The sequence below is a fragment of the Cupressus sempervirens genome, chromosome 9, assembly GCF_028749045.1.
Source record: "Cupressus sempervirens isolate cs-2001-9-10 chromosome 9, ASM2874904v1, whole genome shotgun sequence".
Classification (NCBI taxonomy): domain Eukaryota; kingdom Viridiplantae; phylum Streptophyta; class Pinopsida; order Cupressales; family Cupressaceae; genus Cupressus; species Cupressus sempervirens.
The window spans coordinates 486,241,983-486,386,161 of record NC_143126.1 but is presented as its reverse complement, the minus strand read 5'-3'; the positions used below and the strand labels follow the sequence as shown (position 1 = coordinate 486,386,161).

The following is a 144,179-nucleotide window of genomic DNA, read 5'->3' as shown; positions in this document are numbered from 1 at the left end:
TATATATATATATATATATATATATATATCATTCTCCCATGCATGAAGGTGTTAATATCACTCATAAATAGACATCAATATTCTCTCTTCGATTCATAAAGAATAGTTTTCATGTATTACTCTCTCCCATTGACATCAATAATAAATGTGTCATTATGTCAATTCAATCATCTCTTATCCAATTTGTAAAAAGGATCAAAAAAATGTTGAAAGACACTATTAAATACCAATACCAAGAGTTCTCAATGACTCAACTCAAACACGAATACTCCCTCATAGGAGAAGCATCAAGAATCCAATCTAGACAAAAGAATAGTTTTATGTTACATACTAAACTAATGCAATCTCTGCATCAACTAATTTGAATAAGGTTGGAGAATAACCCCAAGCATACATCTCAAGTACTCAAATGTATCCTTAGCCAAAGGTTTAGTAAATATGTTTGCTAACTATTCATTTTAGTAACATATCCTAATTTGATCTCTTTCTGTGGTACTTTTTCTTTCAAAAGTGATACTTAATTAAAATGTGCTTTGTCCTTGAATGTAAAACTAGATTATTTGACATGCTAATTGTACTTTTCTTATCATAATGTATGATAATAGACTCAATAAACTCAATTATAATACCCTTCAAAATTTTATTCATCCAAATTATTTGACTACAATTTTTTGTTGTTGCTACATATCTTGCCTTTGTTCTACTCTGTGAAATGTAATTAGTTTCTTGCTTATCCAAGAAACCAATCTTCCTCCCAAGAAGAATGCTCCACCACTGGTGCTCTTTCTATCATCTACACTTTCAACCCAATCAACATCTTTGTATGCACACAATGTGAAATTATGTAAACTTTCATACCATAACTCATAATCTAGAGTTCCTTTCAAGTATCTAAAAATTCCTTTTACTGTTGCAATATGTGTCTCTTTAGGATATGGTTGAAATCTCATCAAAATTCCAATTGCATTAGTTTTATCAGGTCCAGTATGTGTCAAATACTATAAACCACCAATCATAGGTCTGCACTTTTTTTATTTTACACTAGGGGATTCATATTTTCTTGATAAATTACATACTATCACCATATGTGTTCCAACAAGTTTACAATTTTCCAAACCAAATATCTTTGACAAATCCCAAGATACTTAGCTTGTGATATGAAAATGTCATCTTTAATCTAAAAACAAATTAATCCCAAGAAGTATTTCATTTCACCAATCATACTCATCTCAAATTTGTTCTTTATTTCTTCTAAAAATATCTTGCTATCTTTATTATTGCCTCCAAAAATAATGTCATCCACAAATACTACAATAATTAACAAACCATCTTCATTCTTTCTCAAGTACAAATCTCTATCAACTTTACCTTTTACAGATTCTTGTCCAATATTGCATACTAAGCTCTAAATTCTTGTTTCAGTTCATATAATGCTTTCTTCAATCTACAAACCATATCCTTTCCTTTTTCTCAAAATAAAACTATCAAGTTGTTCAATGTATAACTCCTCTTGAAGTTCTTCATTTAGAAAAGTTGACTTAATATCCATTTGATAAAATTTGAAGTTCTTGTTAGTTTCATATGCCAAAAAAAATTCTAACCACATTTAATCTAGCAACGGGTGCAAAAATTTCTTCAAAATGAATTGCTTCTTGTTGTGAATATCCTTTATAAAATACTCTAACTTTTTTTCTCAAAACTTCACCTTGTGCATTCATCTTATTTTTAAATATTCACTTTGTTCCAATAACATTCTTATCTTTAGGTCTAGAAACCAATTCCCAAATTATTTTCTTTTCAATCTTCTCCGATTCTTCATTCATTTCTTTTACCAAAAAGTCATCTTTACAAGCTTCATCAAAATTCTTAGGTTTAACTTGAGATATCAAAGACAACTCCTTACTAACGTTGTTTCTAGGCATAACTCATTTCTTCACACTCCCAATGATTTGTCCCATTAGATGATTCTTTGTAATATTTATGTTAGGTGTTACTTTTTTAACTCTGATTTCTTCTCTTTGTCCTGATCTATGTTTAGTTCTTTGTTCTTCTCTTTGTAATTTCATCTCCAAATTAGTGTCAGTTTCATAAAACAATTCCTTCTCAACATTCTAATTGTTAGTCCTTTGATTAGTCACTTCATTATAATAAGAATCAAGTATCCTTTCTTGAATTATAAACTTTTCATCAACTCTCACATTATTACTTTCAACAACAATCTTCAATCTCTATTTAAAACATCTAGATGCTTTACTCTTTAATGAATATCTAGGAAACATTCTTTCATCACTTCTAGAATCAAACTTCCCAATTTTGTCATCTCTTTTAACATATTACTTACTTCAAAATATTATAAATTATTTCACAGTAGGTGTATGTCCAACCAAAATTCATAAGGTTTCATACTAGTGCCTTGTCTAATTTGAATTTTTTTCATAGTGTATACTGCAATTTTTACTGCTTCTCTCCAAAAGATATGTCATACATTATTCTCAAACATTATTTCTCTAGCTTCTTTAGTTACTAATTTGTTCCTTCTTTTTGCTATCCCATTCTATTGTAGAGTCTTAGGAGATGAAAGTTTTATCTTTATGCCATTATCCTTTAAAAAATTGTTAAATTCATTTGAAATAAATTCTCCACCTCTATTTGATCCCAAGCATTTAATCTACAAACTAGCTCATTCTCCACTCTACTCTTGAATATCTTGAATTTCCCAAAAGTGATATATTTCTCTCTAAGAAATGCTACCTATGTCAGTTTAATAAAATCATCAACAAGAAGCATAAATTACCTTTCATCATTAAAAGTTGTTATCTATGTAGGGCCACCCAAGTCTATATTCAGAATCTTCAACTTTGTTGAACTAGTAAAAATTTCGCATGGAAATGAACTTTTCTTTTTCTTTGTCAATGTTTGAAATCTAATAGGGAAAGTAACATTATATATCAACATAAAATCAAATGAATAGAACCAATCAGAAGTGTGATGGTGAGTATAGGAAAGGGAGGGAAGAACAATTTTCAAAATTCAAACTCTGAACAAGGTGGGATTTCTCTAGAATGTTGGAATTGCGCCCCAGGCTTGGGGCACAAGTCATAGAAGGAAGACGGTTAGGGAACTTCAAGCACAGGAGACTAGATGGAGAAAGGTGAGTGGGATCTAGATGTTTCACCCAAGGTGTTGTACAAGATTCCATCAGTTCCCAAGGTGGGTCTACCAAGCTCTGTTAAATGGTCACTTTTTGGGGTCAAGCCTATAGGTAAGTCCTCTTTCCCACCTATTAAGATTCTCCAGTAGAGGAAGGATCCTATGCCATTGCTATTCTGGATGAGCTTGTGGATCATAGCATTGTGTCAATGGCTTCAACTTTGGTTGGTAAATTCTTAGGGCCAAAGCCAAATATAGATATTGTGAGATCTTTCATTAAGAAGAAATGGGCCCTCAAAGGTCATGTCTCTATCACAGCAATGGCTAAGGGCTTTTTGTCTTTTAATTTTTCTTATATGGAAGACCTCTCAAAGATTATGTGTGAGGGGTCACGGTCTATAGGTCATTCCACTTTGGTTCTTCAGAAGTGGTCTTCTAAGTCGAATATGAACAACTCTTTCTTTGTGCAAGCCCTTATCTAGGTAAGGCTTCTTTAGCTCCCCTAAGAATTATGGAATGAAAATGTTTTTTTGGGGGTAGCCAACTCCTTCAAGGAGCTCCTCTCAATAGATCCATTTATAGCCTTGAAAAGATGTCTTACCTATGTTCATATCTACATAGGGGTAAGGGAAGTCATAGACATGCCAGAAATAGTGACGTTCCACTCAAAAATGGGAGTGCATGTGCAAAAATTGATTTATGAGTCTGTACCATTTGCATGTTTCCTCTATTTAAAATTTGGGCACAAGGCAAACCAATGTCCCAAAGCTAAGGTAGAAAGGAAAAAGAGTAAGCCTACAAGTACTTCAGTAAAGGGTAAGAAAATGGTCTAGAAATAGAAAATGACCAATACTTCAGAGAACCGGGATGGGACTGAGGAAAAGAATAATGTCCTTGAATAGGAAGGAGATCAAAGAAATGAAGGAGGAAAAGGATTAAAGGTGTCAAAAAATAAGGATCACAAGGTTGAGCCCGAGCTATAGAAGTGGCAAGTAAGAATTCCTTGAATGAGAAAGAGCAGGAGATCAGTATACTGGAGAACCCTTGGATGAAGAACAAGTTGGTAAAAGAATCTTTGGCCCCAACCAAAGAACTAGGTGGACTCCCAAAGGACTCTAATCACAAACTAAGTGAAGGAAACAAAGGAGAAGAGGTAAGCCATGTAAGGCAGGAGATGGAAGGTGAGGTTCAAAATCAAAGTTCCTTGGTACTTCCTTTGGCTCCTCTGGCAAATTTGCTAGCGTCCAATGCCTTAAGGATGAAGTTTTTAGATCTAATCAACAACTATTCCCCAGAACAAATCTCAAAATTAGAGGAATAGAAAAATAGTTGCTCTCAAAAAAATAAAGGTAAGGGGAGTATGGTTAAAAAGAAGAAAAATCCAAATCAAGATCATCTCCCATTGTCTCCAGTGATGACCAGAAGTAGGATCAAAGCAAATGTTGGGTTAAAATCTAAGTCTCTAGGTAGAAAAAGTCTGAGTTGGGAATTGCAAGAGGAAGCCAAAAATAACTTGGTAGATGGGAACCAAAGAATAATCAAGGAATGTTCTGTTAAAAAGAAATGAAGATCATATCTTGGAACATAAGGGGCCTAAATGGTGCCCACAAATAGGAGATAGTCCAGAATATGATTAGAGACCAAACACCTAATTTTTTACTTATTCAAGAAATAAAGATGAGAAAAGAAATGGTAGGCAAGTTATCCTTCAGTTGTAATATGAGTAGTGAAGCCACAGATTCAAAGGAAGCTACAGGGTGGTTTTGATGCTCTTCAATTAAAAGGCTTTCCAGATCTCCACTATTCTTAATGAAGGTAATGTTCTCCTTTGTAAGGTCTCCCATGTACATAGTGGTGACTCTTGGTTTATTTTAAATGTGTATGCTCCTAATACTAAAAGGGAGAAAAGGGTTTTTTGGGCCAAGATTCTTGATGCTATTTACAATAGTAATATAAATAAAGGTGTTGTTAGGGGGGATTTCAACACCCCTCTTTTAGATGAAGAAAAATCAAGGGGGTTGGCCCTGGATCAAGAAAGTAAATTAGGACTCTCTAATTTTATTAACAATCTGGCCTTTATGGATGTTGATCTTTTAGGGGGACAATTCACTTGGTCAAATAGGAGAACTAGTGAGGATTGCATCCAAGTTCGTCTGGACAGAGCCCTCATTTCCCCAAACTGGATGCAAACCCACATATGTCAACTTTCTCTTCTTCCCAAAGTTGGGTCAAACTACTTGCCCATCTCGCTTTCATTCAGTCCTCTAATGGTCAAATGAATTTCCCTTTCCATTTTGAGAAGATGTGGATTTCCCACCTAGATTTGGAAGCTAAGATTTCCTCTTGGTGGAATATAGAGGTGAAAGGTACAGTAATATTTAGGATAGCTCAAAAATTGAAAAGTGTAAAAAGAAACATTAAAGTTTGGAATAAGACAAATTTTGGGCATATCTTCTAGGAGAAGGATGAGAAGACAGACCAACTTCAAAAAGTCCAAGAAAGGATACAGTAGGAAGGATACAATGATCAGATTAGGATCGAAGAAAGGTCTATCCTATTTGATCTCCACAATATCATTATTAGGGAAGAGCACTTTTGGAAGCAAAGATCTAGAGTCAATTAGCTCAAAGAGGGGGATCAAAATACTAGGTTCTTCCATCTCTCCACCTTAAAACATTGTGCACATAATAGGATTTTGATTATAAAGAGGGGGCAGGCCTCTTTCACTAAAAGATCAAGAGGATATTTTGACTTCAATCCCCCATCTACTACAAGAACATCATAATTCAATGCTAAAGGCTATTCCCTATTTGTATGAAATTAATCAAGCTCTGCTTTCTCTCCCTGCTGACAAAGCTCTAGGGCTGGATGGCTTCCCGACATTCTTTTTCCAAAAATATTGGGAGGTGGTCAAAGGGGATGTGGTGAAGGTAGTGCAAGAATTTTTTGGGGCCAGGAACCTTCAAAAGGAACTTAATGCTACATTTTTTATGTTAATCCCAAAAACCCGAGGTGCTGATTCGATGGATAGATTCAGACCCATAAGCCTATGCAATTCTTTCTATAAAATAATTTTAAAAATTTTGACCACTAGGATTCTTAGTGTTCTCCATTTGATTATTTCTCCATAGCAAACTGGCTTTGTCCCAAGGAAACAGATCCTAGACTCAATAATGGTGGTTCATGAGGTGATTCACTATTTGGAAGCTAGGAAGAGGGAAGGATTCCTGCTCAAGTTGGACCTATCTAAAGCCTATGATAGGTTGGACTCATATTTCTTGAAGGCTATTCTCTAGGTTTTTGGATTTTATGTCTAGGTTTGTAAACTAATTCTTCAGCTTGTCTCCACCCCCTCTCTGGCCATTTTAATCAATGGAGCTCCCTCGAATTTCTTTTTCCTCTAGAGAGGGCTTAGAAAAGGTGATCCCTTATCCCCTATTCTATTCATTATTATGGCTAAGTGCATTGGGAGGTTAATCCTAAGGAAAAGATAGGATGGGAGCCTGCATGGTATTAAGCCATCATCCGGACAGATTACATTCACCCATCAGCAATTTTTGGATGACATAATTCTACACAGGAAAGCCACAATTCAAGAGGCTGAGGTGTTAAAATGTTTGTTGGATACCTGCACGAGGGGTTAAGGATAGGCTATAAACTTGGAAAAAAGCTCAATTTTTTTTGTAAACACCCCAATTAAATGACAAAGAAAGATAATTCACATCTTAGGATGTGGTTTGGGGTCTCTTCTAGCTAGTTATCTTGGAATGTCACTAGGGTCAAAACCACTGGATTCTTTCTTGGAATGGCATTATTAATAGATTCAACAAGAAGCTAGCAAGATGGAAAGGAGATACCCTCAGTCAAGTAGGTAAATGTACCTTGGTGAAATCAGCTCTTCAAAACCTCCCAAGTTATGCCCTCGGCCTTTTCAAGATCCTAATTAAACATGCTGATAGAATGGGGAAAATCTAGAGGGACTTCTTGTGGATAGGGGTTGAAGAAAACAAGATATATCATTTAGTGGCATGGGACAATTTTTACCCCCCTAAAAGCTATGGTGGTCTAAGCATTAGAAAAATTAGACACCTCAACAATGCTCTGTTAGCAAAGCAAATATGGTGCATTTTTCAAAGTTTTGGAGAATGGTGGGATATCATGGTGGAAAAGTATTTGAGAAGGAAATCTCTCAATTTCATATTTAGTGAAGCTAATCTTCCAGATGGATCCTTTATCTGGAATGGGATCCTTATGGAAAAATCTTTGGCTAAATCAAAGGCAAAGTGGAAAGTAGGCAATGGGGAAAGTATCTTATTCTAGCAAGATAATTGGCTAAGCTAGGGGCCCCTCATAGATCACCCTAACAATGAGAGATGGGTTGATTTATGTATAAGAAGATTTGACCTGAAAGTTAGTAACTACAAAGTTGATCAAGGACGGAAAGACCTATCCCTAGTTTCCCAAGATCTTAAACCACTAATGACTATCCTAAATGCCATGATCCTTAATAATAAGAGGGATGAAATTATATGCGGAGACAATTCCAATGGGTTATATTTAGTTGCTTCAGGCTATTTCTCGCTATGGAATAGGATGGAGAAACCTATCTAGGAAAAGAATTGGATGACTGGCCTCACTTCAAAAATTAACATATTCTTTTGGCTGCTTCTTCAAGAAAAAATTCATACTTTGGATAACCTAATTAAGAGGGGTCAGATTATCCCAAATAGGTGCAACCTTTGCAAACATGATTTGTAGACAACTAACCACCTTTTTATTCATTTTCCCTACTCCATAGAGGTATGGGATCTCATGACCAGGGTTTGTGGAGTCAGTTGGTGTAAATCGGCCAACATCTAGGATTTCTTCAGACAATGGACTAGTATGTATAAAGGAATGAAGACACAGATGATATATTCCTAGTCTCTTCCACATTTCTACTAGGGAATATGGAAAGAGAGGAATAATCATATTTTTAGAGGTAGAGAAGCCCTTGCTTTTGTTATTATAGATAAAATTGTTAACACTATGAAGGAGAACTTCACCATTAGAAAGGCAAGAGACATTGAAGAAGGAGGAAATAGCATAGAAAAGAAAAAGGACAATGAGAGGAAAATACAAGAAGCTAAGTGGCTTTTTCCCCCAGAAGAATGGCATAAAGCCAATTTCAATAGGGCAGCCAAAGGGAATCCTAGCCCTACCGGCTATGGAGGAATTATTAGAAATGGTCATGGAATGGGAGTTGCATCTTTTTCTTATCCCTTAGGGACTTAGATGAATCACTTTGTGGAGGCCAGTGCTGCATGTCATATTGTTAAACTAGCTCTAGCTACTAGAATTGAGAACCTTTCGTTGGAGGGAGACGCTTTAAATATAATAAATTTTTTAAAAGCTTTCTCTAAGCCCTCTTGGACCATTGCAAATGTGGTGGAGGATATTCAATCAGACTTGGGCAAATTCAAAAGGTTCCACGTTAGCCATGTGTACAAAGAGGCCAACTCAGCCACTGACTAGTTTGCGAACAAGGTGATAGCCAAAAATAAGGCGATGACATGGCACAATGATGACTTCCTTTTGGACACTAGAATGTATCCAGGGAAGTACAAAGGCAATCTAACATTAATTATGGAAAGATATTTAAGAGTGCAAGTAAGACAAGATGTTAATGAAAATGATGGGAACATAATTACTCTCCATCATTTCGTGTACTTGTGGCATGTTTTATGGGTCACTTTGCCTATCCCCATTAAAATTTCCAAAGGTAAAAAAGATTTAGGTATATGAAAATTGCAAGAAGTTGAAGTCTATAAAAATTGGTGTAGGATTTTCAAACAAGATATCAAGATGGTTGGGGAGAGGAGTAGGAAGGAGCTAACTAGGGAGGCAAAAAAATGGAGGAAAAGAATGAAGGTTTGGAACAAAGTGGAGAAGGGCAGAATAGCAAGGTACATTGAGAAACTTTATGGTTTTGATAAGGAGATCACCAAGCTCATGGTGAATACCTAGAAGGATGGGTGTGTAAAAATTGATGGGGTTTCTCACCAGGTCAATGAGGAAATGATAGCTCAAGTCACGGAGATACCCATGGAGGGGATAATTTTTTATAGGGATAAGAAAATGTTAGCTAGTGTAGTTAAATATTTTGTGAAGAATGAGGAAGAAAGAAAGTAGTTAGTGAAGGCTGAGACATACTACATAATGGAGTCGATAAAAAAGTTGTGGAGGTATCTTTTAAGGGTGGTTATTAAATTTATATCTCTAGACACTAGATTTGACAGGGTTAGAACACACCACTTTATTCTATTAAACCATTTTAGACATGGCATAAAAATTTCCTTTCCTTTTTATCTATTTACTTTGATGAGTAATGGCATTGAGGGTTTTAAGAAGAAACCCAGTGCAAACCCAGCCATTCATGAGGGTTTGCTCCTATTGGTCTATGAATATCTCAAGACTCAAATGAGAGACAAATATTTAGGCCACTCTGGGGATGCTTCAAAGGCTACTAGGAGCTCAAACTATTTCGATTCTAAGGAAGTTCAAAGTTTAAGCTCAAAAGATGAGGATAACACCTCCTTGAAAGGCATGAAGCCTAAGGGAGGGGAGAAAATTTCTCCTTTAGCTAGCATTGTTCCTAGCAAAAAGAGCCCTTAGGGCTTAACCCCAAAACATGTGAAATAGGAGGAAGAGGAGTATAACAAAGGAGAAGAGGAAATAGAATTGAAGGAAGAGAAGAAGGGGGAGGATAGTGAGAAGAAGGGGGAGGACATTACTATTTTGCTAGGGAACCCCACGAAGAGAAAGGTTGAGGAGAAGTTGTTGCTGAAAGAGAGAAAAGATCATACCCCTAAGGCTTTGGGCCCCTTTCCTTCTATCTCTCCATCGTGGGGGATTAAGGAAACTATGGTGGAAGACTATGGGGAGTTAATTATGAAAGATAGAAGGAGGTCATGGAGAAACTTCAACACAAAAATGGCAAAGATGGGGATTGTTAGGGAGATAATGAACTCACAAATCATGGAAGACATAGAAGGAAAAGCCCATTTTGATGAATTCATAGACCCAACTCTAGTTGTAATTTTAGATAATGCAAGAGAAATAGGGCTCAATCTGCTCAATAATGCCAAAAACAACATGATAGATAACTTTTGTTCTATCAAGTGGTTGTTCCATGATATTGAAGTGCTCAAGGAGAAAAGGAGCCAGGAGGAAGGCCATAGGATGAGCAGCAACTAGGGTCATCTTGCTAACCAGGAGGATTGCCTCTTAAAGGTCGAGAAAAGGGTGCAAAGGATGGATATATTGAACCAAAACTTGGCACATTAGGTGATTTCTACTCTAAACACTCTAAATGGGAACATTAATAGTCTGGGAAATTCACTAAAAAATGTAGGAATCAATGGCGAAAAGGAAGAAAAGGCCAACATGGACCTCAGGCAGATTGAGGGAGAAAAAAAAGATACCAAGGGCCAAGTGGAATGATCTAATGACCTAAACTAGGAATGTGTGGGCATGGAGATCCAGAGTGCCAATGAGGAAGCAAAAAATTTGTAGGATCTAGATAGTGAGAAATAATTGCTAGTGGTCTTATTTTTTGCTTCGTCCTTTTTTAAGTTTAGAGTATCTGGCTTTTATTTCCTAGTCGTTGGCCTATCTTTTGTTATAGCTTTTTATAGGTAGATGTATAGGGTCTAGACTTTTTTTTAAATTACTATTTTAGATATTATGTAAAATATCAGATCTAACATCTAATAACATGAGTAAAACATCTAAGCAACAAATCAACACATGAAACAAAGATTTGGTAACACAAAAACACTCTAAGGTGAAGGTAAAACTATGGTAGGGATGACACCCACAAAATATTTGCTACTACAGCAATAAAGTGTGCCTATTAGGGCTACAAAGTTTGATCACGTATGAGGATCTACCTTGTAAGAGGTCTTCCTTGTTAAGAGATTGCAAGACTTATTCAATCTATTTTGATCAAAGGATTTTAAATACACAATTAAGTGAGAAATATGTTAGGAGACTTATATAGCTTGTTAGGAGCACTATGTTAAGAGATTTACCCTAAAACACCTATTAAAAATATATTTGTACCTTAAACCTTTGGTATGCACTTGAATGATGATGAAAGATCACCTCTATAAAATTTGATATCAACTCTATATGGTAGATATACTTTATCTCCTCTCTACACTACTCAGTCACCTTACTACTCCTTAACACTTAACTCCATTGAATTTACCTTTAGCTTTGCATTCAAAACTTCTAACTCACAACCAAAAAAATTAGGTCTAAAACCCTCCTTAACTAACTATATGATTAAGCTTCTATATCTCAATCAATGATCCAAATTCATCCTTTTTCCACTTAGTTCTAATTTTTTGATTGGTTGATCTCATTATGTAGGTATTGGTGATCCTCAATTACATGCATAATTGACTCCTTTATTACCTCTTGAATCTTAATAACATTCCTCTAGCTCGACAAAAATGGTTTACATCACTATTTTCTCCATTCCAAACATTTATACAAAATTGTGTTACTTGGCACATATATCTTTTTGATGCTCAACATATATTGGTTCTTCACATTGTCCCTCAACTCATGTTATTCTTGTCTTCTACTATTTTTCTTGGCCTTTGTATCACTCAACTCATGTGTTTCCTCCTATAAGACTTAGAAATCATTGAGATACTGAGAATCACTTGATCTTCTTGGCAATAACTACTACTTGGCAGTATCTATTGCTTGGCAATAACTATTGCTTGGAAATAACTATTGCTTGGAAGTAACTATTACTTGGTAATAACTACTACTTGGTAATAACTAAATGTTTATACTTATCCTTTACATAGCTCAGTCTGTATAGAATGGCTTGGTCATAGTGATGACTGACCAACTCTACCTTGTAATTTACTAAGAGTTTTGCACTAATTGACAATACTAGATTGCCTTTAAAGGCAACAATCTCCCCCTTTAACGTTAGTGGCAAAAATACTTTGTCATAATCAAAGCTTTACATTCCAAAACTTCCAAAATATGTACTCCCCCTTAGAATGTAATTCATACCTATAGTTCAGTCTATACATATATATTTTTGTACTCACATTTTCAAAATCTTTTTCAAAAAATTTTGATTTCACACATCTAAGCATCAGACTAAGTGACTCCTTATTACTCCAAAATATACATGTAATAAATTTTAAAAATTTAATAACATATATACATGATCATATAATTCCCTTTGGTTATACACATAAACTTACTTGATCATGCATCATTATCATTCCCCCTTTCTTTTGTCACTTATGACTCTAATGGATTTTCAATTGGGGTTCTAGGAGGATCCAAAATTATTCTTAAATGGATGGTACAATCTAATAATGATTTCTATTGTATTTTCATAATTGGCCTTCAAAGTGTAAAGTACTTACTTTTCTATTTCTATCTTTGCCACCAGATTCTTCATGTTGTCTACAATGGATAAGTGTTGGTACTTCACAAGATCATTAGAATTTTGTATGTGCATTTGTATTACTCCCATATGAGATAGAAATATTTATTGAATTGAATTCACCTCAATTATTATATGGTATGTTGGAGTTCTTTCTGGTGAGGAACATATTAGGTGGGTTTAAACCTAATACCAAGAAGCATAAGACAAGGACAAGCCTAAGGATGAGCTAAATCCTATATTCAGCAGGGCTAAATCTTAGTTCTGGGCCAGCATTAAAAGAGTCATCAGAACTCACTTCACCTTAGTCTCTATAGGGCCAAGGTAGTCAAACCTTAGGGATTGATCTTATTAACTTGATACGCTTCTTTGTAAGACTATCCCCTATAGCATAAATGGTCAATAACCTTCTATAATTTGTTGATAAACTTCCTCATTACAGTACCTAACTATAACCAGAGGGAAAGTATATGCAAATAAGTAACAACCAACACTTTTAGTTCTTCAATACATAAAAAGGTAAATTGATATTTGATTAAAGATTTAGATCTTAGCATAACACAAGTATGCAACAGCAGAGAACACGCAACCTCTAAGCTAACTAGTCTCTTATCCATTGGGCATCAACTAAACCTTAACGCGCACATGGACACCTAAAGTATACTCATATATTAAGATATCTGATCTACCTATTTAACTTGCAAATTGCCATCTATCTTCATAAAAACTCTCATACTTATTGTAAAATCCTCCTGATGAAACCTGCAACCCTGTCAAGGTAAATAAGCATTTACTTGGCTCTTTGTTCCAAAAGAAAACCTATCCAAACATACAATCTTAAGGGATTACAATTGAGTTTAAGCTCTTTGTTCTTAAACACAAAAAATTGCAGATAACAGGGGAAGGAGATGAGAATTAGAATGAAACTAAGAAAAATGAAGCTCTTGTATTAATCTCATTAAAACCAATACATCATCTGTATGTCAAAACTTAGAAAATAACTCCAAGGAATTATTGTGTAGTATAAAATGCTTCAAAAGAAATACATAATAGAGGAATACTAAGAAGAAAATGGTATCACAACTCTAGAACTAGAGCCAACCCTGTGGTCTCACTAGTCATAAAAATTGGAACCTCTACAAAGAGCAGAGAAGAAGAATATATAGAAAAGAAGAGGTTCAGATCAAAAATCTGATTCTGACATGTGTCATACTAAAATTATCTTCATCTTGATGTTGTTGAAACTGATCTTATTCATCTTCCTACAATTAAAACCATAAATGTTGTTATAGGAATATCTTATATATCCCCCTTTAAAGTAATCAACAAAATATATTTTGAAGAAATATTAGATACTCATCATAGAATATACTGGAGCTTCAAATCTAATCTTGGTTTTTCATACTTTGCTTTTGTTATGAAATTCAACTATACTGTCAACAAACACTTCACTACTTCCAACTACCTCTAAAACATTCAATTTTACCTTTACAACTACTCAGGGCACTTGATCACATCAAAACCTATTTTAATCCTGCTATCACTTCATCTAAAAAACATCAAATTTGCCTTTGCACTAAGAAGCTCCTAGAATCACAAATCTGACTGTATGTATTTCTAGTGAATACCTGTGCAAAAACCAACTACAGGAATGGAAAATTCATCTCTTTTTTATTTCAACGGTATATTATAGTGCATATTTTGGATGAAAATCATGCCTCTATGGTCCATTTGAAATTCTAGCCTTGGGCTATAAATAGTCATAAAATGAAAAATTTAAATATTACATAGTATAAACCATATAATATCATAAATCTTTCAACATTAAAAATTTGAGCATTGAAAACCTTTGAACTTTTAATTTCTATTCATTTTCCTTATTTCCCCAATCCACCTACGCCATGTGTCAGATTCTTGTTCGTCATCATCCTCCAAGTGGGCCTCGCATCATCCTATGCATAATTAAAAATTGAAATCTTCCCCTTGTAAGATCTTACAATATTACGATCCTATCATAACATCATATATTAAAATTTCCTTCCCCTAACCTCACAGCAACTCAATTTTGTAGCATCTTATCCTAGAATTCTACTGTTTACAATCCTTTGACAAACTAGGCATTGTCGTAACATCGCAAGCCATAAATTTCTCACTGGGCATAGTATCTTGCACCTTCTTTTTGGTCCTCTTGATCACACGATGGATCATAGCATCATAGGCCTTCATCATGAGCTTTCCAATCACATGACACACACACTCAAAAACTTCATAATATTGCAACACTCAATCTTGCATCTCCAATCTCATGATGATAGTGGATCTCGTAGCATCATAGATCATTTATTTTCTCCTTTGATCCTTTGACGGTCATATCATTGTAGCCCATATTTGCTCCTCCCAATCCTACAACATGGTCATAACATTGCAGCTCCATATTTTCTTTACGATTTAAGATGTCTTTTTCTTCGTAATATCGTAATGTAATAACCCATTTTTTGGTCATTCATTTTTTTCTTTTATTGTATCCTTTTTGTTGTATGTACTTTTCCTAATCATGCAAATAAATACTTGCACCATTAATTGCCTTGTCTCTTAGGATGGCTTTTCGTTAATGGTTCAGATTTCATATTGCCTTGATGTGAATTATAGTAACTCATTGACATGTGCTTCCTATTCTTTCAATTTGATTATATTTTATTTTTTTGTTGCTACCTCTGCATTATTGAATCAATCACCAAGTGTTTTCATTCGGGTTCAATACAACTCAGGCCTCTTGTCCTTTGTTTATGGGCATAGCTATGGTCTACTATGTATTCCTAAGTTTGATGTCTTTGATCCTTCGTATTGTCTTCCAACGTCGCTCGATCATTAGATGCTCCTTAACAATTTTGTGTTCTCCAATGATTGCTTCCCTGGTCCTTTCTTCTGATCTGATGATTTTTTGTTAAAATATGGGATTAACCAGTTATATCTTGAGGTGAAGATGAATAGACAAGTTGGAAGAGACACACCCGTATTCATGGATTAGAGATGTAAGCAATTGATTAGATATGCATCCTAACATAAATAGTTCTATATTGGTTATCCATTAATTGCAATTATCGATAAGTTCACATCAATTTCTATTATTGCACATATTGATCTCTTAGTGATGGTCAGTAAGAAGCAAATTCATTGATTCACTTATGTCCAGGTCATTAGATGTGTATTATAACTCCCTAGATATAATTGTTATCTCCTTTATTAAAATGATTTTGGTCCTATTCAAATTGGTTTATATTCATATCATAGGTTGAATTATAATCTTATTGTTATTATTATTATAAGAATAATTATTATTATTGTTATGATAATGTTTCACTTTGTATAATAGATCAATGACAAATTATTTTGGATATGTATTTATAATATTCATTAGAAAATTATTATTTATTTCATAGGATATTATTATTTTATTTTTATATTGGTTATTAAATTATATTATAGAAATGGGAACATTACAGTCATTAGATTGTAATCACATATAATATTTGAATTTATTTATAGTATACTACAAATTAATTATAATGATTATAATTATTATATTTTGATACTTAATATAATTATATTTAATATTTAGGTTATATTTTCAATCACACTTAATAAAAAATAAATGGTAACATTATATTTGCTTATATTATGCTAATTAATATTTATATCTTTCAAAATATAATAATTTGGGTAATAATATTCTTTAAGATAATATTATTAGTTATTTTAACATCATCAATATAATTATAATTTTATTTATTTATAATAATATCAATAAACATTTATATTATAATATATATATATATATATTAATTTAATAATATATCAACTATATTATTAGATTATAATACTTATTAATATAGTGTGTTGATATATTAAATTAGATTATTATTATTATTATAACACGATATGATATTATTATATAATTAGAATGTAATATCACTTTATAAAAATATTATTATTTTACTATCATTATTAATACTACTTTATATAAAACATTTATTTATTATTTAAAGTATATACTAATATGGGGACATCACATGTAACACCTCCTTTCATTGTTCCTAATGCCACGATGACCTCCTTTGTTGTAATATTAGAGATCCCCGAAAAGCATGCCAATCAAATTGTGATATGATCATACAACACAAAGGAAATTGTATGATTGAAAAGAAAAACTTTATCATCAACAATACCATGATAAAGGTTTATCTTAAGATTGGGACATTGAAAACTCCTCCTTATGATACTCTACTATCCTTTAATCATAACATCATAGAAGATGATGTAAAACACAAAATGAAATCCTGCTCAATTATAAAACATAGGGTAGGGACCTAAGCTCAAAATTTATGAATATTTTTTAATGTGGGATAAATTTAAAACCCTAGGGCACTAAACTTTACACTTGGGACAACAATGAAAAATAATTGGATCAGGGTAAAACATGATAGGGTTTCCTCTGCAAATGAAAATAAAATATATAACCCTAACAATTACAACATCAATTCAGTATTTTCACCATAAATTTTGAAAATTAAGCTTAGTGAAAATAGGATTTATTAGTGACTTTGTCTAGGATGATGGATATTCTATATCCATGCAAAGATTTAGAATCTCTGGGTTAAGCAGACCACACAAATGACAAGTAACAATTTGAGGATATATTGTGAGGCCTCAACCTGACGCATCATAGCATAGACATTTTATTACATTTTGATATTTAAGACCTTGATATTTTGGACAGCTATTCGAGACTTGGATGGAAAATGGATTGTTTTATCTATTAATTTTGATACTTCAGTAGTGTTTTACATTTATGATATGCACTAAGAACCTGATATGGTGCATGAAATGATCAAACACATATGGATGTAGTTTTATGACATAATAGTATTAGATTACAATGTGATGCAAAATGTTAAGTTGAAAATGAGGATTTATGATATGTAATAAATGTTAAGTTGAATATGATGATTTACGATATGCAGATAAATGCTACGTTGAATATGATGATTTATGATATGCAAGTTTATTATGATGGTTTATGATATGCAGATTTGAGATTCTAACACCTTGAATGATTTAATTGAAATGATTAGAAAAGAGAATTTAAATTGAATTATGTCAATACAAATTTTGTAAAAGTCAAATTATGCATTTATGATATACATTTTATATGACCTTGGACTACTAATGCTTGAGTTTAATGTGTAGGAAGTGGAACCATGGAATTTCTTGGGGAAACAAATTCCAAACCTATGTGAACATATTTTAACCAAGGCAAATCTTTGGAAGATTCAAAAGCCTCATTTTGAAAGTTTTTTTTTTTGTAATGTAAGTTTGCGTGTATGAGGAAATGTTTAATCATAACTTAGATGCATTAAGGACATGTCATGGTGAAGTGTAATGTATTCTAATGTGTCACTTGACACTTGTAATTTTCTATGTGTTGATGACATGTCAACTAGAGTGTTGGTCACAAGGTCACTTAATCTTAGTCTTTTCTTTTTCTTCCAATTAATTTTTAAGTACACCCACTTGGGAGAGAGTGTTAGGATGGGTCACCATCATGTTGATTTTCAAATTCAAGCTTGTCAGGGATTTTAGGGGGCCTAAATGGGATCCTAAAGTGTCATTTTATTGAAAATAAGCCACCCAAATGGTAGTGTAAAATTTTAGGTGCTTAAATTCAACCATTTTAGTGATTAGCTAACTTAGGGGACCCCTTAAACAGTGCCCATTTGAACCAATTCAAAATTTTGAGTTCCCCATGAGTGTACCCTCACCACCCCACTTGGTCAACTTTCTTATTTTGAAGGGGCAATAATGTAAGAAAGAGGAGGCTTGATATTCCTACTAAAAAAAGGTTAGTAGAGAGTCTTTTTAGAGGAGTGGTGACAAATTAGTGGGTCATTCACCCACTCTCTAAGTTTAGAGACAATTTGGTTTTGGAGGGAGATTAAGGGAGCTCTACTACAACTATCATTGCCTTTAGCTTGGACCAAGGTTGTTGTTTCAAACCATGTTTCTTTTTCTTCTTGAGTATTGTAAATAAATCGGGGCGGGGGCCCTAGCTCGGTTGGCTAAATCTTCCCTATTGCAGGGGGTTGGTCACGGGTTCTAGTCTCTCTCGTCCCCGTGGTACCGGTGGGTGTGTCGTGCCAGCACTACCGATCACGTTAAAAAGTTTACCCTGCGCACTACAGTTTATAGGGGGGGTCATGCTGCACCCAATTCCTACAGTCTAATAATTTTTTTTTTTTTTTTTTGTAAGTATTGTAAATAAATCTACAAGTATGGAGTATTTGTCAATGGAGTATGCATGCTAATTGTGAGTCTTTGCATTGTGATCGTGGTATTGTATTGTGGCAATGTGAATGTGTATTGTGATATTGAAGATTTCTTGGTTTTTCCTTCTTGATTTTCTTGTTTGGATTTGAATGTTGAATGTGATCATGGGTGTGAAGGCTATACTCACCCTTGGGAGGGAAGAGAAGCCTTGGGTGAAATGCTTAGTTGGGCTCAACATTGCAGTTGAGAAGATTTACCTCATGATGAGGAGTTATTTTCTTTCATGGAGTATGGGATCCATTGAAGCCATACACTTCTGTTGTTTTGGGAGATACAAGGGATTTGTGTGTATGAAGGAGGACATTTTATGATGGCCTTGAGATGCTTATGAAATTGCAATATGATGTTTTATGTTGGTTATGGAATCTCCTCTTTGAAGAACCCACCTTCACCCAATGTGAAATGATTCCAATGGTGAATCAATGTGCAAGCCATGGGAGGGATTTGTTTTGTGTTATGTGTTGTTTTTCATGCAATGGAAAGTGATGTATGTGTGTAACATGTTTGGATCTTGTTTCCCCTTCTCGGTGGGTGGCTTCATACAAGCCTAGGATGGGAGGTGAGCCTCCATGGTTCCTAGTTTGTGTGAATGTGTAGGTTTTGTGAAGATGGATTCCTTGAAGGTATTAAGATTTCACCCTTGAGAGAGTTGAAAAAAGAATCAAGTGTGTCAAGAGAGACAAATGTGTCAAGTTATCTCAAATGTATTGTGATATCAAGTTCTCATTGTGATTCCATTATAGTGTAAAGAGGAATTGTTATCATTGTATATTGTTTGAAAATTGTGAGAGGAAAGATTGAGAAATGGTATATAGTTTTCTTGTGAGAAAACATTCATTTTGAGATTTGATGTATTATGATGAAATTATGTAATAAGATCCTCTTTCTTATGTTATTTGTAAATTGTTTGGTAGAAATATTCCATAGTGGATGTGTGAAAGATACTATTTGATTCGAAACATATACGGTTGATTGCAAAATTTATTGATGGAAGAAAACTGTCAAATTTTGATAGTTCATTTTATGTGTTACTGAATTTATAATTATTGTTGCATGTAGGTTTGTAGAATATGTCTCATATAGTTTAACAACTCAATAAGTAAATAGATATCCATAGAACCCACAATAAGATACATTAATGAGAATGTTGAGATTAATGTTGTATTTAATGCCTAAAAATATTTCATGTCATAAAACATTTTGGCAAGGGGAATGAATGGGTTAAAAAAATATATAGTATAACAACTTCACAAAGTGAATAAGCCTGTAGGTGCATATATTACTCTTTGGATTTTGTATGGGAGAGACAAATAAGTTTCCTCTCTATTACAGTCCAATATTTTAATCCAAAGAATATTCCTTGGATTCTCCCCAAAAAGAAATGTAAAGCTTAAACAAATCTACCACAGACCCTTATAAAACATGTGACCCTTAAGTCATCACTTCGAAAACAACACTATATATATAATTTAGGATTATTTTGAATCCATGAATCATGATGGGACTAGACATCTCTTATTAACACTAGGTAGTACATGTGAGAAAACCCCTACAAATATTGAAAGATCATTTCAAATAAAAGTTAAAACAAAACTAAACTGACATTCCCCATACACATGGTCTTATCAAAATACAAAAAAAATAATAGAAAAGACTTGGGAGACGACCCAAGGCCGACCACCTTGGGAGCCTCCCCATCCTTCCTCCCTCATTATCAGCAATATCTTGCTTCATCCCAGACCAAAAGAATAGATGTCTCAGTGCTAAGTAAGGTGTACGATGGGCTTCTGCTAGTATCAAGGTACGAAGCTCATCCAAAAATGGCACATAAATCCTCCCCAAATGTCTCAAAAGACCATCTGACTCTCAAACGTATTCTGCAAACTTACCTTCCAAAGATCTTCCTGAATCAATCTCTCTACATACTTCCTGATACCAGGAATCTGTAGGAAGTGCCTGAAGAATCTGACTCCTCAAATCCACACTAAGAGTCATCGATGATAACACATGTCTCCTGCAACTCAAAGCATCTGCCACCACATTCTCCTTACCCTGAATGTACTTAACCTCAAAATCATACTCGCATAGAAACTCCATCCATCGCCTCTAGTGAGCATTCAAATTAGACTGAGTAAAAATGTACTGAAGACTACGATGATCGCTATGTAGCTCAAATCTGTGCCCCAACAACAAATGTCTCCACCTTGTCAAAGCATGAACTACTGCTGCTAACTCAAGATCATGTGTAGGATAATTTAACTCATCATCCTTGAGCTTGCATGATTCATATGCAATCACCCATCCATTCTGCATCAATACTGCCCCAATCCCTTCAAGAGAAGCATCTGTACATACCATGAAATCACCTTCTGGATCAGGTACAGCTAGAATCAGTGCACTGGTCAAAAGCTCCTTGAGATTCTGGAAAGCTTCCTCACATTTCTCTGTCCATACGAACTTCTTTCCTTTCCTTTGAAGAGAAGTGATAGGATGTACTATCCTAGAGGAGTTCTGGACAAATCTACGATAATAACCAGCTAAACCCATGATACTACGAATCTCTGACACATTTGTTGGTGTCGGCCAATCTATTATCGCTTGAATCTTTGCAGGATCCACTAAAATACCATCACCTAAAATAACATGCCCTAAATACTGAATCTCCAATTTGAAGAATTCACACTTAGCTGCATTGGCATAAAGTTGATTGTCCCTTAAACACTGCAATACCAACCACAAGTGTTCCTCATGCTCCTCCTGAGTCTAAGAATATATCAATATGCCATCAAGAAACACGAATACAAACCTATCCAGATAAGATCAGAACACACCATTCATCAAACTCATGAAAATCGATGGAGCATTAGTCAATGCAAAAAGTACCACTGTGAACTCATAATGCCCATAACGAGTTCGAAAAGCAGTCTTGTGAATATCTGCTTCCTTAATGCGAAGCTGGTGGTATCCTGACTTAAGGTCAATCTTGGAGAATACTGTAGCTCCCTTGATCTGATCGAATAAGTCATCAATCCTAGGTAAAGGATACCTATTCTTAATAGTCACCTTATTCAACTGTCTATAGCCAATACAAAGGCGCAAAGAATCGTCTTTCTTCTTCACAAAGAGCATTGGAGCTCCCCATGGTGATACACTAGGTCGAATGCTCCCTTTGGCCAGAAGTTCCTCTAGCTGAAGATGTAGCTCACTCAATTCTTGAGTAGTCATGCGATAAGGAGCTTTAGAGATAGGCTCTGCTCCAGGAATCAAATCAATACTAAAGTCAATGTCCCTCTTCGGAGGCATGCCTAGAATCTCACTTGGAAAAACATTTGTGTATTCCTGCAAAATCGAGTGATCTAAAGTCTCCCTCATCGGATCTTCTCCATCAAGATCATTTACCATAACAGCAAATATCTGACATCCCTTACGGAAACTTTGCTTCAATTGCATAGAAGAAATCATCCGCAGAGATATAGGCCTCAGTATCCCAACTATCTGCACATCATTCCCTTGGTCATCATGGCACATAATAATCTTCTTCCTGCAATCTATACTGGCTCTATGAGATCCAAGCCAGTCCATGCCTAAAACCACATCATAGGAACCAAGGGGTATGACTCGAAGATCCACTACCTTGGAGATTGGGTTGTTAAAAAAAAGTCAATGACATCTTTTCCCCCATAATTAGCTTGATACTCATGCCCACGTTTATTTGACAAGGCAAGTGCTTGGTTGGTGGGCATATACATTTTTTAATTTGGAAGCACTTTGTTATTTAGAGGGGGCATTTAAAGTGCTTGCTAGGTTTATTTATTTTTTGTTTGTTTGACATAGACTAGTATGTTTTTCTATATGTTGTTTTTTTATAAACACACACACACACACACACACACACACACACACACACACACATGTATATATATATGTATGTATATATGTATATATATATATACACATGTATATATATATATACATGTGTATATATATATATACATGTATATATATATATATACATGTGTATATATATATATAGACATGTGTATATATATATATAGACATGTATATATATATATATGTATATATATATATATATATATATATATATATATATATATATGTATGTATGTATGTATGTATGTATATGTGTGTATATATATGTGTGTATATATACATATATATATACATACATATATATGTATGTATGTATATATGTACACACATATATGTATGTATATATATGTATATGTATATATATATATACATACATATATATATACATACATATACATATACATATATACATATATATACATATACATATACATATACATATATATACATATACATATACATATATACATATATACATATTTATTTATTTCTATCTTATAATGTTCAAGTTATTATTATATTATTCAGGGCCTATTATTTTATTGGTCTATAATGGCAAGAGGCATTATTTGGTTTTCCCCATACATTTTCTAGAAACTAAATATTCATCTACACACACTTTGCTTCTAGGTTGAGTTCATTGCTTTATTTGCTACACAATTTCTCTATGGTTACTTATAATTGAATTTTCATAGTTTGAACATTACATTATGAATTCAATGCTCATTCCATATAATGAAATCTATGATTGAAATATTAAGAATGCCTTAATACTATCAAATTAAATTGCAAGATGCTTTTGCATGGGACATAATACAACCTTTTACTTGTAACTTCATGAACTTCCATTATTGCAATTTTATTGTGAAGTACTCATCATATCTACGAATTCATTATAATTTAGCAACAAATTCTACACTTGGTATGATTTGAGATTAAACACAAATGCATCTAGATTATACATATGTGACATGAGGAAATAATAATAGCAAAATGATAATCTCCTATTCATTCTTCTAATGCCATTCCATGACACTTAATTCTAAGCTCCTTATCCTCTTCCTCGAAACCCTAGTTGTCTTTAAAGATAGAGAGTGGGCAAGTGGGTTTCTAGATGGCATACGATGCTATCTCCATTGTGGCATAACAAACATATATATATACATGTGTGTGTGTGTGTGTGTGTGTGTTTATAAAAAAACAACATATAGAAAAACATACTAGTCTATGTCAAACAAACAAAAAATAAATAAACCTAGCAAGCACTTTAAATGCCCCCTCTAAATAACAAAGTGCTTCCAAATTAAAAAATGTATATGCCCACCAACCAAGCACTTGCCTTGTCAAATAAACGTGGGCATGAGTATCAAGCTAATTATGGGGGAAAAGATGTCATTGACTTTTTTTTAACAACCCAATCTCCAAGGAAGGAAAGCTAAAAAAAAATAGCTTTTAGAAAAAGGACAAGAGCCCTTCCTTGCCGACCACACTTGGGTTCAAAGACAATGTCCCGTTCCTCACACGTGGGGAATATGACTGTACTTCAGCCATAATTTGACTAGGCTTTGGAAGGAGGTAGTTTTGAAAAAAGGTGAAAAGAATAATGATAGTAATAAAATGAAAAGCCTTTTTTTACTTATGACATGACACAAACCCACTTCATAGGTCCCTTGGAGAATATGCCTAAGGGGGACAAGCTTATGAAAGTGAACTTCTGGTTGGTCACGTGAGCATTGGGATAAGTAGATCTTAGGTGGGAAAAGATAGGAGTTGTGGGGAAGGTAAGGTTTCATATTGTCTAATTATTCTGTTTTAAACTTTGGTGTTTATGGAACATTAAGTTTATATTATTTTATTGCTTGTTATTTCATATTATATATAGGAAACTAGGAATGGGTTTTTAATTGTTTTTATTTAGATATTTCATGTTATGGGTGTGAGTTTAGTTAAATGGTTTCTTTTATGTGTAGGGGTAAGATCATGTGTGTGGAAGACTTAGGAATTTATAGGTGTTGTTATCTGATATTTAAATTATACATAATTAGTAATTAAAATAATGTTAAAATAATGATAATGATAAATAATTAAAATGAAACAAGTATAGAGTGGCAAGTATAATAATTTTAAAATAATAATAAAAATGATAGGAAAATTAAAATTAAATAAATAAAGGGATATGTATGACAACTACACTTGAGATGAGTGTCCTAGTAAATAATTGACATAATATTAAGACTTTGTACACGAAGCAAAAATATGAAAGGATGTAAAACATATATGACCCATTATGGCCTCCAAAGAAAGATTATGAATGTATCATAATGGAACACTAACAAAGACGATAAACATGAAAATAGTTAACCTTCACATCTAAGACTAGGTTGGAGTATCAACGTACCTAGAAGTCGCTAGGCATTACCTCTTACACATGATTGCATTAGTGATACCCTAGTGTACTTAAGAAACATGAATTGTAGATTTCTATCCCTATTTAGTTTGATAAAGTATATCTACTGCACATAGATACATATGTATTATCCATTGTTGTACCCTTCAAGAAAAAAATTGGGTTGTGTTTTGCCTCATGAATTTAGGGCATGACATAGACAAAAAAAATATACATATATACAAAGGTTATGCACATATGCACAGGTAATTACAAAAATGTACACACATAAAACCTAACTACTATTAATGGAAGATAAATACCTTCAGCAGAAGTATCTCTTCAAGAATTGTCCATGAACTGGCAATTCTAGAAAGTTTCTTGATAATTCCTTAATGAAACATGAATCCTCATCCCAAGCTGATTCAACCAAATTAGGACAAAGCCAAATGGGATAAAATTTCCCGTGTTTACTTTTATATTCTAAACTTGCATTCCACATTAAGACAAGATCATTAGATTGAAATTTTTTAATCACTGCCTTTTTGTCATATAAATGTTTTGTCTCTAATAGTAATTTCATATTCCTTATAGAGGACTCTTTCCTTGTTTCATATAATCCAACTAATCCATCTATCCTTTCATGCATATCATCATCATACATCTGAATATAGTTATACAAACCCATCAAATTGTTTAGAGGCATTCTAGCCTGAATTCCATATACAAGGTCAAAAGGTGATACACCTGTTACCTTTTTTACTGTTACTCTGTCAGCCCAAATAGCTAACTACAACTCTAATCCCAAGCCCTTTTATTGTCATCCAAGGTCCTCTTTATGACCTTTAACAAACTCTTATTTGTAGATATTTCTTGTCCATTCCCTTGTAGATGATAAGGTGATGAAACAGATCTAGTGATGCCATATTTATCACATAAATTGATAAATTCCTTAGATCTAAAGCACAAAGCACTATCAGTCACTATTCTTTCAAGAAATCCAAACTTGTAATGATATTATTCAATAGGGAGTTGTTTACCACTTTACTAATAGAATTCCTAGTAGGGATTGCCTCTACCCACTTTGTAAAATAATCAGTTGCAACTACTATCCAAGAAACACCACTACTAGAACTAGGTGAAATTTCACCTATAAAATCCATTCCCCATTGCTACCTGGACCTCAATTGACTTCAAAGGTGTATTCCTAGACAATTTCAATTTTCCTACAAATCTCTGACAAGAGTCACATTTCCTAACTAGGATTTGGGTATCTTTAAACAAGCTAAGCCACCAAAAACCTACTCTCATGACCTTATGGGTAGTAGTTTTTTCCATATAATGCCCACCACATATTCCTAAGTGCATATCATTCAATATTTTCTCTATTGATCAATGCACTTTAGCAATACTCCTTCAAAATCTCTCCACCATAAATCTCTATTTACAATAATATATTTGATTGCATGCAATTTTACAGTTCGCTTTTCATTTTTTGTTAGATGGGATGGAGATTGCATATGTTGCAAATAATATATCACATCTTTGTACCAATCACACTGATCCATATCACATGTACCAAAGCTGAGATTTTGATCTTTAACATTAATTTTATTAGCATCTAAATTGGTTTGTATTATGAGCTTAGCTAATCCCTAACCTTTTACCAACTTGGTAACTAGATGTCTATATTAAATTCTTGGATTTTGTTGATCCATCTACAGCTCTTACCAGATACTTCCTATTGGGAGAAAATGTCCTTTACTGCTACATTAGGCACAAAAGCAATAACAATAGCACCTACTAGGTAACACCTAAAGGCCTTAACAACTTTGACTAGAGCATATGCATGCTTCTCATTTATTTCATACTTGAGTTCTGTAGGTTGTAAGGATTTACTAAAGAATTCTATAAGTTGTTCATATCCATATTCATTTTTCTGAAGTAAAACTACTGCAACAGTATGAAAAGATACAAAAGAGAAAACATGCATAGGCTTTTCATGATTAGGGGTTATAAGGACTAGAGCATTCTTAATAGCATTTTTAATTTCTTGGACTGCAACATTAGGCTCACCTTTCGAACTGATTGTAGCTCCATTTTTGGTCAATTTTGAAATTAGCCTACTAACTTCAACAAAGTTATTCACAAATCTCCTCAAGAAATTAACCTACCCAAAGAAAGATTGCATACCTTTTACACTTTTTGGCTTTAGCACTTTATCAATTGTTGCCCCCCTTTTAGGGTCAATCTTTACCCCATCCTTTGAAACTATATGTCCTACAAGCTTCCCTTATGTGACTCCAAAAGTAAATTTTCTAGGGTTTAAAGATACACCATATTCCAAAGCCTTAATGAAAATATTTTCAAGATGCTTGCATTGGTCTTCAGCTTTCTTGGAGTAAGCAATCAAGTCATCTTGATATACCACCTTGAATTTGTCAATATATTCTTTGAAAGCTACATCCATGACCCTCTAAAAAGTTGCTCCTACATTTATGAGACCAAAAGGCATTCTCAAATACACATAAGTTCCCCAAGGAGTAGTAAAGATTGTCTTGAACTATTCTTTTTCATCAACAAGGACCTGGTTATATCCTTAAAAACCATCCGTCATAGACATTGAGTTTGAACCAGTCACCTATTGTAGCATAGCCTCCATATTAGGCAATCCATAATTATCTTTTAAGGATGCAACATTTAAATTCCTAAAGTCAACACAAAGTCTAATGTCACCATTTTTTTTCTAATAGGTACTAAGTTAGATACCCATGAAGAATTCCTAATTGGCTTAATTATCCCTCCATCTCTAAGCTTCAATAATTCTTCCTACATCTAGGGAGCTAGAGTGGGAGTCACTTGTATTTGCTTCTATTTGAAAGGTTTTAGATTCTCTTTCAGAGGTATTACATGCTGAAACAAATCTTGTCTATAAGATTTATGGTCATCATAAGACCATGCAAAAACATGTCTGAATTTTCTTAACAAACCTATCAAGGATTTCCTAATCTCAGCGGATAAGGTCTTACCAGTGTATACTTTCTTTTGGGAATCAGTTGTGCCCAGATTAATTTCTTCTAATTCCTATGGTTTTTTATCTTTTGCATCTGAATACACTCGGTCCTAATTATCAAAATCACTCTCCAATACAACCAATCCCTTGGGTACCTTTTTGGTTTTTAGCTATAAGATTTCTTGTCCAAAAATCTTCTCTTTTCCATCTACTATCTCTACGCAAACACTACAATCCAGTTCCTATCCATGATATTTATCATCATTAAGGAGGAAATTTAAGATATCCTTGTCGTCCTCAAAAAATTGCCAACTATGTACATTATTTGGGATTGAAGGCCTATTATGTACTTCCATAGTAGATATACCAGCAAATGATATGTCATCAGGCTTTATGGCCACATTTGCCAATAAACCAGCCATTTAATTATTACTTCTATCTTTCCACATTATTCCAAAAGCATTAAATGACTCAATCATATCCCAGATAGCATTCCTATATTGTTTCAATCTTTTAGTTTTTGAAACATACACTCCTCTAACCTGGGAAATAATCAACTTAGAATCACCTATGACATGTATTTTCTTGATTCCAGGGCTTTCTACAACCTTTAATCCTAACAATAAGGCCTCATATTCTGCAACATTATTGGTACATGCAAAATTAAGAGAAAAGGAATACCTAAATGTATTTTTGTTTGGGGAGACAAAAACTATTCTTGCTCCTAATCCTTCCTTTGAGCTTGCTCCATCAAAATACATGCTCCATAATTTTGGTGAATCCATACAACATGTGACCTCTTTTCAAATTAGTGCAAGCAATTTTTCAACTTCCTGGATGATCAAATCAGCTCTAAATGCATTCACTTCTATATCTAAGAAACAAGTTGTATCTTTGTGAATATTTTCCTCAAAAATGTAAGTTACTCTTGGCTCTCTATTGACCTTGATATCTTTTTCCCCTACTTGGAAAGTAGCATATGAAAAATCACATTGCAAACTATCCACCATTGTACCACTCCACTTCCTAGAGAATAGCATCCCATAGTGAGGGGGAATATCTACTACGAGGTCTAACATAGTTAGTTCTTCATCTAGGTATGCAACAAGTTTGAAAGGTAAAGCATTAATAGTACTTATGGCAGGTAATTCCCTGGCATCCATTTCCCTACATCTACCTTTCTTGGTGTCCACTCCTAAACCAAGGACCTCCATAACCTTAAAACGCATTATATTTTTTGAGGCACCAGAGTTAATCATATAGTTCTTTAAAGTTCTACCTTTTATGATCTGGCTAAGGAAAAAATGGTCAATGTCCTACAAATATGCAACTAATGAATTATCTAAATACATTTGGGGTATTTGAGACATGACTTCCTTATCCTCCTTTTCTTTTACTAAGGTTGGGAGTTATTGTATAACTATTGGTTCTTGTGTAACAAAATTATTATTTCCTATTCCCCCTAACCAAGAAAGAGCCTTATTTTTATGTTGTTTTATCTTAAACATTTCTAACAAAGGAACCTTGAGGTAATTTGTGATAGCATAGAAATCATATCAATTGGATCATAATTGGTAGGTTTGATATTAATACCTTTGGGTACAAAAGTTTGAACAACAAATGACTCCCTCTACTTGATAGTCTTAGATTTTGATCACTTCTCTTATGCATTTGGCTTGGTAGTTTCAATTTCCTGAAAGTGTACCCTCTTTTTTGGTTCCCACTTCTTATTCTTATTTTCCTTGATCTTAGAAGTCTCAATAATATCCTTCTTATTCTCATTAGTACCCTTTGTAGTAGTGTCCTTGATAGAAATACCTGTTGGCTTCAATGAGGCACCATTTATAGTCATATTCCTTAAATCATAAGTACATTGGACTTGTGCAACCATCTCTAAAGTAATTTTATCAATTTCCTCCTTGGAAAGTTTTCTTAAATCTATGTGATCCATTGCAGTCAATGTGTTACATATAACATTCTGGTCCTTATCTTCATTATCAAAAAATACTTGTTGATGATACATTTGATACAAATCTCTTTGGTCTATAATATCATGTTCAGATTCCTTAATATTAGATTCTCCATCACTGTCACAAAGGTGGATCATATTGCATGTCACATCTTCTTGATTTTCTTCTTATGCTTCCTCATCATTTTGTACTTGCTAATTTGTAGCAAAATATTGAGCTACAACACAAAAATTAGGAGAATGGGGAGATTGGCAAGTAATACACTAAGGCACATCTTCTGCCATATTCACAAAGTTTCTTTGCAAAGGATCTGGTGTTCCTTTATCTTTATTTCCTTGAGTGGGATTTGGAACTGGCTTACCGTCCTTCCACCGAGTAGTATAAGGGTAGTTTTGCATCCTAGGTTGCCTATTAAAATTATTATTAAAAGGAGCCTTCTCTGCAACATTTGATTTATTTTCCTAGTAAGCTGGAGGACTCTGTTTCTTTAGTAAACTTAAAACTTGCCCCATTGTATCCTCTTCACGTTTCTTTCCTATGATAGGCTTTTCATTATCTTTCTTACATGTAGGATTAAACAATTTAGGGTCATCCCTTTTTCCAAGTTTACCAATAGCTCTTCTGTTATTTCAATGTTCATAGCCATTATTTAAGCATCCCTTAATGTTTTTGCATCTTTGTCTTTGAGAACATAAGCCATCTTTCCATCAAAAGCATTGAAGTGAGTAGTAAGACAAACATCTGCATTCAATCTCATCACTTGGAATAACTTGTACATACCTTTTTTGAAATCTGACATTGAAATCAAAGGTTGACTTATTAGGATTCTTCTTGATATTGTTGAAGTCATTTAGCATGAAACTAGCATTAGTCTTATCACCATACTGTCCTTTGAACAATGTCTCAAGATCATTCCATGATTTGATACTGTCATTAGACAATCTTCTAAACCAATCTTTGGCATCTTCAATTAGTGAATGAACAAAAAGTTTCATCACTACATCTTCATGTTCCACCTCATAATCATTTAGCATATCAATAATCTTTTTGAGATTCTCTTCACTAGTAATAGCATTATTTCTAGCAAATTTTGTGACCTTATCCCTCAAATCATTTGAGATGCGATGAGGAAAACTAGGGATACTTAAGAAAGACATTTGTCTATATTTTTCCATATAAATTGGTCTCCTTTGGGAAATTGGAAAACTTGAGGTACTTGCCCCAAAAGGCTGACTTTGGATAGGAATCTAGGTTTGTTGGGTTTGTTGAGCAAGGGGAATCTGGCTAGTTGTAGCAAAAATTGAAACAGGGGCTAATTGTGAAGAGCTTTGGCCTATTGTTAAAGGACCAATACTAGATATAGTAGGAGCAACTTGTCAAGGTTGACCAAGATGAACGGCTAAGATATACTTTAACTTAATGAATTATATATTTCCCCTAGTCTCAGTTGCTTGAGCTTCATTCTCCACCTTCTCAAGTTCCTTTGCTAAATCTTCTTTTTCCTTTTTAGCCTTTTCCAAATCTAAATCAAGTTTTGACATAACAAAAGAAGTGGTTTTATTAGGAGGATTGGATTCATTGATTTGTATCCCAACAACATTCTACTTTCCCTTATCTAAATCTTTCTTATTGACCTCTTCCACTCTAGTATCTAATGGTTTATAAGGTTGAACCTGTGCAACAACATAAACCTCCTTCTACTTAAGAATTTATTCCTACTTTTGAACATTTGACTTTAAAGCATCTGTATCTCCAAAGATGTCAGAGTGTAAATTAGAAGATCTTTCCTCCAATCTCTTGTGTTTTTCTTGTAAGGAAGCCATTCTCCTAAGTAAGTTATCTCTTCCAATAATATTAATCAAGATAATTTTTTCCTTTTCCTTTTCCAAGTGCATATTTCTAGCCTCCTCCTCTACAACTCTTCTCCTAAGAAGGCCAAGTTCTAGATACAACTCCTCATGGTCTATTGTAGTAGTATAAGAATCTACTAGATCATCTAAATCTATAATATTTTCTACATATGATTCTCTTCTAGGACTTAAACTTGTATCCAAGTTCTCTCCAAAACCCCAAATGTGGTTCATTTCATTTACCAAGTTTTATCTATAAGGGATATCCCCCATAGGAAACATATTTTTATCATGAAAAACCATTTTCTCCCTAAATGGACTTGTGAAAGCTTCTCCCAATAAGGTAGCCTCCTCTAATTCGATACTCTTGTAGGATGACTCTTTTTCTACCATAGGATGATATAATGATTGGGTTGATATGTTACCTCTGGGAACCCATGTAGGATTAGACTCCGACTTCTTTTTTATTTGGTTCTTTCTTCCCCTTGGAGATAACTCAAAAATAGTGGTATTTTAGGGTTGTCCTTTGTAAAGGCACATATATACTTCTTCTTCTCAACCATTTGTTTAGGATTTTCCTAAAATTTATAGCACTAGCTACAAAACCTTGACTTGAGTCACCACCCTATGAAGGCAAAGTATAAAATGAAGCTTGAACAATGAAGAATAACACAAAAGATTGGTATCAATAACCCAGTGAGAAACCTACCATACAAATTAGTGTAGAGTAGTCCCTAGTAGAGTCACCATTTTATTGGAGTTCTTTTTGGTAAGGAACATATCGGGTGGGTTTAAACCTAATACCAAGAAGCATAAGACAAGGACAAGCCTAAGGATGAGCTAAATCCTATATTTAGCAGGGTTGGATCTTCATTCTAGGACAAAATTAATAGATTCATTAGAACTCCCTTCACTTTAGGCTCTGATGGCCAAGGAGGACAAACCTTAGGGATTGATCTTATTAACTTGATACTCTTCTCTGCAAGACTATCCCCTATAGCAAAAATGGTCAATAATCTTCTATAATTTTCTGATAAACTTCCTAATTACAGTAGCTAACTATAACCAAAGAGAAAGTAGATGTAAATAAGTAATGATCAACACTTCTAGTTCTTCAATACACAAAAAGATAAATTGATATTCAATTAAATATTTAGATCTCAACATAACCCAAGTATGCAACAGCAGAGAACATGCAACCTCTAAGCTAACTAGTCCCTTATTTATTGGGCATCAACTAAACCTTAACACACACATGAACAGCTAAAGTATACTCATATATTTAGACATATGATCTATCATTTAACTTGTAAATAGACATCTGTCTTCATAAAAACTCTCATACTTATCATAAAATCCTCTTAATGAAACTTGCAACCCTATCAAGGTAAATAAGCATATACTTGGTTGTTTGTTCCAATAGAAAACCTATCTAGACATATAATCTTAAGGGATTAGGATTGAGTTTAAGCTATTTTTTCTTAAACAAAAAATATTGTAGATAATAGGGGAAGGAGATGAGAATCAAAATGAAATTAAGAAAAATGAAGCTCTTGTTTTAATCTCATTGAAACCAATACATCATCTGTATGTCAAAACTTAGAAAATAACACCAAGGAATGATTGTGTAGTGTAAAATGCTTCAAAATAAATACACTATTGATGTTCATAACAGAGGAATACTAAGAAGAAAATGGTATCACAACTCTAGAACTAGAGCCTACCTTGTGGTCTCACTAGTCATAAAAATTGGAACCTCTACAAAAAGTAGAGAAGAAGATTATATAGAAAAGAAGAGGTTCAGATCAAAAATATGATTTTGACATGTTTCATACTAAAATTATCTTCATCCTGATGTTGTTGAAATTGATCTTCTTCACCTGCCTACAATTAAAACCATAAATGATGTAGAAATATCTTATATTTCCCCCTTTAAAGTAATCAGCAAAATATATTTTGAAGAAATATCAGATACACATCATAGAATGTGTTGGAGCTTCAAATCTAATCTTGGTTTTTCATGCTCTACTTTTGTCATGAAATTGAATTATATTGTTGGCAAACATTTCATTGCTTCCAACGGCCTCTAAAACATTCAAGTTTACCTTTATAGCTGCTTAGGGCACTTGATCACATCAAAACCTATTTTAATTTTGCTATCACTTCATCTGAAAACATCAAATCTACCTTTGCATTGAGAAGCTCCTAGAATTACAAATATGACAATAGCTATTTTTGGAGAATACCTATGCAAAAACCAACTACAGAAATAGAAAATTCATCTCTTGGTGATTCCAACAATATATTATAGTGCATATTTTGGATAAAAATCATGCCTCTACAATCCATTTGAAATTCCAGCCCTCGGCTATAAATAGTCATAAAATGAAAAAAGAATTAAAAATTACATAGTATAAACTATATAATATCATAAATCTTTGAACATTAAAAATTAGAGCATTGAAAATTTCTAAACTTTTAATTTTTATTCATTTTCCTTATTTCCCCAATCCACCTGCACCATGTGTCAGATTCCCATTCATCATCATCCTCTAGGTTGGCCCTGCATCATCCTATGTATAATTAAAAATTGAAATCTTCCCCCTGTAAGATCTTACGATATTACGATCCTATCGTAACATCGTATATTAAAATGTCCTTCCCCTCATCTCACGGCAACTCAATTTCATAACATCTTATCCTAGAATTCTACCTCTTATAATCCCTTGACAAACTAGGCATTATCGTAACATCATGAGCCACAAATTTCTCATTAGGCATAGAATCTTACACCTTTTTGGGCCTCCCAATCACATGACAGATCATAGCATCATAGGCCTTCATCGTGAGCTTTTCGATCAGACGACAGACATACTTGGCAACTTCATAATATCACAACACTTTATCTTGCATCTCCAATCTCACAATGATAGTAGATCTCATAGCATTGTAGATCATTTATTTTCTCCTTCAATCCTCTAACGATCGTAGCATCGCAGCCCATATTTTCTACTCCAGATCTTACTGCATGGTCATAACATTGTAGCTCCATATTTGCTTTACAATTTTAAGATGTTTACAGTTTCATAACATCATAACACCTCCTTTCATTGTTCCTGATGCCACGATGACCTCCTTTGTCGTAATATTAGAGATTTCCAAAAAGAAAGCCAATCAAATTGTAATACGATCATATGACACAAAGGAATCATATGATTGAAAAGACAAATTTTATCATCCACGATACCACAAAAAAAGGTTTATCTTAAGATCAAGACATTGAAAACTCTTCCTCATGATACTCTTCTATCCTTTAATCATAACATCATAGCAGATGATATAAAACACAAAATGAAATCCTGCTCAATTATAAAACCTAGGGTAGGGACCTGAGGTCAAAATTTAAGAAGATTTTGCAATGTGAGATAAATTTAAAATCCTAGGGCATTAAACTTTACACTTGGAACAATAATGAAAAATAATTGGATTAGGGAAAAACATGCTAGAGTTTCCTCTGCAAATGAAAACAAAATATATAACCCTAACAATTACAACATCAATCCATATTTTCACCATAAATTTTGAAAATTAAGCTTAGTGAAAATAGGAGCTATCATGGCACTCATCCTATAAAAGTTCAAACTACTTCCCTTGTAAAATTTGAATCTTAGGTAAATAAAGTGAGCTATTGTTGGGATCCATGCTTAACACTTTTCTTCTAGTCTATAGATATGCATCTATCTTTTCCATCTTCTCCCTTATAGTTTTGAAGTATGAGGGAATATTAGCACATAAATTTGCAAACAATGTATTTGCATTAGTGGCTAATAGTTCTAGCTTAGTGACAAGAGTGAAAAGCTCAACTTTCTTGATCCTTATCTCACTAGATACTTTCTCCATCACTAAGTTCATACTTCCTCTCTACTCTTTGCATCAACTTCTCTTGAATATCAATATCAGGATCATTAACTTTCTTCACAATTTTAATCAATTTATCAATAATTGGAGTGTTTTCATCCAAATCATCAATAACAATAGTATCAAGAAAAAATTCTTTGATATCATACAATGCTTGCCTCTTTTGATGTTCTCTCCTCAACTCGGCTTTCTTTTCCTTCCTTACAAATAGTTCACTTAATATTATCATCTACTCCTCTCAAGTTAGATTTATCCCAATTAGGAATAAAAATTTCTACAGCTAGAGTGACTAGTTTACCTCTTATGGCTTGAGGTGAATGTTTCACCTTCTTGTTCAACTTCTTCCTATTGGAATCTTGTGAGTTGGATCTTGGCATAGCCAGTTGCAAACCTTGAGTTTGAACTCCTAGATTAAACTTTTGTGACTCAGTGGTCAACTCTTGTTTCTTTGATTCATCTCCTAACTTCTTCTCTTCTTGACCTTTGTCTAAAATAGACACATATGATTTATCTTTGAGAACAAAAATTCAAAGTTCACTGGATGAACTTAGCTTACCTACCTCCTTATTTCCCTCAATTTGAGGTCCCGAGGCACTTGGTCTTACACCTATAGAAGACTAATCTACTTGATCATCGTGACTCTTATCTTCTTTCTCATTTCCAGCTTGTCCCTCAGTAGCTTAATTTGTCTGTGCAACCACTTGCATGATTTTTCCTATATTGACTGGCACACTCTATTGATTGGCAAGCCCAACTTGTACATCACCTTGGCTATCAAATGACCTTAATGTATTAATAGGAATAGATGAATATTAGACCATTTTAGTGGTCACATGTGTGTCAATCTTTGGTAGTCCTTTACTTGCACTAACATAGAATTAGGGTCTGTCAACTTTTCATGAGCTGGCAACTACATAGACATGCTCTAAACTAGACCTACACTTTGTTGCTTTGGCCCAGTCATAACAGTTTTATTTATAATAGGACTAGTTTATGCCTCATCATCAATAGCCATAGTCTATGCATGCCCTTCTCTTAGCTGCACCAAAATGTTGAATCTATTAATAAGATTAACTTGACCATCATCAATATCTCCAATGTTGTCTAGTTCCACATTTACCTATTCATATTTTTCTTCCTCATTCTTGTGTTCATTATTAGGTATTGGACCATAAATATTTCTCCATGACCATCATCAATATCTCCAATGTTGTCTAGTTCCACATTTACCTATTCATATTTTTCTTCCTCATTCTTGTGTTCATTATTAGGTATTGGACCATAAATATTTCTCCATGTTATTTTGGTCTCTTTGGTAACATTTTCTATTTTATTTTTCAAAATCAAGAATTCTCTCCTCTTAGGTTAAAACCTATTAGTATAATTTCTTAAAGCTAAACAAATCTAACCCTTATCTAATTTTGACATAACCTGATCCAATGTTTCTTCTCTTATTTTCCTTTCAATGGTTAATGCAAATTTCCACTTTCCCTCAATCTTTTTGTACAATTCGTCATGAATTATTATTCCTAGCTCTATAGGTGTATACTTAAAATTACCATCATATCAATTATTACCTCTTCTACTTTGTTCTTATCCTCCTTACTCAGTTTATCATATTTTATAAATTGGAAACCAAATAATCATGCACTATTCCTAATATTCTCACATACCTCATTGATGTTTTTGGGATTTTTATGTGTAGCCACTCTAAATTGACTTAAGACATCTAACTTGGTCTTTTTTACTTTATTTCCTCATCATCCTTCTTGATTATAAGACTTCTTAGTTTCTTCTCAGGTTTTCTTGGCTTGGCTTCCTCAGTGGTGGTATTTCTTGTTGTTGAGCTCTTGACTCAAGAGGGCTTTATTATCTTCACAACACCTTTCTTCTAAGACTTGGCAACTACAATAGTAGTTTCCCTTGTTCTTATCTTGTAACCCTTACTGGTGTAGGTGTAGTTTTTGTAACAACTTTCTTAAGGATTCTCTTCACATTAGGCTCAACAATGATAGTTTTCTTGCCTCTTTTAACCTGTGGCTCGGTCATCACTATCTCCTTGCCTCTTTCCTCTACATCTTCTTCATCATCATCACTACTTTTTTTTATCCTCCCCTTTGCCTTCTGTAATCTAAAAAAGAATATCTTTCTTGAATCCTTCTACCAAAAAATTTTCCAAGTTCTCAATCATGGCCTTCCTCTTCTTATTCAACTTAGGTGCATTAATTTGAAAAATGATCTTCACCTTTACTGAGTCATACCTATTGAATGGCTCAGTGTCCTTGTCCACTTCCTCTGCCAATAGAGTTGTGATAGTTGCATTTACCTCATCAATGTTAAAATCATAAGGCAAAGGTCTCAACCATGCAACCCTAGGTAGAACTACTTGTGTATAGGTAAAATCAGTGTCTACCAAGAAACATACATCATCATAATATTTGTCTGCTAGGTATAGTAGTATCCTAGACCTATTTTTCATTTTCCTCTTGAATTCTTCAAAGTAACCATCCATAACAATTTTAAAATTATCACCCATCTGACCAAAAAATTCATTAATCTATGGGGCAATAGGTCTTGTCTTATCCCAGACAACATCACCAATGATGGCAAACATGTTTTTCACATAAAAGAAAACACAAACAATCAGAGAACCAAATTTTCACATATTTTTCTTTGCTTTCCTTATACTTTCCAATTTCTTTGCTAGTTGTACAAGTTGGAGGTCTGCAAGGTCATAGTTGTGATTCATCCTGATAGTCTCCCATGCCAAGTCTATTGCAACACATGGCACACTATCAAGTCAACTTGACTAATAAAATTTATGGGAAATGACTCTTATAGAAAATTCAATCTCTGCATCCTCAATGGTAGATATTGTCATTCCTCTTTTGTTCTATTTAGCCAGTGTGTTGGCCTCAATTTCTTCTCTCCCTTGACAATGAATGGTTTTAACCCTTTCAGTGATAGGGTATCCTGTAACATGATGGATAATCTTCTTTGTTATATTCACTGGTCCATTATCCAACAATAATTTCATATCATGCACATGGCTCAAAAAAACTTTGATCCATTCAACCTTTAAATTCTTGAGAAAATTTATGGCTTGTGTTAACCCTTTCTTGGCAACAATCTTGTGCTCATCCTTCAGTATTTCATTCTCACATAATTTATCATATGTATTCCTTAACTCAAAATATCCTACTTCACCTATCTTACACATATAACATGCTCTTACATCTTGAATAATTATAACCCTAGGTGGAATTGATGACAGGGCACTCAAGGAGTCATTCTTCATCGCTATTTTAGGATATTCTCTAAATTTAGGTGGGGGTCAAGCATCATTTTTGACTAATTGAGTATGAATAACCTTTAGCTCCATGTTCTTCTCAATTGTAGCCAAACTTGATGTCATTTCTTCAACTTAGGATTCATTTCACAAATTCTACACAAATCAGCTTCAATGCAACTACTCATGGTTCACTTCAATAGTTGATGGAACTCAACAAATCTTCACAATCCTTGTTCAAATGCTCTCAGATGCTTGAACTCGTTGTGCTCTTTAGAAAACTCAAATGTTGTGTGATCAAAATGAATTTAAAAATCACTATCTAACTTAGAATATCAAATTTCGGGCATCATCAATACTGTGTACATGTAGTAGGTGAGTTACAGTTGTCTCGGTCATTACAGGGAAACTTGATAGTCTCACTTCCCTTCATTTCACTCAGCCATTACCAAGACTTGGTCAATACCAACAATTATGCTTAATCGCTTAACACTTTCATGACTCCAATACTGGAGCTCAGTTATCACTATCACTTCAACTTGGCAACAAAAATACTTCACTTAATTCAAACCTCTAATTTTTCCTTGTACATTGATTAACATGTTAATGTATACTTTCATGCATATTACATTAGGAACTAATGTATGATTTAACAATTTTAAATGTAGTTCCATGCATACCTCTTTACTCGATTTAAGGTGGGGGAATCATCTAATCCATTGGATTGGGTGATCACAACTTCACCATTTGAACTTTTTCCTTTATTAATTTTCTTTCCCTAGGTATGATTCATCTAGGTTCTCACTTCTTCAGTATTGACCTTTTCTTTGTCATTATTCTTTTCAACATTAGGTGTTGGTGCTCAATTCATACAGTTTCTTCTTAGATGATCGACCTTCTGATAGTTAAGATATATTGGTCCAAAATTCCTCCAATTTCCTAATCTTCCTCTAAGATAAATCCTTGCACAATTTTCAACAATATGTCCATACTTTCCACATAACTGACAATTGACCCAAGTATTATAGTCCCAACTTATAGTATCGCCTTTCTTAGTTGTTTTGGTTTGACCTTTAGGTGTCCAACTATTATTTTCTTTAGATTTGCAATGTTGTGCCCTATGACCATACTTTTGACATGTGTAACAATAACCTTCAAATCTAGATGTAGCTTATGTCTTACTGGTCTTTGATCTACTTTCATGTGCTTTATGTTCATGCTTGTTACAATTGAAACAATTACCATTGAATTTAGGCTTAGGATTTGATTTACCAATTTTGCTCCTACAAATGTTTGTTGTGTGGCTTAATTTTCTATAGTTATAGCATATAGGCTTTTTTGTTCCTAGAATTTCTTTGTTCACCATGCTTTAATGACTCCCCTTGCTCAGTAGATGACATGAACTTAGTATAACCTAGTCCAGTAGTCTCATGAGGTCTTCTTTGTGCTCTTAGTTGTTCATCAAGTTGTCTCATAGCCTCTCCAGATATGTTCATTCTTTCCTTTTTTTTTCTCATCTCTTAACTAATCTTTCACTTGATCATTCTCATATCTTAGATTTGCAATCTCTTCCACCTTTCTAGCAATATCATGATTGGCACTTGGTAATTGATTGCCCATGTCAAATTGATTTTGAGTCAACCTTTGTACTTCATTTATTCTTTCATCAAGACTTGTAGCCATCTTCCTTTTGTCTTCTTCATCCATTACCTTTTCTTCTTCATGTTTTTTTTTTCTTTTTTTAGTCAGTTCACACATCCTTGCTAACTATATTTCATTTTCTCTTCTTGTTGCTCTTACTTCTTCATTTAGGATGTTGTTCTTCTCTAATAGAATTTCTATTGTTGCATCAGTTTCACTGGATATGCCTTCACCACATAGGTCTTCAATGCTTTATTCCTTCTATTGAATGTCATTTTGTTGAGTCGTCATCTCTTTTCTTCTCTTTAGGGATTTATTCATTTCCTCCTTTATGGCCTTGACTTTCTCAAATGCAAGTTGCAAATAAATCATTTGATTCTCAATAACCTTTTCCAACTTGTAGGATTCCATCCCCAAGATCTTTAACTCTCAAGTGGTTAGACTTCTTAGAGAACATTACTCTAATACCAATTATTGGAAATTTAATAAGGAAAGTAAGATGTTGAGAGGGGGGTTAATCATGATCTATAAAACTTTTACCACTCCAAATGTAAATCACATCCACACTTGTTTCACCACACACATCTCTACCTTAACCTTGAACTTTGACATGAAACATCATATATCAACATGTAATATCAGATCTAACATCTAATAGCATGAGTAAAACATGTAAGAAAAAAATCAACACATGAGACAAAGACTTGGTAATGGAGAAACCCTCCAAAATGAAAGTAAAACTGCGGTGGGGATGACACCCACAAAATATTCACTACTGTAGCAATGAAGTGTGCATGTTAGGGCTACAAAGTTAGATCACTTCTAATGATCTACCATGTGATGGGTTTTCCCAGTTAAGAGCTTACAAGACTTATTTAGTCTACCTCGATCAAAGGATTTTAACTACACAATTAAGTGAGTACTCTATTAGGATATTTATATAGGCCTATTAAGACCACTCTATTAAGATATTTACCTTGAAATACTTGTTAAAATGTATTAGTACCTTTATCCTTTAGTATGCACTTGAATGATGGTGACAGATCACCTCTATACAATTTGATATCAACTTTATATGATAGATATATGTTATCTCCTCTATGCACTACTTGGTCACCTAATTCTCTTTAACACTTAACTCCGTTGAATTTACCTTCAACTTCATATCCATAACTTCTAACTCATAACTAATAAAATTAGGTCTAAAACCGTCCTTAAATAACCATCTGATGAACCTTCTAGATCTCAACCAATGATCCCGATTCATCATTTTTGTCACTAAGTCCTATTTTTTTTATTGGTTGATCTCATTACATAGGAATCGATGATCCTTAATTACATGTGTAATTGACTCCCTGATTAACTCCTTGATCTTAAGAACACATTTCCATCTCAAAAAAAATGGTTTACTTCAATGTTTTTGTCACTCCAAAAATTTACATAAAACTTTGTTACTTGGCACATATACCTTTTTGATGCTCAGTGCATACTAGTTCTTCATGTTGTCCCCCCTATCATGTTATTCTTGGCTTCTACTATTTCTCTTGTCCTCTGTATCACTCAGCTCATGTGTTGCCTCCTGTAAGGCTCAACAACCACTAGAGTACTCAGCAAAAATCTTCTTGACAGTAACTACTTCTCGGCAACAATTAAATGTTTATACTTCTCTTTTGCATAGCTTGGCCTGTATAGAGTGGTTGATTGACCAACTCTACCTTACAATTGACTAAGTTTTTTGCACTAACTGATAATACTAGATTTCCTTTAGGGTGAATAGCCAACACACATTCTTTGCAAATCATATTAGAAGGTTTCACAATCTTAGGCAAATCTCTAATTGAAAATGTTGTACTAGCCTTCACAATGTTATCAAATTTAATATAACAAAATCTCTCATGATATAACTAGCTTTCATCCACTTTAAAAACCAAACATGTCATCTCAATAGGGTTCAATTGAACATTACTTTTTATTCTTGTACCAATATTGATCAATGTTTCATTCTTATATTCAATAATACAAGTCTTCTCTATAAAATCTAACTGATATCCCTTGTCAAAAAGTTGTCCAATGCTCCAAAGGCTATATTTCAATTCATCCATAAAGTAAACATCCAAAGTGTTATTCTTTCCATCAAGAGTAATAGATCCTTTTCCTTTAATATGGCATGCTACATTATTTCCAACTCTAACTATTCCTCCATCATAACTATTGAATTCAAAAAAAAAATTTGTATATCTAGTAATATGATGGGAACAACCACTATCAATAATCAAATCATACTTTTTCTTCTCAATATGTGACACTAAGGCTTTTAGTTCTCTTACTTCTTTTATTTTTGTTTTAGGACTTTCTTCCTTAATAGAAACAAATCCTATTTGATCTTCCTCAACATCACTATCATCTAGGAAACATAACATATTAAAATCAAGGTCATCATCATCATTAACAAAGAAGCAATATTTAGGTACTCTTGACTTGTAAGGCTTTCTAGGCTTAAACTTGTTTTCTCTCTTAGGATACTTAGATGAATAATAACCAAGATCTTTACATATCCAACAAACAAGAATTTTTTTACCTTTAGGTTCTATCTTCATAAACAAGGTAAGTCCATCAATCTTCTTATCTTCATACACATTATTTAGCATAATCTCCACTTGTACTTGCATTGTTCATCAATGTAGGTATGTCTCTCTATATAAAAAAGAATTCTCAACTCTTGGTAATCCATCATTCTATTTCATCCACAATTCATATGCCTGCAACTTTTTAAGAAAAGTCTCTTTTGTAAAGTTATGTTTACAAGGAATAACTTCTTCAATCATTTGTGTCTTCTGATGATAAGCAGGTCTCAATATAGTTGAAATCTCCCTCAAAATCTCATCTTTTGGCTTAGTTACATCACAACTTCTAATTTTTGCAACAATTTCAGATATTCTACTAAATTATTCTCTTATAGTTTCATCTTCTTGCATTTTAGCATGTTGAAACATACATATCCAACTCTGTAATCTAGACTTATTTTCATATTCATCACCTTCAATTATGTTTTGTGATGTAATCTAAATTTCATGTGCAAGATTTAAAGTTTTTACCTCTGTATATTTTCATTCAGATAGAGCTGACAATAATGCTTCCTTAGCAAGCATGTTCTGCATGAATAGATTTTTTTTGGTATGTTCACGGGATTGATAAGTAGGAGATGATTTCCACAGCTAGTCAAGCTTGTCTTCATCTACTATATTCACAGGAGTCAAGCTTGTCTTCATCTACTATATTCTTCTTTTTTAATGTAACTAAATTCCACATCCATACACATCGAGTGAGTCTTCATCTTCTCCTTCTAATGGTCATAATTTACTCCATCAAATTTCAGACTTTCTTTCTTGAAATAAGAAGCCATGGATCTCCTTAAGTTTTTAAACTTTTCCTTCTAGGACATGCTCTGATACCAATTACTAGAAATTAAAGCCTTCGAAGATAACTAAGAGGGGGGTGAATCAGTTATGTATTTAAAACAACTATCAATTTCTTTATTAATTATGAAACCTATGATCAAAAGATGCAATAACCATCGAAAGATAACCATGCACAATAACACCAGATATATTATCTAGGGAAACCCTTGATCAGAGGGAAAACTATGATGGGAATGATGTCCATAAATAATGTATCAATACAAAAGCTCCTTGTGAAAGGATATGACCTTGTTAGGTGTCAAATGAAATATAATCAATACATATGATTCCATGTTAGGAGACTTTAAATCCCTGACAAGAGATTCTAACCATGTTAGGAGTTGAAAGGAGGACAACTGAACCAATTGTTGAAATAGCCTCAAACTGTGTTCGCTAAACAATATTCAAGATAACATATCCAAGTTCTGAACTAACTAAATAGAAATCTCTTTGCCAATACAATTCCTTTGAAGCCCATAGTTCATCCTTAACATCAATCTTTTCTCTAATCAAACATAATTCACATCCAAAGCTTGCATAACCAACATAATGATCTCACTGATCCAATGCCACCCTTACAACCAAGGAAACAAACTTTCTTTTATATCAAGTCCTAATAACTAATTGAGTTGGCCTTGAGGATTTCTCAAATTGCAATTAATAGTATAGGACCCCAATAAGATATTACAATACGTATTACATTACATATAATACTTCCCATAAAGATTTTAATAATAGTCAGCTTCTTGCGAACAAAATACTAAACAATCTTCACCAAACCTCATGAAATGAAAATTTGATTATGTCATGTTAACTATAGTATCCTTAACATGTCTTCAACCCTAATACAAGCCCACTAAACAATCTTCAACCTTTTAAAAAGATACAATGCAAATACCAAAAATTAGCAACTAGAAACACTCTATGATGACGGTCTCCTCAATAACTTTATGTAACTCATGCAAATATTCATAACTCTATACGTGAACATGAACATAATATCAAGATAGGTTCATAAATATACCTTCAAGAGCACATAGCATAACTTAGTGACCACAAACCTCGCCAAATGAATTTTCCTCTGCAACTCTTGTTGAACTATTGAGAAAATCGATATGTTGACATCAATGACAAACACTATCATGAATATGAAACATAAGTACTTAATCATCTCTCTTACATACTAACAAACTCCTTCATACAAGTGCATCAAGCATCCATTCTTAACAAATGTGTTGAGTATAAGAAGGAATTTGTTGACAAAGATAAGAGTAGAAGCACTTGCATTTAATGAATTGAGTACTTTGTATGAAGTCGATCCTAATTTTGTGAATTTATGGAAAGCTTGTAAGAAACCTTTTATGACATATAGAAGTAAGTGATTGAATTATTTTATTTAAGATGGTATTTGGATGTAATGTCGACTTCTCCGCGCTAGTCTTAAAGGCACCTAGTTGGTCTATCTTTCCATCTGGATAGGCTAACGACATATGATTTAGGATGTCAGCCAGTCACAATAGTTAGGGTTTCAATTGAGGAGATTTAAAAAGAAAATCCTAAAATTTAAGTCATTTTATTTTATTGGATCAAAATATAAAGTACTATATTATTTAAAGTCGTTTTAGGATAAAATGACTTAAGTGACTAAAAGACAAAATAGTCTTTTATCCCATATTGCTAAGATGTTTGTATCTCCGCATACTTTAAGGTTATTTAAGAAAGCTTTTGTCTTGGGATTACCACCACAATATATGATATTTTTTAAAATCTTAAGATTTGTTTAAATGTGACTAGATCTTTTCCTAAGGACGAAATCCCTTGAGGAAAAAACAGTGGAGCTAGACACAAACCTAGACACTCACATTGTTCTATCAGTTCTAAGTTCGATTTAGAAATTGGAGATTAGTCAAGAAGTTAAGAGTTATTAACAGCAGTAAGAGGAATTGGTCAGTATTTAATATCAGAAACTGCACATCATCAGTTGAGGCTGGGCGACAGTCAGGAAGCAATCATTTCAGGGCCGAAGGCTTTAGTAGAGACCCCAAGTGAGTAATATCTTAACTTCTTCAGACCTTATACATTGGCAACGTTCGTACATACAGTGCAGTTCACAGGTAGTGGGTCTGAGATACCATTTTTGTGCTTCTTAACAGTGACTGTTATCCACATGAATACCATAGCTTCCAAAAGTGAATAGAAGGCATGGCTAATAAGAACGGCAATGGCATTGGGAGAACTACTGAGTAGTAGATGTTTTGATAGGCAATAATATAAGGATATGACCAGAAGTGAACACAGGAGAGTGTCTAAGTGATTCACGACATCTGCAATTGGCAATAGCATTGATATTATTTCCTTCCATCGTTAGAGTCAGCTCCCTTCATCAGCACAGTTTGACAGAAGAGTCCAGTAGCAGGCGGCAAGTTGGTTGAGTGCCTGGAAGTGGTGACGGGCTGAGTGCTTATTGTGTATGTAAACACTCTCAACGTTATTCTCCAATTTTACAGGTTTTTCCACCTTACATCCCTACTGCATTATTTATATTAATTATTTGCTAATTCTGTAAAGTCTATCATACCATCTTCTGTGCATAACTTAAGGGTCGTTGATTTACTGTCATGAATATAAGGCATTATTGTAAAGTTCTAAGTTTAGTTCCTAATCCCAACTGGCTTGAAGTTCGGATTTCGTTGGTAACATTATCATTTCATAGTATTTGTATCAGTAAACAATAATGTGACAGTACAACGTGTATCATTGTTGAAGGAATGCAATTTCATGCCAATTGTTTGATAAAATACCTTAAGACCATACTTGAAATCTTTGATTTAACTAGCAGAGGTCATTTCATCGAAGCAATTCAGTTATGCATACTTAGAGGATTAATAAGGGGTAATATGATTGAGGAGAAGCGTAGTGGAAGACTTGTAGGACACATTGGTGTTGACAAGATGGTGAGTTAAGTGAAAAGTATTATTAGTTCCAGATTTATAAGGATGTCAAGAAATATGTCGAGAGTTGCAGAGTTTGTCAAGTTGCTAAGGGTAATAGTCAAAATGTGGGATTATACACCATTACCTATAGCTCATAGACCTTGAGAGTATATTAGCATGAGATTTTTGGGTGGGGGTCCTAAGATACAAAGAGAGAATGATTATATATTTGTATTGGTACATAGATTTTCTAAGATGTCACATTTCATTTCTTGTAAGAAGACTTCAAGTGCTTAAGGTGGTTGTGAAATTGCATAGATTGCCAGGGAGTATAGTTTTGGATAGATATAGAAAAATTGAAGGATATTTATGGAGGAAACCCTAGAGAATGAATACTGAATTAAATTTAGTTATGCTTTTCATCCACAAATTGATAGTCAGACAAAGGTTGTGAACAAGAGTTTAGGGAATTTGTTAAGGAGTTTGTTGGAGATAAGCCTTGTAATTGGAATTTGGTTTTAGCACAAGGAGAGTTTGCATACAATAATCTAGTGAATAGGAGCACAGGAGAAACATAATTTGAAGTAGTTATAGGTATGATTCCTAATGGAATTTCAAGACTGAGGGATATTAGTCTAGAGGATAAAAGAGTGTTGGAGAAGAGTAATTTTCTAGTCTTGTTAAGTCATTGCATGGGGATTTGAAACATCATTTGGAAAATATGAATCAGAAGTATTAAGGAGAAGGTTTGTAGGACTAGGTGGCATAAAGATTATCAAGTGATAAATACAATTATGGTTCATTAAAAGAAAGAGGAATTTCCAATTAGGACATCTCAAAAATTGAAGATGAAGAAGTTTGGACCTTGTAGCATGATGAGGAAATTTGGTTCAAGAAATGCTTATGAAGTTGAATTGTCGAAGGACATGGACATATCACCCATATTCAATATTGGAGATTTCTCTATGTATCATGAAACTTTCAAATATGAAGCAAAAGTATTCTAAGAAGAAGTTAGAAGGGATAAAAGAATCATGGGCGGTAGAGTTGGTAGAAGTACCACAAGTAGGGAGTATATGGAGTATTTTGTAAAATGGGAAGATAGACATGGTAAAATGGGCAGATAGACCAGTTGAGGATTCTTCATAGATTTCTCAAGTTAAGTTGAATCTTTTTAATTCTTCTCAATCATCAAAGTGAAAGACCCGCTTTCTTAATAACCCTAGGTGTTTGATGCAGGAGCATCTTGGGTTTAGAGAACTCTTGCATCGACCCAAAAAAACAAATTGTTTTTGGTCTATTCTTATTTTCTTGTTTGTACAGTCTGAGATATTGATCAAGAGAGCAATCATCTCTTTGAGTTAACACCTGTGAACATGGGATTCTTATTAGGACGTAGTCATGAACAACTTCTTAGAATCGCAACTCATTTGGTTCATCAATGCTCAAGTTATGTTTGATTCATTATTGGGTATCTTGTTTATGCTAGTTCTTGAATGTGTCTGTGGAAATTGAATATGCGATGGTGTATACCTCAATGTGCTTCAATCATGTGTGGACCTAAATATCGTACCACAAGTTTTAAAATGGTTTATATAATTTTTTCCTTATGCTTTAGGACCTAACATATCTATTGTGGTATGTTTCTTATTCTTGGGGGAATGTAATTCTTTCTTGGGCTAACTTGTGTGTCATGATGCCTATGTAAGAAATGTGATAGATCCCTAGAAGTAATTTTATAGTTAGAACTAGATAGCTTCATAAGTAATTAGGCATGTATAAGCCTAGCATGTAAGATGGCATGTTGCAACTGAATGTACATTGTTTAATGAAGACTGAACTCGCATTTTTATCTATAATTCCTTGTTTCAATTGTCTTTACTCTTTTTGTGCTTGCACCACCAATGCAACCAAAAATACCCATGAACCAGTTGTGACATCAAAAATAGTTATTAAATTTTCACAATATAACCCCAAGGGAAACAATTATAAAACCATATATAATTAAAGTTTGAAAGACAAAATCCACCTGGGGTAATACTCTACTTGAATGGACAATGTACCCACACAAAATAAAATAACATAGAGTACACACATGAAATATATTTGATGAATTCAATATGTCACATTATGATTTAGTTCTCAATTTCACAAATGTCTCAATATTTAAAGTACCTCATTAAATATAAGTATTACTTAGCACACCTAGATAGATCTCTTTGTTATAAACAATAGTCCACCAATATAAGTGAGAGGGGTGGTGGGGGGGTGAATCAGTTATCCAATAATTATCAACCTTAAAAAATCTTAACCATTCAATCAAATTAAACAACAACCATACAAAGATGCACATACACAATTACACCAAAAATGTTAACAAGGGAAACCCTTGATCAGAGGGAAAAGCCTGGTGGGAATGATGCCCACAAGATAATGTACTAATATAAATATTCCTTGTTAGAGGATGGAGCCTGTTAGGATTTTATTACAACATTTAGTACATATGAGTCCATGTTATAAGACTTTGAATCCCTGTTAGGAGATTCCAACACTGTTAAGAGTTGTGGAAGATCACTAAACTCATTGTCCAACTAATCTTTCAACTATTCCTTGCAAAATAATTGTATGTACTATAGTTTAACTTCTTTTCATTATCCTGTCAACTAGACCAATCACTGTGAAACCTTGTAGACCAGGTCATGAATCTCATATCGAAGTATCAAACTTCAAATCTTACAATAAAACCTCGACAATGAAGTTTCTTCACATTCGCTCTGCTCTGCTTATCTTTACATTCTGCTCTTCGTGCTTCTTGCAATCATTCATACATCTCCTACATGATATAGGAAAATGTCCTTCCTATATATCGAATCCATAAAAGAATTCTTTGAGTCAGCTATTACACTTTCTCAATTAATTATTATAGGGACTCATTAAGAACACGTTACACTTAGCGATAACATTAATCTTTCGCCTTGTAACTTGAATAACTTTCAATATGTGTAACATTATGACAAGCGAGCTTAGCTACATCATCTTCAAAATGTCTTCTTCACACCTTTAAATTCGGCTTCTCAGAATAACAACTCTGCTAAGAGATATAACAAGTTTATCAGAACATGCCTCTGTAAACTCTATCTCAAAATAGTCTTTACTGAAACTTGCGTAACTTCTTCCAGACTTACTATCTTATGCTTCTGAGGTTAGTTGCATATACTAGACACTTAGTATTATCTCCCTTTAACCTCACTTAATGAATATGCTCAACTAGTTGTCCGTACCAACTTGATCTTTCCATTGTTCTTTTATCAAATACCATGAAAAACTACTATGTTGACATCAATGCAAAACATAGTCATGAATGCAACATATCATGATGTTAATGATCTAATCATGTTTCTACAATACTCCCCCATAGAAGTATCATCGGCATTCATGCTTCCAACACTATTTGAGGTCCCTCCATTTGTGGTTGCACCACCAATGCAACCAAAAATACACATGAACCAATTGCGACACCAAAACGATTATTAAAATTTTCACAATATAACCCCAAAGAGAAAAAGATATAAAACCATATATAATTCAAGTATGAAAGACAAAATCCACCAGGGGCAACACTCTACCTAAATGGACAATATGTACCCATACAAAATAAAACAACATAGAGCACACACATGAAATATATTTGATTAATCCAATATGTCACATTATGATTTAGTTATTAATTTCAAAAATGTCTCAATATTTAAAGTACCTCACTAGATATAAGTATTACTTAGCTTTCATTTAGAAATGATATTAACATTTAATTTTAGTCTTGAATCCATGTTATCTTAATTAATTATAATTTATAAATGAATTAGATCAAGATAATGTATTGAATGGGAAATAAGTTGAAAAATGAATAGATATCCTTAATCCATCATTGTGATTGAGGGTTTATAATTTTGGAAAGATTGAGCTTAATAACAGTGATTTTTCTTATGTATTTCCTCTATCTAATTCTCTTTGTAATTTGAATAGTATTATCTCATATAGAATTATATATATCTTAAACTTTTATTGATGGAGAGATAATTTAATTTCACATAATATTCATTATTACCATTCCTAAAGAAAATGTCATTTGAATTGTGTAAAAATATAATCTTCCTTATAGCTATGTTCGAGACTGAAGGTTACTAGTTTAGTAAAAAGACCACAACTTTTATTTAACTTGTTGGATCTTCATAAAACTCAAGAAAAATATCCACAATAAGCTCATACACAATCTCACCAAAGAGAATTCTCAAATTATGTATTTTACGAAAGTTATGGATGATTGTTTGCCTATCTCATATTGAAAAATCAAGCTCAAAGAGGTATGTTCTCACTATAACAATCAATATTTTTCCACATTCGTACAAAAGATCCCTATTTGATTTTGATTTATGTAAAATAAAAACTCAAATGGATGTCGAAAAGTGTCTTTAGATTTTGAAGGTGGCATATCTAATGAGATTTATAGTAAAACCATATGTTTTCAATACCTCAACCCAACATGTGAGCTGTTGCAAACATATAGGTTCATAATCAAGAATACATTTATATATTTTAACTAAATTTGAACAAATTTGTAAAACCCCAAATGTAAATACTCACATGATTTCTTTTAAACCTTCTCTCCTCAAGTTCCCAAACAAACTTTCTTGGAATACCAATTATGTCACAAATAAAACTTACAAGAAAACCATGATCTTTACAACTCTTAGAAAATTAAAAGAGTCGCATTTAAATTCAAAATCAAATTCACAATCAAGCAAGCACAAGGAAAATAATCTTTGCAACAAAAACTGGAAAAAAAAATTGGTAACCCTACCTTAAAATATTGAGTTGATTTGCTAATAAGAAGAAGAAAACCCAACTACAGACTTTAATCACAATCACTTCAATAATTTTCAAGGTCGAAATTCAAACACATAACTTGTAACTAAAACCTTTGTTTTCAAAAGGCTATATAGCCTCCAAAAAGCTCTCATGTCTCTAAAATGACATCGATAACCTATAATCAAGAAAAACTAATAAAATTTGAATTTCTAAAATATGTAAACTTGAGAAGATCACTCTCTAAAATGGCAATGATAACCTATAATCAAGAAAAACTAATAAAATTTGAATTTCTAAAATATGTAAGCTTGAGAAGATCACTCAACTTCAAATTAATTTTTTTTTTTTAATTCTTTATTTTCTTTATATTTTAATAATCAGACTCAATTTACTTAATTTTGTTGTTTTACAAAAAAAAATACATAATTTATTTTTTTCTTTAAATATTAAATAAATAAATTTTACTTATTTATTTCTTTTCAAAGAATAGTTTTTTAATAATAAAATAAATAAGTATTGTTTGTTTATTTCTTTTTATTTTATTGTGTTTTTTATTAAATAAATAATTATTCACTTAAGCACTTGACTCAATCTTTTAATTAGAATTCAAATATTAGTTTATTAAAAGTACAATTAAATTGCATATTAGTCAAAAGGGGCTTGGTCTGTTGCTGAAGTTGAATGGCTCACAAAGATCCCACCAAGGATCAAGTCTTGCTAAGTGAAAGGCCCAGCACCACAAGGGATGAGATCAGGATCGTGCCTTGGGTGATTCTGACGATGACTTCACAACAAAACAGTGTCGCACTTGTTGACTGCATGCACATTGAAATCTAAACAAAACAAAATACAAAAAGTATGCAACAACCAACCATGTTCAACAAAAGTTCACGAATTCAGAAAAATCAATGTCTAGTACTTATCGTGACAATTCAGAAAAAACAATGTCTAGTACTTGCAATATGCATCAAAGTCAAGCGCGCACGCACACAACATAAAATGGTAGGAATCAATGCATCATGTGAATCTCACAAGCAAGTGGCAGAAATATAAAACACCAAGAGCCTCAAATAGAAATATAAAACATACACACCAATCATACACATACAAGTATGGGGTCAAAAAAATCATAAATATGCAAACATTCATCATTATCTAGTTATCATGACATAAGTCAAATAATCACAGCACCAATTTTCTGCGGCATCCATAAATATTGTAATAACATTAAAAGCAACATCAAATATCACTAAAGATGTAAAAAGTGATATAGACGAGTTTGACATCACAAACATAAATGGTAGTAGACAGGTGGGTCTTACAATAACAACAAATTGCTCAACATAGTTGCATAACAGTAGTCTTTTATTTGATTTTGCAACTAACAAAAAGTATAACATTGATTTACAACAATAAAAAAAAAGGCAAAATCTATCCAGAGAAAATAAAATCAGCATTGAAAAAAATGCAGGCTTTAAAATTTAAACGACGATGGCTGTCAAACATTATAGCGCTTTGCAAAAATGCAAAGCTCATTCCTAAATAATGTTTCCAATCTGAAAGACAAATCTCAATTGAAATACATCAGCATAGAGATGTATAAATAACTTATGTGGTCAAGACTGTGTTTCATCAAGACAATTTAATAAGATCATAAGTTCTGATGACATAACAGAATGTAAATGGAAACTATCTGTGCCTTGGTGCCCCCACGGTCACATCACGTCTTCTGTTTCCATTAGCATCTTGTTGACCTCTCCTCATCATGCTCGCAAATTCATCATAGTTAATTCGTCCATCCTAACATTTACACAAACGGAAAATAGCATAAGTTTAACCTTTATCATAAGAAATTTTAAAATACAGAATTTGAAGTTTTAAGATACAGACTTTTCCCAGATAGTAGAATATACTTACATGGTCTGTGTCTACCTCGGCAATTATATCCCTAATGGTTTCTTCATCGCCTAATCCATAGTTTTTCAGGGCTTGCTCCAATTCTTCCTTTGTAATGTACCTGTAGAAACCCCAAAATGGTTTTGGAAATCAAATTTTCATAGGTGAAATCAAATTCCTGAAAATAATGACTCAGCCATGGCTTCTAACAAAACTTACCCACTGTTATCTTTGTCAAAATATTGAAAGGCAGCATATATATGGTCTTCCTTGTCCATTCTGTTCATGTGCACTGTGGCTGTGATAAATTCAAGGTAATCAATCGTTCCATTCCCATCTACATCTGCCTGAAATAATAAACATAAAACCATATGAAAAGAGTCAATAAAAAAGTGCCATACGTCAAAATAACTAGAATGATGTGGTGATGTAACTTAAAAACACCCAACATGGATCTGATTAATAGGAAATATACTTCATTATCTTACAGCATCCATCAATTGCCTGACTTCTGGGTCAGAGATTTTAGACCCCAATCTTGCAAGACCAGTCTTTAACTCTTCGTATGTGACTGTACCACTGTTATCAGTGTCCATGGTTTTGAACATCTCCTTCAAACCCATTATTTCCTCTTCTGATAGACTCTCAGCAATCACCTGGGTTTAGAACGAAACATTTAGAAGTATACACAAAAATACTTGGATATGCCTGATTCAAGACTATGAAAGAATACCTTCAGAGCAACTTTCTTCAGCTTGTTCATTGCCCTGAATTGCTTCATCCTAACCAATACAGCAGTGTCAAGTGGTTTGTCAGGGGCTTCCCCATCTTCCCTCATCCATGAATGGTCTACGTCATGTAAAATAATTGATTAGAATTTGAAAAGTAATCAAATTCAGTTAAAAAATCAATTTATATTAGATTCTTATAAAAAAGGGGTATTTCTAGCATCAATCTGCACAATCATTTACAATGAAGAGAAAGGACATACTCAAAACATCAATAGCTTTAAAACGCTCCTTTGGGTCCTGTCTCAGCATATTTTTGACAAGGTCTTTTGCACCGCTAGATATAGATGGCCATGGATCACTTGTATAATCAATATGTCCACGCAATATCGCATCAAAAATGCCCTGTTCCGACTCTGTCCAGGACAAAGTTGAATGTTGGAGTGGCATTACATGGGCAGCGGGAATCACAAACATTACTGTTTACTGCAAGCATCTACTTTAAAAGACAAAGTCCAGTCTAAAATATATTTCAATAATAACCTGCCCAAAATGGAGGGACACCAGCCAGAAGAATGTACAGTATTACTCCAGCACTCCATATGTCTATCTCTGGTCCATAGCCTCGCCGCAAGACTTCAGGAGCCACATAATATGCACTTCCCACAATATCTCTGAATATATCACCTGTGTCAAACAGATTAGAGCATTCAGTATTTGCGATTTGGCAGTTAAAAGCTTGTAGTAGAAAAGAAAACACAAGACCTTATGCAGCTATTCCCAGAGGGCACCTGAAAGCAGCTTCTGGTCTTCAAGGAGGCAGAATCAAAACTATGTTTTTACCCTTCCCATTTTTTCCATGCTTCGCCAAATTTAAGAATCATGAATACTATATACTCTCCAAAACCTTAGCATTTGCACAATAGTTTTTAATGACAATAAAGTGCAGTTGAGTAGACGTGTGTTGTACTTCACAAAGGATTTAAAATGCAATTAATCCATTTAAACACGCTTATGTACTTGTCTAGGGAAACAGACATCTCAGGTTTAATACACTTATCAGACTAAAATCATTGAATCTTTTCCCTGAAAATTAAAAATACATGAATATAAAGCATTAAACATTGAAAGGTATGGGAACACCAATAAAAAGCTGGAGTCTGACTTCAGCAGATTAGAGTATATTGCTAAATTTCAATGGTGAAGCTAGGATGCAGAGAAGTGGAAGGGCCACCAGGGTGGGAGCTATTGGCCTTCTGTGGAAAAGTAGTTTGTATTTAAAATACAATTGAACCAGACACTTCATTCTTGTCCTTCCAACTGCTATGAAGATTTCCTTTAATGATTAGATAGTCAATGACAACTCCAAAGTGATTGTTGGTACCATGTTTTCATATTATGTAATGTCTCTTCTTTTTGCTAGCATCAGAGTTTGAGGATTTAGCCTATGATTGTGATCCTCGTAGACTAATTATCGTGGATAGAGGGTCTTTTGGGGCAGAGGCTCGGTTATGGGAGGGTCTCGTCTTCTTCACAATTCACTATGTTCCGGTTTGGTTTTCATTTGACTCAGATTGGACTTTGTTCGGCCTCAAGATCATGCACCTATTTATGTGATGGTTGAGAGGGACCCTTTCTATTTTAGGAAAGTGCATTCAGTCACATGGGAAATAATAGGTGTGATGCCTGTTTCAGACAGCATATTTAAAGTCTAAGTAATTTGGGAGTTATTATTATTTTAGTGGGCAAATTATTATGAAATCATTAAATGGCTTATTATAAAGTTATAATTTCACTTAAGTTGAGGGTTGAGTCATCATTAGAAGGGGAGAGAGTTATTTAACTAATTCATGGAAGCCTATGCCAAGAAATTAATTAAAGTTTTGGAGTAAATGATCATCATTTTATATTATTATAAATTCAAATATGCAACCAAAAGCAAAGTTTGCATTTAAGTGAAAATTGTATTTAAGAAGCTACTGACATTTGGTGTGTTGAAGAAGAATTTGCCTTTAATTGTTATAAAAGCAAGCCTCTAGCTTTGATTCATTCATCTCTTGTCATTTGGCTTTTTACGACTTTGTGAATTTCACAAGGGTTTCAATGTTGGCAAAAGAAGTGGACTGATTCCTCCATTTTGTGTTACTTTGAGCTGCTGAAATACACAGTGAATTGTGGCTCGAGTTCTGAGAATTATTTCTGCATTTGGGGTTTAACAATTTGGTGCTGAGGTATACCAAATTGATCTTAAATTTTCTGCAAATTAATCCAGGGTTTGGAGATATACGTTGTGTTAAAAGTTGTTTCTTATTACTGTCAATTATTGAGAGAAGGGACGGCTATCACCGTGGATTATAGTTCTGTAATTCCAATCAGCATTTGATGTCTTTAATGGCAATTTAGAAGGGTGGCGTGCAAGTTCACATTGGCAATGTTGAGTTTCTTCAAGCTGCAATCTCTATAATGAAGCAGTGTCTCATGATACAAGGCTGCAAACAGTATTCCTATGGCAGTGTGGGTATTCATAATTTACATTTGTGGAACAAGGTTAAAATTCATCTTCATCCGCCATTAACAAGGATCCATGTTGAACATCTTCATTTGTCAGGTTCTCTATTAAGTTAGATTGCATGCCAATTGTTTGTAAAAATGTCTATTGGCTGTAGATGCACATTTAACATGTAAAAATCATATTTATGCATTCAAAATTCAAATGGATAAAAAGGATTGCATTTGTGTTCCAATTGTTTACCTGGATTTCGTAGTAATCATTTGCAAGCATTTAAGCTTCGTTTAAAATCATTTCAAGCAAGCAAATACAATCTGAATATAAAAGACAATGAAAATACGGGTTTCATGCAAAGTGTTTGACAAAATCTAAAAAGGTGAAGCAATTTGGTGTTTCTCCAGCTAGAACCAACGGGGGTTCTTATTTATGATAAGCTAAAAACTAAACACAGCTAGTAAGAGACAATTAAGGCAGGGGATACTGGACTTTTGTGGCTAAGTAGGAGTTCCTATTTAAAATAGAATTGAATTAGTTGCTTTAATTCATGTCCTTATGACTGTCACAGAGTTGCCCTTTTCTTATTAGAAAGTCAATATCAGCTCCAAAGTGATCGTCGGTACCATGCAGGGCTCTTTTCATGGTCCAATAAAAAAAATCAACATGGCTAGCAGGGGTAATAATATGGGCCTCCATGCATCTCCAAAGGACCTGGTGAATCCTCATGATGATCAACATTATTCCTACAAGGCACTCCCTCCTCCAACAATGATATGTATTTTTTGAGATCCAATGGCATTTTGCTCACCACAGTCAATGTCTTGTTTGCTGATTGAATATGGTCATAATTTTTCTGCTGTTCATTTTTAATTATTAGTTTTAACATTATTGTAGATGTAAGAAAATTCTTTAAGTTTAGGGTTCATAACAATTTGGAGATGCCGAGCCAACTATATGGATATAACTTTGTTTAATACTGAGATTATCTGGTCAGCAGGTTAATGACCCAACCTCAGTAAAGCATATGAGATGCAATTCAGGATTTTAAGGAGGATCAAGTGAAAGCAGAAATGGCAGGTAACTAACGTATGATAGTGAGATCCAAAAATAAATAAAAACTGAAGCATTTAGAAAGGATCTCAATAATTCCTGAAAGGAGGATTATTTAAGTTTCTGGCTATAGTTCAAAAACTCAGCAGGACTAAAAGTGGTAAAATACAAAATAAAAGCTCTGCTATTTGAAAATGAAGCAACTATGCGCAACTAAGGTGCAAAACAATCCGAATCACAAAAAAGCAGCACAAGCAAATAACAATCAGGAAAGCTCTGGCAAAAAGAATAAAGAGCCCACTTCCCTCATTTGTGACTGCAACAAACAACATTTTGCTAGGACAAAAAAAAAAAAAAAAAACTTTGGGAACAATGGAATATGGACATGGAAAAGGATGCAAGAAGAACAAAGAACACGAGACAACAGGAAAGGCCAACAAAACACGAGAGACCTTTTGTGAAGTTTATGTTTTTTTCAATTATGGACAAAGAGTCAGAAACCCTGACCAAACAGCCTTAATTGGAAAACAGTATGCAGAAATGCAACAACAAATGAGCTAAGATCATGAATAATGAAAAATTGGGATTTGGCAATCAACCTATGTTTTATGTCACAGAACTTTTGTATTGTGGAATTTAACTCAGAAGATAATAAGAACAAAATACTTAATTCACTCCTATAGCGGTTCAAAAACAACCCACTTTATATGCAGAAATGGGAAAATAATTGTAATCCCACAACTAAATCTCTATCAGAATGAGAAATCTGGATTAGACTCTACAATCTTCCACTTAAATATTGGAAAGGGGATTGTCTCAAGCTCATCAGGGGCAAGATGGGACAGGTTGTCAAACTAGATATGGGAAAATATGACTCCGCACTATTTGTACGAATTCAATTGATACATTAAGTCCATCCCCAATTTCATTTGCATCACATACTTCTTAAAGTGAGTTTTGTTCCACTACAACATGCGGAATCAAACACTTAATGTTGCAAATTGAGACACTAAATATCCAATCCTCTCTTGAATAAAGACACTTATTAAGCTAAGACAGAATAAAATATCATAAAGTGAGTTCAAGGGTCCTTCTATTGAGGATACTCACTCAGTTGAGATGATGTGATTTGTTGGTTATCACAAAAGGACTTACGCTGTTCATTCAAGGCTTTGTCAACTTGATTCTAAAGATTTGGCTTCACAATGTGCAATGAAAAATATATTTTTGATTTTCCATCTTTTATCAAACTAAGTTACTTAAAGAAAATTCTAACTTAACAGCATGAAATGAAATTTATTCTATGTGAGGATATAAATCACCACACAATAATTCCAACTCGATCACAATAATTCACTATGTAAGACACAACAATGAATAGTAGAGAAAATTTGGCATTATTTTGGTAACAATTCTCCAACATAACTCCTTTACAAATGAGGAGAGTAAGTCTTATATGGGTCCTCAGTTACAACTTACAATGAACAGCAACCAAGACTAAACAGAATCAATGTGATGTAGAAGCATCCTTGGTTCACTGGCAATCTTACATCACCCAAAAATATTTCCTTTCTGTTTATCTATTTCATTGTTCACTGGGACAGTTTCTTGTTGTTTTAGCTTGCGATCAATCCAATTGGCTGGTTTCCTTATGAGATCCATATGGCGTGATCTAGGCATCTTGGACTTCCTATGTCTAGATCTGCATCATGATCCGAAGTTTCTAGGTCAAGATATTTTAAGATTGATATGGTCCTATTCTGGCTCTCCTATTTTAACGGCTAGATTGGAGAGATTCGGCTTGCAATGGAGGTTTATGACTTCTGATGCACCTTGGTGCATTGCTCTATCTCGTAACATGTTCTATTGGCCCTCTTGAATGTTTGCAAGGCACGGTGCATTCATATGGAGGTTATTCTTATGATTTGGGTCCTAACCTATATGTCTGTAATACATTTCCTTTGTCTTGGAGATTGTTGATTGGAAAAGTCAACTTGTGGCTAGCAATCTTGTATATAAGTAGGGTGAGGGTTCTAGTTTCGCTGGGCAAGCGCAAGGCTAGTGGTGTTAGGAACTTAGGAATGCAAGGTAGAGCCTAGAAGTGCAAGGCTGTAGCACAAACTGTGTGGCAAAAGTGATCTATTACCATTAGGAAAGATGGCTGCGATTTGGGGACTGCTTGTATAGAATAAATTTTGGAGCTGCAATTGATGATTAGATAATGATAAGCATGATGAGTTTGATCACATCTGCATAATGATGTAATGGAGTTTCTCTTGGCAGGCCAACTTGATGATAATTCAGTGATATTCTTCCATATTGTATGCTTTGTTTCTAAATTTGTTGTGTATTTCCGTTGTTATTTACTCTTGTTGCAAGGTAAGACATCTCCCTTACTGATTCTCTATTCTTGGACTGCATCATTTGGCACCAGAGCTGGTTTGGGTTATTGGTTATGGATTGTGCAAGCACTTAGATACCTATTCTCTCTAGAAACCCCTGGATGCTGGTGTGGGTGCGGATGCATTCTGGCTCTCAGATGGCTTTGGATTCCACCCGGATGCACCTAGGAAGCGTCGCCCAAGCCTGTGGATGCTTGTGGAGGCACTTTACGGGGCATCCTATTGATCCATGGATTCCAAGGCTTTGCCAATGAGGGCTTTGCCTTATAAGTTGAGGTTACGCATGTAAAGAGTTTTATTTCCAGCCAAGACAGATGGCATGCAACAAATTCTTCTCTTGGGAATAGAGATACTTTTCTAAGGATGTATATGTGATGGTTGCACAAAATTCAACTATTTGTAATGGCTATATGTGTTTTTGTACATCTTATTTTATCTTTTCTATTTCTTGGCAACAATCTTTGACAATGTTGTGGAGTTCTCGAGTTGTTGATTTAAATATTTCTATTGTCTAGTCAAAAGCAAGTCCTGAGGCTGGATCGAGAAAGTCAGAAGTAGATTGTATACCTGGGCAGTCAAGTTTACCCAAATGAACTGTGTTATCATTGTTTGGAGATGCACGAAGGCATTCAATCATCTAATAAAAATTAGATTTTTCATCTGATTTATGCATGTCAAGTGTTGTTTTCACTTTTCAAATGTTATTTTTCATTCTTTTGAGCTGTCCTATCCATTCTAAGGTGAGCAATCGTCTTTTGTTGCTAACCCATTATTTGTGAAAAGATGTGGCTAAAGTCTTTGTCCTTTATATGTATTAATGCCCAAGCTTGTTGGACTTTTAAGGCCTAGCTTAGGAAGCTGAGGTACTTACACTTTTTTATTCCAAGCCCACTATCGAATAATTTATTTTTGTATATTTCTTGCATTTCTCTACATATATATATATATATATATATATATATGCATTCAAAGTCAAAAAAATCGTGCTCTGCACATCTAATTCTCGCAATCGCATCAGCATCAACAACTTAGTACAAGCACTTGGAATCATGTGGCTTGACTTGCATGTCTTGTTGTGGAGTGGCAGAAGAGAAGATTTTGACTTGCATCAACCAAACGGCTTGGGCTTTTGGAAGATCAAGGTCACACTTGTGAACCTGGTTGTAGGGTGACAAAAGATCGGATATAACCTACAATTATAGTGGTTGCACAAGGAGGATTGGATAGTTGGGAAAGTTGATGAATTTTCTAATTACCCAACACACCTAATAGTCAGGGGCATATTATTGGTGTTGGTACATTGTTGGATTGGACTTGGACAATCAACACTCATGATTAAATCGTCGAACCTGAAGAATTGAAGATTAGCATCTTGGTAAACATGTCACCTAGAAGAATAAATCCCAGAAGACTAGACCAGATAATGGAGGATTTCAGAAATCGGATAAGGACTAAGATCCAAGCTACTTTGGCTAGGGCTAGAAGAATCCCTGAGACAGAAGATGAATTTGAGGAAGGTGTTGAAGATCTTGAGACAGCAACAGATGTGGATATTCCTGCCAAAGAGTAAAGATTATTGAGAGCCATGGTATAGATGGGTAAGAGTCATAGAATAGATGTTGCATATTTTTTTGGTTCTTTACATCCGGAGGAATTGATAAATTGGATTAATGAACTAGAGGACTTCTTTGAGCTTGAAGATTTTAAGGATCCACAAAGAGTCAGGTTCGCATAGACTAATTTGAACGGTCATGTTGCTCTATGGTTGAAGAAATTGCAGACAGATAGAGAAGATAATAGTGAATAGAAGATAACTAGATGGAGGGTTATCATTTCTAGACTTAAGGCTAAGTTCACACTAAAGGATTATGAACTTGACTTGTTTAAGAACTTACAAACTCTGAAGCCAAAAGATTTGTTAGTTAGAGAATACACTGAGGAGTTCTATAGGATGACAATTAGATCTAAACAGCGAGTTATCAAAGGAGAAGGTGGCTAGATACATTACTGGTATGAGGCTTAACATTTAGGATAAGTTAAGTATGTCGAGGATAGGTTCAATTGAAGATGCTTATCAGTATGCCCTGAAAGCAGAAGATAAGTTGAAGAGAAAGCAAGTTAGCCCTAGGGTTAGAGACAAACCGATGGATAAAGGTAACGACAAACTGGTAATTGAAGAAGAATGCAATCAAAAGACTTATGGAAAGAGTAGAGGTAACTATGGAGATTTCAAAGGCACTTGTTTCAAATGTGGGAATGTTAGTCATAGGGCTTTCCAATGTTCGGTTGGCTCTAGTAAAGGAAAACAGAACCCAGTGGTACATGACGAACAAGTTGAGAAGGATGAATTGGTGAAAAAGAAATTGAACCTAAGATGTTCAGAAGAGTTTGATGAGTAAGAAAGAAGGAACCAGAGCCTTGGCAAAGGAAGCAGTTGCTCCGAGTTGTTTGCAAGACTAGTGGCAAATATTGTAAACTGATAATAGAAAGTAGAAGTACAGACAACCTCAGAAACAAAGAAAGAATTTCTTTTGGTCATCCCTGGTTGACAGATTTAACAGGAAACTGGCTGGTTGGAAGGGGACTGTGCTTAGTCAGACTGACAAATTACAGCTCTTCAAGGAAACTCTGAAAAACTTACCTATCTATGCTCTAAGTCTTTTCAAAATCCCTTCGAAGTTGGCTGAGGCTATACAGAGAATTCAGAAGCATTTCCTTTGGTCCAGGGTGGAGGATAGGAAAAGGCATAGGAAAAGGCAGGCTCTTGTGGCTTGGGAGAATGTGTGTAAGCCTAAGAAGTGGGGTGGTCTAGGGATTAGACCTATTAGAGTTATGAATTCGGCTCTCCTGGCTAAGCAAGTTTGGAGGATGTTTGGTGAAGCTAAGGAATGGGAACCTTATTCTTAAAAGCAAATATATTTTTTCCTTCCCTCGGTTGGCAGAGTTTCTTAATTCTAACATTAAGATTAATGGATCCTTTATTTGGAATAGCTTCCAGCACGCTAAGGAAATTGCTTCCTTGAGGGCTGATGGAAACTTGGCAGGGGATGATAGCCGGATTAGTGATAGGCCTCTTAGTCATGATCCTTCATCGGTTCCCTTTAAGGAGGTTTGCATTCAGATTTATGGTAGCAAGGGCAGTAACTATTGGCTGAATGAGTCCAGATTAATCTTGCAAATGTTAATATCTCCCTCTCTTCTCTTATGATGTCTCTGAATGCTTTGTTTGTTCAAGACAACATTGACGACTTTTATTTGGGAAGCAAATGCTTCAGGTAATTTTTCAATCTCCTCTGTTGTTCCCTCTATGTCAAGAAATGATGACCACACTCCTTTTTGGGCTAGTGTGTGGAATAAATCTTTAATTCCTAAGATTAATATTTTTACTTGGATGGCTCTTCAAAATAAAATTCTTACCACTAACAATCTTTGTAAAAGAGGCATCGTTATCCCGAACAGATGCATTCTATGTAAAGATGGAGAGACTGTTGTTCATGCCATGATTAATTGCCCCTATTCCTGGAAAATTTGGCCTTTGATCTTGCAGAGTGTTGGACTTTGCCTTGAAATCTACAGGATTTTTATATTCAATGGAGTTTTGCAAAGGTTCATGTTGAAAAGAGGCTTTAGGATTTAGTGGCCCCTCACATGATGTGGAATCTTTGAAAAGAGAGAAACAACAGCCTATTTGGGGATACTGCCCTCTCTCCTTCTATCCATGTGGCTAAAATTAAGAATTGCATTATTGTTATCAGAACAACATCCATTTGTAGTAGAGCTGCTGGTTTTTGTAAGCAGAGTGAGGCTGGTAAAAAAAAAAAATTTGAGACCATATGGATGACCCCCCTTCCTGGTTGGATAATGGGGCTGCGAAGGGCACTCTGGAGTTGCTGGATGCGGAGGGCTTGTAAGGGACAATAAGGGAGATATTATTATGGTGATTGCTTGTTCGTAGGGGATTCAGTCTTAATCATCTGGATGAAGCTATGGATCCTCTTCATAGCCTTAGGCTGGCTGATAGACATCATTGCAGGAAGATCTGGATCAAGGGGGATTCTAATATCATCCTTGATTATTTTAAGGACAAGTGTACCCCTTCGTGGACAATTGGTAATATAATTATGGAAGCCAAGAGTATAATCAGCAAATTTGATAATGTTTTTATATCCCATCTTTATAGGGAAGCGAGTGTGGTAGCTAACGCTATTGCCAACTTGGTTGTAAAATCTGATGTCATCATTATTTGTAATGGCAGAGAAATTAAAAAGCAGATTTAAAGGCCCTTATTAATTATGATAAGACAAATAGCAAATGTGTCAATTTTTCAAATCTTATTAACAATAATGAAAATGTATCGAATTAAAAAGCTTAATTATTTTGTTTGCACAGAAGGTGGTGTTCTTCCCAAGTTCGGAAACTTTCAACATGTTTATAGGTTTTCTTTTATTGAACTTGAGCTCTTACATTTTTCTAAAGCCTTATGTGAGTTTTAGCTTTAAGTCTTTTAGTTGTGCTATTGTGAATACTATCATGGGAGGTGACTTGAAGCGCAGGAAGCCAGATAGCTGTAAAATATGGATGAACCTGAAGTTTGGGATACGTTGACGAAGGGGTGTCTCACTCCTTCTATGGAAGCAGTTTGTGAATGACTGGGAGGATGGGTTTGTTAGTATGGCTGGGAGGAGTTTGCAACCTACAATGGAGGTCACTGCTGAAGTGACAGGCCTTAATCCCAAAGGTATGAACTTTTTACATGATAGGAAAATATCTGAGGGAGTTGTTAAAATATTTCCTAAGTAGCAATCTGAAAGAAATAAAATTGTTAAATAGTTGGAAGGGTTTTATGTGGTTGATTCATTGAAATTAATCTGGAGTAGGATTTGGTGGCTATAATGGAGTACATTACCCTAGATGTATGATAGGGCTCAATCCTGCCATTTCACGCTTGTGAATCATTTTAGACACAACACAATAGTTTGTTTCCCTTGTTATCTTTTGTGTTCCCTTAGCCACAGCATTATTGCACATAGAAAGAAGTCATGGAAGCATATTCTGTTGTCGGTAGATATTGTGTAGCCGATAGGGTGTGTGTCAAGATGTATGTCGTCAGTAAATGCCCCTTCAAGAAGGTTCTTTTTATGTAGCCGACAAGCCCTTCGATAATTGTCATGTAGCCGACGAACTCCTTCAAGAAGGTTTTACGGAAAGTATTTATACACCCTTTTGGGTCATTGTAAATCATCGAGCATAATGTGATGTCTTTGGCATATGTGAATAATATAAGGAGTTCTACTATTCTTGTTCATTGTCAGTATGCATTAATTTCTTTACCCCAGTACGGTAAACATTTGGTGCCGTTGCCCAATGGACCTAGTACGAAGGCAAAGGAATGAAGACTAATGCCAAATCAGCTGAACAAGAATAAGAATAAGCTAAAGGAAAAGGACGAAATACACACCACGCAGGAAAATTTAATTTTGGCACAACAGGCCGAATGTAGATGGAGGTTTCAGCAAATTATCAACGGACACCGTAGCACTGGAGAATTGTTGGAGGAGACTCGACAACGGCTAGATTTGGTGGAAGAAGCAAGGGAGGAGTTTCTAAACCTGCATACGCCAAGGGAAGAGATTCCAGACAAAAGGGGATTGACTCGCACGGCTTGGAGTGCCGAGGGAGCACAAGTGTGGAGTGAACTCTTTGTCCGAGATACACTTTTGGAACGGACAGCTTCAGTTCACAAAAACCCTTCACCAAATAGTGCGAGTGTCGGAAACAACGCAAGTGTTCAAAGCAGCGCTAGTGTTTAGAACAGCACGAGTGTACAAAATAGCACAGGTGTGCAAAACAGCATGAGAGTGCAAAACAGCACGGGTGTGCAGAATAGCACGGGAGTGCAAAACAGCGCAGGTACACAACAAACCCCTCAACCTCGAATAGTGATGGCAGGACCAAAGGAAAAGTTGCCAAAATTTGATGGTGACGGAGAAACCGATCCAATCCGACATTGTAAAACATGCGAAACAATTTGGAGGTCAAATGGCATTACAGATACAAACGAATGGGTTCGACAATTTATGGTAACCCTAAGGGGGGTAGCAATCGATTGGTATGCCGATACGGATCCGCAAAAAATAATCAATTGGGACAATGTTAAAAAAGAATTTACCACTGAATTTCAATTGCTACGTGATGACAATGAGATCGTAGTCGAGACATACAACACAAAACAGGGGAAGAATGAAATAGTCCAAGTATACCCCAAGAAATTAAAGGGCTTAATAAATGAAATGGACAGTAAGCCGACAGATGGGTTGCAAAAAAGATGGTTCATTGAAGGCCTACGCCCGCAATTGCGGAAGAAGATGAAGATTGTGCCGCAATCGTCATACACTGAAGCATACAATCGAGCAATTAACTTAGAAAGTCAGCAGAAGACAAAAAAGAAAAAGAAGAATAGTTCATCCGATTCAGATGACGATGCGTCTTCGGAAGAAGATAGCAGTGATGATGAAAGCAGTAGCAAGAAGGTCCACGCTCTCCAAGACATTATCCGAATGATGAAAGAATTTAAGAATATGCAAAAGGAGACCAAAGGAAATGAGCTATGGTGCGCAGACTGCAAGACAGAAGGCCATACGAAGGGATCCTGTCCAAAGACCCAGTTCTGCGAGATTTGCCAAATCACGGGACATTCCACAAAAGAATGCAGAAAGACATAAGCAGGTAGAAAACATCAGCGGCTGCCAGAAAGAGTGTGGGATCAGAAGAAAATCACAAAAATATTGTGTTCCATGCAGTTTTGTGTGGGTTTCAAAGTGCTAATTTGGTCTTGGCGATAGGGGCATTGTCCCTCAACCCCACCTTGTATCACGATAGGGAACGCTCCTGGGGGCGATGCCCCCTAGACCCCCAATCGGTGCGGTTATCAATCGTGGGAAGTGTAACCAGTTGATGAGACCTGGAGCTACTGCAGGCATGGAGTGTTTGTGTACCAAAGGCACTTGGAGTAGGTGTTGGACGTTAGGCTGTCTTGGTGGATCACAAAGAGCTCAGGAGGAGTTGATCATCCAGTTGAAGGCAATACAACGACACTTGGCTTAGTGTACACAGGAGTTGGAAGCAGAGAAAGCGGCACGGGAGGCTATCCAGGTTAGCTTGACTACGGAGACAGTATTGTGTTAGTAGAGGCTACAGATGCAACGTGGTTCGGAGATCAGTTTGGTGCAGGCACGGGCCGAATGCGAAAGTGATGTGGCAGATCTATCTTGTTGTAGTTAGTCAGTTAATGTATTTCGTTTGTTAATTTGTTTCAAATATTTTGTAATTGTCGTCCACAGACGACTGTTTCTTTTGGGGGGGGATGATGTCGTCGATAGATATTGTGTAGCCGACAGGGTGTGTCAAGATGTATGTCGTCGGTAAATGCCCCTTCGAGAAGGTTCTTTTTATGTAGTCGACAGGCCCTTCGATAATTGTCATGTAGCCGACGGACTCCTTAGGGAAGGTTCTTTGGAAAGTATTTATACACCCTTTTGGGTCATTGTAAATCATCAAGCATAATGTGATGTCTTCGGCATATGCGAATAATATAACGAGTTCTACTATTCTGTTCTATTGTATGTATGCGTTGATTCATTTACCAGTACGGTAAACATATTCTGCATGAGGGCCTTATTCTCCTCGTCACATATTACATTAAGAAGAATGTGCCTGACCCTATTCATTCTATTGTGAAAGAGAAGGGTGACCCCTCTAAGGAGTCGAGGAGTAGCAACAGTAAGGGGAAACGGATTAAAATTGAAGGGGAGGTAGATTCATCCCCTACTACTAAAAAACAAATAACTATTGTTGATGATAATTGGCAACAAAATTGGAGGGAGATAGTGTAGAGAAACTTTCTCAGGCTGGTAATATGGAGGTGGGTGTTGTTAGTTTAAATACGAAAGATGAGGACCGTGTGGAGTCTTATGGATCTGTGGAGAAGATGATTACTGCCAAAGTGTACCCTAATACTACTAACCCTAATTCTTAGTCTCTCTCCCCTCTAGCATGAGATTGCCCCTTCCCCAGTCCGAAGTGGTATCAAGGATTATAATGTTAAAGATCTGGGAGGATGAAGCCCCTTTTCTGGTTAATTATGCCTTTGGTTGATCATGATGTTCCGTTTCCCCCCAGAACTCAACTAACGTGGCTAAAATCAGAAAGAAGCAAGATGATGTCGTTACTCCATACAAGGAAAAGGATAAGGGGTAGGCTTAGAAGTGCATACCTCTCCTAAATACCATTGAGATGGAAGAGCTTAATTTTCAGCTTTTGGAGGAGCATTTGCAAGATTTGAAGGTGGAACCAGCTTTGGGTGTCCTTCAAACTGCGAAGGCTATGTCGCTATATTCATCCCGGCTTGAAAAATGAACTTTTAATGCTATCAACAAGAACCTGAATTTGAATTATAGATCTTTGGACGCGAAGTTTGATGTCATTCAGACTCAACTTCAGGAAAGTACTACTAATTTGGGGATAGATCATGTTGATGGGTTAGATAAGGTGGAGGGTTTCTGGAGAGAATGGTTACAGTGGAAAACACTATGAAAAACATTCTCAATACTAGCCAAGATATTATGTCTTCCTTAGTGGATTTCCTCGATAAGATCATTGGTAAGATAGGATTCAAGTGCATCGGTTGTGCTAGATGTGGATGTTGGGGATTCCTCTAGGCAAGTTGTTGGTCCTAGAAAACATACGCATGCTAGCAGCAAGAAGAAGATGGCAGCCAAGCCCTTGCAAGATCTCCTTGATATCAAGGTTGTAGTGCGAAGAATGACGGGTCTAAAACAATAGACGGCGGCTTCTGTTGAAGAGTTGGACTGATCTTCTTTGCTTCTGTTCCTTACTGGTTGTGGGGTTTGGGTTTGGTCGTGTCTATTACTGTCTGTTTCAGTCTGGTTTTTTTGTAGCTGATTTTTTGTTGTAATTTTGGGGTTTTTGGTTTGTCCAACATAGTTCTATCTTGGGGCTCTATTTGTTAATCTTATTGTAACTTTTGTATGGTTTCAGGTCCTCTAAAAACTTTATTTTGCATTATAATTGAAGACCTTGTTTCTAAGGAAATGATCCAAAAGTTGGGACTAAGAAGATTCAAGCATCCTTTTCCTAATGGGATAAGTTGGTTTCAATATGAACATAAAGAACAGTGTTCGGTTAATATCAAAATTGGATCATACCAAGATAAGATCTTGTGTAATATGCTAATACGAGCTCATGTCATGTTTTGTTGGGTAGACCTTGGCAATATGATGTTGGGGCTATTCATGATTGGCGAAAGAATGTTGTTTCTATCATCAAAGATGGTAAGAGATTTACTTTACTTCCATTGAAGGATGAAGGAATGAAAGCTTAGAACTTAAGCATTATAAAGACTTGTACCTTATGTGACAACACTGTTTTGGATCAGAGGGTGATGGATCTACAACAGGTGGCTGAAAGAATTTCTAAGGATGAACAATTGTTTAAGAATTTGATGAACAAACTTGAACCAGACAACTTGGAAACTGGTGATGACTGGAAGATGATGTTACAACAGGGTACCAAACGCAAATTGGTATCCGATGAGCAACAGAATCTACAAAAAGGATTGAAGAAAGATGTGTTGCATAATTTCCAAGGTGGAGTCAAACATCAAAGGATGAAGCTGATTGACAATTGTAGTGATGACAAAAGCAAAGATAAGTGTATCAGTAAGATTCATCGAAGCAGGGATAGTTGTAGCAGCAATAGTGCTAGGATATCTAACGGAGGAAGTTGATTATTCTACTGAGAATTTGTTGAGCACTTGCATTAACAGTAGAAGCAGTAGTGGACAGAATCGGAGCAGTATTGGCTCTTCAGATAAGGAAGACAAGTGAGTGAAGAATGTTTGTGGCATCTACATTTTGAACCTTGTCAAATGTTCATTTATTCCTTTTATAGAACATCTTCTATTCACCTGGGTATCTGATGAATGAGCATCCTTGGGTCGTTGGCAATCTTGCATCACCAAAAAATATGTCCTTTCTATTTATTTGTTTCAATGTTCATTGGGACAGTTTCCTGAAGCTTTATCTCGCAGATGATCCAGTCGGCTCATTTCCTTTTGTGATCCTTATGACATGATCTAGGCATCATGTACTTTTCATGTCTATGTTCACATCACGGTCCGATGTTTCCAAATGAAGATATCCTCAGATTGCTTTGGTCATGTTCTGGCTTTCCTATTCTAACAGCCAAGTTGGCGAGATTCAACTTGTGATGGAGGTTTATGACTTGCAATGCTAATCTTGGCTTATTGTTCTATGTTGTAACACGTTTTATTGGCCCTCTTGTATGTTTGCAAGGTACAGTGTATCCATATGGGGGGTTTTCTTATGATTTGGATCATGACCTATATGTTTGTAATTGTTTACTTTGTCTTGGAGATTGTTGATTGGATAAATTGACTTGTGGTTGGCGATCTTGTATATAAGTAGGGTAAGGATTCTAGTTTAGGTAGGCAAGTGCAAGGCTAGTAATGCTAGGAGTGTAAGGTAGAGGTTAGAAGTGCAAGGCTGTAACATGGATTGAGTGGAAAAAGTGATAGATTGTCATTAGGAATAAGATAGTAACATTCAAGGACTACTTGTAGAGGACAAATCTTGGAGCTGCAGTTGATGATTGGATAATGATAAGATTCATGAGTTTGATCACAGTTGCATGATGATGTAATGCAATTGTTCTTGGCAGGCCAACTTGATGATAATTCAGTGATATTCTTCCATATTGTGTGCTTTGTTTCTAAGTTTGGTGTGTATTTATGTTGTTGTTTACTCTTGCTGCAAGGTTAGACATCTCCCTTGGGGATTTTGTGATCCTAGACTACCTCACAACGACCTAGATTTATCCCTAAAAACCCTAATGAAAGTTGCCACCCTATCAAGCAATGAGATTACAAGACCTACAAATAGGACAATAGGAAAATTACAAAGTTTTGGCACTAATCAAATTGCACCAAAACATGGGCCAATTAGAATTAAGCTACTAAACTACTAACCAATGAGAATATTATGTGCCACGTAGGCTTGCATCAAATTAGCTTTTAGAAAATGATTTCCTTTGTTGTTCTCTCTCCTTGCTAATTCAATGAACCCAGAAAAGATGTTGAGCTCATTCATTGGAGGCATAGGTGCATTTTACAATTTCCAATTTTGCCATTTTTAACTCAATTTTGCTTTTGGAAACGGTCTTTTCCCAACCTAGCATTTTTTCTTGAACTGAGTTCATGAAAACTATGAAGGTCACAAATCTCCTCAATTGCTCCCTTATTATGGTGTCATTATCTTCAAGGCTGAGAATCCTCAACTTTTCCTTAACGATTTCCAGATTCTATTTTCTTCTCCTCTCACCAAATTGACATGTTACTATCACTGCTTCCTTAGCCTCATTGCTCATTACCTATATGGTGGAATTGAGGTGACACTATAGTAACACGGAGACACTCACCCCCCCCCCCCCCCCCTTTTTGCTCCACATCTTGGAGACACTAGGGACTTGAAGACTCCGTCCCTCTATCCCTAGTAGCGCCACCAAATTCCACCACCTCCACCGAGGATGGAGGACATCTTGGTGTTGACTGTGTTGATTTGACTATTTTTGTTCAATGTTCCAATTCAATGCAATGTTCAAGTATTTACTCTTTTACAACCTCTGAATCATGTCTCCAACACTGCTAGGCTACTCCCCCATAGGAATACCAATATAAGTTCTAATGTGTAACTTATAGAACCTTGTAGTAATACCTTGTACCTTACATGTATTGTTTACATCAGTTTCATTACAATTAATTTCACAACTTCAGGAAACGATTCATAAAGAGAGAACTCTTGCATCAACTCTCAAAAGATACATGTGATCATCCATGAAACTAAGGACACCAACCTTCAGGCCATTTTCTAGGTGGATTGGACGTAGCCTAATTCATCATTTGCAATGGATTCACATCAGAATTCACATTTGGGATTACAAGTGCATTTTATTGTTTATTTCCAATCTGACTATATTTTTGTATTTAAGATTGGACTTGATTTGTTATTGTATTGCTGATGTATAATGCAATAACACATTTATGAGGAATTTACAAGAATTTGCTGGCTATGATTTGTATTGTTGAAAGTCATAATACGATAGAGATTACAGAGTTTCTCTATATGAGCATTTGCGGTTTAAATCTAGTGTAACACCATTAGTGGGGTACATTGGGACGCCAAGACGAGTTTTCGGGACGAGGGGAAATGGGCCTCATTCTCGGGACAATAGGGGGATGGCGGGGGGACGACAACAAGTGGAGGACGGAGCAGGGAGGGGTGGTGTATAGTATACAGATAGAACTTGAAATGCTAGTTATGAATGATGTTTCAGCAGAACATACCAAATTGAAATACTTGAACATAGCAAAATTGCAACATGAACTAGAACTATTGAACATTCAACATAGTAACATATTACATACCCAATAGTAACATTCAAAAACCAAAATTCAAATAGAAATTCAAGTACCCATCTCAGTTTAGAAGGGGGGTGCGAGAGCCACTGTTACACTGCTTAAATCTGAAAGTTTATTGCATGAGATAACTGTTTGCATTCTGAAAATTACTGGAAGAGAGAAATTGGTAAAAATATAAATTAGGGATACTACATGGCTTAAAGTCCTTCCGCTGTCTATTCATGATCATCAGAACTTTTTCGTAAACTTTATTGGACACTTCTTTTGCTGGAATTTTTTCTATTATTGGGCCCTCCCTTTTTTATGAGTTACTGATGTTGTTGTCTGCATTAGGCACACTACCACCTTTGCTCTATCACTGTTCATTCCATTCTTTTTGTTCTTCGCACATATCAAACTCAAGATGACTTAGGTATCTTGCAAAATCCTTTTATTTATTTCTGCCTCAGCATATTTAAACTTAGCACTTGTTTTTTAAAGTAATATCGCAGCCTTTTCATTCTCAACCTCCCATGTCTTTCACTGCACTTTGTAATACACATGCCCTGCAACCGTTCCCCACCGTGAATTTCATTTGTCTTATATTTTAATGCTTTAACAATTTTGTCCTTTATGGCATCGCCCCTGTTATGGCTTCCTTGTATTGCTTTTCAGTTCGAATATGTTTGATTCTTCCTTATGTAAATTTATCACGGATTTTAGTAACCATGCACCCGTGTAGGAATGTATTGGATATTCTTCCTTTGTATTATGTGCATCAAAACTCCACAAACATGTTAAGGCAGTTACCAAAATTCATTGCTAAGGAAAAAGAGCAAGTCCTTGAAGAAAAGCTCTACAACATAGAAAGACGACCTGCTGGTTTGCCTCAATCAAAGCATAGATTAATTTGTGATTTGGAGGCAACTGAGAACTGTTTATATCTACAATAGAACAGCTAGGCTCCAGAAGTAAGCAAGTGGACATTCTTCGTGTTGTGATTTCTTTGGCTAAGCCAACATTATTGAGGCATCTTGTAGGGAGGTAAGACTTGCAATCACGCAATGTATTGTTTATGCTATGAGGATAACTGCACCACATGATCCATATAGTATGGAAGTTATGACTGAGGTATTCCAATTGATCATGGAAAGTTTTCAAGGCTTATGTAATATCTATATTCATCCTATGGTAAGACAGTCAGTATTTTAGAATCAGTTGCAAAACTTTGCGTGTGATTATGTTGGATCTTAGTTGTGAAGGTTTAATTCATGATATGTGTTCCATCAATTCTTGATTTCTATTAAAAGAGGCCACACAAAAGATGTTTTATCCTTTATGCAGTCCATCATGTCTTTGATCATTGAAGAGAGTGATGATGATTCATAAAATTTCGTATCCACCATATTGGCTGATTTGAAACAAACACGTTACTTATTTTGGTGCTTGTAGCTTGGTTACCAATATCATCAAACAATGTGAGCAAAAACTGAAATCATTCTTAACAAGGGACAAAATTGAGGGAAGAAGGAAAGGAGATTTGTTTCAGCCTATAGAGAGGGATGAAAAGAAAGATAAAACTCAGTCATATGGGCAGCTTAGCAGGGATGAAGTTGATGGTATTGTGGATCAGCTGCCTTGAGCTTCTTCCATTCTGAAACCATGTCCTTTGGTTTATGACTATAGAGGTGATGAGGTATCTTTTGGATCAACTATTTGTGTAGCAGCACCTAAAGATAATTATTCTTATGATGATAATACTTTTAGTTAGCATAATGTTGATTGGATGAAGCGTAGTAATTCGCTTTTTGAGATGGATGCTGATTGGATATTGTAGAATCCACTATTTGAGTTTGATGGAACACCTTTTTATCAAGAATCACAAATTGATACTGATTGCAACCAGGAGGTGACTAATTTATTACATTTGACAGAGGGGCATAAAGCTGATTACAAATCAGCCTTGGATAGTAACTTGGCTAATAGTAGGGCCAAGAAGCCTATATGGAGAAAGGAGAGCATTGTTGGGAATTTGTTGATTGAGTCTTCTCCTCATTTATCTAGTGCATGTTGGTGTTCAACTGCCACAGATGTTAAGCATGATGATAGCACGTGGTTTGTTACAATTCCCCTCACGAAGGAGGAAACTATATTTAGCTTGCTTTTTGAGAAGAGTTACAATTTCAGCATACATATTAAAGGAGCAGTATTGTGGTGGTTGCATATCTTGGACACTACTATTTTTTAGTGCACAGCGACGGGATATTCCAAACAGTTGGGAAGCAGGATGGCTTTTTTGTTTGTGGGACCCAAGAGGATCAGTCACATGGTCAGTATTATTTCAAGGTGCTAGTTGTCATGATGTTGAATTCTCATCTCGATTTGACTCTAGCAGTGCTCGTGACCTTAGATGCAACGAGGTTCTCAGGTTGATTGAGGATTTTCTCACATGTGATAGCAACACCGGGCATGTTGATTTGATAGCTTATGCACACGGAGTTATCCAGGATCATGATATTAGTATGACTGGCGCATTGTGGTGGAAAATTGATGAGGAGCTTCACAATTTGAGACATGTTATTTGTATCAGAGTGGTGCAGCGGCTTACTAGAGCAGCTTCCTTGAGATTGATATGAGACCCTGGTATTAGTTTGTGGACTCATGATTGCTTAACGGCAAGCAATCTTCAGAGAGGACTAGTAATGTCCCATTTTTGGGACATTAGGAATTCCAAAGTTAAATTCATAGAATATTAAATTTGGCTTATGAGAGCTTAAAGAGAATTTATAAGATGGGTCAATTAATTATTATAGAGGGAGTTAAAAGCTGAGAAAGAAGGAAAAGGATGAAAGTGGAGGAAGTTCGTTCAAGAGTCACATGTTGGGTCTTTAAAAAAGGGATGAGGAGCTCATTTGAGTATCCCTGGATTATTGTTTGTTTGGAGAATTCAAGTTTCTCTTGAAGAAACATTGGGAGAGATTGCATCCTCCATTTCAAACTTGAGGATGCCAATCTTCAAACCCTTTTCTAGGTGGATTGAATGTAGCCCCAATTCATCATTTGCAATGGATTCACATCAAAATTCAAATTTGGGATTACAAGTGCATTTTATTGTTTATTACCAATCTGACTATATTTTTGTACTTAAGATTGGACTTGATTGTTATTGTATTATTGATGTATAATGCAATAACACATTTATGAAGAATTTACAAGAATTTGCTAGCTGTGATTTTGAATTGTTGAAAGTCATAATACGATGGAGATTGCAGAGGTTCTCTATATGAGCATTTGTGGTTTAAATCCAGTGTAACACCAGTAGTGGGGTACGTCTGGACACTATGACGAGTTTTTGAGACAAGGGGATATGGGCCTCATTTTCAGGACAACAGGGGGGCAGCGAGGGGTCGACCACAAGTGGAGGACGAGGCAGTGAGAGGTGTTGTATAGTATACATATAGAACTTGAAATGCTAGTTATGAAATGATGTTTTAGTAGAACATACCAAATTAAAATACTTGAACATGGTAAAATTGCAACAAGAACTAGAACCATTGAACATTCAACATAGTAACATATTACATACCCAATAGTGACATTCAAAAACCAAATCTCAAATAGAAATTCAAGTACCCATCCCAATGTCCACATGGTTGCGTTATGGCAGAGGTGGAGGTATTCAAGTACTCAAGTACCTAATGCAGGGACGTCTCGAGGACAAGTATTTCAAGGTTTGGAAGGGGGTGCGAGTCCATGTGTTACACTATTTAAATCTGAAAGTTTATTGCATGAGATAACTGTTTACATTCTGAAAATTACTGGAAGAGAGAAAATGGTAAAAATATCCATTAGGGATATTACATGGCTTAAACTTCGTCCACTGTCTATTCCTGATCATCAAAACTTTTTCATAAACTTTATTGGATGCTTCTTTCGCTGGAAGTTTTTCTATTATTGGGCCCTCCCTTTTTTATGAATTACTGATGTCGCTGTTTGCATTAGGCACACTACCACCTTTGCTCTATTGCTGTTCATTCCATTCTTTTTGTTCTTCGGACATATCAAACTCGAGATGACTTTGGTGTCTTGCAACATCCTTTTATTGATTTTTGCCTCAACGTATTTAAACTTAGTACTTGTTTTTTGAAGTCATATCGTAGCCTTTTTCGTTCTCAATCTCCCACGTCTTTCACTGCAATTCATAATACGCATGTCCTGCAACCGTTCCCCATTGTGAATTTCATGTCTTATATTTTGATGCTTTAACAATTTTGTCCTTTATGGCATTGCCCTTATTATGGCTCCCTTGTATTGCTTTTCAGTTCAAACATGTTCGATTCTTCCTTATGTAAATTTATCACAGATTTTAGTAACCATGCACCCACATAGTATTGTATAGGATATTCTTCCTTCGTATTATGTTGGTGTGTTTCCTTAATATTGTCAACAACTTCATTATTGCTTTTGTATCGTCTTCACTAAAATCTACAATATTCAACCTAATGTTATATTCTTGATGCCAATCTCTGACAGGCGTTGACCATAGTCTTATGATAAATATTTTCTGCAAATACTGGTCACATTCAACTTATAAGACCATCTGCAACTATAAATTCATTTTATGTAGCTGTGCGAAGTATTTACTCTTCTTCATCCGTTGTTGCATCTATAACTGATTTGTATCAATGTCATTCTCAGTTGTTGATCCCTCTTATCTTTAACTCTTCAAGAGTGCATAAGCAACAATATAAACTTGACTTCTCTTTTTGGTCCTTTTGGATTTTGGGAAATTCTTTTGACATCAATAACTAACATTCTCATTATATGTTGTGAACAACTAAGTATAACTTCTATGACGTCAATGACAAACTCCTAACAATATCGTCCCGAAGATCTTTGACATAAATGACTATTTCCATCATTGAAAAATCAAAAACTATATTTTTATTGCACATTGTGAAGCCAAATCTTTAGAAAGAGCTGATATCCATTGGATGAATAATATAAGTCCCTTAAGTGATTACCAACAAATCACATCATTTCACTCACTGATTATCCATGATAGAAGGAACCTTAAAGTCATTTCATGATCTTACTTTGCAACCTTAGCATGAAAAGTAACCTTATTCAAGAGAGTATTGAGTATTTTAAAAACATTGAGTGTTTGATTCTGCTTGATGTAGTGGAACAAAATTGACGTCAACAGGACCAAATTGGCAACCCACGTCTAGTGTCGTACTAGAAATATGATCTTTGTTCTCAATAGCTTCTTCACATCCTGATAAACCAATAGCTCCAACAAAGGGTTGACAGGCCTTGTCTCACAGTGCTCACCACAAAGTTCCTAAAATCCTCAAACATCCCTTTACCTTTGTTAGATGAGGAGGCTTGATCATTTTCAATAAATATCTCTATTGAATTTTGATCCTTTGACAATTTTTTCCTTTCTCCCCACATGAAGTGTGCAACATTAGTACTTATTGCATCTTGGGCTTTTAGAGGCCAAGATCTGCCTTGGAAAATAGGATCTCACTATCTTCCCCATACTCACTGATAATCAGTTTCAGTCTTGGGGTGATTTCAATCCTGATTTGTTTTGGAATTCCCCTCAATGGCAGCCATGTGTGAGAAATTTGGCTACATAGACATTCAACCTTTTGGTCCAATCTCTACCTAAAATCATGCCATATCCATCTGGAATGTCTAAAACTGAACTGTTAATATGTTGCTCCACCCTAGGATCAGATACTACTTGCATATGAAAGTTTTTGATAAGATAAACAGGTTTTATGGGGACCTTGAAACCCAAAAGTAGCTATAAACCAAGGCTGATAATAAGCAAAAAAACCCAGCCAGAAAAAACGAGTCTAATGGCTGATAATAAGCACTAGGCCCAGCCAACAACAAAGGCCAACAAAAAGGCTAGATCCAACTGTCTTTAACATAACTAAGCCAAAAGAGAAATAGAAAAAACACAAAAAGACAAAACAAGAGGGCTACTCTTCATTCTTCTTCTTGAAATCCTGCATGGTCTGGGCAGCCTCATAAATCTTCTGGTGCTCCTCAGCCTTTTGCTCTTGGACTTTCTCCGTTTCTTGGTCCAAGCTGGTAAAGGTGATGGGGTGGCCATATCATCATCAGACCTAGCTCTTTCTCTGTCCTTTCTGTCCTCACCTACTAGCAGGCCTCTGTCTTTGAACACACCGGTTAAAGAGAGAATATTGTCATTGATCGAATTGAGGAGAGAGATCATTTGACTAGCCAAATTATGATTGTAGTTTTCAAGATTCTTAATTCTCCTTTCAACCAAACTGGCCCTATCACTCTGATCCTCATGGTTCTCATTTTCAATCTTCCTGTTGTTGCCCTCCATCTGACAAACCTTCTCTCTAACCTCTTCCAACTCATGGTAAAGCCACTTAATTGATCTGAAATTATCAATCATGTTGTTAGGAGCGTTGTTGAGAAGGTTCATACCTGTCTCCCTTGCATTATTAGAGATGGCCACAATAGCTGGGTCTATAAGCTCTTCAAGTCGAGGCTCTTCCTGATTTTCCACCAAAATCTGAGGATTCATAGCTTCTCTATAAATTCCCAATGTCGCAGTCCTAACATTGAAATTCCTCCAAGCTTTTCTCCTATTTTTGACAAGCACTTCCCCCTCTTTAGCACCAGTATTATCCTTTTCCTTCTCCTCAGAGTGAGATTGATGATGGGGATGAACAAGGGAAAGGGGGAGAATCGAAACATCCGGTCCCTGATTCGAAACCCTCTCATTATCCGCATCATCCCTCTTTCGTTTTTTCCCAACATGGTCCTCTTTAATCTCCTCTTTCGTCTCCTTGTCTTCGTCATCAAAAGCCATGTCCTCCTCATCCTCATTGTAGTCCATATCATCTTTACCAGAGGTTTGGCCATGGTCCCTTGGGCTCTTTCTTCTAGGGGTTAAATCAGAGGACTGCTTCTTTACATGACCCTTAATTTTCTTTCCAGAAGAAACATTCCTCTCCTCCAAGCTTATGCTCTGAATTTCATCAGAGTCAAAAGAGTAGCTGGAGCTGCCATTGTCCTCATCCGCATCCAGCGAAGGGTTGTTGCTATTCGTCTAAGCTTTGAAGTACTTGTGGATTAGCAGCAACAATCCCTCATGACAATGGGTTTCTTCTTAAAGCTTGTGATAGCCTTACTCATGGAGTTAAGTAAATAGTAAGGGAAAGAAATCTTCTTATCATGGCGAAAATGATTAAGAAGAACGAAATGGTGGGTTCTTACTTGATCAAACCTAGGGTCCAGAGTAATATATTCAATGATAGCACGCAACACATACCTCCAGAGCTTCTTGATGGAATCCGTCACATAAAAAGCCTCACTTTTAATCAGTTCATTCATTTCTTCGGTGCTCTTCACAAAATCCTTCACGGCATTGGTAGAGAGTTTTTTATCCCTGTAAAACTTGAAACCCTCCATAGGAATCTCGGTGACCGCAGCGACAACCTCCTCAATGATCAAAAAGAAGACACCATTCACTTTCACCTTGCCGTCTTTCCACGAATTCACCATACTATTGGTGACCTCAGGATCGAAACCATAAAGTTTGGCAATGTAACTAGCAAGCCCTCCCTTTTTCAACTTTTTCCATACTTTTCCCCTATTCCTCCATTTCTCCAGATCCCCGCACTAGCTCCTTTCTACAGCGTTCTCCCATCATCTCTTCTGTATTATCTCCAACAATTCTCATAAACTTTGGGCTCTGCAACTCCTTCGCAGACAAAATTTTGGCACTATTTCTCTGATGCACGCCAAGATAATTCACCTTATTGAAACACACCCAGTAAATGACAATTTCGACCCACAAAACATGTCGAAAAGACAATGATAGCCTCAACTGCTTTCGTAAACCAAAAAGGCCTTTATGACTCATATTCATATCCCATATTCGTTTATTATTCATTATTACCATTAGATCTCCACTGTACACCCTCGGATTTTTTCCAGGTTGATAAGGGTCTTGGCTTCCGCCGGAATATCTATTCCCGATTGCCATGTAATCAACTTGTCAGATCCCACACCTTTATTGGCAAACCAATCTGCAACTGGATTTGCTTCTTTGAACACGTGTGATGTGGACAGTCTCAAATTTAGCAAGGGTGTCACGTGTCTCTTCAATTAGATTGGCAATTGACCATGAAGGACGAGATGTGCCATTAATACAATTAATTATGTTATTGGAATCCCCTTCTAACTAAAGCTTAGTTATTCCGACTTCAAAAGCAAATTTAACCACATGGCACGCTACTCTGGCTTCCACAAAATGATTAGTTTGGGTTCCCAACAAAAGAGAAAAAGCCGCGACTCCCTCGCCAACATTATTTCTTATTATTCCACCACTTCCCGAGGGACTAGGATTTCCTTTTGAGGCACTGTCAAAGTTGGCTTTGTGCCATCCCTTCGGGGGAAGAAGCCATCTGGCTTCCTGTCTTTTTAGCTTCCTGTGTTTTTCCTCTTCTGTCTTACTGCCGCCAACTTCAAACTCTCCCCCCTTCTTGACTTGATAGTTTTCCTTAATGTTTTTATAAATCTTCCTCCCAAGAACAAGAGCCGGCTCCTCCTTATTCCTAAAAATTCTATTGTTCCTTTCCTTCCAGATACTCCAGCAAAAGTGAGGCAAAATCTAGGTGCTTAATTCCTACAATACAAAAGATTTAAACAGACTTTTCCATTGACTAAAGAAATCCAAGAGATTATCCGGCATGCACCAGCAAATCTCAAAATCTTGGGATAGGAACTACCAAACCTCCCTAGAGTAAACAAAATGAATGAAAAGATGGTTTACCGACTCCAACTAGTTTTTAAAAAGAGGGCATCTATTAGGCATGACATGTCCTCTCTTTATAAGATTATCTTGAGTGAGGATTTTATTCTGAAGGGCCAACCAATAAAAGATGTTGATCTTGGGGGTGAGACCAGGAAGCCAGGCATTTGCCCAGGGGGTTTCTCCCTCAAACACCAAAGAGAGTTATAGCCTGAAGCAACAGAATAACTACTAATAGGATTATCCCCCCAAATCAATTCATCTCTTTTATTACTGAGAACCATAGTGTTTAAAATTAACATAATCAGTTTCAGATCTTCAGATATGAGGGATAGATCTCTCCATCCCTAGCCAATCCTATAATTTCTAACTTTAAACCCAAATTGTTGCGTACATTCATTCACCCATACTTCATAGGCAAGATTGTTAATAAGGGGGCCTTAAAATAGGCAACTATCAGACCAGAACTGAATATCCTCTCCATTACCCAGTTTTCAAGAAACCTTGGCCTTTGCCAGGTCCCTGGCCTTCAGGATTCCATTCCAAATAACCAATCCTTTTGGAATATCCTCATTGTTTAAAATAAAATGAAGAGAAGGCCTTCTGATATATGAAAGTTGTTCAGTTCAACCACAACTAGTACCTTGGTTTTGTCCAGTTGCGTAACCTTTGTGTTTGTGTTCATACAGATGAGTCCCAGTCTCCTGAATATGGCCAAGGGCATGACATTAATTGATGCTTCTAAATCTATCATATAGTTATGTAGTAATATTCCAAAAAACCTTATTGATAGCAAGAATGGAACAAGTTCCTCTTTCCCTTGGTAGAATACAACTGAGGTGTTCATCTTGGGCATGAGCTCTATATCTACCTCTGTTGGTTTATAGACTTCTTGTATCTCTATAACATCTTGTTTCTCTGCAGCCCAAGTTCCAGTGTTGGTTGCACCTTTGCTTGAAGTTGGAGCACTTTGGGTTATGTAAACTAGATGTGAAGCCTCATGGTTATTGCTTGTATTTTGATCATCGCATTAAACATTTTGGACAAGGTTTGTGTTTTGGGCCATATTGGACATGTTGTGGGTATTCCCATTTGCTCCCTGTGAAGTATTTGTTGAAATTTAGCTCCAAGCTCCTTGATTCTTGTAGCTTTCAAGTTGTTGAGGAATACATCCCTTATGTCTATTACTTTCACTAACTCAAACAATGGAAAATTAATCTATACCTTGCTTAATTCTTTTGCCACACTATCTCCCAGCTCCTTTAGCTCTTCACTGCTTGGACAATTGCTAGTTGCTTATTCCTTATCGGTATCTAGATTCCACTATTGTTGTTTTGCGTATTGCTAGTATTTTTACCACTGTTATTGTTGCCTTGTCGATATGCAAGAGAATCTCTTGGATAGTCAAGTATGTTGCTTGCATTAGGATGTGGAGGTGTATTATTTTTTTTGGAGGAATAGATGAAGTCAATGGCTCATTGTTCATATTATTCCTTTGATAAACCTTTGGTCCATTCCCTTGAGATTGTTGAAATGCTTGCACCTTCTTTGTGCATTGGAGCTAAACCCTGTTGTTTAAGGGTGGGAATAGATGGGGTACTTTGCTCATTGGTTCAATTTGAGCTTCGTTCGGAAGAAGCCCATTATCTGCAAATGGGTGTATAAAGTTAAGTAAAAGGTAGATGGAACCCTTGACAAGTGCAAAGTTGCGTTGCCAGGGGTTTCTCAAAATAAGAAGACATTGACTAAAGGAGACTTTTGCTTCTCTAGCCAAAATGAGTACATACAGCTCATCCTTGGCTTAGCAGCTTGGTTTGGTTGGAAAGTCCATCAAATGGATGATGAAAGTGTCTTCCACAACAGTGAGTTGCAAGAAGTCTACATGGCAAAGCATTGTGGTTTCAAGGTTGCTGGAAAAGAACATCATGTGTACGAACCGTTGAATGCATTGTATGACCTGAAATAGGCTCCTCGAGCTTGGTGCATCAAAATTGACAAGTATCTTACAGATAATGGCTTTCAGAGAAGTCCATCTGATTCTAATTTGTGTGTCAAAAACACTGGTGGTGATATTCTTCTCCTTGTTACCTACATTGATACCTGATTATCACTTGTAGTTTGGTACTTTTAATTCAGACTTGGGACTTCTGCACTATTGTTTAGGTGTTAAAGTTTGGCAAATTGAAGGTATTATATTCTTATCTCAGCCTAAGTGTGCCAACAGTCTGTTGGAAAAGTTCTGGATGCAAGACTACAAATCTACATCCACACCTATGGAGAAAGGGCTGAAGTTGATAGACAAATCAATTCACATGTGGTGAATGAATCAACATTCTGGCAGTTGCTAGGTAATCTCATCTATCTTACTTCTACTAGGCCTGATCTTAGTTTCACAATGAGCTACATCTCACATTTCATGACAGGGCCCAAGGTTGATCATTGGGTACTAGCGCAGCGTATGCAACGTTATGTGAAGGGTTCTTCTACCTTTGGACTTTGCTACAGTAGAAGTTGCGATCCTAGAGTTATTGGTTTTACAAACTCAGATTGGAGAGGTTTTGTTGATGGCAATAAATCAACATTTGGGTATGTTTTCAATTTGGAATCTGGTGTAGTCCCATGGACTAACAAGAAGCAGCAGACTGTGGCTCATTCCTCAATAAAAGCTAAGTAGTGAGCAATGGTTGAGGAAACTTGTGAGGCAGTTTAGCTTCAAAGCATGATTTCAGATATGCAGATGCCTCACGCAGATCCTACTCCCCTTTACTATGACAATCAAGAGGTGCTCAAACTAGCCAAGAATCCAATATTCTACAAGGGAACCAAGCATGTTGAGCTCCATTGTCACTTAATTCAGAAGTTGGTTGAAGACAGGTCAATCCAGTCTTATGTTCCAGCTGCGGATCAGAGAGGAGATATTCTCACCAAATCTCTGAGCATGGACAAGTTTGTATAATTTAGGGGGGACACTTAGTGTTGTTAATAAATTGACTATTAAGGGAGGGTATTAAAATAATATCTTTATTATTTATTATTTAATGGTCAATATAGTAACTTAAAGTACATTGTTTGATCATTTCATTTATTCATTCAATTATTTACCAAAACATGAGTGTGATGCACTGGGAGAACAAATAGCTGTTTTCCTAAATTCCTAATGCAAAATAAGCACTGGATCACATTTAAAAGTAGAAAGTTAAGAGGAGAAAATAGCTATTCAATCTATGACAAGGAAATTGTTGCTAATACATAAGTCTTGATCATGTTCAAGCAATATTGGGTTGGTGGGAAGTTCATGGTTAAAATTGGTCTCAGATTTTCTACAAGCTTATGGGTTTGACATTCAAGGGAAGAATAATGTTGTTCTTGGTGCACTATGAAGAAGCACACATTTGAAAGACGTGTTAAGCTACAAACTTATGGTTTTGACATTCAAGGGAAGAATAATGTTGTTGTCAGTGCACTGTAAAGAAGCCCACATTTGAGTTCCATGATGGAGATTATTGCCAATTGGAAAGAGCAAATTCTTCTCAAGTATGTCAAAAATTGGTTTGCCACTAGTATCATGGAGGTTACATTGCAGATGAAAAGTATGAGGTGGCAAACGAGCTGATTCTATACAGAGAAAGAATCCTCCTAATCCCATATTAAGGCCCAAAGAAAATATTTTAACAAACTTTTCGTGTTGCTCCCTTGGCTGGTTACCAAAGATTTAAATACTTATATGCAGATCTGTGAGAGATTTTTGAGGAAAGGGATTAAAGAGTCCTTGAGTATATCAAAGAACGCAAAGTGTATTAATAGAACAAAAATGGGCACACTTTTCTTGTCAGCTTGTTGCAGTCCTTACCAATCCCCAACCAAAAGTGGGAAAGTATCTCAATGGACTTCAATAATGAGTTACCAAAAGTGCAAGGGAAGGACTATATTTATGTTATTGTTTTGACTAAATTTGCATATTTACTCACTATTTCTATAGACTTTAAAACAGCTCAGATGGTTGATTTAATTTTCATAAAAGTGTTCAAATTTCATGGTAAGCCAAAAAATGTTGTTAGGTGACAAGGACAGCGAGTTACTAAATCTTTTTTGGCAAAAAAAATTCAGATTGAGAGAAACTAAACTCACTCCTAGTACTAGCTATCATCCCCAAACAGATGGTTAAAAAAAGATGGATAATTAGTCGGTGTGACATCATCATCTAAACTACATTTCAAGACAATAGAAAGATTGGGTAAGATGGCTTCATTTAGGCAAGTATTTTAAAGATTCTACTTATCATATGTCAATTAAGATGCCTCCATTTATGGTACTTTATGAATACGAAGCTCTTTGTTCATTGACCTTTTGTTTAGTGGTAGTAGAGTTCCCCAAGCTAAGGATGTGGTGCAGCAGAGTAAAAATCATTATGAAATCCGTGAAAGACAACCTCCAGCATGCACAAAACTAGCAAAATTTGTATATAGATCAGCACCAAATAGAGTGCACATTTGATGTTGCAGCCTCGAGCAATCTACTCTTAAGAAGAGTGGATTAGAAAAGCTCGAGCCACAATTCTATGGCCGAGTCAGTATCTACAAGAAGCTTGGAGAAATGGAAACAAGTTAAGAATTACTTGAAAGTAGCAAGGTTCATATATGACTAAGTTTTGAATTTTCTTGGGCATTAGTAGATCTATGTAATGTCCCTTCATGTAGATGCCCTATTTTTGCCCTAAATCAAAATTTTAAGTAGAAGTAGAATAGGAATAGTAATATCACGCACCTGGTTGAGATTCTACATGTTAGGAAATCATAATCCACAACTTAAACCTTCCTCATTACAGACATTAAAAGCATAGATCATTTCATCTAGGGTTAGTGTAATATTCCCATTTTTTGTGTCTACCTAAGTGTTAGTTATTTTCAGAGGTTAGTCTATTATCAATAGTCCTTGTCAGCTAATGTAGTGATTAGGGGGCCCTTCAAAAGTGATTCAGAGTTATGCAATAAATTTATTTGTGGTTTGCCTTCCAGAGGTCTTCCGGGCTTCGTTTTTATACACTTACTATTTTTAGCAAATAACTTGGACGTTTTGGTTCATACTTATTATTTATGGTAAGTTCTCTAGATAGTCAGAGGGTGCCATGGTTATATTTAAAAATTTGGCAAGATGAATTATTGGTTTGATATTTGGCATTTAGTTGAATGACTTATTTTAACTAACTAAAGTCTAATCTAGCATTAACTTTAACATATTTAATTTAATTTAATATCTTTGTGATTAAGGAGATATTAGGGGTCAGGTGCACATTAAATAAATCTATACCATAAATATTTAATTATATCTCAAATGAGGCGCCAACATATAGAGGAATAAGGATATTGAAGTGACTTTATATTAAGGAAGAAATTATATGACGAGTCACTTCACTATTATTTCTCATATACAAGTTAAATACTAAAATATTCAAAATGGAAAATTTAAATAGAGGATCATAAAAGGAGATTTGAGGAAGTCATTTGATATACTTGGCTTATTTATTTTCTCTCTAGAAAGCTTAAGAGTTTTGAATTTCATTAATAGGAAATCTAAGGATGGAAACCCTTGGAAATCAGTGCATTGGACAGAAAACCAAGTCCACAATAAGAGGTGAATCCACCAGGAGTTCACCGTTAAGCATATTTGCTGGTTTACATCATTTGAAGCTTCAGTCAGCTAGGATTCAAAAGAAGAAAAACATATCAACTAGGGCTTGAAGATATTTGCTGGTGGAAGACATGTTGCCTCAAATTTGGAGGTTTAATTGTCATATTTTGATGATACCTTGGACGGCTAGGGTTAGGACATCAACAAAGGAGATTTGTATCCAAATTTTAATTTAATTTGGAGATGGTTTGATAATACATCATTGCCAGTTGACTAGTGTTTATTCACCATCATATTGTCATGAATTTATGGAAGGATATTGAAGATTTCTTGAATATTGAAAGGTTGCTATAGTGATGTGAACATTGACACTATAGTGGTGTGTAGCAGATTTAGATTTGTTTGACGAATGACTTGATAGTATTTCATTACTAAGTTGTGCATAGGGTTGAGGCGCTTGCTTTGGAGTTCTGGTACGAACCTTTCAAGGTGAGTTAAGAAGCTACTTCTGACATTAGAGACAGCCTCATTTTTGTTTCAGTTTTGCCATAAAATCAGATTTATATTCAGTTCAGAATCACAGTTGTAATCAGCATCCATAACTTTTTTATTATCATTTTATGCAACATAATGTTGAAGGAAAAATCAGGTACGTAATTGTATTGAAACTCATTGAATTCAATAAGAAAATTTTGTTGTTCAGAACTATATTAGACTACTGATTTAATTCCAGTCCATATATTAGTAGTTATTTCATGTGTTAACGTTTCTACAATTGCTTCGTATCATGGCAAAGACATCTATGTATTGAAAACTCACAAAATACATACACTGCAACTCAGAAAATTGCATAAGACATCAGAAAATCAGATTGCATGCCACTTGTGTGACAAACAGGAAACTACCAAATCCAAGAAAATCAACACAGAATATGGGTGGGACATTACAGTTGGGAACACTAATTTAATTATAATATGTACTTAATTCATTAATGGAGCTCAAGAATGGAGTGGTAGGATAAGGGGAATATTAGTGTTCCTTAAATAATCCTTCACAACCTTCTCCTTGGGCCCAAGAGCGGATATCTTCTCTTGTGCCCATCATGTGGCTCCTTCTGTGTGCCAAGTGAGGAATTCTATAGCCATTTACAATCATCTACACTAGGCCCAAGGGAAAATATCATCCCTCTTGACCACCATGTGGCTCTTTCCGTTCAAATGAGGGGCTGTATCTAGTGGGGGATTCATATCCAATCAATCCTCTACCCTTGGCCCAAGAATGGATATCATCTCTCTTGGCTATCGATATGAGGAAATATACCTGGTGAAAAATTTCATAGTCAATCCCTCTTCCATTGCCACCCTTATCCTTCTTATTGTTAAGAAAAATAGTCCACACACAACTATGGGGAGGGTCCAGGGGTGAATCAGTTGTGAACAAATATAATTAAATCCAAACTTATAAAACTGATCTCCATCAATTGAAACAATGATGCACAACAGTAAGAAACCATACACCATAACACAATGATTCGTTGACTAGGGAAACCCTTGATGAGAAGGAAAACTCCAATGCGGATGGTACCCACAATATAATGTACTAATATATAAGCTGTTTGTGAAAGGATGTGACCCTGTTAGGAGTCAAATACAATTCATTTAGTACAATGGTCCCTATCAAAGGACATATACCTATTAGGAAAACTTGAACCCTTGTTAAAAGGTTCTAACTTTGTTAAAGGCTGAAAAGAACAAGTAGACCCACTGCCTAAATGCTCCAACAAAAGTCAAAAATAATACTTTCAAGATAACATATCCAATGCACATGAACTGACTAATCTGCAACTTACTTACCAAAACAGTTCCTTTGAAGTCCACTCAATCATCCAACATCATCACTGCTCTACTCTGCTAATCCAACATCAAGGCTCACATCATATGTATCAAGAAATACAAAGAACTTTTTTATTGTGGAATTTAACACAGAAGACAATAAGAACAAAATACATAATTCACCCCTATGGTGGTTCAAAAACAACCCAATTTATATGCAGAAATGGGAAAATAATTTTAATACTACAACTAAATCTCTATTAGAATGAGAAATCTGGATTAGACCCTACAATCTTCCACTCAAATATAAAGGGATTGTCTCAAGCTCATCAGGGGCAAGATGGGGCAGGTTATCGAACTAGATATGAGAAAATATGACTCCGCACTATTTGTGCGAATTCAATCACTCTACATCAAGTCCATCCCCAATTTCATTTGCATCACATACTTCTTAAAGTGAGCTTTGTTCCACTACAACATGTGGAATCAAACACTTGATGTTGCAAGCTAAAACACTAAATATCTAATCCTCTCTTGAATAAAGACACTTCTTATGCTAAGACAAAATGAAATACGATAAGGTGAGTTCAAGGATCCTTCTATTGTGGATAATTGCTCAGTTGAGATGATATGATTTGATGGTTATCACAAAAGGACTTGTGTTGTTCATTCACGGCTTTGTCAACTTGATTTTAAAGATTTGGCTTCACAATGTGAAATAAAATATATATTTTTTATTTTCCCACTTTTGAAATTCAATTTAAAAATGCTAACTTCAACTATTTCTACTTCTACCTAAGGATGCAAGAAAATGTGAATATACTTGGACTCTACAAGATGCAGTCTTGTCAATGACTCCACTTACCTAGTGCAAGTCAATCCCCTTTTAAATCCCATCAATGAATGCAAACCAAAGATTGAGTATAAATTGAAGTAAAGTGCTTCTAGTTTCAAATACCATTTGACCACGCATGGCTTGACTCACAATCAATAAGTATGCACTCAAGGGTCAAGAAAGCTTAAGACAGAATCAAATATGATAAGGTGAGTTCAAGGGTCCCTCTATTGTGGATACTCGCTCAATTGAGATGATATGATTTGATGGTTATCACAAAAGGACTTATACTGTTCATTCAAGGCTTTGTCAACTTGATTCTAAAGATTTGGCTTCACAGTGTGCAATGAAAAATATATCTTTGATTTTCCATCTTTTGAAATTCAACTTAAACTTGCTAAGTTCAACTATTTCTACTTCTACCCAAGGATGCAAGCAAATGTGAACATACTTGGACTATACAAGATGCAGCCTTGTCAATCACTTCACTTACCTAGTGCAAGTATCTAAGGTGTACTCAAATGACTTTCAAATCAATGCCCTCTCCAATCTCATTAATGAATGCAAACCAAAGATTGAGTTAAAATTGAAGTTAAGTGCTTTCAGTTTCAAATACCATTTGACCACGCATGGCTTGACTCACAATCAATAAGTAGCTAGTGGTTTGGTCAAGAAAGTATGCACTCACAATTCCTTTTATCCAACTAAGTTACTTAAGAAAATTCTAACTTAACAGCTTGAAATGAAATCTATTCTAAGTGAGGATATAAATCACCACACAGTAATTCCAACTTGATCAGAATTATTCACTATGTAAGACACAACAATGTATAGTAGAGAAAATTTGGCATTATTTTGGTAACAATCCTCCAACATAACTCCTTTACTCCTGACTGATCTACAACTTACTTGCCAAAACAGTTCCTTTGAAGTCCACTCAATCATCCCGCATCATCACTTCTTTGCTCTGCTAATCTAGCATCAAGGCTCACATCATATGTATCAAGATGTACAACCCATACCATACATACATCGCAAACAAGGAAAACAACTTTCCTTTATACCATTTACAAATAATTAACTAGGTCGGCCTATTAGAGCTTCCCCAATATACAATTAATTACATAAGGCCATGCCAAGGCATGCATGCCTTTATAAGCATCAATACAACCATTACATTAAGTTTCCCACATGTTACAATAAGAATATTATATTTTCCAATAATAAACTACAAGCTACAATACTATAGTCAACTACTAGTAAAATACATCACATGTTACACTCTAGCAACCTTTCCAAAATAGTCCAAATGCCTCACACTTCCAAACGCACAAGAACAAGTTTTCTACCATCTTCCATATTCACTAGCATTAATCCATGTTCGCCAATAAGATATAACAAAAATACCTACAACTGTCTCTATCATTATTTCTTGTACGTTGGTTTGCTACTAGTTTTCACTAGTCAACCTATAACTTAAAAAAATCATCACACAAACTATAGTGAACATAGATATGATGTCTATACTCATTCTACAACACATATGTAAGCTCACATATCTACATCTGTCAACCACTATCCTCATTGATCTAATCAATAGCTTGCGATATACAAAACCTGAATTTGTCATAAACATAAGAACATATGTTGTCATCAATACAACATCTCAACAACTCATCCAAGTGCCAACAATATCCTCAATTTCTAACAATCTCCCCTTTGACATTGATGAGAACATATGGTGAAAAACCATCAATATAAAAGTAGACAACGAAATACAATTTTTTGAGTATCCTCAAAATATACAATCTTCAAATTTTAAACTTCCCATGCATATACCTTCCCTGATTATCTTTGATACTCTCCTACGTACCTTCTTTGGTGAAAGGTTTTTCATTGATCTTCTTCCCCTTTGACATTAATGGCAAAGGAGCCATTATGCCAAATGCCAAGACTCTATAGTGAATTCTCATCAAAGCATCCTCCCCATTTGATGATAATCTCATTAAAGTACCTACATTGGATCAAGTCAATCTCCGACCAAAAATATTGTCAAGTGCCAACAAACAATGTTCTGCCGAAATTCATTACATAAGAGCTCTAAGACTAGCTCTACACCATGTGACCACTCACCCTAAGGAGCAATACCGAGCATCACATCCAAATCAATAAATGTGCTCTAAATACATTGGACTCTACATCAATTACTCTTCACATGGTGGGGCCATTACCCCAAGCATACCTCTTAGGTAGTCGGAGGTCTCTTTAGCCAAACGCTTAGTAAATATATCCACTACTTGCTCTTTTGTGCTTACATATTCCAATCTGATATTCCTTGTTCATAACTTCCTCTCTCAAAAAATGGTACTTGTTAGCAATATGCTAAGTCTTTTAATGTAAAAATGGATTCTTGGACATGTTAATTGTACTTGTATTATCACAATGCATAATGATGGATTCAGAGAATGTTATACCAATATCCTTTAACATCTATTTCATCCACATTAACTAATTACAGTTATTTGTTGCTGCTACGTATACTGCTTATGTTGGAGATTGTGATATACAATCTTTGTTTGTTGCTCAGCCATGAAACTAATCTTCCTCCAAGAAAAAATGCTCCTCTACTAGTACTCTTCTTGTCATCAACATTTCCTGCCTAATCCGCATCAATATAGACATATAATGTAAAGTCATTTGATTTATCATACCATAAACCAAATTCCAAAGTTCCCTTCAAATATTTGATTATTCTTTTTACTGTTGCTAGATGTGATTCCTTAGGATCTGCCTAATATTTCGCCACAATACCAACTGCATTGGCTATGTCAAGTCTAATAGGATTCAAATATTGTAAGTCACCAATCATAGCTCTATATCTTGTCTGAAAAATGCTATGGAAATCATCATTATTAGTCAACTTACAACCTGTAACCATAGGTGTTCCAACTCATCTACAATTTTCCATTCCAATTCTTACTAGCAACTCCTTGATATACTTAGTTTGAGATATAAATATACCATCTTTAGTTCTAGTTATTTGCAATCCCAAAAGTACTTCATCTCACCTATCATGAACATCTCAAATTCACCTTTCATTTCATCAAAAAATATATTGTTTATGTCATCATTTCCTCTAAAATGACGTCATCCACAAAAACTTCTTTAATCAATGATCCATCTGAATTATCTCTTAGGTACAGATTACTTGTTGCACTTCCCTTCTTACAACCCAAGTTTAGCAAGTATTTATCTAGCCTCGCAAACCAAGCTCTTGGTGCCTGCTTCAATCCATAAAGGACTTTTTGTATTTGCATACCATGTCTTCTTGTTCTGTCAATGGAAATCCATCAAGCTATTCAATGTATACTTCTTCCTCTAATTCTAGATAATTTTACATCCATCTGATACAGTTCAAAATTTTTGTTAGATGCATATGCCAAAAACAAACTAACTGCTTCTAATCTTGCTATAGAAGCAAAGGTTTCTTCAAAATAATACCTACTTGCTGCAAATAGCCTTTACATACCAATCTTGCTTTGTTCCTTACAAACTTCTCCTTACTCATTTGTTTTATTTCTGAACACCCTTGTAGTTCCAATAACATTCTTGTCTTTAGGCCTAAAGACTAATTCCCATGTATTGTTATTTTCAATCTGTTCAAGTTCTTCCTTCATAGCATTAATCTATGATTCATCTTTGCATGCTTCATCAATATTTTAGGTTCCAAACAAGAAATCAAAAATATCTCATTTACATACTTCCTCTTGTCATTACTCCACTACTTGCATTACCAATAATCTGATTATCAAGATGATTTAAGGAAACATACCTTGATGTTCTTTGTTCTTCTCTAGGTTCATCAGTTGAACATGAATTTCATTATCAATTTCAAAGAATAGTTCTTGCTCTACATTTTGATTTTCCATTGATCTCTAACATGTGTTCACTTGATTTGTACTATCTGTATCATACTCAAAAGTTATTTCTTGTACCTGAAATCTTTCATCAATTCTTACATTTGCACTTTCAACAATCTTCTCTAGTTTTAGGTCATAACATTTGTAAGCCTTACTTTTAGTAGAATATTCAAGGAATATAGCTTTATCACTTCTAGGATCAAACTTCCCTATTTCATCATCTCTTTTGATATAACATATGCTTCCAAAGATTCTAAAATATTTTACAGTAGGTGTATGACCAAACCGAAGTTCATAAGGTGTTGTACCTATTCCTTGGATAATCTGAACTCTATTTATGTTGTGCACAGCAGTCGTTACTGCTTCTCTCCAATGTACATGTATCACTTTACCTACAAGTAACATCACTCTTGCTGGTTCACAAATTGTTATATTTTTCTCTCTGCTACGACATTCTGCTGCAATGTTTTAGGTGTTGAAGTTTGTCTGTGAATATCATTATTTTCTCAATATACAGTGAATTGATTAGATGTGAATTCTCCACCTCTGTCAGACCTTGAAAATTTTATCTTAAATCCTGATTCATTCTCAACTTTTTTCTTTAAAGATCTTAAACTTACCAAATGCTTCAGCTTTCTCTCTTAAGAAAACAACCGACATCATTCTAGTGAAAGCATTAGTAAAAAGTATAAAATACTTCTCACCATAGAAAGCTCTTGTCTTGGTAGGTCCACACAAGTTTGAGTGTAAAGTCTCGAACTTCTTTGTAGTAGTAAATACTTTACTCTAAAATGTACTTTTATGTTTTGCCATCACACATTCCTTATACATCATGTTACAAGGTTTCACAATCTTAGGTAGATCTCTAACCGCATTAGAATTATTGACCTTCACTATGTTATCAAAATTTATACGATAAAATATCCTATGCCATTACCAACTATCATCAACTTTCACAATACAACAACTTATCCTAGAGGGATTTAACTAAGATACATTACCTCTGGTCCTAGTACCAGCTGCAATCTCAATTCCTTCTTTATCCTTAATGGTACCCACAAGATAATGTACTAATATATAAGTTCCTTGTGAAACTATGTGACCTTGTTAGGAGTCAAATACAATTCATTTAGTACAAAAATCCTTGTTAAAAGAAAAATCCCTATTAAAAGACCCACTCCCTCAATGCTCCGACAAAAGTGAAAGATGATACTTTCAGGATAACATATCCAATTAACATGAGTTGACCGATAAGCAACTTACTTGCCACAACAGTTCCTTTGAAGTCCACTCAATATCTAACATCATCACTGCTCTACTCTACTAATCCAACATCAAGGCTTGCATCATATGTATCAAGAAGTACAACTCATATCATACATACATCTCAAACAAGGAAAACAAATTTCCTTTTTACAAACAATTAATTAGGTCGGTCTATTAGAGCTTGCCAATATACAATTGATTATATAGGGCCATGCTAAGGCATACATGCCTTCATAAGCTTCAATACAACCATTAAATTAAATTTCCCAAATGTTACAATAAGAATATTACATTTTAGAATGATAAATAGCACACTACAATAATATAGTCGGTTGCTAGTAAAATACACTACACGTTACTGTTGTGAGGTTTTCACACATCACCCCAAATCTTGGGGACCCCCTTTTTTTTTAATCGCCTCGGCAAAATTTTGGATTGCCCAAAAATTTTTGAGTTTTGAAAATTTCACGCCTTGGCACCTTCAGGACAAATATGGGGAGGCTTAGCTTATTTTCACCCCGTTTCAACTTGATTTTCCAGAGCTATCAATTTTATCCCTAGGCCGAATAATTTTCTAAGTTAATTTCAACTTGGCAAGATAAAATTGTGAATTTTGTACTTAGACGTTTTCTTTTGAAAATTTGGTTTTAATTTTGTAAATTTGGATGATTTTCAAAAGGGAAATTTTAATTAGACTTGAGTTTTTGGAAAATCTCAAATTTTTCTTTGGTGAAAATTTTAATTTTGTTGAAATGAGGAAAATTGCAAAAAAATGATTTTTGGTTCTAGATGCAATTTTATTTTTTTATTTTTTTATTATTTATTTAGCTTGGCAAAATCGATTTGGTGGAAAATTGCAAAAAATTGGCTTTAATTGGATTAATTTGCCTTGAAAGCTTTCAGTTTTTAATGAATTTGGTAATTTAATATTGAAAAAAATGGCTTTTGGTTAGCCAAAATCCAAATTTAATGATGTATTAATTACTAAACCCTCATTAAATGGAAATATTTAATACCCTCAAGGCCATTTAATTTCGTTTTGCAATTTGGAGCTAATTGGCAAATTTAAAAGTGCAATTTCCTTTTGGCAAAATTAATTTTTGTTGAGCAAAGCACTTAATTATGGGCCATGTTTTGGAGTTAATTTTGTTTTTTTTTGTTCTCCTAGACCAGGTCGGCCAGCTTTGAGGAAAAGAAGATTGGGTATAAAGGAGACCCCAACTCCCATTTCTTCTTCACAATTCACTTCTTCCTCTCCATGCATGGGCGAATTTCCTTGAAGGCAGTTTTTTCCAGACTTGGGCGATTTTGTGGAAGGCAGTTTTTTGCATGCTTGGGCGATTTTTTTGCTTGCATTTCTCCATTTTCATGCTTGGCCATTTCTCAAGGGGCAGACCTTTTGCAGATTTTGGTGGTTTTCTCCTCCATTTGTGGGTTGTGATTTGTGCCCTAGGTGGCATTTTGGGCAGATTTCAGACTTCATGCTTGGGCGAATTTTAGACAAAGGCAAAATTTTCCATTCTTGGCATTTTATTGAGGCAGATCTGATTCTGATTTTTGGATAATTCATGGTGAAGGTCTGATTTTTTCCTATTTAGGACTGCATTTTATACCAGATTTTGGCAATTTTGTTGGGAGAAGACATACATATGAAAGTTTAATTTTTGCATAGAAGGCAAGCGTTGGATAGTTTTAGAAGTGTAAATTTCTAATTTGCAAAGGGATTTTAACTTCTTGAAAGTCATATCCTAAGTTCCGAAAAGTCGCTGTAAGATTATTGGTTAAGGTGAATTTTCATCATCTAGAGTTGCAAGGAGTGCTTAAGCTGACATTCATCTTTCGTTCTAGTCTAAGGATTGCTCCGCTTGGTTCTTCTTGCCTTCTGGGCCACCACTCTACCATCCCGTAATAGGGCGACGAGCATGGAGGATGGTAGTGCAAGTAAGAATCCCAAGCGGGCGAACACTAAGAAAGACAAAGAGGATATGATGCCCAAACCTTCCTTCTTCTCGAAAATGAAGAGAATAACCGACACTAATATCGGTACAATGGACATGATACGAATGAGGGACAGATTGAAGGAAGGACAATCCCCCTTGGCAAAAAGGATTTACAAGAGCAAAATTGTACATGCGACAGTTTTTCCTCCCACATTGCCCTGTCCAGAATTGATTATGGAATGTGCATCCAGATTTGATCTAAACAGTAATTCCATCATTTTTGATGAAGGGAAGAGAGTGTTGGCCAGCATTGGCGAACAAGCAATCGAAGAAACATTCAACATTCCCCAGTACAAGGGCATGACAATTGTGATGATGGACCAAGCAACTAAATCATTTCAAGATAACCAAGAGGCTTATTACACGCATCTAAAGCAGAATTGGATACGCGAGGGAAGGAAAGGAGTTAACAGATCATCGAGGCTCACAATGGCAGATTTCAAACCAGAATATGGTGATCTCGTTGTTCTGCTCAGTCGGATCATGGGCCTAGCTCAAGGTATGAGATTTGGAAACTGGATGTACTTTATTGATGAGATTGAGAGAGGGAAAAGAAGGTTTGATTGGGCCAAGATCATAAGCGAGAACTTAGAATTGCAACTTAGAACCGTGCAAAACCAAAGGCAATTCTACATGGGCTCCTATCTGTTCTACCTAATTGCTAGATTGTACAAGAGTCCGGGACTTAAAGCTTTAGAAGTTGGTAGCGGAGCAGGACAATATTTGGTACATGAATGCTATCCGCAGCTCCATTTGCACAATAACGAGGATTACAAGATATTTTGCGATGCCTTCGCCATGAAGACAGTAAGGGTATTACAAGGGACACCTGCTAAGAGACTTTCATCGAAAGCAGAAGCAAGGATTAAGAAGTTTGGGAGTTGGTTCATCCAATTTCCGCAGTTTACATACATTAGAGTGGCAGGAAGTACAGTTTGTCCCAAGAGGCTTCCAAGGTACCCACCCGACAAGGTAGTTTTGTTAGAATTGGCTAGACAACTTGAGCACTATGATAGAATAATGAGAAACGAAGAGAAAACAGGCATTTCATTCTCAATCATAATTGGCAAAGATAGTTGCCCAAATCGGGCCTCCTTTGAAGCCGCAGAAAAGGAATTGGAATGGTATCATCTAGGATGGTACAGAGCAAGGCAAGGGTTTGACCCTAATGGTCTTATCAAGGCATCTCATGGAAACGAATTTGGGCATGTTCCCACCATAGAAGACTTTTGGACCAACGCCAAAGATGACTTTTATGTGAGAAAGCTAGCTTTCTCAAAGTTGATGGTGAACATGATGAGGGCTATTAGATGGAGAGGCCTTGATATTCTGGATCAACTGGAGGATGATGGAAATGTGTTGAGAGAAGACTATGATACAGTAGAAGAAACAGAATTGAATCCAGTGGATTGGGATGACCATCAAGATCCTTCCTTGGAAGTAGTCACTAGGGTAGTGGATTTACATACCGAATCATGGTATAATGAAGGACTAAGGAAGCTGCAAAGACAAAGGATTCCCCTTACCTATGAGATGATGAAGCCAAAAGAGAGACAAGCAGAATCGGTCGGGCAAAGGAATGAAGGAAATAGCCGGCAACAGGAAATGATTAGAAATAGCAAGAAGAAAGTTTTGGAGGTAGAGAAGGGCAAAGAACATCCAGAACCTCCAACCAAGAGACAGCATGCAGCACCATCAAGAGAGAGTATAACTGAGGCTAGAAGCCAAGAGGTCAATTCGAATGATAAAGGGACCGCGGTGGAGGTGAGCTCTAATTCGAAATCAAGTGGCTATAGTGAAAGCACCGAATACTCCCCTCTCTCGGAGAACCAGCAAGGAAATGATATGGAAGAAACTAGTAGAGAAGAAGATGGACCAATCGCCATCGAGGCAATAAGTCAAGAACCCGAGGACGTTGGTAATGCTTTGTTAGTCGAACCAAATCCAGACTTGGGGAGATGTACTGCACCACTATGGTTAAGACAAATGCTTATGCCAAGAGGCGAGGTGATAACAACCCATACAGCTGAGGACATACAAGGGTTAATAGAAAAGGGTGATAGCGAGAACCAAAAATAAATGGCAAGAACGGTGGCAAGGGTAATCAAGAGCGACAATGATGATCACCGAAAGGTTCAAATTGCTATTCCAACAGTCAATAAGGCAGCAGATGAGATTGTGGCCCAAGAATATGAGATAGTGGAACATAACTTGGGAAGGAATACAGATGATATGGAGTGTGAGGAGGTCCAGGAAGGTATAGCATCAATCAGAGAAAGGTTAAGGAAGGCAAATGAAAGGATAGTAAAGTTGGAGACCGAGAACAAATATTGGAGAGATAGCCAGCCCATCCAACAACTGCACCAGGCAACCCTTCCTCAAGACAGCGAGAGCAATTCAGGAGAGATATCAGCTCAACTACATGAAGTCAGGGATTGGATCCATGATACAATCCAAGATGAGCGAAATTTCTTGCCTGCCTTCATCTCGACATTCCAGTCATTAGTGGTCGTTAGAGACAAGTTCAGATTATTCGAAGAGGAGTGGAAAGGTTTCCTTCCCATCATAGATTTGGCTATTCCTAGGCTACAGGCGTTCATTGCGCTAACAAAGGCATATTTGCAAAGGGCCAGATTGGTTGATGAGAGAGGATTGAGTATAGTTGAATCTTGGTTTGTCGCATTGACTACCAGATTTAGAACACTTGAGGAGATACATAATGAGATTGCACGACACAATCCAAGCATCGACACTTCTATTTCAACCATGATGAACGACGTTGGGGTGGCATTTGATTTTGAGGATATTAGAGAAAAAGATATCAATGAGACAGATTTTGGATCAAGACTGGATGAGTTAGGAAAGGTTGCTATTAGGAAAAAACATTTGGGCACCCTTTCCTCTCTCAACGCTTTTATTGGATTTGTAAAGGAATATGAGAAGGATCACGAAAAGATACTACAAGCAGCGAACAGCGTGGCGAAGTCAGTGAAACTCAAGGCGACGCACACACCTTGTCCTCCTATGGAAAAAGTTAACGAAAGGCTAGCTAAGTTCATTGCCTTAGCTAAGAAGATGAAAGAAAAGGGAAGATTTATATTAGATCATTTGATGTAAGCCCAAGTGGCAATTTTCCTTTCTTCTAGAATAGGACAAGTGTCTATTTCTGATTGGCCACCATTTTGGTGCCTTCTCATTGGTTGCCACTTTTTGCACTTTTTTCATTGGTCCATTAATGAGGTGGCGGCTTCTCATTGGCCAATGGGGTGGCAACCCTAATTAGGGTTTTGAGGATCCAATATGGATCGTTGATCTTGTTTTGATCTCCACCGTCCGTTGTATTTTTGGCCCCTATAAAAGGCCATTTGTTCTCATTTGTAAGGGGTCGGAGAAACTGTTGCGAAGATAATACCAAAATTGCTCTCTTTTTCATTGTTGTGATTTGCATGTTGATTAAGAACATTGGGTGTTATTGCATGTTTTCTACTTCCACTTAGTTAGATTTTCTTTCAAGTTGTTGAAGCAAATTGCATTTGAAGTTGTTTAAGTGAAGTTAAAGTAGATAGATAGTTGTATGGTAGCATTGGTAAATGTTTGATAGGGATCAATACTAGGCCACTAGCATCCTAGCGGCTGGTTGGGAAGCTTTGCGTGGTAAACTAGTTTATTATTCCTTCGAATCATTGCACCTGTGGAAGTGAGGCCGCTGGTCAGCTCTCATTAGGTTCGATCCCCGTCCGTTTGCTAACCTTCCATTCATAGGAGGAGTAGAATGGTGAGTAGCTGGGTAGCTGAAGTTTAGAGAGGAGAAAGAAGTTAGAGTAGGTCGAGTATTAGAACACATCCACTCACCTTGCACCACCATCACTTTACCATCAACATCACCATTGGCAGACACATCCTCCATCATCGCCACCATCAACATTATCTGCCCCCGCACATTTCACAAACCAAACCACCATCACCTTCATCCCACCAAATTCCAAGTCATCCTTGAATGAATAGCGTAAGGCCGCCTACGTGATTATCAGCAAATCACATCAATAAAACTGAGCGAGTATCCAACGGTGTAAGGAACATTGGAGCTATTGCTTATGTCTTCATGAGTAATAACTTTTCAAGAGAGGAATTGTATGTTTGATACTCCGTATCAAATGTTCAATTGCTAATATGTTATGTAAGTGATACAAAACTCGCATCAACAGTTACACACTAGTGACCATTCTAGAAAAATCTAAATGTCTCACACTCCCAAACATACGTGCACGAACAAGTCTTCTACCATCTTCCATGCTCGCTAGCATTAATTCATGTTCATCAATAAGATATAACAAAAACACTTGCAATTGTCTCTGTCATTATTTCTTGTACACTGGTCTGCTACCAATTTTCACTAATCAACATGTAACTCAACCAAAACATCACAGAAAGGATAGCGAACATAGACATGATGTCTATACTCATTCTACTACACAAATGTAAGCTCACATATCTACATTTGTCAAAACCTGCCCTTGCTGATTTGATGAATAGCTTGCGATATACAGAAACTAAGACTCTCGTGAACATAAGAACATATATTGTCATCAACGACAAAACCAATCATCAATACAACATCTCAGCAACTCATCCAAGTGCCTACAATATCCTCAATTCCTAACAATTATGATTAGAGCCCCTTAACAAACCTTCCCTTCTAAGACCAAGGGTAGGGCACTCCTTGCAACCCACTTGGCCTCATGGGACAACCTATCACAACCATGAGGTGGCAGACTTAGAAGGGGTCTTCATAAAATTTTCTCCCTCTTTCTATTCCTTATTAGCCCTACCATATTTAATAATAGCAAACACATATAGAGTTATGTATTATTGCATGTTTTGCTCAAATAGGAATCACATATAATGATATCATTTCTATACATTATTCATCAACTAGAAACCATAAATAGGTACATTATCCATAAGTAGGAATTCACCAATAAAATAATTACTCATAAACAGAAATAATCAAAACTCATACTTGTGTGGTTTTCAGACTATCAACTCTTTTCGGTTTAGCAAGTAAAAGTCTTTGTCTTAGACAGTTTTGATTGGCAACATTTTTTTCGAGACTCCAAGTCTAGGGCAAGTGTGAGCAAATTTTGGTCTCTGGTTTGTGCAAGCATTATGATGCCACTTAGAGAAATTTTTGTATCATAAGTCCAAGTGAACAATGGACTTTTATTCCAAGAGAGAAGGGTTTCAAGTTTGACTAAGTTTGTGAGAAACCTTGTCTAGGGGAAATTCCGCATCTTCGGAATTCTCCCTCTTGGGGAAATTTTGCAGCTTTGAAATTCTCCCTCGTGGGGAAATTTTGCATCTTTGGAGGCAAATTTAGCATCTTTGAAAATTTCGCACTTGAGAAAATTTTGCACCTTCCGAGATCTCCCTATTAAAAAATTTCACACCTTCCGAGATCTCCCTCTTTGGGAAATTTCCCATCTTTGGAAATTCCCCTACCTCCTCATCTCCCAAAAATCTCAAAACTCAGGCCTTTATTCGATGGCAACTCAAGTATTGCAATTTTAGAACAATGAGGGGAGAGAATTGATAATTTTCCGAAGGATCTTCCTCCCAAGGAAAATTCTACATCTTCCAAAATCTTGCTCTTGAGGAAATTTCACATCCTTTGAAATCTCCCTCTTGGGGAAATTTCACATCTTACGAAATTTCCCACTTGGGGAAATTTGGCACCTTCGTAAACTTCCCTACATCCTCATTTCTCCCAAAAATCTCAAGATGCCCCCTTTGGGCAAGACGAAGTGCAATAGGAGGCCTTTATTCGGTGGCAATTTAAGCATTGCAATATTAGAACGATGAGGGGAAGAGATTGATAATTTTCCAAAGGATTTTCCTCCTGCAGAAATTTCACAATTTCAAGTATCTTAGCAGTGGAAGATCACTTTACAACACGAGGGTAACCATGAGCAAGAATAGAACAAGGAATTATCAAGGATCATTCAAATGAGATTAAAAAATTAACACCATGTCCTAGGAAAATTTCGCATCTTCAAAAATCTCCCCAACCAACTATCATCCTTTGTTAATCACCAAAACCATCCTACCAAAAATGTTCAAATGAGAAAGTGACAAAAATTAGAAATGAAAAACAATAATAATAATAAATGGTTTTGGCAAGATTAAAATTTGCCTCTTCTTTGCAAAATAGATGGTTTTAAATTGGGATGAAATTTGTTTATTATTGATATGATTTTATTTTCAGACTTTTTCTACAAGCTTAAAGCTTTTCTCCTTTGTTTTGCAAGGTGAATTCAAGAAGGAGAGCTAGAGGGCAAGGTGATGATTAAGGCCTCAAAACTTCGAACAAATACGACAAGGAGATGGCTCAAGTTAAGGGACTTAAGTGAGAAGCATAGATTCATGTTCAAGCTATCAACCCGCAAACTCAAGTCAAAATCAAGAGGAAATTCAAGAAAGCACAGATGATCCAGCTACATAAGGACAATTTCAAGGAAAATCAGGAGAGATCAAGTTCACAGGTTCATGAAGATGCAAGGGATTCAAGTCAATTGCATGAGAAAATTTCAAAGGATGATGAGCTGGCAATTGTTTGCCTCCTCCAATTAGAAAATTACAATTTCAGGCACAGTCAATCAAATCATGCCAAGTGTCTTATTTTCTCATTGGCTATTAAAACTATTGATTTTCTGGGATCGCTGCAAATGTACTAAGCATTGTCATACATTTGGTATGTGTTTTTCAAATGCAACATCCTCTCATATTTATATTGAGCATAGATCATGAATAGACATGTCACTTCATGGAACATGTTTATTCAATAATCAGATAATTTATATTAATCATATATATATAGGTTTATCTGCCAAAAGCTATTAAACATCAACACTCCCTCTTAGCTAGGGAGGATAAGCACAAGACATATATTACACTATTGGTAATATTAGGAAGTCACACATCAAGGAAGTCTTTGATCAGAAGACTTCCATAATATGATATCATATGGGTATTGGCCTATTAGAATGTTAACACATGACATTCACCAAATACACTTTTGATATCATATTAGATAACATGAGTATTGTCCTAACAAAACATCAATCAAATGATATTCACCAAGTACTCAGAGCATTGGCCTATCAGAACATCTACTAAATGATATTCACCAACTACTCAATGTGGTAATGGCCTTCAAAATATCAAGGCACGATATTCACCAAATACCTAAAATATTTCTATACAAACAACTTGTAGATAGTCAAATTAATGACATCTAACACCTAGTTATTGATTTATAAGATAAAGCCTTTTCATGATTTATTTCAACATTTACACAAAATGCATGTCATGATACAAGTTATTGTAAGGTCATCACCTTTCAATAATTTCTCCAAATACAAGTGATAATCATTTAAAAGTCGTCACTTCCTCATAATGTACACAGGTGACAGGCTCATACACGTATGACATCAAAAGTTCACATAAAGTCACCATGAATACTTTTGACCTTCTTGTCAAGGTTACTAATAAAGTGTCAAAGCTCCCTCTTAGTTATATCGACTTTTCTGACCTCTTAGGACAAGGTTCTCTTCAATGAATTGTTAGACTCCCCCTAAATCTATTATCATCCTTCTAACCTCTTGGTAGCAAGTCATGTCATGCTTCCCTAGTTCAATAGGTATCCTGATAGCATAAGGCCTTCCAACCTACATACATGAGACTTTATCCCATGAATCATAGTCCTTCAGCTGTTATAGTTTCTGACTAGTGAAAAATCCATCTCAACAAGATCTACTCCTTCTAAAGCAAGATCATCAAAAGTTTGATTGAAGCATTTTATTTTTATTTTCTGCTCCCTCTCTTTGTCCAAGGTTGCCTTTAATGAGCTGCCAGTCTCCCTTTGAATCTCAATCTCCCTCTTTTTCCCTGCAAGAACATTCTCCGAGAAAAAGATCGAGGCAAATAGCTCATATAGAAATATAAAATAGAGACTATAATGAATAGATAATTGTATACTCAAGGAAAATAAATACTTATCTCACATAGTCAAAGGATAACGTCCTCTAGATGACTTCTTTTCCTCTACTCATATTTCTTCAACTACTGACTTCATTTCAACCTCCCCACCCTTTTTTAATAATAAATATGAATATCTTCACAAAAATCCTCATATATTTTATTTCCATATCTTCACCTTTCTAATTAACAGTAACATTTAATTAAGTAATGTCATCCCCTTCACTTATTATGCAATCCAGTGGTAGTTAATCTGATGAAAATTTAATTCAATGTTGAATGTAAGTGAAGGATGAATGAATAAAACATCATAATGTACAACCAATTCTCTGTCGTCCCTGTGTACATAGGAACTCAGACTAATTTGACAAGTACTTGTTAACATATATAATCTGCAACTGAATAAAAGAAGACATGCAATTTTCAGTCCAAAATGTACATCGCACATATAGTTGAGAGCCCATTGTGGAACCCACTATGTCATTTCCAATTAGTATTGATTCACAATATATGTGCACGTGATTATTATCACTCAAATGTTCCCAATGTTTGATAATCTCCTTTGACTATAGATAACGATTGTCCCCTCTTTCAGCATCGATGAGAGCTTCGTTTTCCTCCTCTGGATTTCAAATCTATCGCTTGAATATGGTGTTTGTCCAATTACACTTTCAGTGGGTGTCGCTCCAAATGCGTAGGTAGAAGATGTGGTTGTTGCCGTGCACGAGTTAACAATTTTGCCAACAATTTCGCTTTTCAATCCATTATTATCACTAAATGTTGTTTCGATATATCTCCTCTCTAGACTTAATGAAATTGCAGCCTTTGTCATGCTCGATGATTGACTTTTGTTTGGTGATTTAAATAATCTATTTCCTTCAATTTCTTTGTTTTGCATATTCTGGAAGCAAGATTGACACAACATTGGATCCCCATCCACGAACCAATAATCCTACATGGATTGATTGTAATAAAGATTGGAGATCCAACAACTCATTCAATTTTAGATATTAAAAAGCAACAACAACTTTCCAGTTTTATGCTCCTTACAGCGAGCTCCTCTACAGCTACCCATGTCAAGCTCCAAGATGATTTGTGGTCAAACCTCAAACTGGCCCACGTTATAGTTCTTTATCACCCTTAATATATTTGGGCTTTACCGATATTGGTGTGGGATTACTTCATCGATATCTTGAAGCCCATGTTGTTATGTTGAAGTCTCTGAGGGATGACGCATGTACTTAGGGTGAGTCATGCAACCCATGAAATGACATTTATCATCCAGTCACCATCTGTGTTTCAAAACAGTGCATCATAACATTTGTTCCCACCCATTTCTTGGTCGTTGCCTCATATTATAGGATCCTCATTGTTGAAAACATGAGATCTCTCAAGAGACAACCTCCCATATTTGGCGTAATCAACCCACTGTAGAAAAAGAATTTCAAGCAAATGTGGAAATCTCAGTGTTAAAATAGCGCTCAACTTCTCATTATACTGACCCCCATATACCCTGTGAATCAACAACAAACTGGCCTCCTTTGATCGACGCATATGGGCCAAACATGGTTCTTGCCCTTGAAGCGGGCACACTATATAGTTTTAAGATGGGACCCCTAGTACGTTTTTATTTCTGCCATGGCTCCATTTCAGAAATTTGACACCTTCTAACCACAACTTTCGATTCTTGAAGAATATATTATTTCATGGAGAGGCTTTCATTGTTCAAATATTCTCTTCAATTCCAATGCGTTGTTTTCAACCACCTACGCATGTTGGCAGCATGCCTTTCCTCTACAATTAAAAGGTGATTATGCAGCATTTAACATTTTCTATATTTATGAATTCTTCTCCATTCCATCTTTTCTATTCTCTCTTACATTTGCAGCAACCTGGCTTTGATACCATGTTGATTTTTCGGGATCGCTGCAAATGTAGTACGCACTGCCATGTATCTGGTATGTGTTTTTCAAATGCAACATCCTCTCATATTTATATTGAGCATAGGTCATGAATAGACATGTCCCTTCATGTAACATGTCTATTCGATAATCAGATAATTTATATTAATCATAGTTATAATTTTATATATATATAAAACAATAAACTTTTATCTCAATATAATGAACATAAATATATATAAATTATATCTCTTATATAATTATATATATATAGGTTTATCTAATAGAAGCTATTAAACATCAACAAAAATTATTGTAATTTTATTAGTGGCCCACGAATTGGTGCCTTCATGTAATTGGTTGAAAATTTGGCAACCCTAATTAGGGTTTGTGGAAAGAAATCTTGGCCCTTGATCTTGAATCGATCTTGGCCCTTTGTTGTAATGGAACTACTATAAAAGGCCAAGGCCTTCTCATTTGTAATTCATTAGTTTAGAGATCAAAAGAGATTACACTAGAGCTAGGAGGAAAGATAAGAGAGCTAGAGTAGATGGGATAGCCAAGGGAGAGACTTGATCAAATTGTTGATATAATGCTTGTCAAAGTAATTAATAATTTATTGTTGGTTCTTCATGGTGAATTGCTTATTATTGTTTAAGAGTGTTGCATGATTTCCTCAATCTTTCACTTGGAGTAGATTTATTTTCATGTTGAATTAGTTTAGTCGAATGGAAGTTGCAGTGGACGTCTTCTTGTTTGACTCAAACAAATCCAAACCACTAGCCTCTTGCCGATGGTAAGGGTGCCTTGTGTGGTAAGCCAATGAAAACACTTAACTTCAATTGATGTTCAATCTTTAGTTTGCATCCAAATGATGGGATTGGAGAAAGGATATTGATGTAAAAAACATTTGTGTAGTCCTTAGAAGCTTCCACTACGTAGGTGGAGGCGCTAGTGAGATTACATCTAGTAAAGTCCAAGTCGTCCATTATTCCTTGCATTCCTAATTAGAGGTAGAAGTAGTAGAAGTTAAAGTTTAATTTGAAGTGAAAAAGTTGAAAAATCAAACTGCATCTTCGTTGCACATTGTAGAGCAAAATCTTTAGAAGAGCAAGAGATGATATCCATTCGATGAATAGCGTAAGTCTCTTTTTGATAACCAGCATTCTCTGCCTTTATACTGCTTTACCATCAAGTTTGCATCACAAAACAATCGCACACTTATCACAATAACGACACTAAACTTCGCATTCAAAAACTTTACTTTATACCATGATATTTCATAATATCAGGCACTGTCAGCCTTCATGCTTACAAACGTATCACAAAATACATAATTATACTTCGTCCACTTAGAGTTAACATCTAGGATCTCGTCCTTAATTAGTCAAGTAATTATTTTGATAAACAAGATAATTCCTTAACATAAAATATATCATTCCTTAACTCTATCCTGTTCTGTCAACTCATTACTACAACTGGAAAAACTACCATAACTATGTTCATACTGTCTATACTACCTCACGTTCTTAGGTACGGTATCCTGACATGTTGTACTATCACTAGGTAACTGTGTGCATGCCAATAATACCTCTGTGAAGCTTGCCACATTCTAACTATGCTACCAGATAAATTGTATAGTACTTAGACAATTGTCTATGTCTAACTGCCAAAACTGTATCTCCATACTCTACTCACTTCATGCTAAGTATATGTTGCCATAAATGACAACTCCATACTATATATCCTAGACAAATTGCCAACACACAGCACATTCATTGAGCACCTTTAGAAGCTTCTGGTCCTTGAATTTCATCACCATAAAAACCTACCAGGAAATGTTACTAGCTACAAGTCTCCGCAGAGACTTGGTAAGGATTCTAGCCCTACCATTGAAAATATCACCGTTCCTAAGCTTCCAAATTGGCCAAAGAATGTGGAGAGTAGGAATAGACCAAAAAGTATTGCAATGTTTATCAACTCCTAGGCATTTTCCAAAAATAACTTTCAAAAGGGAGAAATTGTCATTCAAAGAAAGACCAAATAGACCCCAAACTTCCCTAGAAAAGACATAGGATATGGACTTAGAACGAAGGCAAAAAGAGCAGATATTTGGCTCACCATTTGGTTTCTTAACTAGTTACTTGTGTAGAAGAAGGTGCCACATGAAGCACGTGATTTTAGGTTCAACAAGGGTATACCATAATTCATAAGTCATTTACTCCAATAGGGGTAATCAAAATTAAATCATCACTTATTGTTCAGGTGGTCAAAGAGTCCATTAGTACCAGAAAGAAGTCTATACACATATTTGGCTTTAGTGTCACAAATGGGGGTGTCATTTGACCGCTTCAGCATGGACAACCTAACAACAGTAGCACTACAGCATTTGGATAGTTTAAGAGACAGTTGAGCTTCGTTCAGAATGGCACAACTCCTCTAGTGAGAAAGGGGGAGTTTAAATCTACTCACAAGCCCTTGCCAACTAACCGTAGACAATATCACAGAAAGAATTGATGCCCAAGCAATCTCACTTCCTTGCAGAGCATCCCTGGAGCAAAGCAAGAAGCTTGTCCTCATTGTCGAGGTTCTACCATGTAGATTTCTCCCCACATATATTATTGTTTTGATCAAAAATACCATCTCCTAGGACACAATGCCTAAATTCCTCCCAACTCTTCCAGATAGATTGGAAAACATTTGACCCTACAAATCTCGACTTTATCTTACAGGATGGGAAACCATTTATACGCAATCTTTTCCAATTGATCGTAGACAATATCACAGAAAGAATTGATGCCCAAGCAATCTCACTTCCTTGCAAAGCATCCTTGGAGCAACAAAAGAAGCTTGTCCTCATTGTTGAGGTTCTACCATGTAGATTTCTCCACACATATATTATTGTTTTGATCAAAAATACCATCTCCTAAGACAAAATGCCTAAATTCCTCCCAACTCTTCCAAATAGATTGAAAAACATTTGAACCTGCAAATCTTGGCTTTATCTTACAGGATGGGAGACCATTTATATGCAATCTTTTCCGAGTTATTGCATGGGAGAATGTAGCCCTATGGATATTGCTCCTAATCAAAACCTTCCATGGTTCATTAACTTGTGTGGCTTTGGAAACCCATTTGACTACCAGAGAAATGCTTTGCCATTGCAGGTCCTTCAAGCCCAAACCACCCTAATCTTTACTCTTGATGGACCAATCCCATCTAACTACATGCCTCTTTTTGTTGCCCCAACTTTTGTACCACACTCTAATGAATTTTTGGATATAGTTGATCAAAGATTGGTTGAAAGTCTAGCCAAAGAGTAGTATCTTCTAACAGACTTGCAATCTCTCCACTAGGGAAAGGAACCTATTATTCCATTTGTTCAGCTTCCCCTCAATTTTGTCCAGGACTTGCTCCCACATTGCTTTCAAGTTAAGATTCACAAAAAAGGGAATGCAGAAATGCTTCTTCTCTCATAAAGTCCTTGACTCTTTTCTTGCCCGAAACTTGAAACATAGTATTCCAACTAATCGTACATTGCACTCATTTCTCAACAGCACTACAATGCTTCACTATAGCACTATTATACCACTGAATCATTTGAATAGCAATCTTAGTGTCCTCATCTCAAGAAGAGACGTATTAAGGGCAAAGGCCTTATGGCATTTAATAGGAAGAGAGGGCCTACGCAATTGAAAGATAGAGAAAAGGATAGGATGATGGTTGGATAGAGTGTAAGGGAGGACCTTGACACTTATCCCATCTTCATCCGTCTTGAAGCTAAAGGAGTCTTTGTGGACATAAAATTTGTTCAACTGCAATAGATCCTCCTATCCCCTTTTTGGAAGCTTGTGTAATGTCCGCATTTTTGGCAACTCTCTGCATTTGATTGAATCACTTCATTATAGCAACCCTCGTGAGCTAACAAGGTGATTTGGGGGGTCTCGATTGTAGAGTTACAGTCAACTTTGGGCAGTTGCCATATTTGGCAGTGTAGGTGGTGGCACTGGCAGTTGGTCACCGCTTGGAGTGGATGGAGTTATTTACTGCACAATTTCATTTTATTAAAATAATTATTAAGTCTACATTATTATATGGCATTTATTATATTTAAATGTTTTTAAAATGATGTTGTGTTGAGGAAGCCTCTTAAGTGGAGTTACGTTTGCGAAACTTGTGCCATTTGGAGATTATAAATATGAGCCCCATTTGATGAGAAAAGCATCTGATTATCTATTTTGATTTTGTTACTTGTGAAGAGTTTCCTGTGGTTGATTTTATGCCCTTGCTGAAGTATAAGGGTTTTGAAGCTGAAAGGTATTTTGAATCACTGTTGAGGTATAGTGATTTAATTCTGAATTTGGGTTGACTCTCCATTTTTATACATGTTGTGGCTTTGGAGGATACAATTGTGTTGAGAGATTGAATCCATTGAATTCTTATTTGCTCTTGATATATCACTAAGGGTTATTTGAGTCTGTAGATTATTCCAGGAATTGTATGCAAACAGTTTGTATTTGCTTCTCTATTGTATACACTATGTCTGAGGAGCCAAATTTTGTTTGGAGAATTGAATGATTTGAGGAGACAGATTGACTGTTGAAGACATAAAGTACCTGTGATCTAATCTGAGGAATTATTGTGCACTCTAGAGGGCCTGCGACAGTTACTGGTTGCAGCATTTGGACTTATATTTACGCCTGTGATCACCAAACTGGGGGTCAGCGTCCATTATAATTGACCTGCGATCAGGAATTGGAGGGCCAGCAATTGGATTTTCTGCCCTGCATTGAGAGTTTCAGGCCTGCGTTGGAAGTATTTAAGGCCACTTGCAGTATAGAAGGCAGCGATTGCAATAACAGGGAGCTGCATCCAAGTTTGCCAGCCACTGGAGATTCAATCTGCCCATCGTAAGTATTGTGAGGAGTAATTTGGAGCTGCCAAAATTCATATGAGGTTTGGAGATTATAGCCATACATATTCTGGAAGCCTGTGCGTCTGTTTGGAGGATCTGCATTGGAAATTTGGAGACCTGCATTCAGATTTTTAAGAGCTGAGATGTCATTTCTATTGAGGAGCGTACTGCAAATTGTATGTAGTGATTAACAGGAAATTGATGTTTGTTTGAGCTATAACCAAATCGGGTTATTATAGTTTGATCAAGTCTGCCATATACCCTTTGCTTTCTATCCAGGGAGAGGATCAAATAGATTAAGTTTGCTAAACCTATTTGGACCAAAGTATCTTTCATTACCTCTCCATTCAAACTTTAGAACCTCTCATCTTATCTTCAGGATTCTCCATCATGTTAAAATCACCTGCAACAATCCACGGGATATCCTTCATGCTGCACATCCACTTCCACAGCTCAATCCTTTCATAGTGGCTATTGGATGCATACAACGAGCAGATACCAAAATCTATATCATTGTAGTTTTGTATCACCCACACTACTCTATGCAAGGGGAGTAACCCCAATCTGAGATCAATTCATGCCATCTTGGGCCTACCAATATAGAAGAAGCTCCCTTACCCTTGAAATGATTAGTACAAAAGGCCTTTGCACCCTACCAAATGCATTTCAAAGAAAAAAAATTATGGAGAACTCAATCGCCTTAATTTCTCGCAAAAGGAGAAAGTCAATGCCTTCCTACATCTTAAGAAACCTCTTAATGATGTATTTTATGTCTGGGGTTTCTAAACCTTGACATTCCAAGAAGCACACTTGACTTTCATTAAAAGCATTGAGTCAGTTTCCGTTGGAGCTTGGAAGCTCTTAAAACAACTAGGAAATTTCCTCTTTTGGATTTCAAGGGTTTAATACTGGAGACAGTGTTGGGAGGTCAGACTCTCTTCTTCCTGATAATGGGCTCATTACCTTCAATCTGCTGTTCTTCAACTATCTCCCCCTTTCCTTATCCAACCTACCAATTCTACGCTAATTGTTCTTCTTCCTAGCATTGAAAATAAACATATCTTGCTCATCCTCCTCATAAACAAGAAGAGGTAGACCAGACTACTTGAGCTCTCCCTCTTCAGAACCTTTTGATCCTACAACCTGATAGGGCTCACTCACCTCACCTTTCATTTGCAGGGAGGGGGAGGATGTTCTTCTGAACAATTGGGCCACTCCTCGGAAGCAATGTATGACGTGAACTAGGGGGCAGACAATGGTGGAGGAGCAGGGATGCCAATAATGGTGAAATTACTAAATCTGTCTTCATGGTCATAAGCTTCTTTAATAGCATCCAACCCCCTCGGAAGCAATGTATGACGTGAACTAGGGGGCAGGCAATGGTGGAGGAGCAGGGATGCCAATAATGGTGAAATTACTAAATCTGTCTTCATGGTCATAAGCTTCTTTGATAGCATCCAACCCCCTTTGAGAAGCATCTGCTTCCTTAATAACCTCACAAGAGTCACCACATCCTGCACACCAAGTCAACATTCATTCCTAAATGGGAGACATGTGGGGGCAGGACAATTTTAGGGTTAGAAGAAAGAGGGCTTGGAGGCAGAGAGCCCTGATTCCTGAATTTGTGACCTGAAAGTCTTGATTTTTTCAAGAACAATTTGTTGAGCATTGTAAGTCTTGTGCCTCGGTTTAGGATTCTAGGGTTCCAGGCCAAAATTAATGTCTTTGACATGGTGGAGAGAATCCAAGACAGCAAAGTTTGAATCAACAGGTGAAGGAGGGGCAGAATTACTATTGAAGACTGCCTTTAGCGAGCCCACAGAAGCACAAAGAACTTAGGAGGTAGCAGGAGAAGAGACATCAAGATTTTGAGAGTTTTTCAACTGTTGAGATGAACCATCCGACAGGTTAGTCTGCTGAGGCAGAGAGATGGCACCCTCCTTTTTATTAGTCTTAGTTTTGGGCAAAGAAGGGATTTTCCTTTTAAGGAGAGAGCAATCATGCCTCATGTGGCCCTCTCTTATGCAGAGGAAGCAAGAAATCAAACCATCCAGAAATGAAATAGGAAACGAATAGGGTTGATCACATAAATTAAACACAATCTCTTTAGGAAAATCCCACACTGGGTTGATCCTGATGAAAACTCTAGCATCCGTATGTGGAAGAAAGCTATCAGTTTCGTCAACCCTCAAGACAGTTCCAATCGGCTCAAGGGCTTGAGGAATTAATTCCACAGAAAAGGAAGAAGATTGACAACATTAATCCAACATTAATCCAGAGAGGGCTAGAGATGACCAAAATCTCAGCATCAATGGCTTAAGATGACCACAGCATTGCCATAAAACAAGAACCTGTTTTCCAAAACTGTTTATTGATAACTTCTTTGAATCTTTCTGAGAATGAGGGTTAACAAAGAATATAAAAAACAAACCTAATTATTTTACATCTCTTGCTCTCTCATCCTGATGATGGATCACGTAGTGTGATTCGAAATGTTGATGGCAAAACTTTTTACACAATCTAATCCAGAAACTAAGTATCATAACTATTATGGGTTGTGGAAATCTGATCACATTAATAACCCTTTTTGAATCATACAAAAATACAAGAAATGGAAACCAAATTTTTTGCCCCAAATGTTATGAATCCACTCATTAGGGTGAGTTCTTGAAGGATCTTTGTTAATGCCTTGGGCTGCAAGAAACATGGCAGAATTCCTGAGTTCTTCTCCGCCTCAATAGCCAAGACCATTTATTTATTAGGTCTGATGATACAAGCAGTGGTTGAGGAATCCTTACCTCTATCACTGGTTCCTCCAGCGCCATGGTGTTCGAACTTCGCTCCGGATGGCACCGAGACCTTGTCACTGAGTGCTTGCTTGAAGGCTCTGACCCTAGGTCTCTCACTTGCAGGTTGCAGAGCTGTGATCGCATTACCAGGTAATTTCGAACCCATCACAAAACCTATTCCTAACAATGAAGGAAAGGAGAAGAGTAAATGCAGCATTAACTGCTGTCAGACAAGGACGGCCTTCAGTCTCTGTCCTCAACAATGGCATCCTAATTGCGGAGTGCTACTTTCCATCAATGTTCATATTCACTTGTATTGATCAGAAAATATACCAATCTGAAATCACCAAACACAATACCATAAAGGCCAATTGCATCAGAAGAAAAGAATTGGAAATATATATGGCATCCTGAAAGGATTAGAGTTGATTATTAAGCAACAAGGACTATTGAGAATCTAATAGGAGCTCTGTATTTGAATATCTTGATTTTGAACATTCCATGACTGGTTCAACCAAAACATTTGCACATTTTCCACTGTTAAAGTGCAACCTGACATTTATGGACACATCAGCTGTTACAATCTAATGAGCATAAACAAGATCAGTTTCAATTTCAAGTTAAACATTTAGCATAATCTTTTTTTTTTAAATTAAAAAACCCTCAAAGATGTGTAAGCAATAGCTTAATGGAAATTGGCCTTACCAGGCTCAAAGAGAACTGAAAGTCCAGAATTAGAGACCTTCCAAAGGAATTCTCATCTTTGCCAAGCAAAAGAAAGTTCTCTGCTTTCAAGTCTTGTGGTTAACACCCATTGCATTCACCAACTTTATTGTAGCTATAAACAAAGATGTGAATAGTCATACACAAAGATGTGGATAGTTGTATGCAAACAAGTGGTACTTCTCTCGTTGTAATGCCTCTTGCCAAGAGTATCATTAAAAAGCTCCCCATAAAACAGAACTTCATGCCCAAGTTCACAGAATGCCTGTCCTTATAAGAACCTTGCAGCTCGACCAAATTGGGATGCGCAATTAAATGGTATATCATCTGAACCTCCCTCCTCGCATCCAAAATGTCCACTCATCTATCAGTTCTCTCTTTGCAATGGAGTTAAGTCGGTCTAAATATGTGTTTCAAGGGAGTAGCCTCCATTCTGAATAGTTAGGGCCCCAATAGAGCCTATTTAAATTATCAAAAAAAAAAAAATGCACGGAGAGGAGCCTCCTTAAGGTGACTGCAAAGATGTTGCCATGGCTAACAAGGAGGTTTAATATATCAGCCCTATTCTGTATGCAGATTTTATGACATATTTTTGTGGTTAATGTCACAGAAATACTGTCATTTAGGTCTAGTGTCATGGGCTTAAATATGCTGTTTGACCATTCCTGTCTGTTCCATTGAAGTGTGGAGTCCTTCCCTCACATAGCTATTTATAGTTGTTTTTAGAATTTTATTATTTTAGATCAGACGGTTTTAAGTATTAACAGATTAAGAAGGAAAATAAAGTTCAAGAAACAATTCCATGAAACGCAATTCTGTGGGGTGTTTGAGTTTAGGGTAAATTCATGTTTTAGAAGCTTGTATGAATGAAATCTTACCTTTTGTGGTCATATTTTTTCAGCTTCTTCAAATGAAACTTTGGTCTTCTTTTGTTTCTTTCGTTCTTTCTAAGCATTGTGTATTTTGTAATGAAGTATTTTAAAATATTTTTTTATGGAATATTTTTTCTCTGTGAATTCTTGAAAATGTTGTTTGTAGATATGATGGCTTTGTAGTTGGATGTCTGGTCTTTAGCTGGTTCTGGCATAATTATACATGATACAAAGTACATACTTTCTATTATTAATGTAGAAGAGCTCCAGCAAGAGGTAAAATATTGGGGCTTTTAATTGAGAACCCTAGGTTCAAAACCCCAAGAGACCTGACAAAGTGTTGAAACTGGGTAAATCAAAAAAATTAATCTCTCTGAGTGTAACATTGGGCACGCACAGTAGATGGATAGGCTTGAAGTCGTGAGTTAACCCATGGTCTCGGGTTCGATTCCACCTCCGGGTTCAATGGTGAGTGTGGCTTGCACATGGCCGCTCTGCGCCCATGGGGTACCAGCCGCTGGTCATTAATGGGCTTAGGTCGTGGGGATGCCCCATGTTAAAAAAACATTGTGCGTGATGTACTCCAACAGTTGGCTCATTTGACAGTATAGATACTCTTTGGTTGTCTTGGCCAAGCTGAGGATCATTTCAAAACAGAATTTTATAAAATCTTAGTAAGCTTGGTGTTAGCATGGTTTACTCCACAGTAAAGGTGAACTCGACAAAAGAGATACTCTTTGCTTGTGACATCCACGCCGAAGCTCACTCCATACAGCACTTTATCTAATCAATAAAGATGGACAGATATATAGAGACAGAGACAGAGACTAAGAGATTATCTAATCAGATATAGGGAGAGACAGAAAAATCATCCAAGAGAGGGAGAGAGGGATGGAGGGAGCGGGGTGCGGAGGGGACTGGTGAATATATGTGTGTGAAGTGTGAACTTGTGATCGCATACCCCAAGTTCTGTTTTAATCTTGTGGACACAAATTTCAAATTCGAACAATAGAATTAAAAAAATATTTCGTTTCAAACAAAAACATTAAAAACAATCGACAAAGAAAACTCAACGCAGTAACTCCTTAGAGTGAACAATGCATTAAATGAAATTAATTGGTCCTTACCGGGCTTGAAAAAAACTGAAAGTCCGAAATCAGTAGCCTTGAGGGAAGAATTCTCATCCTTGCTGAGAAAAAGGAAATTCTCTGGCTTGAGGTCCCTGTGAATAACACCCATAGAATGGCAAGTGTGCACCACCTTGACCATAGTCCTACACACCGAAGCGGCGGCTCTCTCACTATAATGCCCCTTGGCAATAATTCTATCGAAAAGTTCCCCACCAGCGCAGAGCTCCATGACCAAGTTTACTGACTGTTTGTCCTCATAAGCACCTTGCAGTTCCACTATATTAGGCTGCCCAGTCAAATGATACATGATCTGGACCTCTCTCCTCACATCTTCGATGTCGTCTTTGGTCCTCAATTTCCTCTTTGCAATCGATTTGCAAGCAAATGTTTTATGGGACTGTTTGTGTGTGCACAGATAAGTGACCCCAAATTGCCCTCTGCCTAATTCCTTGCCAATAGAGTAAATTGACTTCACATCCTCCATAGGCCGCCCTAGGACTGATCCTATCTCACTTGACTCTGGTGCATTGGCGGGAGGCTTAGGAGAAGCTTTGGGAGGGCTAACACGAATTCCAGTCCCGGGGGTTTCTGGACGTTCGTAACGGCCATTACAGTTCCCCATTTTTCTAAAAATAACCAATACAATTTGGTGATCCTCAAGCGATTTTCATGCACATAGATTGCTTTATAAGTGCATTTCTATGGTGAACATCGCTGTTTAGCTTCGAAAATGTTTTTAACGTTGAGATGCAGATGACCTGGATAAACTCTTTTGAAAGATGTTGACGCGGGGGATATTTATTCACTGCAGAAACCTACGGATCCCCGTAATGCAATAGACTATAATTGATCTCGAGAGTTCAGAGCAGTATGATAGAAGCCGAAATTGATTGTTAGGCATATGTCTACAAACACTTAAGGAAAAAAGGCACAGGCTAGAGGCAACTACCCCACTTGTGTTGAGTATATATGTTCTTGTGGATCTAGCACAGATTCGGGCTCACGCGAATGGGAGTATATGATACGGTCTGCACAAACTAAAGTTGAGGGAGGAGAAACGATTCCCGAATTTTTTTTGGAAGTTCTTCCATCTCTAATTGGAAGAGGCAATATGAACGCCTTTTTCCTTCGCTTTTTCACTCTTGAACAGGGTACGGCGTCATTCAATGTTTACCCATAAACGGGTCCCCCGTAAACAATCAAAATAGCTCGTGGAGATTAATAACTGTTTAAATTGTGTCCCCGTAAACAAGCGGAACGGCACCTGGAGATTCATTACTGTTAAAATTTTGTCATGGTCTTAACATCTTCCTCATTTGATCAACCTGTTTCCTCTATTTTTGGTGCGTTTCTTGCACGCTGGCAACGAATACCATTCTCTTAATCTTGGCTTTTGAATTTAATTGCTTCCATTGAAGGGCAAAGTTTGGGATCAAATAAATTCCTTGTCCACTGATGCTGATTTTATCAGTCCTAAGATTGGAATAAAACATGTTTAATTCATTTTTTCCTAAATCTTGAAGGAATTTTCTTTAACACCTTTCTTGAGTGATATGATATGATATGATAGATTTTAATGACGTCCACGAAACTAAAGTAGTCTATGGGACCCATGCAATCGTCCTCTCGAGTCAGGAGCCAAACTAGTCAGTTGCAAAGTTTTGGTTAACTTGTTTCTTCTTCTCTGAATTTTGATAATCAACTCCGCTGTTCTCTTCACTTGATCTTTCTCAAATAAATAGTTGAAGTCCTTGTTCTGCAGAATTTTTGTATAATCAGATCTGATGTCGTTGTAAGCCAAGCATTCCATGACAAAGTGTTGCTCTGTCTCCACTGTTCCCATATTGCAGAATAAACATGTTCTGTCTGCCCACTCTTCGTTTGGAACTTGCCATCTACCAGTTTCACATCGCAGCTGATGTGAACTAGTTCTAATTTGTGTCATCAACATTTTTGCTTTCCAGTTAATAGGTGCCCTTATACAGGCCTTTTCATCATGACTAGAAGTGGGATTAAATTATTTAATGTAATAAGATTTTTTCCTCCCTATGTGTCTTGTCCACAGAATATTGCGAAATTTTTCATTGACAAACTTTTTTATTTCTTTAATGTTATCCGGGCAAGCTTGGATGTTGATATCCCATTTTTGCATCCATTTGTCATTTTGTTTCATCCATGTGCTTTTCTGCCTCACAAGTTTTTCCTCTATTACCAACTTGGGCCAACGATGTGTTTCTAGACCTTGGGTTTTCTTTAAATAGCTTAGCATTCGGATCAATGCGACGGCTTCTAATGGAAAGGAACCCACCTCCGCCAAAAGGATTTCATACGGAACTGTGGTCTTGACTTTAAGATTGCATGTGATAAAGTGTTTTTGAATTCTTTCTACTTGCCGCCATTTCTGTTTGGACATACTACCGCCCCACACTTCACATCCGTATAGAATAACCGGAGTGACTAGCAAATCAAACAGAGTTTTCATGGTCGTCCAATCCCATAATTCTGCGTTCCTGCACTTGTTTTGTAAAGAGTATAATGCCTTCCAGCCCCCTTGGATCCTTTTCGATCTACAAGTATCCCAGTTGAGTTTGTTATGAAAATCGATGCCCAAGTATTTGTACTCTTCCACAATCTCAAGGGGGCTATTTTCAAACAGAAACTTGTCTTGTATGCCCCTATTCTTCTTTAGTGAGAAGATCATAATTTTGGTTTTGCTAGTGTTAACTTGCATTCCTACATCATGGCAAAAAAATTCTAGTGCTTTCAAGTGCTCTTTCAAACCTTTAGTTGTTCTAGCAAGAATTATGAGATCATCTACATATAAGAGCAATCTTATCACGAAGTGGGCCAGCTGCACCCCCTCACCATTGGTCTTGTTTATCCACTCTTCTAACTTGTCAATATAGAGCTTGAATAGTGTTGGAGAAAGCGACACCCTTGCTTAACCCCGATGTTGCTGTCAAAATCTTCTGATATCCCTTCTGTCGTTCTGATTTTAGCTTTGACCTGCTCATATAATCTGTAAACCGCTGACCTAAGTTCTTTAGGGACATCCAGCTCTACCATTCTATCCCATAGTTTATTACGTGGCACTGCGTCGAAAGCTTTTTTAAAGTCCACGAAACAACAAAAAGCCTCGTTCCCCGGAGTGTCCCAAACTTTCTCTATCAAATGCCTGAGAGTGATGTCGTGATCTATAGTAGAGTGTTTTGGTCTAAAGCATGCTTGCCCTTTTGCACGTTTGCCTTCCGTTTCAGCCCAGTTGCTGATTTTTTGTTCTACCAAACTACCAAATAACTTGCCAAATAGTGGATTGATCATGATGGTTCGGTAATTAGAAGGATTGTTTATATCTCCACTTTTGTGGAGTGGGATCACCACACTTGTAGTCCATTTTACAGGGAAATCTTCTCTATTGACACTGTTGAAAATCTTAGTGATGTGTGGTGTGAGGATTTCAGCACCCCCTTTTAAGTATTCCGCTTGTAGCCCATCTATATCTTGCGCTTTACCAGCAGCTAACCTCCTGATGCCTTGAATAATATCATTTTCACTGAATAACTCCCCTGTAGTCTCTGTTTCCATGGTACTATGCTCTCTTAGATCACATTCGTAGAGAGTCTTGGCATATTCCAGCCATTTGGTTCCTGTTATGTTATTCAATATCTGAGTTTTTCTCTGCTGAAGCTCTTTCCAAAATTTTCTGGGGTTGTTTTTACCAAGATTAATCAACTCTATTCTTCTCTTGTTCACATACTCTTCTTTCTTCTTTTTAATCAGTTGATTATACTCTTTTCTACTTTCTTTGTTCATGTTCTTTTTACTCAGTAAAACGGTCCCACCCTCCACATTTTACTCATGGATTTCCTTGAATAGTATGTCAAATATCACTTCATTGACTTCAGCTTCTCATGATTTGGGTGAGCCTAATATATAGCCCACGATATATATATATATATATATATATATATATATATATATATATATATATATATATATATATATATTTTGGTTAAAGATATCCTTTTTTTAGATTTTAATTTCTATTATTTTATATTTTTTTAATTAATTTTGATTTGTATTAGTTGTAGTGGTGGAAAGTGGTGAGATCTAGTTTAAGAGTACAAATTAGAAACTATTTTCATCTATTATTATTAAGGGATAGTGAAGGCAAAACTTTTCCTATTTGGAAGAGTGGGTAATGTAGTTTTGATTATCTTTTTTTATTTGATTTATTAGATACAATAGAAATTAGAATGCAAAAACTAGGTTAGATATACAAATTTCAATATAATCAGTACAAATAATAAGCTACAAAACATATATACAAATTCTAAAGACAAATCTTTAAATGGAGTTCCAAAAAGAACCTTTGTCTACAATTTGAGCCTAAGAGTATCAATTTATATAGCTAGACACCACTAACCCAAAGACACTTGAAGCAAATTTTGTGAATGGGTTTTGAATTAGGATGCCATACATATCAATTCCTTGAAAGTTCATCAAAAACGTGTCAAACATTGTGGCTAATCGATAGTGATCATAGCTTTTTGCTTCTTCAAAATCTAGATCTACTTGTTTCGGTTTGCACTTGATGAATCTGTAATCTAAAATTGTCAAAAATGAGTCATGTATACGTGCGTGCATGATAGAGAGAGAGAGAGAGAGAGAGAGAGAGAGAGAGAGAGAGAGAGAGAGAGAGAGAGAGAGAGAGAGAGAGAGAGTTGGATTGTCCAAGTCAAACCCCAAGTGGGATCCCTTATAGCAATGATGATTAGAAGTAGAACGTAGCTTTTATGAGGCATAGACTAAAAACTTTAAGGAGATGCATAATTGATAATGTTATAACTTTGTTATCAACCTTCTTGCCTTGAAGCCTTTTGGAAGGTTAATGTTGTTAGGTAGGAGCTCATGCATGTCTTCACTCATGGAGGAGACACATAAATTTAATCATAAATTCCAACTTGAATATTTCAACACCTAAATATTTGACATCTTTTTCACTACCTTATGCATATTTACTTGCTCAATTGGAATTGAATCATTTAATGTGAATTGTAATTAAGAGATGTTACAAATGAGGAGGGTAAGACTTACTTTTATACTCAACCTCATGAAACAAGTTGACAATTTTAAATAAGGCCAACATCAGGAGCATTTTCGCACTAAACAATCTTATGATCATTGAGGTGTTAAATTTAAGCTTAAAGTGGGAGGACTAGATGACATTAGACATATGTTAATCTCATATTGGTTTTGACAAGGCAGTGACAAAATACTTAGTCATTATTCAACAAAATTATAGTACAAACCAAGTGATAAGAGCAAGTTGAGCAATCAGTGTGAGCCGAGTGATCAAAGCATGTCGAGTATAAGTTGTCAGACAATACATGTCAAGTAATAGGCATAGTCAGTGTCGAGCACCAGTATGTTTCAAGCAAATAGTTAATGTCGAGTCACTCATGAGCCAAGTAAACAAAGTATGCTGAGTCATTTAGGAACTGAGTTACAGCATTGAAGATATAGTGAATGTCATGTTATTATGAATGTTGATGATACTACATTGGGGGAGTACCCTGATCATTTGAGAGTATTGATATGTTGCATTCATGACTGTGTTTGTCATTGATGTCAACATAGCATTATTTCTATAAAAACTGATTGAGTATCAGACAAAGCTCTTGATGGTATGGACAATGGTTTGATTTTCTAGTCGTGCGTAGTTATGGACATGTATGGCACAGTATCCTGATGACGTGGTTAAGTGCACAGAGTCTGAGTCGAAGATGTACGAAAGTTGTACCTGATTTATAGAAAGAAGTTTGAAGACATAGAATTGGGAAAGTAGTTCCTGATGTTTGTTGTCTATCTTGCATCTGGGATCTATGAAGAGATGTACAGTCAGGCAGTGATAGAGGATAGTTAGATGATGATGTTAGCAAGTGCACAAGCCTTAGTATTGCACGTGTGAAGTTTTGTGTAGACTGTGAGCCAACAATGCCATTGTGATTGTATTTAGTTAATTATCTAATTTTAATTAATTAGGAAAGCCTCAAGGCCAACTCAAGGAATTATTATGAAGATATGGTATAAAGGAAAGATGTTTTTCTTGATTGTACAATATATGTTGAGTATTGAGATCGTTGAAGAAGTACGAAGTGCGAAAAGCAGCAGAGTGCTTATTGAATGTGTGAAAGCGATCCAAGGGATTATTGGATGTGAGATTTGAGATCTGGTTACAAGATCTGAAGGAGTAGAAATTTGGTTGACAGGATTGAGATAGAGGAACAAAGTACATTTCAGTTCTACTATTCTGCAAGTAATAATGCAAAGATCATTTGGATAGTGGGTTCATTGGTCTCGCCCTTGAAGTTATTTGGGCAGTGGGTCCAGCTATCTTCCACAACTCCTATCAGGGTTGGAATCTCCTAACAAGGATTCAAAGTCTCCTAATAGGGACTCATATGTACTAAATGTTGTAACAGACTCCTAACAAGGTCTATCCTTTGACAAGGAATATTTATATGAGTAAATCATCTTGTGGGTGCCATCCCCACGGGGTTTTTCCCTCTAATCAAGGGTTTCCCTAGTTAACATATCTGGTGTTATTGTGTATCAATATCTTGTTATGGTTTTAGTTTATATTACTCATATGGTTAAGATTGTTTAAGGTTGTTAATTATGATATTAGTTGGATAACTAATTCACCTCCCCCCCCCTCTCCGTTATATCAGTGGACTATATATTCCAACAATTGGTATCAGAGCTTCAGGTCTCTTGAAGGATAAGCTTAACAACTTTGGGAGATCAATGGTGAATATGTTCAGGAAGGATAGTCCAAGATTCTATGGGGCTAACTGTGATAGTTGGAAAAAGATGAAAACTCATCTATTATGGATGGGTCCAGGATATTGGATCTTGACAAAAAGGCAAAAGACAATCGTTAAAGAAGAATAGCTTGAAGGATGCAGTGAAGAAGAGAGAGATATATTCATGTGTAACATTAAAGCAAGAGAAACCCTACTGACAACTCTTCTAGAGAATGAATACAATCAAGTAAAGTCACTTATAACATCTCATGAAATTTGGAAAGCATTAGAATCTACTTTTGAAGGTGATGATCATGAAAAAAGAATGAGATTACATAATGGGATATGCACATTTCAAGATGCTAGGATGATGGAAGATGAATGTGTAAGAAGTTATATTGGCAAAATATCAGAAATGGTTGCAGGTATTTGGTCTCATGGTGGAACCAAGGAAGATGATGAAGTCATGTGGAAGATCTTGAAAAGTTTGACACCCCCATTCAAGCCAATAGCTCAGATGATACAGCTAGTGATGCCCTGCACTAAGGATTTCACTAAGGAAACATTACTTGGATGATTAGAATCAACATAAGCAGATTTGAGACAGTCTAGAGAATTTGCAAGAATTAAAACAACGTTTAGTGCCCTAAACATTTGACCTAATTTGACAAGGAGTGAAAGCACTCATGGAGATTTTGTTGGCAGTAGCAAAGCTAATGAAGACAAGAAGATTAAAGAAGGAATAGCCCTTCTAGTGAGAAGAGAAAAAGATGGTAAGAAAATCTTTAAATGTTAGACTTGTAATGAATTTGGTCATTATGGATCTAAATGTCCTAAAAGAGAGAAAAAGTTTAACCCTAGAAGAGATAGAGACATAAATTATTTGTCTACAAATGAGGATGAAGAGTATGATGAGAAAGGTCAAAGTGAAAGTGATGATGAATCAAGAATTGTGGCTATCAAGGAGGATGGTCTTGATAAAGAAATTAGAGAAGAAATAGCTCTAGTTACCCAAGTGGAAAAGAAATCTAATTAGATAATTGACAGTAGTTGTTCACATCACATGACTGGTGATATGAATAAGTTTGTTAAGTTCAAGAATCATGATGGAGGTATTGTTAGAGTTGGTAACAATGCAACATGTCATATAACTGAATTGGATCCATCACTCTTGATGGTAAAACTAACACTAATGATGTCTATTATGTTGATGGATTGAAGCATAACTTGTTGAGTATTGGATAGTTGGTGGACAAGGGTTATCTATTGTAGCTCACTGAGAAGACCTGCACTATCAAAGATAGAGATGGTAAGATGATTGGAACTGGCACTAGATCCAGAGGTAGTGTATTGCAGTTGAATCCTACTGAGATGACATGTTTGGTAGCTAAAGTGGATAATAGTTGATTGTGGCATAGAAGATTCTATCACATAAACTTTGATAATATTGTGAACGTTAGTAGCACTTTTTGTAGTTAGAGACTTGCCTAAGATTGTTAAGCCTACTAATGTTGTGTGTAAGTGATGAAGGGTGTTCCACTTAAAACCACAAACTCAAAAAAAAAAAACAAAGAAACAACAGTAAATGCGAGAACAAAATATGCACTTCTTATTTGCGTAGCAAATGCGAAACTACAGAATTCACAAGTATAAAATGCTAACCCACACGGGCACCTTCATTATAGTAATATGTAAGACTAGGTTGTGAACTACCACCTAGAGTTGTCCTAGACAATATCTGAGCCTTTCTTAAATAGGCAATTTTATGTCACCCAAGAAGGTTATAGACATTGAAACTTAATACCTAAGGCCGATGGACCCTAACAATACATATAGAGTTGGTTAGATACATCTTTGACAATTATTTTAGATATTTTGGGTAGCCCAACTTTGAAAGGCCATGACTCACGAACCATTGCTCTAATTGGCTGTTATAGCCACTTTTCAGAAACATTAACTTCTAATCTATAGCCTCAAAAATTGTGCAAGCGCCTTTCCATCAAGTTTTCAGACCTCATCCGAGCATCTAAGGCCTCCAACAGTGAGCTTAAAGTTTTTTCTGCAAATATTTCCTCCAAAAATCTGCAATAACTTCTCCAATACTTAAGCTGGAGCAATAAGATTTTTGTGGTAGGCTTATACCTGTAAAATGAACCTTCATGTAGAAAATGAGAACATTTTGAGCTTATATGACAAACTTACTAAAAATAGCAAGTTCCCATAAATAGTAACCACCCTATCTACTAATCCTTATTAAAATAGAAAAGACTGAAAATAAAATATTTTTGGGTGATGCAAGATTGCTCTTACACCCACAGTGCTCCTACATCAGTAAGCAATGTATTTTGGCTAAGCAGAAGAAAGTATCATTCCCTAACAAGAAGTTCATTACCATAGACAAGTTGAAGATCATTCTCACATATCTAAGTGGTCCTTCTAAAATAAGAGGATTCTACGATGAAAGGTGTTTTATGATTTTTGTTGATGATTTCACTAGAATGATGTGGGTAGCATTTTTTAAAGATAAATCTAAAGCTTTTAAAAAGTTTAAGATATTTAAGAATAGAGTTGAGAATGAAACACGTGTGTTAAGATGAAGTGTTTGAGATATGATAGAGGAGGATAATTCACCTCTAGAGAGTTTAACATATTTTGTGAAGAAAATAGAATCAAAAGACAACTATCCGCACCTAGAACACTTGATCAAAATGGGATTGTTGAAAGAAGAAATAAGTTTATAGCAAAAGCAACAAGAGTGACGTTATTTGAGAATGATGTTTCTAAGACATTTTGGAGAGAAGCAATTAATACAATAGTATATACTATGAACAGAGCACATATCAAAAAAGGTATGGACAAGACACTTTATGAACTATGGTATGGACATTCACCATCAGTCTAATATTTTAGGATATTTGGGAGCAAATGTTATATTAAGAGAGATGATGACATTGGTAAGTTTGATCTAAGAAGTGATGAAGGTATGTTTCTTGGCTATTGATTGAAAAGATGGGCTTATCGATGTTTCAACTATAGAACTAAGACAATAGTTGAATGCACAAATGTAAGGATTGATGAGAAGTTTGGAACTAAAGAAAAGATGGTAGATTATAATTCATATAAAGAAAAGAATAACTCTGGAATTGTTAGACAGAATACTAAAGTTTTGTTTTAGACTAACAATGACTTGCAGAATGATGTGCTAACTTTTGAGCATAGAGGTAAGAGATAAGAGTTGAGATGTCAACTCCTACCCTTAACAGGAATTCGACAAGGAATCACCCGCCTGAGTAGATAATTGGAAGTAAAGATAAAGGCATAATGACAAGGAATAGAGTAAATGAGGAGATATGTTTGATATCTCAAGTTGAACCCAAGTGCACAGATGAAGCGGTCAAAGATAATCATTCGATCCAAGAAATGAAAGAAGAATTGGATTAGATAGTAAAGAATGATACATGGGAGTTAGTTCCTAGACCAAAAGACAAGAATGTGATAGGAACAAAATGGATTTTCAGGAATAAGATGAATGAGCAAGGAGAAGTTGTGAGAAACAAGGCCATACTTATTTGTAAAGGTTATTCATAGCAAGAAGGCATTTATTATGAGGAAACATATGCACTAGTAGCAAGAATGGAAGTAGTAAGGATGATCCTAGCTTATGCAACGAACAAGAAATTCAATGTTTACTAGATGGATGTTAAATTAGCCTTTATGAATGGAGAACTAGAAGAAGAGGTTTATATTGACCAGCATGAAGGTTTTCCTTTATTAGAAGATAAATACATGGCATCAAATTAAAGAAAGCTCTTTATGGTGTGAAGCAAGAACCTAGAACCAAGTATTGGAGGTTAGACAGTTACTTGGCAAAGCTTGGATTTGCTAAGGGTATGGGAGACAATAATTTGTATCTGAAAGAAATTGAAGATGGATTGCTGATTATTGTAATATTTGTTGATGACATCATTTTTGGAGGTAGTGATGAAGCTAGTGATAAATTTGTTGAGGAGATAAAGAATGAATTTTAAATGAGCATGATAGGAGAAACAAAGTTTTTCCTAGGTTTGTAGATTGTGCAGAATAATGATGGTATATTCATTTCACAAGTTAAGTACTTAAAAGATTTGTTGAAAAGGTTTGGTCTGAAAAGTTGTAAACCTATTGGCAAACCTATGATAACTAGTCAAAAGTTATCCAACAAAGATGAGACACCTACAATGGAGTAGAAGAAGTATAGATCCATGATTGGAGGTTTGCAATATTTGACTCACACCAAATTGGATATAGCAAATGTAGTTGGGATTGTAGCTAGATTTCAAGCTGATCCTAAGGAATATCATTTTGTAGTAGTGAAGAGAATATTTAGATATCTGAAAGGGACATCTGACTATGGTATTTGGTATGACAAATCGAATAATTTCACTCTATATGCATATATTGATGTTGATTGGGTAGGCAATATGGATGATAGAAAGAGCACCAATGGTGGAGAATTCTTTCTTGGAGGAAGATTGATTTCCTGGTTAACCAAGAAGCAAGATTATATTTCGTGGAGTACTATTGAGACAGACTATGTTGTAGTAGCAAACAGCTATAATCAAGTTATACGGATGAAGCAGATGTTGAAGGATATCAGAATTGAGATTGAAAAACCTGTTATCATTTACTGTGATAAGACAAGTGCAATGAGTATGTCTAATAATCTTATATTGCATTCTAAGACTAAGCATATATCTATTAAGTATCATGTGCTGAGAGAGAAAGCGATATAAAAGGAGATTTGATTGGAGTATGTAAGCACTAAGGATCATATTGTAGATATCTTATGAAGCCTTTTCCTAAAGATACATTTGATTACTTGAGAGGTATGCTTGGGGTTATGCCCCTGCCTATTTCTGAGTAGGTGATGCAGAGAGTGCATTAGTCCAATGGTATAGAGAACTATTATTTGACTGGACTAAATGATGTTGCTTCCCATATGGGGGAGTATCTGGTATGTACTACGTCATTGAGGACTCTTGGTATTTGGCATTTTCTATTAAATAATGTCTTTGGACACTCAAGCTAGTTGATGACTTGCAAAAGCTTATTTACAATTGGTACATTGAGATTGTGACCTTTGATATTGATGCCAATGGGGGAGAATATGCATGAAAAACATTTCCTAAAGCATGCAAGAGAGTATCCATGAGATGAGGACATAAGCAACAATAGAGTACTACTTGGTATTCTTGGAACTTAGATATTTTTCATCTATGTTGTCATCAATGCCAAAGGGGGAGATTGTTAGCATGAATGTTGATGATACTACATTTGGGGAGTATCTTGAGCATTAGAGAGTATTGATATGTTGCATTCATGACTCTCTGTGTGTCATTAATGTCAAAATAGCATTGTTTCTGTAAAGATTGGTTGAGCAGGAGACAGAGATCTTGATGGTACAGACAATGTTTTGATTGTTTGGTTGTGTGTTGTTATGGACATGTACAACACAATATCCTAATGATGTGGTTAAATGCATAGATTATAAGTTGAAGATGTATAAAAGTTGTACTTGATTTATAGAGAGTAGTTTAGAGACAGAGTATTGGGAAAGCAGTTCCTGATGTTTGTTGGCTATCTTACATCTGGAATGTAATGAAGAGATGAACAGTCAAGCAATGATAGAGGATAGTCAAATGATGATATCAACAAGTGCACAAGCCTTAGTATCACGCATGTGAAGTTTTGTATAGATTGTGAGCCAACAATGCTATTATAATTGTATTTAATTAATTATCTTATTTTAATTAATTAGCAAAGCCTCAAGGCTGACTCGAGGAATTATTATGAGGATATGGTATAAAGGAAAGATTTTTTCCTTGTTTGTAAAATATATTTTGAGTATTGAGATCATTGAAGAAGTGCAAAGTGCAAAAAGGAGTAGAGTGCTTACTAAATGCGTGTAAGCAATCCAAGGGATTATTGGATGTGAGATTTAAGATCTGATTACAAGATTTGAAGGAGCAGAAATCTAGTTAATAGGACAAAGATAGAGGAACATAGTACATTTTAGTTCTATTATTTTGCAAGGAATAATACAAAGATCATTTGGACAGTGTGTTCACTAGTCTTGCCCTTGAACCTATTTGGGTAGTGGGTCCAACTGTCTTCCACAACTCCTAACAAGGATTCAGAGTCTCCTAATAGTGACTCATACGTATTGAATGTTGTAATACACTCCTAACAGGGTCTACCCACTAACAAGGAATATTTATATTAGTACATCATCTTGTGGGTACCATCCCCACCGAGGTTTTCCCTCTGATCAAGGGTTTCCCTAGTTAACATATCTCGTGTTATTGTGTATGAGTATCTTGTTTTGGTTTCAGTTTATATTACTCATATGGTTAAGATTTTTTAATGTTGTTAATTGTGATATTAGTTGGATAAACTGATTCACCCCCCCCCCCCCCCCCCCTCTCAATTATATCAGTGAACTATGTAGTCTAACATTGCCGAGCATTAGAGACTTCAATTGCCAAGTAAGCAGTTTTGGACATAGTTGTTTGTAATGGCACAAACTTCCATGTAAACCATTTTTGGGCTGACTTAACAATTGTTTTACGATTCTATAAGATTTATACAAATATATATTATGAATCCCTGTGTAGTACATGCAACCAATCAAATTGAAGGATATTCTAAGCTGCAAAATGGATCAAATTCAACCATTGATTCTAACTTAATACTAGAAAACTTGTGTTTACTTAAGGAGACAAACCCTAAACAATTTATAGTGTGTAAATGAAAAAAAGGAGATGCAAGAGAGATGAATGCTAAGAGTAGGGAGCATTTATAGTGGCTATGGAGGTTGTGATAATATTATGAATTATAGATTCAATTAGAGAGAATAGAGGAAAGTAGAGAGAGGATTTAGAGAAGGCATATTTGATCAAAAGGATCAAGTATACACCAAGAAAGAGAAGATATAACATCTAGTAAAAGAGTGCTAAACAAAGGATCATGGTGTTAAATCAACCTAACAAGTGATGCAAAGAAAATCTCTTAACATAATAGTCTTAATAGGCTTGTGTAAATCTCTTAACTAAGTGCTTGTTTTATTTCAAGTTAAAGTCCTCTAATAAGCCACACTATTAGCAAGATGTTTAAACCTTTTAACAAGGTGAGACCTAACAATCTTTGTAAGCCTTTAATAGGGTAGATCATAAGTTTATGGTCAAACTTCTTATAATCTTAATTGGCTACACTTTACAGCTGTAGTAGTGAAGATTTGTGGGTGTCATCCCCACTCCAATTTTACCTTCTCATTGGAGAGTTTCTAGGTAAAAAATTTATTATGTTATGTGTTATTTGTTTCATGCTATGGATGAACATGTGTAATTAACTATTTCAATTTACATGTTAAATTGTGAGATGTATGTGTGGTGAATGTTTTATGTTTAAAGTTTTGAAGTATTGATTCACCCCCCTCCCTCCCTCTCAGATTTTACTTTCCCATTGTTATAACAATTGGTTTTAGAGCCTTGTTCTTTGGAAAGGAAAGCTTTATAGCTTTAAGGAAAGATCTTGAAGATGGAAGTCTACAAGTTGGGAAAGACTATTGAGAATTAGAAGATTGAAATCTAGCTTGCCCTACACTAACTCATAGAAGCAAGAGAAGAACTACAACATTCATTAAGGAGAAGGAGAAGATAGCTATTGAGAAAAATTACACTCATTACCAAGAGGAAGATACTACGAAATTGTTTACAAATGGAAACTCAAGTGATTTTGATGTAGCTATTGCATATCTAACGGAAAAGAATGGTGCCCTAACTGAAGAGGTCATAAATCTTAAGATAGAATAGGAAGTCCAATCAGTATTGCTATGTGAGGTGATCGAACAAAAAAAGAAAGTTGAGGAAGACAAAGGCATGATTGAAGATGACAAAACAACACTAACCAATAGACTAGAAGAGAAGACATCAGAGGTGCAAAAGATTTCTAACATGCAACTGGATACAATGAATCAATTGATGATTACAGAATTGAATGGAAAGGACATTGAGATCATAACCCTAAAGTTACAAAATGAATAACTGAGGAATGAACTAAGAAAAAAAAAGGAATTTGTTGAAAGTTTCAACAAATCTATTGAAGCCATCAAATACTTTGAGAAATTGTTGAGATCTCCTAAATCTAACAATGATACTATTGGATTGGGATACACTGGTACTAAAGAAGGAGAATCATCTAAAAGTGGTGAACAAAGAAACAACAAAGGTAAGAACTACAACCCACTTGTCATAATTTTGAAAAGTTAGGTCATATAACAAATGTTTGCAAGAGCAACAATGCAAATCAAAACCCTAAGCAAAAATTCAAGGGTTATCGTCATCAGTGCAACAAGTAAGGGCATCAAGCATATGAATGCAGGACCAGGACCTTAAGCACACCAAAATTTGAAGGATATTGCCACAATTGTCAAAAGTATGGACATAAAACATATGAATGCAGATCTAATGCCAATTGGACATCAAACAAGTAGACAAAGGTAGAACAAAATGGAAAATCCTACAATTGGGAGTACAATACAAGGTATAGTTGTCACTATTGTCAAAAATATGGACATGTTCCTAAGAATTTCATTATAACACATTTCATAGGCAATTACAGTAGATGGTTGAATGAGACTATAGGCTTTAGTTGTTTGAAGACTGGTCATATTAGTAGAAACCGTCCAACTAGATCACCAACACCAAGAAATGGAAATAATAAAGGTAAAGAAATGGTAAATATTGAGAAGGTCAAAGTGCAGATGAACAGGACATGGAAGAAGAAGGAATATTGCAACATAGATGATGTCACTTCATCTAATAGATATGGGGATCACATCACCCCCAACTAGGCAATCAAAAGGTATGTGTGGGATTGATATTTCATAGTTATATTATACATTAGTTCCAAGAATCTAAGATATGAAAAGATAATATATGCATGAATTATGATGCAAAGTATTAATTAGAACCTGGAAGAAATCTATAGTTTTGTTAGTTTTCATGTTGTTGTCAAGCATGAAAGGTTTCACATTTACTACCGATCGTAAATGGAATTTCAGTTGTTACTGAGTAATGAAGGTTTGGTAGTATTGGTTGAGTTTTCTATGTGAACCAAGCATAGTGGAAATCATGTGTATGCCGAGTGCATTGGAAACCCTATGGTGACCAAGCTTACAACCATGTAAGAATTAAACATTTATTACAAAATTTTAAGGGTTATATAGTCATTTCTCAGCTCATTTGCATTCACTAGCAATCGAAGAGAGCACAAAAAGCATGAAGGCAAATCACTATAAGAGATTCTTGCATTTGCGAACCAAATTCAATTGCAATTTGACATATTCATCAAATTAGAAAGGTATTTTACTGGTGTTGAGTTTCATTGTTTGAATTTCTGTGAACCCTGAGTATCATATACGGTAGCTAGGTCTTTTGCAAGTGTTCGAAAAGAGGGAAAGGAAGTGTTTAATGTGTAACTAATTAGTAATGATGTAAGGCAACCACCTTTCCATGCAATACCTAAAATTTCTTATAAAGGAGACCTGTTTGGTGCATTATCGATGATACCACCAAAAGTTTTTATGATTCAGGATGTCAATTGTTGTTATACTTGCAAAGTTGGAAGTATAGAAGATATGGAGATAAGGGATTTTTACAATCAACTTTGTGTGGATGGAGTCTTAAGAGAAGAGAATAAGATTGTAAAAAAGAAAGGGTTGACCCATGCTCTAGATTTTCCTAATGTATTCAAGATTGAATGGATAAAGATTGTGCTCAGTAGAATACATGATGACTTCATATGGTTGGAAAATGGACCAATTTAGATCACTAAAAGGATCATCAATTGAGTGACAGGGTATCCTAACCTAGATAAACCTAAGAGCATGCAAAGTGATTCCAAGGAGATAATTGAGAAGAACATAGGTGCAATATGGAACAAGAGGGGAATGTCTATAGATTCTATCTGAGACCCCCTAATTGCCTTTTCTATGAGTGATAACTCACAAGTTCTTTCAACCTAGTAGAACAAATAGTGTATTTTGCATGGCAATGGATTTGGGATACAAAATAGTGAAGAGAGACCGCACCTATGACCTTGTCGAGTTACAACTTCAACAACTATCTAAAAACTTGGAGGCCACAAGGAAAACAAAGAGTACATCTTGCAAACTTGGCTCTTTACTAGTTTGTATATTATTTTATGTGTAGAACACATTTCCTACATTTGGAAAAGTTGCTTGGAAGACCAATAGGTCTATTACAATTCAAATTGCAGAATTCAAAGAGTAACTTGGAGATAACTTTGAGTCAATAATGACTAGTTATTTTGAGGATTTTAAGAAATCCATGAAATAGAGACTAAGGATGCCTATCTCACTAGTGGAGAGACATTACAATGATGTTTTCTTCTTAGTTGATGTGGACTATACATATGTATAGCCAACTATCCTAGGGTCAGATGGCTTAAGCCCTTGCCATATGAGATCAATGTAGATGAGGCATCCACAACTATCACAACTTCACTAGTAGAAGAAATAGATAAAAGTGCCACCTCATTTGGGAACTATGAGGAAGCCAAGTCTAGAATTATAATTGACTTGAAATAGCTTTTGTGGTAAGGAAGAAGAACAAACTTGTGAAGAGGTTGGAGGAGAGATTTGGCTAAGAGGGAGAAGAAGATGAAGATGAAGACGATGAAGAGCATGAACTAGTCCAAGCACCTTTGGTACTCACTCAAGGACAAGGAGAAGATGAGGAAGTAAATAAAGGTGTTGAGGTAGAAGAAGCCGAGGAAGCACCCAAACTAGCTAAAAAGAAGAAGAGAAAGGCTAAGGAGCCTAAAGTGGAGAAGCCCAAGAAGAAGCTTGTGAAAATTTCACAACAAAAGCCAGCAGTACCTGCTACTAGGTCTAGCACAAGGTCAGCCACCAAGCAAGTTAAGGTTGCTGAGAAACCAAAAGGAAAGAGGGCTATTACCTTAGCAAAGCTGAGCCAACCTACAAAGAAGACATATGTGAGGAGAAAATACACCCTAGTGGCCAAGTCAGATGAGGAGAAAACAAAATTTGATGACATGAGTCAATTCAAGATAGTAAGACACAATCCCTCCTCTAACTTAGATAATTTGTGTGATAATGTAAAATCAAATGCAAATTTATCTAGTTTTGCACACATTGATTTTGATAAGTTAGTAAAAGTTGAACAAAATACTATTGAGGAAGCCATACATGTGATTATGGCTACATTCAAATCAACTCTTATTGAGATTGCTAACTCCCTACCTAAGATTCTATATGATCAAGTTGAGCAGAAATGGCAATACAGTTTACAAATGAAGAGACAAGTTAGGGAATCCACTCTAGCCTAAGTTATGCCAGAATTGGATAAAAGGAAGATTACCAAGGCTATGGAAAAGAACAAGTCTAAATTTTCTCCTAAATATAGAGCTTTCCAAATATTGAATAAGCAGATTGAGGATGTGGTAACCAAAAGCACAACTATTTGGAGATCCATTTATGGGTTACCCACTCCTATAAGAAAAGATAGAGATGAGAAAGATATACAAGAACCTAAGCAAATTGAATGAGAGACAACAAAAAAAATACAAGAGGTATCAATAAATGATGGTAGTGTGGTAGGCATTAAGGAAGCAACAACAAGATGAGCATAATGTACAAGATGTACAAGTGTTGAATGACAGTCCCCCACATGTAGACCAGGTGAGTCAATAGGACCCAATACAAATCAAGTATGTTCCTGTCAATTCTTCGCATAACATCAATCCTTTAACTGATGATGATTTGAAGAAAATCTTAAAGGATTCCACCATGGAAACACAATTATGCACAAGTCCTGTATTGGTGAGAACATATGAAATTGAAAAGGTAGAAGTGGCAGTAGTAGGGAAGAAACAAGTTGACACACCCAATGTGCTCCCTACAACTGCAGAGATAGAAGACCAAAGTGCAAGTAGAAAATAGCTAAGTGATATTATTGCAACACAAGTAGCATTGTCTCTAGTGCCACTCATTTCAATTGAGCTAGCCTTAGTTATATTTGAGAAAGATGCAACTAAAGTCAAACTAGGTCAGAAATCCAAATTTGTACCTACTCCACAAACTCAAGTTGAAGTACAAATACAAGTAATACAAGATGATAAGTCTGAAGAATTAAAGGTGACTACTACCCCAGAGAAACAAATTTCCATACAGACTCTGGTTACCTTACCAGTTTTCGTTACTCCTACTACTAGTCAAGTTCTTCAAAGACTGAACACTTATGCCACACCATTGCAAATATCAAGGCCAAGTGTAGAAACATCAAGGAGTTCATAAGAAATATCTTATGGAGATGTAAGCCTATACAAGGTGATTGAACTACCAAAGTTTGATCTTAACATTATCACCATTGAGTAGATGAGCATTCTATAGGAAGCTCTATAGAGGAAGAAACCACAAGTTGTTAATAAGGGAGCATAAGCAAAAGAAAGTGCTTCATGACATCAAAGATATATTTCTTGATGCTTCCAGTCTTCCAACTACTAATGAAGAAAAATCAATTATTAAGCAACTAGTGCATATTATTGATAAGATTAGTGATGAAGACCTAGATTCAAATACTAAACTATTAGAATGGTTTGGAAGAAAATTTCACACTAAGCTACTTGAAAAGATATCTAGTGCCATTGCACTATGACTAGTTAATTTAGCAACCAATATGAAGAGTGTGAAGAAGGTTTTGGAGAACATTTTCTCTCTTTACATCAAGTTAAGTGATGTGAATCTTTCAACACATAAGATTCAAATGCATGTTGACCAACTGGAGGGATAACTAAAGACTACAAGGAATACCTTAAAACTATCTTCTGGTCAAAGTTAGTCACATTTTTAGAGATTGTTATCCACTCAAGGTAGGCTTGTTGAGTTGAAAGCACAAGATGCTAACATTTGAGCTACTTTGATCAACATCCAATCTACATTGACCCCACACATGGGAGTATTGCATAAGGAACTAGCCTATGTTGGAACATTGATGAAGAAAGATTCTCATTTTCCCACTCATGATGGCTTAGTTAACCTTGCTTTTGAGCTAAAAATTTCGTACCAATCTCTATAGGTAGTGTGCAACAATTGGGATGCAACATTGAAAATCATAATGGAGATCCATAAATCATTTTTGAATAAACACACTATTAGTGTACCACCCATGACAAAAGTGTCAAAAAAGGGGATATAGTAAAGTCTAGGGGGATAATGAAGTGAAGGGAATCTAATGTGAAAATAAGGTACAACAACTATACTCAATAGGAGTATTAGATTTAGATATAGAAAGGAAACATTTACTTAGGGGGAGTAATGGAGGAATGAGGTATATAGTTTGTCATCCATTTTGCAAAATTTTGAAGCTTTGAAATTTTTTATGAGGACCAAGTCACACATATATATAGCCTAAGTTATGCTCATAATAAAGATTGTATATGCATGACAACATGTTTTGCCACTCATGTCAAAGGGAAAGATTTTTAATCCCAGATTAATTTTGACAAGGCGTTACAAAACACTTAGTCATTATTCAACAAAATTAGAGTGATGAGAGAAAGCTAAGCAATCAGTGCGAGATGAGTGATCAAAGCATGTTGAGCATAAGTTGCCAAATAATACATGTTGAGTAATATACATAGTCAGTGTCGAGCATCAGTATGTGTCAAGCAGATAGTTGGTGTCGAGTCACTCATGAGCCAAGTAAATAGAGTATGTTGATTCATTCAGGAATTGAGTTATGACATTGAAGATATAGTGAATGTTGAGCCTTAGAGACTTCAATTATCGAGTAAACAGTTTTAAACACAGTTGTTTGTAATAACACAAACTTCTATGTAAACCATTTTTGGGCCGACTTAACAATTGTTTTATGATTCTGAAAGATGTATACACATGTATATTATGAAGCCCTATGTAGTACATGCAACCAATCAAATTGAGGGATGTTCTAAGCAACAAAATCAATCAACTTCAGCCATTGATTCTAACTTAACTATAGCAAACTTATGTTTACTTAAGGAGACAAACCCTAAATAGTTTACAATGCATGAAGGAAGAGAAGGCGATGCAAAAGAGATGAATTCTCAGAGGCAAAAGAGCATTCATGGTGGCTATGGAGGTTGTTATAATGTTATGAATTGCAAAATTAGTTAGAGAGAATGAGGAAAGTAGAGAGAGGATAGAGGAGACATATCTGATCAGAAGGATCAAGTACACACTAGGAAAGAGAAGATCTGACATCTAGCAATAGAGTGCTAACCGAAGGATCATGGTGCTTAATCATTCTAACAAGTGATGCAGAGAAAATCTCCTAACATAGTAGTCTTAATAGGCTTGTGTAAATCTCTTAAACAAGTGCTTGTTTTATTGCAAGTTAAAGTCCTCTAACAAGGCACACTTTTAGCAAAATGTTTAAATCCTTTAACAGGGTGAGACTTAACAGTCTTTGTAAGTCTTTAACAAGGTAGACCTTTCATAGGGTAGACATAGTTTATGGTCAAACATATTGTAACCTTAATTGGCTACACTTTATAGTTGTAGTAGTGAAGATTTGTGGGTGTCATCTCTACCCTAGTTTTACCTTCTCATTGGAGGGTTTATGGGTGAAAAATTTATTGTGTTATGTGTTATTTGTTTCATGCTATGGATGAACATGTGTAGTTAGCTATTTCAATAAACATGTTAAATTGTGAGATGGATGTGTGGTGAATGTTTTATGGTTAAAGTTTTGGAGTACTGATTCACCCCCCCCCCTTCTTAGAGTTTACTTTCCCATTGTTATTTCCAAAAACATAGAGGACATTGATGTCTAACATAATAGTCCAACCTTTTTGTCCTAAAATTTGGCAAGTGAACTAACAAATGTATCAACATTCCAAATTTGGTCCTGAAATGAGCATAATCAATCAAAATTGTTGAATTTGATCAAAGATCAACCCCATATCTCCTAAGGATCACCTACATGCAAACACTTATCATAGAAGAGAGGAGCAAAAGCTATAAAGGCCAAAATTCCCAGATCCACAGAGGAATAGATAGTCTTGATGAGCAAAAAGATAAATTGTTATTAATTAAAAGTGAGTTAATTAATTACAAAGATAGATCAATCCTAATAAAAGGAGATCAAAACCCTAACAAGAATCTAACCTAGGTTGTATAATAATAAATAATAACATAATTGATTATTATATGCCTAAAGTTTAGCTTGAGTAAAATAGAGTCAATCAGAAAATATATAATTACTCTAACAACCCCCCTAAAGATAAACTTAAGGAGTAGCTAAAAATATAGAAACTACTATTGAAAATATATTTGGTTCTTACCGACAGGCCTAATGAGGTACCCTCTATAAAAAATTAACTATTGATCTAAAGGACCTTGACTAGAATAGAATATGGCTATGTAGACAAGACTATTATCTACATGACTGCTCTTAGAAGACACTACTCGAGTTAGGAGGCACACAAAAGAAAATAACTAAAGTCAAAGATACAGATGGCAAAAATTACCAAAGCCTAAAGACTTGATCAATTGAACATGGAAGGTTGCAACCAAAGTAATAATGGAAAGAAGAGTTTCTATATGGTAAATGATCTATCTCACCAAAATACATAGGTACCTAGCTACTACATCCACCTAATACATAGAAACAAATACTAAATCCATATGTCACTCCATCGAACCAAGGAAGCATAAGAAACAACAAAAGAACCCCCATATTGCAGAGAATGTTGAGGTGACAAACAATTGAAAAATGAGCCAAAAGAGTTGCATGTCAAGGAAGAATTCTCAAGATGCACAAAGGATACATATGTTTATAATAAGGTGATCAATCTTAGACACATGATGAGGCTAATGTCATGGAAGGGAAACTCATCGGACAAATGAAGATGGAAAAAAAGGCAAAACATTAACCCCCATGGCACTTTAATCAAAGTAATGCATGTACAATAAGGCACAAGATATAGTGAATCCCAAGCATATAGTAATCTATATGAGTGTCTTTAGATGACACTATTCGAATTAGAAGGCAAAACAACTGAACAGAAATATAGATGGAATATGGCACTTTATCTTTGTGCATTTGAAAAAATGCATGCAATAGATTTCTACAAAGACCAAAAAAGACATAAGGTTGATACAACAGATAGTACAACCCATGATGAATCATTTGAAGCAATAAAAATGATCTATGGAATTCAAACAACTAAGATATCTACTAGAATGCAAAAAATTGAATAGAATGTGTTTGGAGCAGAATCTTGAAATATTAGCATCATTAGAAAGAACCCTGAAAGATTTTTCTAGTGATATAAAGAATTCCCAAATCAGAGATTAGATGCTCAAGATATGTCTCCAGGAATGAAATATAGAACTTCAAACTTTGATAGCAAAAATAACCATAAAAAAATGCATCAAAACTAAAAATAACCTATACTACTATGATGAGCTTGGAACTAGCTTTTTGATGATATTTTGTTTGTAGAAACAAAGGTTGTATGCCCAAGATGTGAACATAAAATTGACAATAGGTCCAAATAGAGTTAGGATGACAAACAAGAACATTGATGCAATGCTAATGTTAGCAAGTGATAGACCCAAATTTAGTGAGAAAATGGTTGTCGAGGAAAAAAAATCACAAAAAATAATTCTAGATGTCGAAAAGGACTAGTTCACTCAAAAAAAAATCATAAGGATCTCAAAAAAAACATACCCACAAGAAAAAAATGCTTGGAAAAGGGCCATATCTAGTAAAAATAATTGTTGGCCTACAAAATAAATTCACCATGCAAAAGACAATATCGATCAATGGCCAAAAATGCCTTGAAGAACTCATAAAATTGCACCCATAAATGCCAAATTCACTTAGAATTCACAACAACCACCATAAATTGAGGCAAAAAATGTAGCGTAGAGCCAAATGTGCTAGAAGAAAGGCATTGACACCTAGAAATCAAGGGCTCACAAAACAAAAATGTACTTTGTGCTTTTTGGTGATATGGGCTCCCAAAAGCCCAAAGAGATGTTTTTTCCAAACAATTTTTTTTAACTCTTTACGTGAACTAGTCACAAAAAATTTGGCCAGTCTCATTAGGGGAAAAGGTGTCATTTTGTTCAAATTTAGCACATGATCATGTATTGAATGTTGCATTGTCAAACCAATTCTAATGGGCATTGACATGGTGAAGGCTGTGCATAAAGAGGAGAAACATGCGCTCCTAAACAAATGTCATGCCCAAATTTTGTCACTAAATTTTGGTGGTGAGCTAAACATAGAACACAATGGAGTGGGTCATAAAAAGGTGGTGAGGGGGGACAAAAAACACACGTTAAGTATTGAGACCAACCAAGGGTCCACCATTGAGATCCTAAAGGTTGAAAAATTACAAAAAAACCTTCTTTAAACATTGTGTAGGGTTCATGTAGAAAAATATGGGTGCTGTGCTCGAAACCCACCACTTGGTAGAAGAGCTAGAGGTTAGCTATGAATGTCCAAAGAAAAAACCAAAAAATGGTAGGTGCTAAGGCCCTCTCACCTAATGTTGGGGAGACAAACAATCACTTGACTAATAAACCTATAACATGCGGGAAAATTGTATTGCTACATGAGAGCATAATCCCAATACTCCAACTTGATCTTGGTTTTCAAGACAACTAAGAAGATATAATTTCATCCCTTAATACATTTTTTTGGAGAAATCAGAGTAATGCAAAACACTATAGAAACACTAGTCGGGTATTAGAAGAAGACAAATCTAGGGCTGAAGCATTGGAAAGAGTTGTTCAAAGGATAGAAGTCCAAAGAGAAAAAAGACAAGTAGAACATAAAGCTCGGAGGCAAAATTAATCTAGCATCCTAGAACAAGTAAGATTCCTCAAAAGTACCAAAGAGCAAGGTGGGCAAGATCCTATTTTTGAAAAGCTCAGAGAACTTAGTTTCCACATTGTAAACACTCCTAGGTGAGAAGGTGAAAAGAAAAGTCAGAGTAGACCATCTTCACCTATTAGAAATCAAAGTTCTTCACATACTACTTGTCAGGTATTGGCCTTACACAGAGTATCTGCTACTCCATTTGTCAATTTTCTACCATATCTTGCTAGAATATTCATGCTTGCTCCTTGGGCTACATCGACAGGTCTATTAGCATTGATAGCTTACCACCCAATCCTGTCTGGTTCGAGGAAGAATTTCCCTAATTTTTTAGGTGATGGGAAAGCTACTATAGATGAACATATTAAGGCCTTTTTCACAACTAGTCATATCTTGGGAATATCCCATGAGGATGTAGCTATGAGGCTATTTGTAGAAACTCTAGCAGAGAATGCAACGGATTGGTTTTATCATTTAAATGATGGTTTAATCACAAGTTGGGACACTATGAAGACGAATTTTGTAACAAGATTCAAAATGACAAAAGATGAGCACATCCTATTAACACAATTGACGTCTATTAAAAAGAAAACTACTATGAGTATGAGGGATTTTGTTGCAACTTTTAATAAGATCACTAATAGAATTCCCACTGTGTACAGATCTACTGTGTGTAATCTAAAGACATTCTTCATAAGTGTGATGCTGCCAAATATCACTTATGATTTGAGGAAAGCCCATCGCATAGATTTAGGAGATGCACAAAAGAAGGCAGTCAAGTTTGAAGATGACTTGATCTTCACTAGGAAATGGAAATGAGAACTTCAAACCAAGGGAAGTTCTAGCAATACTACTTCATCTGATGAAATGGTTCAAAAGTTATCAAATGGCTTGGTGGTAGTAAAGAGGCAATTACCTAGATTTAATCACTCTTATCAACAGAATTCTCAAAATCTGCCAAGAAGGAATAATGATGGAAAATTCTTGTAGCTTACAGGTTTACAACCAAGGTTTGTAATTGAGGCCACACCAAAGAAAGGAAATATTTGCATGTTTCATTTGACAACAGATCATGATAGTGAAAGTTGTCCGAAAACTACTTGTATGATGCAATTGTCATCCACTAATGAGCTGAATACTACAACTCCTTTCTTAGAGTCAGATTTGTACTCAAATGGAAACTTTGGAAATTTATTTTTGGAGTATGAGTCAGATTCTAAACCAAAGGGAAAATGCTATGCAACTATCGATGGAACTTCATACACAATGTTAACCTAGAGTCAAAGGCTCAAAAATCAATCTTCTAATCATGTTCTAGGAATTGATCCTACATCTTCATCAAATAATACCCACATTGATCAAGGAGCATCGATATCTCAAGAAAGTAAGGACAAGAGCCCTTTTGATTTCATTCAATTTTGTAAAGAGTCAAAGATCCAAAGCTCTCCCATAGAATATCTAAAATCTCA

At 35.6% G+C, this 144,179-nt stretch overlaps 1 protein-coding gene and 1 long non-coding RNA gene across 2 annotated transcripts; both read right to left on the bottom strand.

Annotated features, from left to right (window-relative positions):
* Nucleotides 1–53,671: 53,671 nt before the first annotated feature.
* Nucleotides 53,672–118,605, bottom strand: LOC149539451 (calcium-dependent protein kinase 1-like). Its single transcript, XM_089800701.1, has 8 exons — nucleotides 117,945–118,605; nucleotides 55,383–55,526; nucleotides 55,103–55,255; nucleotides 54,845–54,960; nucleotides 54,600–54,767; nucleotides 54,331–54,458; nucleotides 54,133–54,232; nucleotides 53,672–54,015 (listed from the first exon to the last, which is right to left on the bottom strand). The coding sequence occupies exons 1-8, from the start codon at nucleotides 118,567–118,569 to the stop codon at nucleotides 53,905–53,907; spliced, it is 1,545 nt and encodes a 514-aa protein (XP_089656827.1). The 5' UTR covers nucleotides 118,570–118,605; the 3' UTR covers nucleotides 53,672–53,904.
* LOC149539452 (uncharacterized) lies at nucleotides 115,016–115,464 on the bottom strand. The gene is made up of 2 exons (XR_016356235.1): nucleotides 115,232–115,464; nucleotides 115,016–115,127 (listed from the first exon to the last, which is right to left on the bottom strand). It is a non-coding gene; the product is annotated as an uncharacterized LOC149539452 (long non-coding RNA).
* Nucleotides 118,606–144,179: the final 25,574 nt, after the last annotated feature.

Bases quoted from the DNA above. Each gene is read 5' to 3' on its own strand.
- LOC149539451 (XM_089800701.1), bottom strand. From the start codon at position 118,569: ATGGGGAACTGTAATGGCCGTTACGAACGTCCAGAAACCCCCGGGACT. The intron at 54,768-54,844 runs GTATTCTTTCAT...TTCTAAACCCAG, and splicing joins TGAAGAAAGTTGCTCTGAAG to GTGATTGCTGAGAGTCTATC. The intron at 54,459-54,599 runs GTAAGATAATGA...TTATTATTTCAG, and splicing joins TCAGGCAATTGATGGATGCT to GCAGATGTAGATGGGAATGG.